General features: G+C 42.4%; 11 protein-coding genes across 19 annotated transcripts in view; 4 read left to right on the top strand and 7 right to left on the bottom strand.

Annotated features, from left to right (window-relative positions):
- Positions 1-10400, bottom strand: part of slc29a4a (solute carrier family 29 member 4a) — a 20177-nt gene extending 9777 nt beyond the window's left edge. Inside the window, exons 1-7 of one of the 3 annotated variants that reach the window (XM_069149604.1) lie at positions 10187-10400; positions 7613-7997; positions 3326-3457; positions 3094-3207; positions 2085-2213; positions 1021-1095; positions 628-887 (exon numbers count right to left, since the gene is read on the bottom strand). In XM_069149604.1, the coding sequence (XP_069005705.1) occupies positions 628-887; positions 1021-1095; positions 2085-2213; positions 3094-3207; positions 3326-3457; positions 7613-7847 (945 nt within the window). In that variant the 5' untranslated portion in view covers positions 7848-7997; positions 10187-10400. Of the gene's footprint in view, positions 1-618; positions 888-1020; positions 1096-2084; positions 2214-3093; positions 3208-3325; positions 3458-7612; positions 7998-10186 lie in introns of all 3 variants that reach the window. The other 2 variants (XM_069149602.1, XM_069149603.1) reach the window with 2 other exon arrangements.
- Positions 10401-24099: 13699 nt separating this feature from the next.
- On the top strand, positions 24100-26072 carry atp5mf (ATP synthase membrane subunit f). Its single transcript, XM_069149601.1, has 4 exons — positions 24100-24194; positions 25111-25218; positions 25699-25815; positions 25928-26072. The coding sequence occupies exons 1-4, from the start codon at positions 24179-24181 to the stop codon at positions 25954-25956; spliced, it is 270 nt and encodes an 89-aa protein (XP_069005702.1). The 5' UTR covers positions 24100-24178; the 3' UTR covers positions 25957-26072.
- Positions 26073-26156: 84 nt separating this feature from the next.
- cpsf4 (cleavage and polyadenylation specific factor 4) lies at positions 26157-30045 on the bottom strand. Its single transcript, XM_069149600.1, has 8 exons — positions 29631-30045; positions 29461-29511; positions 28480-28632; positions 28245-28340; positions 28039-28132; positions 27876-27948; positions 27501-27659; positions 26157-26943 (listed from the first exon to the last, which is right to left on the bottom strand). Exons 1-8 carry the CDS (start codon positions 29731-29733, stop codon positions 26875-26877), a joined length of 798 nt encoding a protein of 265 aa, XP_069005701.1. The 5' UTR covers positions 29734-30045; the 3' UTR covers positions 26157-26874.
- Positions 30046-33444: 3399 nt separating this feature from the next.
- Positions 33445-39529, bottom strand: LOC138198270 (serine hydroxymethyltransferase, cytosolic-like). 3 transcript variants are annotated; one of them, XM_069149599.1, is made up of 12 exons: positions 39458-39529; positions 38273-38373; positions 37970-38088; positions 37058-37173; positions 36796-36956; positions 35953-36034; positions 35556-35768; positions 35322-35435; positions 35102-35224; positions 34493-34609; positions 34191-34301; positions 33445-34091 (listed from the first exon to the last, which is right to left on the bottom strand). In XM_069149599.1, exons 2-12 carry the CDS (start codon positions 38336-38338, stop codon positions 33919-33921), a joined length of 1395 nt encoding a protein of 464 aa, XP_069005700.1. In that variant the 5' UTR covers positions 38339-38373; positions 39458-39529; the 3' UTR covers positions 33445-33918. The 3 variants fall into 3 exon arrangements, with proteins under 3 accessions (XP_069005700.1, XP_069005698.1, XP_069005699.1); XM_069149597.1 differs by having other exon boundaries at positions 39396-39474; XM_069149598.1 differs by lacking the exon at positions 39458-39529 and having other exon boundaries at positions 38273-38563.
- A 5490-nt stretch (positions 39530-45019) lies between these two features.
- Positions 45020-51740, bottom strand: shmt1 (serine hydroxymethyltransferase 1 (soluble)). Of its 2 annotated transcripts, none has more exons than XM_069149594.1 (12): positions 50539-51740; positions 49381-49481; positions 49051-49196; positions 48794-48909; positions 48536-48696; positions 47693-47774; positions 47286-47498; positions 47052-47165; positions 46832-46954; positions 46105-46221; positions 45804-45914; positions 45020-45704 (listed from the first exon to the last, which is right to left on the bottom strand). In XM_069149594.1, the coding sequence occupies exons 2-12, from the start codon at positions 49444-49446 to the stop codon at positions 45532-45534; spliced, it is 1422 nt and encodes a 473-aa protein (XP_069005695.1). In that variant the 5' UTR covers positions 49447-49481; positions 50539-51740; the 3' UTR covers positions 45020-45531. The 2 variants fall into 2 exon arrangements, with proteins under 2 accessions (XP_069005695.1, XP_069005693.1); XM_069149592.1 differs by having other exon boundaries at positions 50477-50555.
- A 97-nt stretch (positions 51741-51837) lies between these two features.
- Positions 51838-55722, bottom strand: pdap1b (pdgfa associated protein 1b). The gene is made up of 6 exons (XM_069149595.1): positions 55606-55722; positions 55232-55323; positions 54607-54711; positions 54265-54386; positions 53323-53474; positions 51838-52330 (listed from the first exon to the last, which is right to left on the bottom strand). The coding sequence occupies exons 1-6, from the start codon at positions 55616-55618 to the stop codon at positions 52275-52277; spliced, it is 540 nt and encodes a 179-aa protein (XP_069005696.1). The 5' UTR covers positions 55619-55722; the 3' UTR covers positions 51838-52274.
- Positions 55723-56171: 449 nt separating this feature from the next.
- Positions 56172-59463, top strand: bud31 (BUD31 homolog). The gene is made up of 4 exons (XM_069149596.1): positions 56172-56376; positions 56862-56984; positions 57733-57899; positions 58934-59463. The coding sequence occupies exons 1-4, from the start codon at positions 56283-56285 to the stop codon at positions 58982-58984; spliced, it is 435 nt and encodes a 144-aa protein (XP_069005697.1). The 5' UTR covers positions 56172-56282; the 3' UTR covers positions 58985-59463.
- Positions 59464-59679: 216 nt separating this feature from the next.
- On the bottom strand, positions 59680-70468 carry smcr8a (Smith-Magenis syndrome chromosome region, candidate 8a). Its single transcript, XM_069149591.1, has 3 exons — positions 69237-70468; positions 66279-68024; positions 59680-65284 (listed from the first exon to the last, which is right to left on the bottom strand). The coding sequence occupies exons 1-3, from the start codon at positions 69836-69838 to the stop codon at positions 64825-64827; spliced, it is 2808 nt and encodes a 935-aa protein (XP_069005692.1). The 5' UTR covers positions 69839-70468; the 3' UTR covers positions 59680-64824.
- Positions 70469-71265: 797 nt separating this feature from the next.
- On the top strand, positions 71266-89883 carry top3a (DNA topoisomerase III alpha). Its single transcript, XM_069149590.1, has 19 exons — positions 71266-71583; positions 71783-71842; positions 71933-72006; positions 72119-72194; positions 72412-72520; positions 72770-72913; positions 73107-73277; positions 73385-73485; positions 77363-77437; positions 77756-77838; positions 78119-78329; positions 80372-80557; positions 80759-80888; positions 81828-81941; positions 82130-82295; positions 82392-82538; positions 83209-83331; positions 86498-87270; positions 89185-89883. The coding sequence occupies exons 1-19, from the start codon at positions 71359-71361 to the stop codon at positions 89346-89348; spliced, it is 3132 nt and encodes a 1043-aa protein (XP_069005691.1). The 5' UTR covers positions 71266-71358; the 3' UTR covers positions 89349-89883.
- Positions 89884-97437: 7554 nt separating this feature from the next.
- Positions 97438-103638, top strand: cbx7a (chromobox homolog 7a). Its single transcript, XM_069149589.1, has 6 exons — positions 97438-97807; positions 99048-99091; positions 99232-99297; positions 99427-99493; positions 101613-101910; positions 102000-103638. Exons 1-6 carry the CDS (start codon positions 97739-97741, stop codon positions 102557-102559), a joined length of 1104 nt encoding a protein of 367 aa, XP_069005690.1. The 5' UTR covers positions 97438-97738; the 3' UTR covers positions 102560-103638.
- Positions 103639-109576: 5938 nt separating this feature from the next.
- ep300b (E1A binding protein p300 b) overlaps positions 109577-110000 on the bottom strand; it is a 33390-nt gene continuing 32966 nt past the window's right edge. For all 4 annotated transcript variants that reach the window (XM_069149581.1, XM_069149582.1, XM_069149583.1 and 1 more), the window contains exon 30: positions 109577-110000. This exon is cut by the window's right edge and continues 4564 nt beyond it. The gene's annotated coding sequence lies outside the window, so the exon portion shown is untranslated.

Genomic DNA, 110000 nt, shown 5'->3' with positions numbered 1-110000 from the left:
TAGCTTTTGAGACATAGGGTGTAGTTAATTTTTCCACAGAACAATATTACTTCTATTAATATTTGTATTGAATAAATGAGTGAACAAGCTTATCACATTTATCTGTAGGTGCTGTTTCAAAGAAGATCAAATTAATCAAAAAGGCCAACAACACCCATGCTACTTATTCTTTCACGTGGCTATATATAATATTTAAAATGATGTCTTTTGTAAGCTTAACCACCAGCCAACACAAACTGCAATAGTTTAAAGCCAGTATGCTAACAAAGATAATACTATCTCATAAAATTTTGGGGCATATTGGCATGCTAATATAATTAGCACTAAACACTAAGAGCAGATGAAGATGATGTGCATGTCATTAGTTTAGCAGGTATTTAGTTAAAAACAAAAGTAGGCTCCTGGACAAATTGAAATGTTGACCTGATGGTGGTGCCAGAAGGAAATTAAGGAGATTAAAAAAAAAGTCAATAGGACCATGAATGTCTTCCTATGACATCATATGATTGTAATGATATTTCAGTCTGGGACAAATTAGTGGACCTGCTGATTGAGCCTGCTAGACATAGCCCACACAAAACACATGTGGAATATAGTCAAGAAAACATACTAACTTACAAATCTTACTTCCTCTGCAGTGACATCGTGGTGAACCCTGTATCCCGTCCCATTGTCCCTTGGATCATGGCATTTGGCTGGACCTTTGCCCGGCGCATGGCTGGTGTAATAGCGGACGAACCGAGAGCGGCGTACCAGCAGGTGAAGCAGGAAGCATAGCATCTCCATGCTGATGGAGATGAGGAAGAAGATGAGCGTGTTCTTCTTCTCGTCTGTGATGAGCAGCTTGGTGAAGATGCGGGACAGGGAGATGATGACCCCGGCTGTACCTGAGAGGCGAGTGCAAAGACAGACAGACGGAGACGAGTGAGGAAGAGGGAAAGGGGTGAGGAAGATGATGAGAACATTAGCAAAGAATAGAGCTGTGTGGGTGCAATTCTTTGCCTTTGTGAGTGTACTTACTCTCTCCAGTCATCACCCCCTGTGTGTACCTCTTGGGCAGCATCCCCATGTAACCATAGAAACTGGACTGCTGCACTGGGGAGGCAGGAGGAGGTGCTTATCAGTGCAAACAGAGGCCTAACAGTCAACACTGTAACAACACAATTTATTTAGAGGGGCAGCTTCCTGAGCCTCCACACAGCACTCGAGAGAAGCTGCTGACCTCCAGACCTCCACTAATTAAACCGTGTTTCAGTGTCTGAAAAGTCATTAGCAGCAGCGAGGACTGAAACCTCCACTGGGTTTGTTTGTCCTGCTGCTTGTTCATTTGACAGCTCTGACAGACACCACACTTAGTTAGCATTCTTTAGCCACCTGAGAAAAGTCACTATTTCAGCTCTGTTTTGGTTTCCACAAACTCTTGAGGTTAATGTCTGGCTGCCGAACCACTAAATGCTCTACAGAAGAGCTGCCCACTTTGGGGCCCGCGGGCCAAGTTTGGCCCCCACCTTCTTCGTTTTGGGCCAACACTGCATGTGAGAAGTCGTGCTTATATTGTTTATTTTTAAGTGCTTTAAAATCCGAACCACAATGACTACGTATTGTAAAATCTGCGCAGCTAAAAAGTACATAATATGAGTTTCATGGCAATGTAGCTTCCATGTTAAATTCATTGAGTGTACATAAAAGTGGAAACTGAAAAACGAGGCCAGTGCGGAAGTGTCTTAAACTGCAATATCAACGAGGGCTGCTCAGGGTTGGCTCCAAAAAAAGCTCTGGTCCCATAGACCCCCGTTCAACTTCTCTCGTGAAATACAAAGTCAATAACGTTTTTTTCTATGAGTCAATATGGTGTCATTTGCTAAAATCACTCATTATTAGTTTTCTGGTGTCCATCTCAAAATATGTCCATCATTAATTAGATATTAGGCCTCAAAAAGTGGCATTTTTGTGGGGGGGATGTCTGTTTGATTGACAGGCCTGTGGTGCAGTCAGGTTTACGCTATCGGTGGGATGGGTGTAAGGTAGACAGGTTTCTAATCAGATGGAGTCAGATCCGAAGAAAAAAAGATAATTATTAGTACCTGTACATCCGAAGGCCACCACTCCCACTGACACGAGGTTGATGACGTACGCCTGCCTGGTTGTGAACTTTTCCAGCCAGACGTCGAACACGCTGACAAAGACCAGCGGCCCCAGAGCGAAGATGTAACCTGCAGAGGAAGTGAGAAACACCAGGAGACGTCATTGATCCAGGTCCATGTAGTGACTGCATGACTGAGCACATATTTGTACAGACCAACGTGAGAAACACAACTGTCTTCGTCTGAGGTATGATCTCCAGTTTATTACCTCCACAGACGAGCTCTGCAGCGGACAACACACTTCAAAAGACATTTCCTCGACGATGTGAGCAGAGCTATTTTAAGCTGCAGAGGCTTCTGTGCTGAAAACGTGCACTTACATGAACCATATATGTGTGGAGGTATCAAACTTCTCCGTGGGGACATACATTTTTAAATAAGTTTTTTTTCAGTTTGGCTCAAGGATGATATTTTTTTATTGGGTGGGTTGAAGAGCTATAATATTTTTAAGTTAATCTTCAGTATCACAGTTTAAGAATAATTTACACTGCAAAGACATGAAGAAGCTTTTAAAAAAAAGCAGCTTTTTAATGAATAACTTAGGGCCAAATACAAATCTCTCCAGTCTGACAAGCCTAATATAAAATCAGCCTGCACTTGAATCCGAACGGTTTATTTGAATAGCAGTGAGTCCACTTAAAAATGTTTTCAAATCTGAAAGTAAAATGCAAGTTTAAAAACGCAAAACAGAAAAATAGCCTCTCCCTTGAAAGACTCTTGAATTCACAGCCATCAGCCCTGTTTGACACATTTTATGAACAAAAACCACAGAGGAACCACAGCAAAGTGTATTTTTCTTCTTGTAACGTCTTTCCATTTTTGCTCTCTGTGTTCCACACTGATGAGTCTTAAGGTTCCCTGAATGTCATTCATAAATGAGTAACCGAAGAAGTTTCTAGGGAGAACTTTTTTGAAGCTCACTCTGTGACCGGGCTCCCCCCTGACTTACCCACGGTGATCCTGGTGTGCATGCTGAGTCTCTCCACCAACACATTGTTGAGTATGACGGCCATCAGGGCCACCAGGATGTACGTCAGACTCATGTCGAACACTATGGACGTCCCTGAAACACACACAGGAGAGCTGTGACTTCAGACAGTGCAGTCTGCTTGTGTGTAATTGTGCGTTCTCTATAGGTGCAGGTCTGTAAGCACATAGGTGGGCTTCATGCATATTTATACCTTTAAACTTGTGGTGCAGGTAGTCCACATCAGTGATGAAGCTGTTGTAGGGAAGCAGGAAGCCCACTCCAGCCAATAGCATTGCAAAGTAAATGCCATGGTAACGGTCGTCAGGGATCGGTTCCTCAAAGTCTGAGCGGCGAAAAGGGAGTTAAGGGTTAGAGAATTAAAGCAGTATGAAATCACAGTCAGACAGCGCGGATATAATTGCCTTCAAAACATCAGAATTAGAGCTGAAGCCGTCGCAGTCGACCTTCAGTAAAACTCATCAGGATGAACGAAGCCGAAGCAACGGCAGGAACTGTCGCCTCCGCTCAACTGATGGAGCAGATAATGTGGTAGAAGAATTTATTCCTGTTGTGCTGGTGAAACATTGATCAGGTGAATTGCTGATCGAGTAGTTTCATTTAAAGACCTGAACTTTTGTGTTTTGCAGCTGAAATGTTGAATGAGTACGGAGTGATTTGCACTTTCTTTATATAACAGTTCATAATCTTTTTCTAATCCTGTAGGCCGACTGTTAACGGCTTCATTTCGATTTTGCAGCAGACAAAAAAGAAAAAATGCTTGTCACTGTTTTATGTCACTACTTTATTACTATGTTAACAGCATCTGTGGATGGATCTGCATTGTTTTTCAGTAGTCCACAAGATTTTCTTTCAAATTTCCATATGCAATGACAAGGCACACACACACACACACACACACACACACACACACACACACACACACACACACACACACACACACACACACACACACACACACACACACACACACACACACACACCTGGAGGCTTTTCCATTCCTACTGTTCTGCTGTCGTTTGTGGTGTGAATAACACAGTACCTACAGGACATGAAGCATTTTGGGCTTACAATAGCAGATTAATTCAGAATAAAGCAAATGGTGCTGTCAGCATAATTACTGCTATACAATCATTATGACTGCTCAGAAAGAAAAAGAGATCACAGCCACCCCATTAACAGAAAATCCAGCACAGGCCAAATGTGTGACAGAGATTTCAGTGGAGAAACTGACAAAGTGAAAATGATTTTTGGTCCACACCTTTTTGTTTTGGGCCACCACAACATTGGACAAGCTTGTGCTTATTATGCTTATTCTATATAAAATGCTAACGAATACAAACTGCAGCTAAAAACATAATAAACCTAAAACAAATATGAGTTTTACTGCAATGTACAGCATAGTGCTGATAAGCTTCCCTAATAAATTACATTGGTTTATGTCTTATCTATGAATAATGAGGCTATTCTCTCTCTCTCTCTCTCTCTCTCTCTCTCTGTCTCTCTCTCTCTCTCTCTCCTGCTGATGCTCATGAGCTGTTAGTGTGCCCTCATAACTGACTTTGGGCTGCCAGCTAAAAATCATTTCTACAAATTACTATTATACAGATAAAAGTATAGTGTTTTAATTATTCCGAAATTTTATTTTAGATTAAAAATGTCAATTTTCTGTAAATATTCCACTTTAGTCAATTTTATTTTACATAACATAACCGTTTATTTTTGGCCTCGGCTCTCCATCTAAATTACATTTTGTACCCTCATTGCAAAGAATTTGGGCACCTCTGCTTTTATCTGTAATGTCATGGAACGACTACATAAAATATACATTCAGAAAAAGAAGAAAATATAAACTTTCCCCTCCTCTGCAAAAAAAAAAAAAAAAAAAAAAAAAGCGACCAAATCTCGTCCATTTCTGGGCCTCCATGTCCTTTAATAATTGTTTTTCAGTCCTTTGGTAGAAGCACAGATTGTAGTGGAGGTGAAGGACTCCAAGGACATGCTATGGATTAATTCAATCTTTTAGCCTGCTTTGCCACATATGTGCATCCTGTATTGTTTCATCTCTGTTAATTGTATCCTCTGTCTGTTGTGGTGGCTGCGCGCTGAGCTATGAAGAGTGACAGCTGCAGGAAGAAGGGAGGGCAGCGGAGACAGCAGCAAAAGATAAGCAAGACGCAGATTTCGAAACTGGGAGCAGAGAAAGGGTTGGTGCCTATCTGCGGCCCTCGCTGTGTGTCCTCAGTCGCTTACGATCTGATTAACGTGGTCTTTGTGCAACCTTTGTAACCAGGCAACACAGCAATTTTCTGTTAACATGCCCACCTCCTGTGTTTTACATACACTGCCGCCTTTTTTTTCCCTCCCTGCCGCTGCTTTTATTCCCTCCCGCCTCCACCATCATCTATACACACATCACATATCTCGACTTTCCCCCTGATTTAATTTTTCACACAAAATGTAGAAAGTAGCGAAAACAAAATCTGCCATTGTGGTGACTTATAGCGGGGATTTTTATAAAAGTGGAAACATAAGTTTAATATCTCCTCATTTTTACTGAAAGGAAATATAATAATGGCCGCTGTGTATACGTTTCCTATTTTCAGAAGAGAATAAAACCTTTCTGGTGTGGACATGTTATTGGGAACATCCTCTAAGCTTCGAGCCTCTGGGTTGATGTTTCCCGTGGCAGCAGCTGACTGATGTTTAAGAGCGGGTGTTGCTTGGAGACGCTGTCAAGAACAGGATGTTTTTTTTCCCACCTTTTCTAACAGATAACACTGTATATGTACTGGTATCGATATTAATGTCAATGTCTTTACAGTAGTCAATATTTGAGAGGACACACACACTCAAGATAGCTGAAGCCAGAAAGCTAAACTACCTATCTTCCACTCTGAGAGCTTTCAGCTGAAAAAAGGAACGTCGTTAGCCTGCAGCTGAAGTTAGCACCGACTCCAACTTGACTGGTCGTTTTCACTCATATTATTTTAATACCGGCTGAGTCACCGGCAGCTCCATCAAACTCACTGTTGTTTTTGTGACACATAACTCAAAGAAAATGGCTGTCCAAGCGCTGGCAACCACTGCCTTGATCTGACGCTGCCACCCATCAAATCTGTTTTCCATCTATTCCCAACCTTCCTTCCTCGTCTCTTAGAAGAAATAGATATATTTTAGTTCAGGGTTTTCCTTAAAGAAAGAATAAATGGCTCTGTGTCATCAAGCTACTGTCGTATCGCCACTGCCCTACAAAAAGGAGTGTTATTTGCATTTAAAAAGGCAAGTGTAAGAACGTGGAACTATTGAATTTGATAGCCACATCATACCCAAGAGTCCAGCAGTCAATATGGATGTCATTACAGATGTTCATGGTATTCTGTGTATATAAGACCAGGGAGTGTTGTAACACTGTCGGCAATCAGAAAAGAGCTGCGGTGTTGTCATCAATATCGTACATTCCCATTTCCTTTTAGAGGCCACAGATGATGTCTGTGTGAGCAGCAATGTGGATTTTACGACAAATAAAATGATTTACAGGTTAAAAAAAACAAAACGTTTTTTTGCCTACTGTTCATTGAATATCAGATACAGTTATTTTATTTACATAATCTCATCTCATTACATAATCATCTCATTATGAAGACTCAAAATGGGGCAGCCATACATTTGCCACAACAGTGAAAGTGACTAAACCCTTATGTGACATAAGCACATTAAGAAATACATTCTGAATACAGGAATACACACACATACACACACACAAACACACACAGCTGTTTTTGTACTAAACCTATAGTTTCAAAATAAATAAATGTTTTTTTCACTTTAAATTGTTCACTATAAAACTGTTTATGCTTTATTTTTTTTTGATAACATTCTTGCACAAATTGGAAAGTATGAATATTATTTTGTCAAATTACCCATCTGTGTTACATCAGTCCCCAGCAGGTGTTACAACTCACCTAATGGGGTAGGTTTTAACAGCAGAACCTTTTGTATTTGACATTAACTTCCATAATCTGTGATAGTTGATGTTCAAGCAAGTTTTAGTTGTAGCAGACAAATATTGGTTCCATGTCTCAAAGTTTGAGAGATCTGGAACAAACAGCCACAGAGTTTCTGACGCTCAAACAAAAAGTGTTACTGTCATCCTCCATCTCTCTGCATATGGAGCGTGATGTAAAGTGTGGGGCTAACAGGGTGCATCTGAGCATGTTGTTACACAGACCTGTAAAATTACAAAGAAATTCAATTTTAAATTAACTGGAGACGAGTGGAATAATCAATGGCGAAGAGTTTTCTTTGGAAACACTTGGTTTTTCTGCTGTTTTAGAGAAGTAGAAGGATTAATGTGCTCTTCCTTTTTTCACTTTGATAAATTGTTGTTGTTGATAAATCCCTCTCTCTCCTTCCTTGTCTCTCTCTTTATAAATAGTACACACACACACACAGATAGGTAGAACAGAAACGGCCTCACCAGGCTCAGACAGAGCCAGAACTCCTCGCTCCGGGGCATCTTTACTGATCTCCTCCTCCTCCAGCTGGTACGAGTCAAAGCTGTAGCTCTGCACCACGCCGCTCTCTCTTCCCTCCCTCCAGCCCTCGCGCCCTGCCTCCCTCCATCCAGCTCTTCCTCCATCCCTCCACACATTGCTCTCTTCGGGCGTCTGGGCCGGCGTGGGCCTGCGGCGTTCTGTGCCCACCGAACCCATTTCTGCACTTGAGGCACGCCCGCAAACAAATACACACTAAACACTCCTCTTGACTAGACAAGCTGCACACTCTTGGGAGCATGCATTTTAAACACAATCCCAGCGACACGCCCTGGAAGAGACGCAGGAGACCTTCAGATGATGGAGGATCTGCAGGGGAAACAACAGGAAACAGAATTAAAATGTAAAAGAAAAGGCAGCGGTAGAAAAAACATGATAATGTCAGTGCCCACTGAAATAACAAGTCAAGGTTAGACGCCCCAAAGAGATGGCGTTTGCTGTGTGTGTTTGTGCACGAGTTCATGTGAAAGAGGCATATTAAATGACAGAAACAGAGTAACAAAGGATGCATGACTGAGTGACAGACAAGGTGAACAAAACGCAGCTCTGCATTCAATGAAGACACACCGCAAGACACACGACTATACGACAGAGGAGAGAGGAGAACGTGAAAGAGAAAATCATTGACACAACTGACAGAAAATGTATCTGCTACATCTTCAGTTATCGATTATGACTTAAAGTCATTTATGAAGCAGAAATACACTATCTCAAATGTGAGGATTTGTTGCTTTTCTCTGTTATCTCATTGTATATTATACGTTTTGGACTACGAGTCAGGAAGAACATGAAACCTGAAGACATCACTTTTGGATTCGCTATTATTTAAACTAATGAATTAATAGACAAATAGACTCTTTCTGGGTCTTTTAACAGACTGATAGTTTAATCAGTCATCAAAATACTTGCAACAACATTTGTAATGAAGTTGTTTTAAACAAATCAGTTAATGTTCTTTATTAGCTATTGAATTCTGATATATATATAAAAAAAAAAAACAGCTATAAAACCCAAATTGTCGTTTTATTTGTGTAGTAGTTACATTTCACATTATGCAGTAGGAATAGCAATTAACTATTGTTGTCATTATTTTTTTGATTAGTCTTTTGGTCAGTAAAACATCAGAAAGTAGTAAAAGATACTCATTTCCTGATGCCCAAGTAGACCATAAAGAAAGGCCTCCAGATGAAACAGACTGGTGTTGATAGTAAATGATTTTTAGAATCATAGCTCCTGGATTTTGTCCCTTGGTTGATCCAGTTAAATTGCTATTTGTCTGATCAATGGCCCGAGACTTCACTTTACAGCCAGATGAATTACGAGTTAATCTTAGCCACCGATCATTTGAACAACCACTGAAAACGATAATCTTGAATAATAGATACTAATACATTTTTTTGTGGATCCACTAACCATAACAGCTCCATCGGCAACATCTTCAACAACAATCAAAAATGACTGAGGTGAAATGAAAAGCAAAGAGCCTCCGCTTCATGTTTAAATGTGTAAACACCTCTCATGGTCTCCATTCTGTCATTACAGCAGCTGAAACATGTTTTCATCCAGTCATCAGGGAGGACAATGTCACTATTACAAGCTATCACTGCTTTGTTCTTTAAGCAAACACACATACAAAAAGCACAAAAGCTCCTCTTTTGCACGCACCTGATGCGGATGCGCAAACACCGGCGGACACGCAGAGCTGCTCCGTAAGCCTCACTGCCTGCCCGCCTGTTCACCTCTGATGGCCTGCAAGTGTCATTTCACTTCTGGCCCACAAAATGAAACGACTGAGAGGGGGAACACGGCTGATCTGCTTTTAAAGTGGGATCCTATTTTAAACCCTAGCTGCCGGGATCAGATGATGTAAGACGGTTATCATCACTGTAACATCCATGGCCTCCAGCAGACTGGAGGAACAGGTGATTAAATGAATGAAATAGTGAAAGCGCTGCTCACTGAGTGGAGGTTGTGTGGCTGTTTTAAATCTAATATTGATGCTTAATTGACTTGCGTCTCAGAGTCATGTTCTGCACAGTTTCCACGTCCAGACTTGAGGCGGCGCTCGTAGCCTTCCACGTCTAAATGAAAAGGCTTCAGCCAGCGACCGTAATTGAATTGCAGCCTAATATCATGCTGCAGTTTCTATTGTTGACTTAAATGAGAAAAATCATCTCAGGTTGCATCCTGAGCCACATGTAAGGAAAATAAATCTGTGGCTTAAAAATTCGTTCACTCCAATTCAGGTCAAGTGTTTTAAACGCTCGCGTAAATATTTAAAAATGCAATTAATCAAAGGCACAAACAGGACGGCTGAGCTGTGGATGTTACACAGATCATCATCTCACTTCTTCTTTTTTTTAAATCATCATGAAAACCATCAAAATATAATCCAGCAGTGTCGCTTTTCTATCGCTCCTTGTATTTTTGTCTGGGACAAAACCCTAAAACCACAAACAAAAACACACTAACAACAGGTTAGTAATGGCCCCCTTTACCTCCCGTGTCTCCCCTCTCGCTCCTGTCTCTTGTGTCCGTTCCCGTATAGCTGTCCTACCGCAACTGGAGCAAAGTCCTTCCTGCAAGATCCTCGAGGTGGTCTCTGCCGGCCAGGACCTGGATCCACTCCTCAGCCCGTCTCCATCAGACAGAAGGGAAGCCCCGGTGCCGTCCTGTGTGTGCTCCTTTAACGCGCCATCCAGCAGCAGAGGACGAAAAAAAAAAAGGGAAGCGCGGATGGATGGATGAGGAGAGTGAGGGGGAGGGCGGGAGGAGAGAGATGGAGGGGAGGGGGGGGGGGGGGGGGTTGAGGGGGGCGTGTTGCATGTGGCTCTTCATTTTTTCCAATCAGTCTTTTCAAAAGAACAGTTACATCGTTCAGCTTTAAATTATGAAGAGTGTATTGTTTTATTTGTAGGTTATACTTCATAGAAATCTGTCAAACTAGGAACAAAAATTACTTTTCAATTGAGGAAAAGGAAAAAATGCACACAATTTAGAGTAAAACTATCCATAAACCCTGCAGAGCCAAATTCCTCACTCTGTTTCAGTGTATTTAAATGCCAAAGCAATAAGTTAAATGTTATACAGATATAAAACAAGAATAAGGATAATAATGGTGTTAAGTTTGCTGAATTCATAGTTCAGATCATAGATTACAGTAGGCCTCTGGATACATTATAAAAATGTATTTTTTTTTATCAGAGATTCTCTCTTATTTTTTCCATTAGTGTCTGTTTTTTGTGTTTCTTTATTGGCATTATGTGTTAAAATACATGTGTGTTATTAATGCATATGTATGAGAGAACCAGTGACAGGAAAGAAAAAAAGAAAGTACAGGAGGGGAATAACAGATTTTCTAAAATGTGCACACATGTACACACATTCACAATGCTGGCAGCAGAGCCTCCTTGTGATTGACAGTTTTATCAGTTCAGTTCAATATGCTAATGCTTTATTATTGGCAGGAGCCCCGTCATATTGCACACCCCCACTGCTGCCACAGAGGAGCCCAGCCAGATGGGAATTAGCTAAATGGTAAAGCTGTCTTGTTAGGTGTGCTGTCAGTGCAGCACCGCAGACCCAGATGCTGCAGCTGCAGCTGCATCACGGGATGTGAGGCTGTGACTTTCAATCTCATTCCCATTAGACACAATTTAATGCTTTAATGCAGAATTCAGTTTGCGTAACTTTTGGCTCAACATCACAGAGCATATCAAAGATCAAACGATGTAATGTAAAGGGTTTACCCCAACAGAATACTCAATTTGTTGGTGAATGTTTTAGTAATCGCTGCATTTACAAACTAGAAGGTCACAGGGCATAACCCTCCACCACAGCCAGCAGCTCACTCCTCTATGAGAAGTTAATCTGCCGAAGAGTTCTTGTGGGAGGATCTGACTGGATCCCACTGATACAAGAAACCTGACTGCACCCTGGGACCAGGAGCACCCTCAAAACCTTAAAACAAACCACCAGAACACTGATCAGGAGTGAATTTGGCGAATAACACCATAATCAGTAGTGGAAAACATGAATTTGTATATCATGGGAGAATTTGATGCTTTCTGAGTGGGAGTCTATTAGAGCTTGAGGTTTTTGGGAGCAGCCCCTAGTGGTCCTCGGTGGTATTAGCTTCACTTTTAAGATCTGGAGACTGCATTGATTTTTATATTCAGTCTGGGGTCAGCATTTGAAGAGCGATGCTATTATGATCGCTCCCCCTGCCCTCACTCACAGAACAACCAACACTCAGCTCATTCAGCTTCTTATACTTTAAATACACAGGCCACAGACTCAATCACCATTGTGTTACCTCAGTCAGTGATAGATCGTGACTTGGCAGAAATTGATTGAAATGAAAATCTTTAATATTTTTTGATAAAAGTGAAAAACAATTGTGGATCGACCCGATGATGCCTTCGATCATGCTACAAGCTTCCACCCAGTTTCATGAAAATTGAGGTAGTACTTTTTCCATAATCCTGCTTACAAACAAACAAACAAACAAAAACAACAAAAAAATCACCTCTCTGGGGGAGGTAATAATTACATGCTGATCTTTTAAAGATTATCTGCAGTGAGAATCCTTTTGATATTCTGGATTTGTGTCTCTGATTTCATCCTGGCACATTTTATGCATGCAGACTAATTCAGAGAAGAAATTACATGGGCCCAAAAAAGTGACAATGACATGATATCATCAAGTGGGATGGCAGGTGGACCATAGTTTGGTGTGATACTCGGTTGCATACATACATAACTTAGAAAATTAAAAAAAAAAAAAACTAAGCTTTAACTAAAATACCTACACTAATTCATAATCAGGCCTAAATACCATTTTAATGGGTAACAGTGATACGTTATTTCTAAATTCCTTTCACCATAATGCTGTTCACAGAAGAAAGTCACTGTTTACAGTCTCAGTGAAAGCCAGATATACTTAGAAATGCTAGCATGTCTTGAGGCAGTGCTGTCCAGACAATAAGACAACACTAATCTGCAATTTATCACCCAAAAGATTCTTTACGAAACATACAAACATATCCAGTGGCACAGCAGGCGTTTTGATGCCAGTCCAGAAACACATTCTGGAGATGAATTTAATCTGCGTGAAATCCTCTGGATCACAACCACGTTGTTTTCTGGTTGTCTACCTGCTTATCTCTTTAGCTGGCTGTTTGTGTGGGTACCTGTTTGCCTCTCACCTTACCTGTCTGTCTGGGTTATAACTCAGCTTCCACATTTCTATTCTAGCTCCTCATTGGGCTGCCTGCCTGCTTCTCTCTGTATTTGTGGTGTTTCTTCTTCTCTGCTCAGATGGTGGAAAGGCTCACAGCTCTGGATTTATGCTGCGTGTTGAATAGTAATGGTTTGTCGTGTTGTTTTAGCCTTCAGCGAGCTGTCCAGAGAAGAATGAGCGCCTGTCGATTTGGTCGTCTGTGTGTGTGTGTGTGCGTGTGCATGTGCGTGCGTGTGCGTGTGCGTGTGCATATCTGAGTCCCATAAATATTTTTCTCTGCAGCTCCCTGTTATGAATGTCTAAAAAGGTCAGACCATGCTATACCTCCTTTACTAAAATGGAATAATTTTTTTCCAGCCAATCCCCTGTGGCACTGCACGCAGAAAGAAGTGCAAGTGTGTGTGTGCGTGTGTTGCTGATTTACAATCTGTTCCCAGTATTTATCCTGCTCTTTGCCACAGTAGCTTAAAGCTGTGTGTGTGTGTGCTTGTGTGTGTCGATCCCTCCATCCATTCAGCCATCCCTCCTTCCAGCCTGGTAAAGATGCTGAGCCTCAACTGTGTCTAAATTTAGCTGCTGGTTCAATCAATGACGGCAGAGCCACAGCACCATGACTCTGCATACTGATAGTACTCCCGCCTATCACCACCTCCACTCACCTCTGGAGAAAGAGATAAAGAAAGACAGACGGAGAAATAGAAAGAGAGAGGGGCAGGGAAATAGAAAATGACAACAAGAAAATGAGAGCAAAGCCGACAAGAATGACAAAAAAAATAGAAAAAGTCAAAGTGGGGGGATACAGATGGGGCCTTAATCCTATCACACGGTTAGAAGGAGACGGGGAAGAGTGCGAGAAATAGGCACCGGGAGGAAGAAAGGGAGGAGGAACCGATGTGCCAGGCAGGTGAAGATGAAAGATGAAAGGAAAGAGACAGGTGTAAATGCAAAGGCAGAGGGATCAGGGGATGAGGACAGATGGAGAGAGGAGGGGAGAAAAGAAAGATGCTGAAGGTGGAGCACGAGCCGTGATGAAGATACAGGGAAAGAAAGAAAGAAAGAAAGAAAGAAAGAAAGAAAGAAAGAAAGAAAGAAAGAAAGAAGGAAAAAGAGAATAACTGCAGATTATAAGAAAAATAAATGGGAAGAGAGGGAGAAGGAGACACCAGGCAGAGTGAAAAGTAAAGGATAGTTCACACAAGAGTGAAATAGGAGAGTGTGCTGTATTGGTATGCAATGTCACCTGGTTGATTCGGAGAGGAATGAAAGTAGAGCAGCATACAGAGGAGGCAGGAACAGGTGCACTGAGGAAGAAAGAGTCAGAGAGAGTCTGTGTCTACTGAGACTCTGTCTGACAAAGAGAGGCAGAAGATTTCAGCAGACATGCAGTGATTTCGTGTTCATCAGCGTCACACAAAATTCTGACCCATCAGATCAGATTGCTGTCTCATTAGAACTCATGTAATTGACTGCACCTGCAGCAGCTACCGAAAGCTACTGTGATTGGCCAGCAGCTGACACCAGTCTTGCCATATCTCTGAGCTGCCTCTTGTTTTTATAGGCCCTGAAGACGTGCATGCGGTAAGCCCATTTATTAATGGCTTTTTAATCTTTGAAAAGCAATGTGCCTTGGTAATTGTTTTGGTTGTGACTTATTGTTCACAAGTATAGCCTTTTTTCTGTCTGTTTTATTTTTGTTGTATTTTATCAATATATTTTATTAACTGTTGGCTATTGTGTTTGAAATGTATGTAAAGCGCTTTGTAACTTGTTTTTGAAAAGCGCTACAGAAAAAAGGTTATTATTATTACTATTATTGGATCCAAAGAGCATCTGAGCTTTGGCATTTGGTTTCTCTGCTGATGCTCTGACCTGATTAAGAATTTCAACAGCAAGGCATATATTTCATTTGCTGTCTTTAAGATTTTGGGAGGCATTTTGTACTTTCTGCAGAGCCACAATGCTAACAGAGTACACACATTTTATGTCATATCATCTATTTTCATGACTGCACAGCCATGAGGATAAAAAAAAAAAAATATTCTCCCTTTTAACCAAAAAGACCCAGGTACCATAAAACCAGGGACAATAAAACTGTGGTCAACTTATGTTTGCCTTTTCGGCGATGGTGATGATGGTTGAAAGACCAAACAGTTGAGGGTCACAGTTTTTGATACCTTATTCTGGAGTAAGGAAATCTGTGGTCTAAGATATTCTGTGACACAATAGAATTCATTACAGGAATATTATACACAGTAGACAGGTGATGTTAGAGCAGGACAGACAGACCTATGCCTTACAGTTTCCCTGTATGCTCTGTATTTGTGTGGGTTCGTATTTTTACTTTCGACTATCGAAGTTTGAACAATGGAAGCACCATAACAGCGCTGCTATAAAAGTAAAATATCCCATAAATATGTAACAAGAACATTTCACTGACATTTATTTGCACACACTGACACTGACACAATGAAAACTTGTTTTTGTTACATATGGGAAAATCTGGTTATCCTAACCTTTACTAAAATTCAAATTACAACCATAAAATTGAGTAGTTTCTGTTCTGGGGATCAGATGTCTCAATGAGCATTCACACGATGCTAACAGAGTACACACATTTTGCACACTATTGTTATGTTTGGCTGTGAGTTTTTCTGGGCTGGAATTACACGACAATGCAGGCGTAGCACAGCGTTGAGATAATTAGAACGATGGATGGATGAATGGATAATTGGATGGATGGATGGAGAGAGGGAGGGAGGGAGAGATGGTTGATTAGATAAATAAATAAATAAATAAATAAATAGATAGATAGATAGATAGATAGACAGACAGACAGACAGACAGACAGACAGGCAGGCAGGCAGGCAGGCAGGCAGGCAGGCAGGCAGGCAGGCAGGCAGGCAGGCAGGCAGGCAGGCAGGCAGGCAGGCAGGCAGGCAGGCAGGCAGGCAGGCAGGCAGGCAGGCAGGCAGGCAGGCAGGCAGGCAGGCAGGCAGGCAGGCAGGCAGGCAGGCAGGCAGGCAGGCAGGCAGGCAGGCAGGCAGGCAGGCAGGCAGGCAGGCAGGCAGGCAGGCAGGCAGGCAGGCAGGCAGGCAGGCAGGCAGGCAGGCAGGCAGGCAGGCAGGCAGGCAGGCAGGCAGGCAGGCAGGCAGGCAGGCAGGCAGGCAGGCAGGCAGGCAGGCAGGCAGGCAGGCAGGCAGGCAGGCAGGCAGGCAGGCAGGCAGGCAGGCAGGCAGGCAGGCAGGCAGGCAGGCAGGCAGGCAGGCAGGCAGGCAGGCAGGCAGGCAGGCAGGCAGGCAGGCAGGCAGGCAGGCAGGCAGGCAGGCAGGCAGGCAGGCAGGCAGGCAGGCAGGCAGGCAGGCAGGCAGGCAGGCAGGCAGGCAGGCAGGCAGGCAGGCAGGCAGGCAGGCAGGCAGGCAGGCAGGCAGGCAGGCAGGCAGGCAGGCAGGCAGGCAGGCAGGCAGGCAGGCAGGCAGGCAGGCAGGCAGGCAGGCAGGCAGGCAGGCAGGCAGGCAGGCAGATAGATAGATAGATAGATAGATAGATAGATAGATAGATAGATAGATAGATAGATAGATAGATAGATAGATAGATAGATAGATAGATAGATAGATAGATAGATAGATAGATAGATAGATAGATAGATAGATAGATAGATAGATAGATAGATGTGTTTTCAGTTGTGGGATAATCCTATTCATAGTTCTGCTGCTCTGTTTTGCTGTTTCCTTTCAAATTTGATCTGTACTCTCTCCAGAGGCTTGTCTCTGTTAATGTGTGTTTACATTTCTATTTGTGTGCGTGTGTAAACACACAAACACACACACACACACACACACACACACACACACACACACACACACACACACACACACACACACACACGTCCTTAACAAATCCCTGCTCTGAAATTCATCTCTTAAAGTTTGGAGATACTCAGAGAACTAGAGTTCAATGGTTGCTCTGTGTCTTCATTATTATTGTCTCCATCTTACAGCTGATGTTTATTAAAGGTTGCTATGTAACAACCAGCCCTTTCACCAATTTCAATTACACATCTCTGTTTGTATCTGTATGCCAGTGTGTGTTTCAGTGTGTGCTGTAATTTTATTTTCCTCTGCCTTCAGCTGCAGTGTTAGAGTTAAGCAGAAGGACCAGTCTGTGTCTAATCTGCTGCAGAGGCTTAAAGCCAGGTTTCTTAGTTTCCTGGTCCATAACAATATTGTTGTAGCTCTCATAACACTGTTCTGAGTCACGGCCTGGAGCTGTTTTCAGCTCTATAATTCACTGTACACTACCTGCTCAGCAGCAAACAACAAACAGAAAGGAAGTTGGTGGAGATCAAAAACAGAGCTAAAAGACAGAATAGTGGACTTGCAGTAGCCAGGAGGTCAGAAAAATGACTCTAAAATGAAACTTGCTTAATACAGTAAATATGTCTGATGATAAAACTGTTTGCTGATGTTCACTATGGAACTTGGTTATAACAGATTAAATAATGTTCTGGACTGATGGAGACAAACATACAGCTAGAAGGAAAGTGAATATTGGACCCCAAATCAATCTTAATGTTTCCCTGTGCCTGGTGAACGGTCACCTCTGTAGGTGATAATATATCAGTGCAGTGTTCTCATACTCTGAGCATCAAATACTGCAGTTTTAACGAAGCCAAACGTCATCTCAGAGAGGTGCACAAGGTGCCCTTCGGCGTCAGTGCTGTGACCACCCAGCCTGTTCTCACTCTCAGGGTGTCAATTAATGCTGTTTTGTCACAATCATTGGGGTCTATGGCTTACGCACGAGGTAACTATTATGTGACGTGCCGTGACGAAGATGTTCGAAGAACGTAGTGTGACGAAGTACAAAGGGGATAAAGTCTACATTGGGAGAAGGTTGAGGTTGGTTGGATGGAACAAACCCAGGATCGTCACCCAAAGGACGAGTTTCGAATCCATGAAAAAACAAAAGTAAACAAGGATTTCTTTAAAGTAACCATAATTGTGATGTTTTCGTAACCCTATTCAAGTTATTGTTTTGCCTAATCCTAACCAAAGGGCGACTGTGTCTTAACCCAAACCAAAACCTTTTCCTTACCATAACCATGTGGTTTTTGGTACATAAACATAAGGCCCCTTGTCCGTCTATATGGGACGTACAAGCACTATTCGATGCCTCTGGAAGGATAACACGTTGGACCACCTGATTCAATGAAGGAAGTCAGGTGACGGAATATAAACATGACAGAGTTGGGAGGAGGTCAGGGGTGGTTGGACCAATCAAAGAAAGGAGACTATTGTTTGTGTCCGTGTGAAAGGAAAAGTCAAGGCGGAATTATTTGAAGCGTACTTATTGAATTTAATGAAATATTCAAACCATTATCTTTTCAAGGCCTAACCAAGTAGTTTGAGTGCCTAAACCGTAGACGCCTGGTACATAAAGGGTTCTGACAAAACAGCAGTATTTACCGCCCAGCGAATGAGACTGGTCACAGCAGTTTGGTCAGAGTCATACTAGCTACTTCCAGTCTTTATGCTAAGCTAAGCTAATCGCTCCCTGGCTCCCGTGCCTAATGATTAACATTTTACATATTACATACGTAATGCACAGACAAGACCGATATCAACTGTCTCCTCTAAGTCTTGGAAAGAAATCTAATGACAAAATACACGCAGCTTGTCCTTGGCAAAGTTTGACAAAACACTATCATGTTTCATGTAGATAGCAATTTGCGGTTTTGTGCCTTCAAATAATGAATAGTTTGATCTGTGCTGTCCTAAATGAAGAAACCCACATCCTGACTCTTAGTCAGACTTCTCTTTAGTATTAAGGCGCACAATTAATTCAACAATATATCAAATAAATGCTATGATGACCACCTAAACCTTTTCTATAAATATTCTGCAAATACTTATTCTACAAACCAAATTTTGATGTGCACTGCAGGTCTGTGTTCGTATTGTGAACAAGCTGTAGCTTCGATTAGTCAGCGTGCCATTAGTGGCCATTACATTTAAGTGTGAGAGTGAATTTGAACGTGTAAGTTTGATTTAGTGGCTAAAGCCATTATCGCTGTGAGGAATGAAATGGTCCCTGTGGAGCGTTTGTATGTAGTGTCCTCTCTTACTCTCCTACCATCCTTCTATGTCTGCCTAACACACACACACACACACACACACACACACACACACACACACACACACAGGTTTCCTCCGGGACCCTCATTAGGCCGGTGAGCTCCTTTTAGTAGCTCCCTTGTTGATCTCCATATCGCTAATGAGATTATTGTTGTAATACGAGAATTGATAAACCTCTTACCCACAAAACATCCGTCCTGCCTGTCTGATGTTTGCTACCTGCTGGGAACCGAAAACACACGGGGTCACTGAGGCGAACGACGAGATGACTTTCATAACGACAGCCAGCGAACGAGGAAAAATTTGTGCTGCCAAAAGGAGAAGAGGAGAGAGACGGAGGACGAACGAGAGGGAAGAGAGGAAGAGGAGACCGTTACAAGTGGGGGAAATAGTGGCAGCTGTGAAGGAAACACGGAGACAAGTCTGAAAAACCAAATGTAAAAAGATGTGCCTTGTGAAGGATGGATGAACAGGGGAGTGAGTGGGAGAGTGGCTGCTTAAAGGTCATGTGTATTAGAGCCGTGTGCACTGACACACTCATCCCCCTCCTCCTCTCTGCTTTATCCTCCATCTCCCTCGTTCTCTTTCTGCTCCCAGTTTCTCTTTTTGTCCGATCGCTTTTCTTCCCTCATCCTCTTTCATCCCTGTCTGTCCTCTGTCTGTCTGTCCTCTGTCTGTCTGTCTGTTCTTCACCCTCACACAAACCAACTCCCCCACCACCCACCACCTCCCTCCCTCCCTCCCTCCCTCCCTCCATCTCCCCTTCCTTCTCCCATCTATCGCCCTCCATCAGCTTCAAAGAGCTGTCTCTGTGGCAGACCTCGAGGGCACCTGCCTCTTGAGGTGGAATAACATCATGCGTCCCCCAGTGCTTTTGTCTGTGTTTGTGTGTTCAGACTCCTCTGAAGTACACTGAGGCCCTTGGCAGCACCGGAGCAAACAAACAAAACCAACAAACAAGCAGGTGAACCCGGACCACAGGGTCATTTGTGCTTATGGGTTTTATCTGGAAATTAGATTATGTTACAGTGTTGTTGGTAACCTTTAGAGCCCAAATTAAATTTGTGTGTGTTTTTCTGCTGCATGGCTGCTCAGTGTGTCAGTCTGTCATTGTGTATATGTCTCTGTACGTGTTCGATAAGGGCATTTGGGAATAAGCTATCGAGGTATTTTTGTGTCTTAAGCAACAACAAAAAAAATTGTTTTGAAAGCAAATTTCTCACACTGCAATTAAAAATCCTGTTTGTAAGTAAAAAATATATAAACTGACAATTAAATGATTTGAGTTGCAAACAAATTTTCTATTGCAGTTTTGTTAGTTTTGGTCACAGAATTAAGAATTTTGCTTGTGAAATGAGACTTTTTGTCTGCACATTGAAAACCTTTGCCCTCAAGTCAAAAACCTACGAGTTGAGTAGGATGTAGTGGGCGGGGCATACGCTGGATACGGACTTTCTATTGGTGGATAGATCCACACAGCATGGCTGCAGACATACAACCCGCTGCCTCCGACAGCAGAGGACCGTGTGTCGATCTACATTACAGGTCTGCCGACGTTATATCACTCTTTTCTAGTGAAATGCTTTAAAACGTGACAGCACGGCTTTCACTTCGGTTATATGTCACGTTGTCAATGCCGGTCCGGTCCCGTTAGCAGCATATGGAGGGAAGCTGTCGTTTTCCACCGGCACAAACATTTCCTAACAGGCTGCATCTTCATCCAGCGGGACAGGAAACGATGCGCACCGCTACGTGTCCCGCTGAAGGGATCGACATGCTGATGGCGGCATGAAATATAACCAAAGTGAAAGATGTGCTGCCGCAGTTAAAATCCTTTCAATAGAAAAAAAAATGTAATGTCACACAAACATACCTCCATGCAGTTAAACACAGCGGGGGGTGTCCATGCTGTGTGGCTGAAGTCAATCCACCAATAGAAACTCCGTATCCAGCGCATGCCCCGCCCACTGCATCCTACTCAACTCGTAGGTTTTTGATTTGAGGGCAAAGGTTTTTAATGTGCAGACAAAAAGTGTAGTTTCATAAGCAAATGTTTTAATCCTGTGACAAAAACTAACAAAACTGTAAGAGCAAATTTGTTTGCAATGCAATAATTTTATTCTCCGTTTATACATTTGTACTTACAAACTTGATTTGTAATTAAAGTGCAAGAAATTTGCTATTAAAACAGGGTTTTTTTGCTCGCATAATAAAGACACAAAAATACCTTCAAATAAGCCACGTCTGGAGGTGTGTGCTGGCTTCTCAGAGCACACAGGATACGATTGGATTAGAGATCTGGGCCCAGTCTGTGTAAATCAAACAGACACAAGATGTTGGTTCCACAGAGTGTGTGACCTTGTGAGGAGAGGAGCACAACAATGTGGTCAGACTGAGTTGTTTTCTGGCCAGCCTTTTTGGCAGGAATTTTTTTTTTTTAGACTATAGAGAGATAATAACTTTTTGTATTAGTGATTGGATACACAATATTGTAGTTTATAGATTGACAGGGAACCAACTTTTAGTGACAGTTTCATATGCAGAGCAAAAAACAAAGCAGCAGGAGCATGCTGTGAAAACCATATATACCATTATGTATAAGTATTAAGTTGATCTGCTAAATTTGTTCACTAACAATTCCTAATTTTGTCATTCAGTAGATACAGAGCAACATTTTCATACATTAGAGGTTGTATAGTATATATAGTAATGTAGTATTCACAAAAAATGTTTGGTCTCTACCAACTCCTGAAGGAAATATCTGGCTCTGTAGCAGATATATACTGGACCATGTTCATCAGTTAGTTCTTACTCTTTTCACAACTACCTCTGCTTGACAGTGGGATTTTAAAACGTCTTCATTATACAGAACTGACTGCTCTCCACAAAAACTAGATCCGATTTTACAGTCCGACATTGGCCTATCGTAGCTGTACTGTACTGGTATCGGTGTATATCTTGGCTGACATAAAAAGTTTTTTTTACAGAACATAATTCATAAAAAGGTGCTTGGGGTACATTAGAAAAATTGTGGGCTTTTAAAAAAAAAATTGTTATCGATAATTATTTAATTCCCAGTGAAACTTACTGTGTCAGTGTGTACAATAAGATGTAAAATATCCTGCCTTTATTACATATCTATATAACACGAGTCAAAAGTGTTTGATAACCACGTTTGGGGAATAATTGCAAAAAACTGTGTTTACACACTTGTATACATTTTAGTATTCTAATTGTTTATTTTTGTACTCCCAGGTATCAGCATCAGCCCCAAAAATCCAGTTTCAGTCAGGCTCTAACCAAAACATCACTTGTGAGCACAGTAAAATTTCACAATAGAAAACCAAAAAAATGGGCTAAAGGGTTCTAAAACAGTGTAGAATTGAGGGGAATCGATGAATCAGGGGATTCTCTGTGAGTTTGTCACTAATAGTGACAAAGCCAAAATTGGGCTGCACTTTTGTGGCATCTGGGTCACCATGCAGTAAAGAGAGCTGAATCATCATCATCAAAGACTGAACCAAGTGGAGAATCGTCCGTGTTCAAAGCACACACACACACACACACACACACACACACACACTTGCACAATGTATTCACATATCCACCTACGGGAAATAAAATTAAAGAGAAAGATGGACAAAGAGGGGTGGATATTGGACACATATATGAGTCCTCCATCTAATGAAAGCCATTAGATAGAAGCAGGAAAATCGGTCTAATAAAGGAAAGAGGTTGGTGCTGAGTCTTGGATGAATGCCAAAGCCACAATGACGCCACCCTAATTCACTCTCTCTCTCTCTCTCTGTGTGTGTGTGTGTGTGTGTGTGTGTGTGTGTGTGTGTGTGTGTGTGTGTGTGTGTGTGTGTCAGAGCGAGAGAGAGAGAGATGAGATAGAGAGGGGTTTATTGATTGGTGGGTGTGTTGAGCAGAGACCTGAACTAACACAGCACCACCTCTGCCTCTCACACACAAACAAACACAAACTGCCGCCTGAATAAGACCTTAACTACTGTGTCTTCTGGTACATTATGTATAAGGGCTACTGGCTGTTGTGCTGCTCATTGATCGGTTGCTTTCTCTTGGAAAAGCAATTCCTCTGATTGAGTGTCAGGAGACCTGTGTAGTAGCTAAACCCTTCAGGTCACTATTCAAAAAAACATGAGATCTGACACACTGTGTTTTTTAAAGGAGAGCGAGGTTTAACTCGGGGCTGGACAAAAAAACAACAGGGGAATTGGAACATTTTTAGATAGGACACCTATAGATACACACAGTTACTTATCAAATTGTGACGTTGAACATATATATAATGCATTAATGGGACACTTACTCTGACAGAGTGGACTGTTAATGTAAAAATCAGATCCATATGTTAATTTATATTCCATTTTAAACTATTTATTTACTAATCAATTTATGATTTTTTTTTTTAGTGAAGGCGAATAAACAGATTTTAAGAGGGTCACAGAGGAGCTAAAAACTAGGCTGCATAAAACATCAATTCATTATGTAAATCCCAGCATGTCGAAAGCATAAGCACATAATTTTTCCTTGCAATTTGAGTACAGACATTTTACTTTTCTGATCTCCCTAACACAGATGTTATACCTTTTTCTGATTTGATGTTGGCTCAGTCAGTAAAACATAAGGTTTTATACTCTGTCACGGTAGTGACTGTTTACAAATTCACACCTCCATTATGTAAAATATAGCCTATATGTGGGAGTACAATTTCTCAAGCTACATCAGTAGTAGACCCTTTAAAAAATATAATCTAAGTAGCCTAAGAAATATGACATATGACCGTCCTCATCTCTTTCACTTGTTCCTTTTGTAAAAGTCTGACGAAGACATTTCCATCTTGTTCCAGAGTCGTGTTCACGGGACCTTTCACACTGATCGATTTAAATCTATCACGTTTTAATCAAGACAATATTCAGCACAACTAAATGTTCCCTCATCGGTTTTGTTCAGCGTTATTATTTTACGTCTGGTTTTATTTCTTCTGCCGCCGTCTAGTGGACAAACTTTAAAACTGCATCTTCTCCCATAATGCACTTCTTTCTTTCATACCCATCATTCCCCGCAGCCGTCTCCCTGCACCGGTCAAGATGGCGGACAGACCAGGTAACAGCGTGCCGTTTGCCCCAAAAATACCCAGACATTTGTATTTTATGTGACGTGCTGTTGGTAAATGCTGAGTTTTAGAGACAGTTGGTGTTTTGTTTTTTGTTTTTAATGTCGGGCTGGCCGTCAGTTTGTCACCGGGACGTCTTCGTTGTGACCGCAGGCCGCGATGACGCCTCCGAGTCCCGTCAAGGACTTTGCGTGTCATTGACAGATTTGAAGCGGACATGATTAATTGTGATGCTCCGGGAGGATCAGGACGTTTTAAACTGACCTCCGGTGAAGATGAAGCCTCAATAACTTGTGTTGTCGTCGTTTGGATATAAAATTAGATAACGTTTTCTTCCCGGTAGCTCGCGCGGTAAACGCGTCCTTCACCACGAACTCACGATTTCCTCCTTTTTGTTCATTTAATCTTAAAACGTATTAAACATTTATAAAACAACGATGGCTCGCGCTTTGCGCTGCGTTTATCAACACTTCATTCATTAAAGCTGTAGCAGCCGGTTTGATTGTAAATATGAGCCGCTGCAACGCAGCTGGTGTATTTGTACTTTGAATGTTTTGCTTTATGACTTCACCACGAGGAAGTTGTTGATCTAACTAATTATTATATTTCAGTATCGATTAGTCTGTCAATGCAATTGAATTGTAGTTTTCACAGTCCTTGTTTTGTTTGAGCAAACATCCACAACTCAAAGATATTCACGTTAGTCACAAATCAGACAACAAGTTATTAAGAGGTTTGGCATAACTTGGTTTAAATAATAAATAATTTCAGCTCTGGTGTATTTACTCTTTTTTGTGTGTGTGTGTGTGAATATTATTTGCAGGTTTTATAGTTCATTAAAAGTTCCTCCACCCTGTTCTGTATGGATCGTGTGCGGTTTAAATGTTCTCCTCCATCTGTGTTCAGTTTCCATCACTGAGAAGCGACTGATGGACGTGAAACTGGGTGAGCTGGGATCGTGGCTCGGAGGCCGCGACTTCACCCCCAACGGAGTCATCGCAGCCATCCGCCGAGGTCAGGAAACCTCCAGCGTGTTTGTTTTGTCAAAGTCTTTACATCCTTTTACCTTTTGTTTTTAGCACCTAAAATGTTTTGACAAAATATACAGTCTCTCTCTGGGTCAGCAGCATTTGTTATTGAGTCACGCTGTTCGAGATCCCTTGATGAGGGCATTTAAATCATCAATACACAATGCAAGTTGAATTATTGAATTAAAAAGAACTCCTTGTATTATCATCGGACTAAAAGTAGCTCCCAGCAGCTTTGTCTGTAGTTTTAAGAGGAAAGTCTTTTGTAATCATAGTTTAAGAGGAGTCTTACCAAGATGAGATCATTTGTGAATATAGACCCAGTAGTTCATTCATGTTACAGCAAGTGTAATTCTCTCACATCTTTATTATTCAAAAAGGACCCTGAAGGATGCCGGTTTTGTTTCCAGCTGTAGTTTATGCTGTATTTTATTCTCTTCCCCCCCTCCCCCCCAACATCTTCCAGGCCATGACAGATACTACAACAAGTACATCAATGTGAAGAAGGGAGGCATCGGTGGTGTAGCTATGCTACTTGTTGGCTACGTGGCTCTCAGCTACCTGTGGGAGTACGACCACATCAGTAAGAAACATACACACTCCCGTACATCCTGCTGAGGATGTCTTTAATCTCCCAACGTTTGATTGTTGCCCTCCTTGTAACCATCGTCCGTTTCCTTCGGTTCCTCTTGTAGAACATGATCGCTGGAGGAAGTACCACTGAGCTCCTCAGCAGCCATCAGACCTTCAGGGCCTGAACTCGGATCTCTTGGCTCGTTCTATTCTCAGCTCTGTTGTGTTAATGTGACTGTTGTGACCAATAAAAAAAAAAAACATCAAGCTTGAGTTGGATATAATGTCTTAAGAGTGTGTGATAACAGTGGCTTTCATATTCTTGTTGGAACATCAAAAAGGTCTAGCAGGTAAATCTCAAACAAGAATATTTATTTGTACAGACGGAGTATTTTCAGACTGAATCAGCTGACGGTCAACGATACAAAAGTTATCCTCCATATTGCTGAACCTCCCACGTTTCCTCGTTGTATTTCTTCTTGTATTCAAACGAACTGACGCAGGGCCTCCGTACACAGCTGCTGAACGATGAACTACTTCCAGGTTGAAATGTCCCAACATTTGTCAAGTGTGAGTCAGTGTAATGATGGAGGAGGGATTTGGTCTTTAGATACAAACTGCATTAACTTACATTCCTGCTGGTTTTCATCACAGATTTACTAGAATTATACAGAAAAGTGGCACCTGCAGTCACAAGACCCGAGGAAATAAATATCAGCAACAGGTGACGGTGCTGCAGACTGGACCCTCGGTGTGATGCCTTGTTCTTAATGCCTGCTTGCAAATTTAAATGGACTGTACAGTACAAACATAGAAAACTGTAGATGACCCCACAAATCAGGTCATTCCACCACAGCCACGCAGAGTGTGACTGTTACTGTTCCTGTCACAGTTTCTAAGAGGCCAAAATAAAAAATAAAAAATAGCTATGTTTATGTATCCTTACTGCCCGTGTCTTGTCAGGTCACACATGGCAGTTAAAGTCTTTTGAAAGCAGCCCGGTTTCCTCTCTGCTCTCGTCGGGCCAGTGAGCCTCAGCAGTGTGGTGTTGGGACCTCGAGGCTGAAGGTTACTGTCCACTCAGGAAGGCAAGGTGGCCTTTGGTGCATTTGTTGGCATAGTGGCCCTTCTCACCGCACTGCAAACACAGGGAGGACGTACAAATGAAGCCAGGTCACGGTGTGTTTAAGCGTTATCTGAAGGCAGCTGCACTTGATCGAGGTTCTTGAAGACGTTTCAGCTCTCATTTGACTTCAGTTGGAAGTAAATAAGCTTTTCAGATGAGAGGTGAAGCGCCTCCAAGAGCCTCAATCGAGTCCAATTCCTTCATCTTTGCTTGAATTGTTAGGACTGTTGGTATGAGGGGTGGATTTAAAGTATTTAAACAGCCTCTCTCTGCAGATTCAGACATGGCAAAATCCACAACCAAAGCTTTGGTGATGTTTATGGCAAAAGATATGCAGCCCTTTTTGCAGTCAATCACATGGCTGAAGAGGTTTACACTCTTTATGTTCTAAGCCAGAATTTTGTTCAGACAAAACAGTTGTTTACTTTTTTTTTTGCCTATTAAATGAAAATCATGTTGAAATGGTCAATGCCCTCCTTCCACATTTCACCAAAAATGTAACGAACTGAACAGAAAACTGACCATCAAACCGTGATTGAACCGAACTGTCAAATGTACAGACGACTCACCTTGTAGCAGGTGACCTGGTCCAGTGGACGAGGCCCTCTGTTGGCAGTCATGTGATTTTGCTGAGAGGCGGCCATCATGTTGTTCTGCGGCCGGTGTCCCGGACTGGAGTTGGTCAGCTGGATTAAGGAGAGCGACGAGCGGCCTATATTAGGCATAGGCTGCAGCGGGAGACAAGCAAAGAGAAGCTCTGTAGGTCGTCAACAACAACAACAACAACAACAACAAGGAGCAGTGCAGCTAAAACAAGTTGAAATTATGAAATCCACTGAAGAAGAAGCTTCATCACTTCCTAATGAATGAGAGAGATGAATCCACACGTCATCATTTAAACGCAGACATATGTGCATCAGGTGTTTGTGCATGTGCTCCCGTACCTTTGTCTGGTTCTGGTTTTGCTGTGGCAGAGGAGGCTGTTCAGAAGCTCCCATCGGCAGCTCAAAGCGGGGGCTGCAGAGGAACATCTCACTGTTAAATCTCCACAACTGCAGAGAGACGTCTCCAAAATCTTTTTATTCTATTTAAGCTTTCATCACTTACTGCATAAATTTACAGGACTTCCCCTCTGGACAGAAGCCCACCAGGTAGTTCACGCAGATCACTCTTCTTGTGTGTCTGTGTCTGCAGTCGGGACCTGAGGCAGGAACATGGGGACAAATTATACAAGTTCCTTTCAAAGCAGCAGGGACTCCGAGTATAAACTGTGTTTCGGGCGCTCGAACGTCCAGCGCCGAGCTCGGCCTCACCGTGTTTGCAGAAGCCTCGGTCGTACCAGGGACAGTCTTTGATCTTGGACTCTGGATCGATGTGCAGGAAGGGACATTCCTTGTTGCTGCACTCGCCTGTGAAGATCGACACAAAACGTTCAGCGTCATCAGTGGAGCGCCTTGTCAGACGAGGACGGATGCACTGGTTGCTGATTAAGAGGCACAAGACAAACGTATTGAGAGCGTGATTCAGTGAAGCGTCGAGTCTACCAACCGAACTTGGAGTAGAAGTAGCATTCAGGCATCTTGGTCATGTCATATTCGTGGAGAAACTCGCACTGGTCTCCCTTCTTGCACAGTCCTCTGAGCCAGTGCTTACACACCACCGTCTTCTCTCCGCTGATGTGACGGAACGGACACATCCCACCTGCGGGACACAACACAGACTATGACTTTGTCCTTTGGTCAATGAGCAGTCAGGATCTTATTCACTTAAAACAAACGCTAGTTTACAAAAGAATTGACAAGAGACTGATCTGAAAAGTTCGACCGCAGATCTTGTGCACTCATGTTTTAAGATGATGACACATATTTACAACTTTAGGCCAGTGTCCTAAAACTACATTAAACATTCATTTTATTTGTTTATTTACTTGATTTAATTTGGATTTCTGTCTCGAACACACAACTCACAAACAGTGCTGCTGCTCACACTACATATGGGCAAATCTCCGTTACAAATTCAGACAGAGATCAGACAACCCTGCACTGATGACGTTTTCTATTTATCTATTAACTTTGAACTGTTCACATATTTATTTATATTCACGTGTCCCTAATGCCAGCTGTGAACAAGAATCAATCAATACAGCTCGTGTGTCTTTGACCAACTTTGACCGCTGCATTTGTTTTTATTTGTTCTCTCGCGTGACATTTTGCTTTAAAAGATGATTGGATCTTCAAGCGCTTCAAAAATACACATGAATTTCAACTTGATCACGAGATCTATGAACTTTTTAAATCATCACTTGAAAAACAACAACAACAACAAATAGACACGAGGAGTTCAACTGGCTTGAAAACATTAAGGACCACCAATAATTAGTGGGAAAGAGCTTCACAGGAGTTAAATAAACAAAACAGATGGCTTCAAACTGAGTTACTGATGTTTACTGATGTTTACTGATGTAAACACCCTTCACGTGCAGAGCAGCAGTGTAATGTTGTGGGGTTTTTTTGTTGTTGTTTTTTTTACCTTTCTGACAAGCTGCTCTCATGAAGAACTCGCACACCGCCGACCCGGACTCTGCAGGAACACACACGATCACATCTTCATCAAAACAACGAGGCGACGCGAAGATAAACGTCAACAAGTCAGTCGGGCACCTGCGGAGGCTACGTAGCAGCTAGCATCACAGTACTTACTGTCCATGCCGGGGAAGGGCAGAGGCTGCGCTCCCAGCTGCTGCTCCACGGCGATCTCCAGGTCGAACTTGATGTGATCCACGTTGGCCAGCAAGTCCTGCATGTTTGCTCCGGTTCGGTTCACCACGCAAAACAAATGTCCGTTACGGCCGAGCTAGCTTGAAGTCGAGCTAGTTAGCTGGTAGCTTCCTCATCAGCCAGCTGAAGTGGCTAACGAGGCTAACGAGGCTAATCGAGGAGCTACCAACAAACCAGCTCCGCGATGAAGAGGAAACGAACAGCTGCTGCGGGTTGAAGCTTTAATGTCTTGTTTTAAAGTCTGAAGTTCTTGAACGCAGGTCGGGACGCAAAGTTTTTGTTTTGTCTCTCAACTGACTGCACCTCGTTCTGTGTGAACGGACGGAAGGCGCGCAGCCGCAGACTGACCTGTGACCTCAAACAGGCAGGAGCAAGCGATCCCCGAGCGGTTGGTTAAATCGATCACATCACGGCGATGGAGGCATTTCTAGTTGAACCTATTCAGTTAAATTCACAGGTAAAACAAACTTGCTTTCTTGGTTTTAAACAAAGAGTTCAAACACTACCTCTGTTAAATGGAGCACTCTCTAAAGCAAAAAGCAATTAAAACGTGCAATCTTGCGTTATGCTAAATTGTTTAACATAAATCTTTAATAGAGCAACTGTTTTGCTCTATTAATTAATCTGTCGATTATTTTGTCAATTATTTAATTGTTAGTTTTTAAAATGACAAAAAAAATGGTGGAAAATGTTTTCCCAAAGCCTGAACTGTCTTGTTTGGTCCAGACCGGCAGTCCACAAACGAAGACATTCAGTTTCTTATCATGGAGGATGAAAGTAACCAGAAAACGTTCACACATAAGAAGCTGGAATCAGAATAGTTGACAATAAACTTCATGTCTATCAGCTACTTTCTCCAAAAGACTCCTCCAGCTCCGCTGTCAAAAGGACAGATACAGGAGATCATTCCTGCCGACCGCAATAAGACTGTACAATAACTCACCTCTGGCAAAATCCATCACATAACAATAACACTGTTGACTGTGTTTCTTGGTTGTTTGTATATAATATATAGATATATACTGTACTGTATATACTGTGCATTTTATATTTTATATTTATATTTTTTACTGCTATTTTATTGCTTTTCTATTATTCTATTATTATCTTATTGCTTCCTATATGCTACTGTAGCGAAAAAAAATTCCCCTCGGGGATCAATAAAGTAACTACATAACCTAACCTATCAGCTTTTAGCGTCGATGCTCACAAGCTGTGGAAACAGCTTCCTGAATACCTGATGGCTGCTGACACGATCACCACAGGCCTTAAAATGAGTTCGCTACGGCTTTATAATACATTAAATATGCAACTGTAATTTTAATGTCTTTTACTTCCAAGCCTTACTAAAGCTCTTTGCACTGCTTTGTTTTTGTTTTTTTGCATTTTAATCTCCTCTTAATGTGGTCTTAATATATTCCTGTAAAGCACTTTGAACTTTGGTTTCTTGTTAGGGCCTGAGCACCGATGGTGCGAAAGCCCTATTGTTATCCAAGGAATTATTATTCTCATTCCTTATTTTTCTCCGCAAAGAACTGCATTTTTGGCGGCTTTATTATATACAAGAACTCATGAAAGTTGGTACACGCGTGTCTCCCGGCGAATTTTTGCCTGGACGGCTACATTTACCTACATGCACCAAACTCGGTGCACATGTGTATCACACCTAGATGCACAAAAAAGTTCCATTGCACCATTATGTCACCTCAACAGGAAGTCCGCCATTTTGAATTTAGTGGCCATTTTGGGCGATTCACATATGTTGTACTTTAGCAAACTCCTCCTACAGATTTTGTCTGACCGACTTGAAATTGAGTCAGTTCACTCTTAACATGTTTGGGATGAAAAGTTTATCAAAAGAATTTGTTTTCGTCGATCGTGTGCCCGTGGCGTGGCGGGCACTTTTCACACTTTTCACACTTTCACATGCTACCTCTAGCCGGTTGATCACATGAACCTAAAATCAGGTCAGAATAGCCTTAACACATTGATTATGATATATTGAGAAATTCGTTTGACTTTGTCCAAGGGCATCGCCGTGGCGATGCGGCAAAGTCTGACGTTTGAGACATAAGACAATACATCTGATGTGTTTTGCGAGGTAAACTTCAGCCCCGGCACCTAGTTTCACCTACATGCACCCACATTTTTATATGTTTATAACACTAACATGTACAAAAAAGTCTCTTGGCAGCATGACCTCAGCTAAACAGGAAGTCCACCATTTTGTATTTAGTCGCCTTTTTTGGCGATTCGCACATGTTGTATTTTAATGAACTCCTCCTACAGACTTTGATGTACCAACCTGAAGTTTTGTCTGTCCTATCTTAACACCTGGGAGATGAAAAGTTATCAAAGGATTTGTTTTCGTCCAACGGTGTGCCTGTGGCATGGCGGCCATTTTGAGTGTCTCCCCATGAAAATACAAGTTGCTCTAACTTTTATGTACATATTCCAATCTTCCTCAAACATTACATCCCTGATAAAAGTCAGGCCCTGAATACACTGGTATGGTAATATTTGCTCATAGTCATAGTGCCCCTTGCTGGCAACTGGAAATTAAATATTTCATACTTTCACATGCTTCGTCAAGCTGGTTGATCACGTGAACCTAAATTTGGGTAAGAATAGCCTTAAAAAAGTCATACTATAGCATGTCGTCCAAAATATGCCAAAAAAGTCACATTATGGCATGTCTTCCGAAATAGGAAAAAAAGTTATACTATAATGTATTTGCATGTCGTCCAAAATATGAAAAAAAAGTCATATTATACATGTCCCAAATTGTGCTATTTCTGACGACATGCTATAAGTATGACTTTCGTTCAAGTTATGGAAGGCAACACATTGGTGCAGTTGTCAATGTTATTGTCTCTTAGTCTAAAGGTCCAGGGTTCGATTCCTGCCTGGGATGTTCTATGTGAAATTTGCATGTTCCTGCAAAATTAATAACCTGAAAGTAAAGTTTGTCGTCCATAATATGGATGACTAACTTATGCATTACATTCAAGCAAGAACATGCAATCGTCCACACAAAGTTCCAGACCCCTTATCGAACCCAGAACCTCCTGATTGTGAGATGACAATGCTGGCTTTGAATTTCACCATTTTGCTGCCTTTATTGCATGCTTGTCTGACTTGTATGACTTTTAAATATCTTATGGAAAAGCGATCAACGGTGCAGTGGTTGGCGTTGTTGCCTCTGAGACAGAAGGTTCCAGGTTTAAGACTCAGCCTGGAAAGGATGACATTAACTTCTTTGATGAAAAGCCACATTAAGGGAAAGAATTGAACCTGGAAACTTCTGACTGGGAGTCAACAATACTTACCACTGCGCCACCATGCTGTCTTCCATAACATGTTTAAAAGTTATATAAGCCAGACAAACATGCAATAAAGGCGGCACAATTTTGCAGCTGCTAGCGTTGTCATCTCACAATCAGAAAGTACTCGGTTCAATCAGGGGATTGAAACTCTGGAGGATTGCATGTTCTTGCTTGTAGTGTGACTTTGTCACATTTACGACTACATGCATGAGGTTAGTTTTACATTATGGACGACATGCATAAGTTAGTCGTCCAAACATATTTCCCTTTTAGGTTATTACTTATGCAGGAACATAGAAAGTCCCAGGTGGGTATTGAACCCTGAACTCTGTAAATCACATTGTCTAAATGCTGCCATATGAATCAACATCCCATTTATTCATTATTATTTTAATTAAATGTAACCGTGCCTTTATTAATACAATTTTATTTATTACACCTGTATAAGTGTACATGTATAATGCTCATATATGAAACCAATAGTCATTCTTTTTACATCAATCTGCAGTGGTTTGTTAGAAATCTTCAGAATTGTATATTGAAATTTTTTTTTTTTTAAAAATGAAGATTTCTGACGAGATAAAGCCTAAATTTGATTGTAATGTGTGAGATTGGAGATACAGCGGAAAATGCTCTGTAAGAAAACCTAATAATGACGTGGCAATGAAATCTGTGGAGCCCAACTCAAATTTCTTGTCATTGAAACAAAATAGCTCCGATCTAAACTGTGTCGATCCATGACAGCTGTGAGGTCATGAAGACGTGTTTTGATCTGACCAGTGACAGACTTAACGGACACACAATCAAAATAACAACCAAAATTGTCATCAAAATGTTCACATATTCATCACTCTAGCAGCCTTCGGTGTCTGAGCCGCTGCCCTCTAGAGCTCAGGCAGGCCAGGCATCGGGAACTGACCAGCGAAAGCCTCCACCTCCGCCTTGATCTCAGCTACCCGCTGCTGGAACTTCTCCCCCTCCGCCAGCGCCTGAACGAACTGCTTCAGAGTGGCCTCTGGATCCAGGCTTCTCTGCATCTCCAAGGTCAGCTCAATACCTGCAGGAGAAGGGAAAGCATTAATCACCAGAGTTAAAATGTTTTGTTTTGGTCTCTCTGAAGGGAACAAATCCATCAACACTGTCTTTCAAAGATTACCTCTGTGAATGAACTCAGCCACCTTCCTGAAGTCATCTTGCAGAAAGCCTCTAGAGGTCAAAGCAGGAGAGCCTAACCTCAGACCACTGGGGCGCAAAGCACTCTTATCACCTACAAGAAGAATACAAAAAAAAAAAGTTAAGAATGGCACTTTGTGGGGAAAAAGACATTTGCAAGGTTCATCTGGAGCTGCACTGACAAAAATGAAGGGCTGACTAATTTGCAACAACAACAACACACAAATTTGGTACATAAACAAGCTACATGTATCATTGCATAATGGTTAAAACCACACACCCTACCCGGACAGGTGTTCTTATTACAGGCAATGGCACAGGCTTCCAGGACTTTCTCAGCTCGCCCTCCGTCGGTCCCTTTGCTGCGCAGGTCCAACAGGATCAGATGGTTGTCAGAGCCGCCTACACAGAAGGACACAAAGAGTATTAGAAGAAACCACCGTGAAGAGAAACACAGGCGTCATCGAGCATGGAATTTTGTGACTACCGTTTAAAAAAAACTGTTATTCTTCAATATGTTTTAACGGTTGTCAGATGAGATTCAGTAAGTAACATATGGAGAATTTCAAGTCTAAAGAATCAGAGTAAACTTATAAAAGGATAGAAAAAAAGTTATTCATATGATTTTAACACATCATAAAGGAGACTCATTTATGTCGTGATTATGGGAAACACTTGGGTTTCTTTGATTATCGGTGTAAACATGATTAGTCCGATTTGGGCCTTGTAGACTGTTAAACCAACAAATAGACCAGTGTGCCTGTCTTAACTCTGCCAGTAGACTTAGTGTGCCTGAGCATTCACCTCTGTGGTGAATGCGGCTATCATCTGTACAAGTTTAACGGACACTGAAGATCAGATGTACAAACAGTTGTGATGTGGAGCGGCACTTACCGGTGACGATCTTGTAGCCGTGGTCAATAAGAGCGCTGGACAGAGATTTGCAGTTATTAAGAACCTGCACCTGATAGGCTTTAAACTCTGGTGTCACGGCCTGTTTCAGAGCGACAGCAACACCTGCCAGTGGAGGACAGAAGTCAGATGGATGCTGTCATATCGAGACAAAACTGAGAGTACAGAGTCAAAGGGAGACAGATGATGATGAGAGGGGTACCTGCAATAGCATGGTTGTGTGGGCCTCCCTGCAGCCCAGGAAACACAGCCTGGTTGATCAAAGACTCCAAGTTGTAGAGAGTCTCCTTTCCTTTGGCGTCCACACTCCTCACACCTGGAAGACGGAGAAAAGAAAAAGTCTTACGGAAGAAAAGAGAAAGCAAAGATTATCGATCTGGAAAGAAAAAAGTAATGATGAGGTTTGTTTAGGCAACAGTGTCCGGTTCCTTTTTACCTTTCCTGAAGAAGATAAGTCCAGCACGGCAGCCACGCAGCGTCTTGTGCGTTGTCGTGGAAACAATGTCGCAATAATCAAAGGGTGAGGGCACCACTCCAGCAGCCACTAATCCACTGATGTGAGCCATGTCTCCCATCAGATAGGCACCGTTCTCATTAGCAATCTGCTTAAAGCGGGCGTAGTCAAGGTTACGGGAATAACAGCTTGTTCCTGGAAAAGACAAAGAGATTTTTGTTCCATGTACTCCGGATGCACTCTTAGAACATTGATTTGCTTAATGTGTGAAAGCAAACATGCAAACCAGAAGTAAACCTGCACTGTCTGTCTGTCTGTCTGTCTGTGTCTCTGTGTGTGTGTGTGTGTGTGTGTGTGTGTGTGTGTGTGCACTAAGGACCTGCGATGATGAGTTTGGGGTGGAAGAGCCGAGCGTTTTCTTGTAGCCTGTCATAGTCAATGTAGCCAGTTTCTGGATTCACCTACAAACAGAAGCAGACAAATAGACATCAGCTACAACTGATATACACAACACTACATATATAAAAAGGACTGTAATTGTGTCTATAAGCTCTATTAGACTAAAACAAACATTAGATTTTAATGTGTATTCGTGTATTTCCTCTTCTTGCATATTATTTTTCATTTGTCTTAATCCTCCTTGCAGGTTATAGTATGTGTTATATTTATCTGATGTGTACCTTATCTGCCTACTGGAGCTTTCTACTACTTATTCATTTGGTACATAGTGGTAAGGAATCACAGTTAAATTCATAAACACTACCAAACATCAAATATCTAGATGGCTGGTTTGGTTTCAGCCACATGATTAGGCTGAAGGAAACATTTGGGGGCAGTGATTTCATTTTAAAAATACTTTGTACCCAGGTTTCTATCCACATCCTGAACTATACATTTCAACTCCCTGTATTTATTGATCGTCACACTGTTTTCACATGAATAGATAAGTTCATGGTTTAAAGTTTTAAGCCGTGAACTTGTTGTTTATTCTGTTTTACACCGTTATGTTTGTTTTATTGGCTTTTTGTTCTTTGTTCCAGCTTTGTGGGGGAGCTGCAAGGTCAACTGCATGTCCACATCCTCAAACTACTGAATATTAATCATGACTAATGAACCCCTGCTTTAATTTATAATGATTACAGTAAGGAGAAATGTATCCCAGACTCTCTGAGACACTTCTGAATGTGCGCGTGTTTAAAAGTACACGTGGTTTTTTTTGTACCTTATACGGCATGGACTCAAAGAAGATGGACGCTGCTGAGATTTTCTTCTTCTCAGTCATAAAGCCGTGCGTCAGGTGACCTCCATCAGGAAGGTCCAGTCCCATGATCCTGCCGTGAGGCTCCACAACAGCCGTGTAGATGACAAAGTTAGCGGGCGACCCTTTCAGACAAACACAAACAAACATGACAAATCAGAGAGACGGGGCCGAGGAAGATGGTGCAAAACAACAACTCAGTGTTAGGTGCATCGATATTTGATACCCGAGTATGGCTGCACGTTGACTCCCCATTTGTCTGAGTCCAGACCATAAGCCTCCAGTGCCCTCTTCTGACAGAGTCTCTCTATCTCATCAGCGTGCTCCGTACTACCGTAGTACCTGAACACATAGATGATGCTGATCTTTACAGCTTTACTTATCACTTAATACAGAAGGTAAGATGAAGCTTCACGATTGATAGGGTGTATTTAAACATTTGGATTCCATAAATCATTTAATAAACTGGGTTAAGTCTTGTACCTCTGACCAGGATACCCCTCAGAGTACAGTGAACCCTCGCTATAACGCGGTTCACCTTTCACGGTCTCGCTGCTTCACGGATTTGCATCGTTCATTGTGTTCTGCATTCTGATTGGCTAAACAGTCTCTCCGCTTCTTCTCTACCTGTTTGTCAATAACGTTGCGGTTTAATATGTACATGTACGTAAAACAGCTTGCCAAATTTAAGTTTGCAAATTCTCTTGCAATTTCAAGTTTCTCTAAAACCCATAATGTCGACAAAACGTTCTGCACCGACAAAGGCACTTGCGGTCGGGCCCAAAAGGCAGAGGAAGATGCTAACTATCGCAGAAAAAGTTAAACTTCTGGACATGTTAAATGAAGGTAGAAGCTATGCGGCTGTAGGTCGCCATTACGGAATTAATGAATCTTCCATTCGTTCCATAAAGAAGGAGGAAAATAACATAAGGAAGACAGCAGTATTTATACAGTACTTTTATTTGTTAAACAAATGCTTGGGCCTGTAAAAAGGTTTTGTTCTTTGGTTTCAATGTATTATGGAGTATTTCATTGTATAATAATTGTAAAAAAAATAAAGGTTACTACTTCACAGATTTCACCTATCACGGTTTCTATTTGGAACGTAACCCCCGCGAAAAACAAGGGTTCACTGTACTTGTTGTTCATACAGGAACCCAGAGCCTCAAGAACGGCTCTGCTGGTGAAGTTCTCAGACGCTATCAGCTCCAGACCGTACGTCTGCCTGCGCTTCTCTTTTTTTATAATGGAGAACACCTGAAACACAAACAAACACAAACACTGTATCAGTCGGGGGCGACAGCAACACTTTGCCACAGAAGCTGCGCAGGAATAACCATGCTGTCCTTTAAGTTGTATATTTAATATCTATTATTTCCAACCGTCTCCAGTGTGTAGATGTAAACAGACCGGTAGACTTGTGAATCCACTGAACACAGACCTCCGAGTCGTTGATGGCCAGAGGCTCCAGCATCATCTTGTTGTGCGAGTCCCAGGCTGAAGACATGGTTGTTTGTTTGTCTGGTCAAACAAAATGAAGATCTGAAAGTAAAGATAATCATTTACCTCTTTATTCTCAGACAAGAAAAGAATAACATAGACATAAAAACACAACACAATGCTCAAATGAGCCAAAGCCTTTTTAGTAAATAGCCACATAAAAACCATAAAAGTATATATGACCAGTGCATTTAGGGTTGCAACTATAAAGCTTTTTTTTTTTTTTTTTTTTTTTTTTTTTTTATCATCGATTATTGATCTGCTGTGATCTTTAAGGTAACAGAAAAGTGTGTTTTCCGGAGCCAAAGGTGCAGTTTAAAATCTCCTGCATTGTACTGCCCAACAGACAAATTTTATTCAGTTTATTATAATGAAGGACTAAAAGAACCAGAAAATATTCACATTTAAGAAGCTTGAATTAAAGAATTTGGGCTTTTTTTTTTTCCCATTTAAAAATGACTCAAAAATGATTGTCAAAGTAGTAGATACTATTATGTTGATTAAATAGTTAAAAAAAAAAAAAAATAGACAAAACGTTGCAGATAAGGGTGTGTAGTGAGTGCTGCAGACAAGCGGGCCGACCAGATGATCTGGTATTACAACACAAAGCCTGAAACATGCTGCGGCTCCTTACATGGACCGATGGCGAAATGATCTGCGAAAACAATTCACCACACTGTCTGTCTTTTAACTCAGATAAACGCGCTCATTAACTCCACGAAGTTCACTGTTGCTCAACAAGCAAGTCGAGCTGAGCACGTTAGTCATTACTGTTGTCACCCGATATGGTCGAGTGACCCGGAAAACTCAGGAGACAAAAAAAAAACAAAAAAAAAAACACCTGCTGTTAAACCCGTTAGTGAGGCGAGACATGAGGAGGAACTTTCTAAAGATAACTTAAACTAAAGAGTGAAAACAAAACAGCAGTCTTCTCAGCAGCTGGCGTTGTTGTTTAGACAGAAAACACAAAATGATGCACGTCACGACCGCAACACCACGGGAGAATAAAACGTACACTTCCTGCGCAAAAAAAATAAAATAAAGTCTTATCTGCCCGCACAAACCTTAAGTTTTCAGTTGTGTGTCGAGCTTGCTGCGACTATAAAACGTGAACCAGCTCACTCACCAGGTGAAGGAGACTCTCGCCGCTGTCAGACTAAAGTCAAATCACGGGGTTTGATTAAAAAAAACAAACACCTGCCTCTGCAGACAGTAGTGATGTTACAGGTGTGTCGAGTAATGGAGGGGGCGTTTCCTCGAAGCGCGTGTCGTCATTCATTCTGGATTAACCAGAGCCAACCAACTGTGGACAAATGTTTGCATTATTTTCCTGTGGTAAATAGATCAAGCCTTATTTAAGTGTTAATAGCCAGGGGCTTCAAAATGAATACGGACAATTAATGTGCTCAAGCAAAAGGTTAAATGTTTGTAATTATAATATATTATAACTCAAAAATGGACAAAACAGTAATATGAACACAACATGAATTTCCTGCCAGCTGCAAAAACTACATGAACCCAACAGTAACCTTTGCACTTTTGACATTTAAATCCTATTTCAAGTGCATTTTCTGACCAATTTCATCTCTAAGCAAGGATTCAGCCAAAGAGAGAGACGCTGAACCAGAGTCAGTTCTCCAAGACAGAGGCAGGTAGAAACAGCGTTCCTGTTACTCCGCGGTGTCCGTGTCTACTGGCTGAGCTGCTTGAGGCTGCGCAGCGAGTTGGCACAGCTGGTGATGAGGCTGCACAGCTGGATACTCGTTCATTTAGGGGAGGAGCCAAAAATGATGACGTCCGAAGGCTCGCTGTCCGGCTGTACCACGTGACTGCTTCGGGAAGTGGTTCAGGTGTTGCCGGGAGGTTTGACGGCAATATAACCCCCTCAGGCTCCGTTCAAAATGTGGGTTGTTGGTGGAGAGTTGAGGTCAGTTGAGAGTTTGGATAGTTTGGAGAGTTTGGAGAGTTTAGAGAGAGAGAGAGAGAGAGAGAGATAGTTTGGAGATTTAGGAGAGAGAAAGAGAGAGATAGTTTGGATAGCGTTTATATAGTTTGGAGAGTTTAGAGAGAGAGATAGTTTGGAGATTTAGGAGAGTGAGGAGAGAAGGATAGGTGATAAGATGGAGCCAGCTGGGAAGAGGAGGATTTCCCCTGTGTGGGAACACTTTGATTTGATAACTCCTAATAAGGTAAGCTAAATCTAACTCTATTTCAGACACATTAGGTTTGCTTATCAAGAACTGTATTTTTCACAGTTTCTTATTTTATTCAAAGGTGAGTTGGGGTACAATAACAACACCTCATCCATGCTGAGGCAATACCGTGCCTTGCATGAGAATAAGGAGGAAACTGGAGCTTCACCCAGCCAAGGTAAGTCATTACAATATTACAAATGCACCATCACAATTTTTCCCTGTTCACTTTTGTTTATTGTGCAAATAAAGACAGGTAACAGACACTGTATTTATTCTCTTTTAACCAGCCACCAGAAAACAAGAGGTGGATGAAGCCCTCGTCTCCATGATAGTGAAGGACACACAGCCCTTCAGTATTGTGGATGATTCCCCTCGGGGATTAATAAAGTGTATAAAATCTAAATCTAAAAAAAAATATTTAAAAAAAATTCAGGGCATTTGTGTCCGAACTGGATCCTAATTATGTTCTCCCTACAAGGCAGGTATGTATGGGTGCATGCATGAAACAAATGAGTACTTTATTGTGTCTCACAGTTCAGCACTATATATTTTTTCCTTTAGGCTCTGAAGGCCGTGGTGGAGGCCAAGTATGAGTCAGCTAAGGAGAAGGCTAAGGCTAAAGTGGAAAAGGTGGCTGCTGTTAGCCTTACTTCTGACATGTGGACATCCACAAAACCAAAAACTGTTGAGAAACTGTTATTTCTGAATAAAAATGAATAAAATGTCCCCTGTCCTGTACATCATTGTCCAAGTTACACAAGCATATTCAGTCCCCTCTTCTTAGTTCCACAAGCACTTTCACTGTCCTCTGCCTGCTTAAGCCCATGCCATTTTCCTAAAGTGACAGAAAAACATTATTACACAACCTGCCATATCATATGATACTACCATTTTGGGAAAATTTACACACACAGAATACATTCAAAAAATATTTTATTATGCACATATGTGATAATTTATGTACAGAAATTATTTGGTCATACATTTTTGGAATTCAGTCATTCCCAACAGCCATAACAGACACAAAAATTCAATGCATCACGTGGTTCAGATACAGCTGCCTGTCATTATACACTTGGCCAGTAGGTGGTTTCGTGTGCACATGAAGCTTCGAGTAATGAACCCTTTCTCGAACCAATTGGCTGAAGTGGTTCGATGCCTCATGAGGCTTCATCTCACCATCACTAGGCAGGAGCAAGCGATCCCCGAGCGGTTGGTTAAATCGATGGAGGCATTTCTAGTTGAACCTATTCAGTTAAATTTACAGGTAAAACAAACTTGCTTTCTTGGTTTTAAACAAAGAGTTCAAACACTACTTCTGTCAAATGGAGCACTCTCCAAAGCAAAAAGCAATTAAAACATGCAATCTTGCGTTATGCTAAATTGTTTAACATAAATCTTTATCACCCCTTTATTAACTGTTTTGCTCTATTAATTAATCTGTCGATTATTTTGTCAATTATTTAATTGTTAGTTTTTAAAATGACAAAAAAATGGTGGAAAATGTTTTCCCAAAGCCTGAACTGTCTTGTTTGGTCCAGACCGGCAGTCCACAAACAAAGACATTCAGTTTCTTATCATGGAGGATGAAAGTAACCAGAAAACGTTCACACATAAGAAGCTGGAATCAGAATAGTTGACAATAAACTTCATGTCTATCAGCTACTTTCTCCAAAAGACTCCTCCAGCTCCGCTGTCACAAGGACAGATACAGGAGATCATTCCTGCCGACCGCAATAAGACTTTACAATAACTCACCTCTGGCAAAATCCATCACATAACAATAACACTGTTGACTGTGTTTCTTGGTTGTTTGTATATAATATATAGATATATACTGTACTGTATATACTGTGCATTTTATATTTTATATTTATATTTTTTACTGCTATTTTATTGCTTTTCTATTATTCTATTATTATCTTATTGCTTCCTATATGCTACTGTAGCGAAAAAATTTCCCCTCGGGGATTAATAAAGTAACTACATAACCTAACCTAACAGCTTTTAGCGTCGATGCTCACAAGCTGTGGAAACAGCTTCCTGAATACCTGATGGCTGCTGACACGATCACCACAGGCCTTAAAATGAGTTCGCTACGGCTTTATAATGCATTAAATATGCAACTGTAATTTTAATGTCTTTTACTTCCAAGCCTTACTAAACCTCTTTGCACTGCTTTGTTTTTTTTTTTTGCATTTTAATCTCCTCTTAATGTGGTCTTAATATATTCCTGTAAAGCACTTTGAACTTTGGTTTCTTGTTAGGGCCTGAGCACCGATGGTGCAAAAGCCCTATTGTTATCCAAGGAATTATTATTCTCATTCCTTATGTTTCTCCGCAAAGAACTGCATTTTTGGCGGCTTTATTATATACAAGAACTCATGAAAGTTGGTACACGCGTGTCTCCCGGCGAATTTTTGCCTGGACGGCTACATTTACCTACATGCACCAAACTCGGTGGACATGTGTATCACACCTAGATGCACAAAAAAGTTCCATTGCACCATTATGTCACCTCAACAGGAAGTCCGCCATTTTGAATTTAGTGGCCATTTTGGGCGATTCACATATGTTGTACTTTAGCAAACTCCTCCTACAGATTTTGTCTGACTGACTTGAAATTGAGTCAGTTCACTCTTAACATGTTTGGGATGAAAAGTTTATCAAAAGAATTTGTTTTCGTCGATCGTGTGCCCGTGGCACTTTTCACACTTTTCACACTTTCACATGCTACGTCGAGCCGGTTGATCACATGAACCTAAAATCAGGTCAGAATAGCCTTAACACGTTGATTATGATATATTGAGAAATTCGTTTGACTTTGTCCAAGGGCATCGCCGTGGCGATGCGGCAAAGTCTGACGTTTGAGACATAAGACAATACATCTGATGTGTTTTGCGAGGTAAACTTCAGCCCCGGCACCTAGTTTCACCTACATGCACCCACATTTTTATATGTTTATAACACCAACATGTACAAAAAAGTCTCTTGGCGGCATGACCTCAACTAAACAGGAAGTCCACCATTTTGTATTTAGTCGCCTTTTTTGGCGATTCGCACGTGTTGTATTTTAATGAACTCCTCCTACAGACTTTGATGTACCAACCTGAAGTTTTGTCTGTCCTATCTTAACACCTGGGAGATGAAAAGTTATCAAAGGATTTGTTTTCGTCCAATGGTGTGCCCGTGGCATGGCGGCCATTTTGAGTGTCTCCCCATGAAAATACAAGTTGCTCTAACTTTTATGTACATATTCCAATCTTCCTCAAACATTACATCCCTGATAAAAGTCCGGCCCCGAATACACTGGTATGGTAATATTTGCTCATAGTCATAGTGCCCCCTGCTGGCAACTGGAAATTAAATATTTCATACTTTCACATGCTTCGTCAAGCTGGTTGATCACGTGAACCTAAATTTGGGTAAGAATAGCCTTAAAAAAGTCATACTGTAGCATGTCGTCCAAAATATGCCAAAAAAGTCACATTATGGCATGTCGTCCGAAATAGGAAAAAAAGTTATACTATAATGTATTTGCATGTCGTCCAAAATATGAAAAAAAAAGTCACATTATACATGTCCCAAATTGTGCTATTTCTGACGACATGCTATAAGTATGACTTTCGTTCAAGTTATGGAAGGCAACACATTGGTGCAGTTGTCAGTGTTATCGTCTCTTAGTCTAAAGGTCCAGGGTTCGATTCCTGCCTGGGATGTTCTATGTGAAATTTGCATGTTCCTGCAAAATTAATAACCTAAAAGTAAAGTTTGTCGTCCATAATATGGATGACTAACTTATGCATTACATTCAAGCAAGAACATGCAATCGTCCACACAAAGTTCCAGACCCCTTATTGAACCCAGAACCTCCTGATTGTGAGATGACAATGCTGGCTTCGAATTTCACCATTTTGCATGCTTGTCTGACTTATATGACTTTTAAATATCTTATGGAAAAGCGATCAATGGTGCAGTAGTTGGCGTTGTTGCCTCTGAGACAGAAGGTTCCAGGTTTGAGACTCAGCCTGGAAAGGATGACATTAACATCTTTGATGAAAAGCCACATTAAGGGAAAGAATTGAACCTGGAAACTTCTGACTGGGAGTCAACAATACTTACCACTGCGCCACCATGCTGTCTTCCATAACATGTTTAAAAGTTATATAAGCCAGACAAACATGCAATAAAGGCGGCACAATTTTGCAGCTGCTAGCGTTGTCATCTCACAATCAGAAAGTACTCGGTTCGATCAGGGGATTGAAACTCTGGAGGATTGCATGTTCTTGCTTGTAGTGTGACTTTGTCACATTTACGACTACATGCATGAGGTTAGTTTTACATTATGGACGACATGCATAAGTTAGTCGTCCAAACACATTTCCCTTTTAGGTTATTACTTATGCAGAAACATAGAAAGTCCCAGGCGGGTATTGAACCCCGAACTCTGTAAATCACATTGTCTAAATGGTGCCATATGAATCAACATCCCATTTCTTCATTATTACTTTAATTAAATGTAACCGTGCCTTTATTAATACAATTTTATTTATTACACCTGTATAAGTGTACATGTATAATGCTCATATATGAAACCAATAGTCATTCTTTTTACATCAATCTTCAGTGGTTTGTTAGAAATCTTCAGAATTGTATATTGAAAACAAAAAAAACAAAAAAAAATGAAGATTTCTGACGAGATAAAGCCTAAATTTGATTGTCATGTGTGAGATTGGAGATACAGCGGAAAAAGCTCTGTAAGAAAACCTAATAATGACGTGGCAATGAAATCTGTGGAGCCCAACTCAAATTTCTTGTCATTGAAACAAAATAGCTCCGATCTAAACTGTGTCGATCCATGACAGCTGTGAGGTCATGAAGACGTGTTTTGACCTGACCAGTGACAGACTTAACGGACACACAATCAAAATAACAACCAAAATTGTCATCAAAATGTTCACATATTCATCACTCTAGCAGCCTTCGGTGTCTGAGCCGCTGCCCTCTAGAGCTCAGGCAGGCCAGGCATCGGGAACTGACCAGCGAAAGCCTCCACCTCCGCCTTGATCTCAGCTACCCGCTGCTGGAACTTCTCCCCCTCTGCCAGCGCCTGAACGAACTGCTTCAGAGTGGCCTTTGGATCCAGGCTTCTCTGCATCTCCAAGGTCAGCTCAATACCTGCAGGAGAAGGGAAAGCATTCATCACCAGAGTTAAAATGTTTTGTTTTGGTCTCTCTGAAGGTAACAAATCCATCAACACTGTCTTTCAAAGATTACCTCTGTGAATGAACTCAGCCACCTTCCTGAAGTCATCTTGCAGAAAGCCTCTAGAGGTCAAAGCAGGAGAGCCTAACCTCAGACCACTGGGGCGCAAAGCACTCTTATCACCTACAAGAAGAATACAAAAAAAAAAGTTAAGAATGGCACTTTGTGGGGAAAAAGACATTTGCAAGGTTCATCTGGAGCTGCACTGACAAAAATGAAGGGCTGACTAATTTGCAACAACAACAACACACAAATTTGGTACATAAACAAGCTACATGTATCATTGCATAATGGTTAAAACCACACACCCTACCCGGACAGGTGTTCTTATTACAGGCAATGGCACAGGCTTCCAGGACTTTCTCAGCTCGCCCTCCGTCGGTCCCTTTGCTGCGCAGGTCCAACAGGATCAGATGGTTGTCAGAGCCGCCTACACAGAAGGACACAAAGAGTATTAGAAGAAACCACCGTGAAGAGAAACACAGGCGTCATCGAGCATGGAATTTTGTGACTACCGTTTAAAAAAAACTGTTATTCTTCAATATGTTTTAACGGTTGTCAGATGAGATTCAGTAAGTAACATATGGAGAATTTCAAGTCTAAAGAATCAGAGTAAACTTATAAAAGGATAGAAAAAAAGTTATTCATATGATTTTAACACATCACAAATGATTTTTGATTTCATACACTTTATTAATCCCCGAGGGGAAATTTCTTCACTACACCTTTTTTGCTGTGAGGTGACAGTGCTAACCACTGCACCACCGTGCCGCCCTTGAGGCATAAATGAGACCCATTTATGTCGTGATTATGGGAAACACTTGGGTTTCTTTGATTATCGGTGTAAACATGATTAGTCCGATTTGGGCCTTGTAGACTGTTAAACCAACAAATAGACCAGTGTGCCTGTCTTAACTCTGCCAGTAGACTTAGTGTGCCTGAGCATTCACCTCTGTGGTGAATGCGGCTATCATCTGTACAAGTTTAACGGACACTGAAGATCAGATGTACAAACAGTTGTGATGTGGAGCGGCACTTACCGGTGACGATCTTGTAGCCGTGGTCAATAAGAGCGCTGGACAGAGATTTGCAGTTATTAAGAACCTGCACCTGATAGGCTTTAAACTCTGGTGTCACGGCCTGTTTCAGAGCGACAGCAACACCTGCCAGTGGAGGACAGAAGTCAGATGGATGCTGTCATATCGAGACAAAACTGAGAGTACAGAGTCAAAGGGAGACAGATGATGATGAGAGGGGTACCTGCAATAGCATGGTTGTGTGGGCCTCCCTGCAGCCCAGGAAACACAGCCTGGTTGATCAAAGACTCCAAGTTGTACAGAGTCTCCTTTCCTTTGGCGTCCACACTCCTCACACCTGGAAGACGGAGAAAAGAAAAAGTCTTACGGAAGAAAAGAGAAAGCAAAGATTATCGATCTGGAAAGAAAAAAGTAATGATGAGGTTTGTTTAGGCAACAGTGTCCGGTTCCTTTTTACCTTTCCTGAAGAAGATAAGTCCAGCACGGCAGCCACGCAGCGTCTTGTGCGTTGTCGTGGAAACAATGTCGCAATAATCAAAGGGTGAGGGCACCACTCCAGCAGCCACTAATCCACTGATGTGAGCCATGTCTCCCATCAGATAGGCACCGTTCTCATTAGCAATCTGCTTCAAGCGGGCGTAGTCAAGGTTACGGGAATAACAGCTTGTTCCTGGAAAAGACAAAGAGATTTTTGTTCCATGTACTCCGGATGCACTCTTAGAACATTGATTTGCTTAATGTGTGAAAGCAAACATGCAAACCAGAAGCAAACTTGCACTGTCTGTCTGTCTGTCTGTCTGTGTCTCTGTGTGTGTGTGTGTGTGTGTGTGTGTGTGTGTGTGTGTGTGTGTGTGCACTAAGGACCTGCGATGATGAGTTTGGGGTGGAAGAGCCGAGCGTTTTCTTGTAGCCTGTCATAGTCAATGTAGCCAGTTTCTGGATTCACCTACAAACAGAAGCAGACAAATAGACATCAGCTACAACTGATATACACAACACTACATATATAAAAAGGACTGTAATTGTGTCTATAAGCTCTATTAGACTAAAACAAACGTTAGATTTTAATGTGTATTCGTGTGTTTCCTCTTCTTGCATATTATTTTTCATTTGTCTTAATCCTCCTTGCAGGTTATAGTATGTGTTATATTTATCTGATGTGTACCTTATCTGCCTACTGGAGCTTTCTACTACTTATTCATTTGGTACATAGTGGTAAGGAATCACAGTTAAATTCATAAACACTACCAAACATCAAATATCTAGATGGCTGGTTTGGTTTCAGCCACATGATTAGGCTGAAGGAAATATTTGGGGGCAGTGATTTCATTTTAAAAATACTTTGTACCCAGGTTTCTATCCACATCCTGAACTATACATTTCAACTCCCTGTATTTATTGATCGTCACACTGTTTTCACATGAATAGATAAGTTCATGGTTTAAAGTTTTAAGCCGTGAACTTGTTGTTTATTCTGTTTTACACCGTTATGTTTGTTTTATTGGCTTTTTGTTCTTTGTTCCAGCTTTGTGGGGGAGCTGCAAGGTCAACTGCATGTCCACATCCTCAAACTACTGAATATTAATCATGACTAATGAACCCCTGCTTTAATTTATAATGATTACAGTAAGGAGAAATGTATCCCAGACTCTCTGAGACACTTCTGAATGTGCGCGTGTTTAAAAGTACATGTGGTTTTTTTTGTACCTTATACGGCATGGACTCAAAGAAGATGGACGTTGCTGAGATTTTCTTCTTCTCAGTCATAAAGCCGTGCGTCAGGTGACCTCCATCAGGAAGGTCCAGTCCCATGATCCTGCCGTGAGGCTCCACAACAGCCGTGTAGATGGCAAAGTTAGCGGGCGACCCTTTCAGACAAACACAAACATGACAAATCAGAGAGACGGGGCCGAGGAAGATGGTGCAAAACAACAACTCAGTGTTAGGTGCATCGATATTTGATACCCGAGTATGGCTGCACGTTGACTCCCCATTTGTCTGAGTCCAGACCATAAGCCTCCAGTGCCCTCTTCTGACAGAGTCTCTCCAGCTCATCAACGTGCTCCGTACCACCGTAGTACCTGAACACATAGATGATGCTGATCTTTACAGCTTTACTTATCACTTAATACAGAAGGTAAGATGAAGCTTCACGATTGATAGGGTGTATTTAAACATTTGGATTCCATAAATCATTTAATAAACTGGGTTAAGTCTTGTACCTCTGACCAGGATACCCCTCAGAGTACTTGTTGTTCATACAGGAACCCAGAGCCTCAAGAACGGCTCTGCTGGTGAAGTTCTCAGACGCTATCAGCTCCAGACCGTACGTCTGCCTGTGCTTCTCTTTTTTTATAATGGAGAACACCTGAAACACAAACAAACACAAACACTGTATCAGTCGGGGGCGACAGCAACACTTTGCCACAGAAGCTGCGCAGGAATAACCATGCTGTCCTTTAAGTTGTATATTTAATATCTATTATTTCCAACCGTCTCCAGTGTGTAGATGTAAACAGACCGGTAGACTTGTGAATCCACTGAACACAGACCTCCGAGTCGTTGATGGCCAGAGGCTCCAGCATCATCTTGTTGTGCGAGTCCCAGGCTGAAGACATGGTTGTTTGTTTGTCTGGTCAAACAAAATGAAGATCTGAAAGTAAAGATAATCATTTACCTCTTTATTCTCAGACAAGAAAAGAATAACACAGACAAAAAAACACAACACAATGCTCAAATGAGCCAAAGCCTTTTTAGTAAATAGCCACATAAAAACCATAAAAGTATATATGACCAGTGCATTTAGGGTTGCAACTATAAAGCTTTTTTTTTTATCATCAATTATTGATCTGCTGTGATCTTTAAGGTGTGTTTTTTAAGGTGTGTTTTCCGGAGCCAAAGGTGCAGTTTAAAATCTCCTGCATTGTACTGCCCAACAGACAAATTTTATTCAGTTTATTATAATGAAGGACTAAAAGAACCAGAAAATATTCACATTTAAGAAGCTTGAATTAGAGAATTTGGGCGCTTTTTTTTTTCCATTTAAAAATGACTCAAAAATGATTGTCAAAGTAGTAGATACTATTATGTTGATTAAATAGTTAAAAAAAAAAAAAATAGACAAAACGTTGCAGATAAGGGTGTGTAGTGAGTGCTGCAGACAAGCGGGCCGACCAGATGATCTGGTATTACAACACAAAGCCTGAGACATGCTGCGGCTCCTTACATGGACCGATGGCGAAATGATCTGCGAAAACAATTCACCACACTGTCTGTCTTTTAACTCAGATAAACGCGCTCATTAACTCCACGAAGTTCACTGTTGCTCAACAAGCAAGTCGAGCTGAGCACGTTAGTCATTACTGTTGTCACCCGATATGGTCGAGCGACCCGGAAAACTCAGGAGACAAAAAAAAACCAAACACCCGCTGTTAAACCCGTTAGTGAGGCGAGACATGAGGAGGAACTTTCTAAAGATAACTTAAACTAAAGAGTGAAAACAAAACAGCAGTCTTCTCAGCAGCTGGCGTTGTTGTTTAGACAGAAAACACAAAATGATGCACGTCACGACCGCAACACCGCGGGAGAATAAAACGTACACTTCCTGCGCAAAAAAAATAAAATAAAGTCTTATCTGCTCGCACAAACCTTAAGTTTTCAGTTGTGTGTCGAGCTTGCTGCGACTATAAAACGTGAACCAGCTCACTCACCAGGTGAAGGAGACTCTCGCCGCTGTCAGACTAAAGTCAAATCACGGGGTTTGATTAAAAAAAAAAAAACCTGCCTCTGCAGACAGTAAAGTCCGCCAAACTTTCAGCCAATCCCCCGCAGGGGTTTTCTTCTTCTTCTTGTTTTATTTTGCTGCATATGAGGCGCAGTACGTCACCCTCCGCTGGGGGTGTGGACCCCTTTATCAGTAGACTTTCATGTTTATTATAACTTGGGTAAAACCTCCGCTGTGACAGACTCATTATGTACATTAAAACTTTTGAAAACCTTGTGCTTTTCAGTAACAGGGCTGAAATTCATTATCAGTTCACAGATAAGTGATGGGATACAGACTGAGTGCAACACCAGTTTGTGTAAACTAAACCTTCTTTAAAAAGATTTGGTCCATAATTCTGATTTATGAGATAAATAATCATTAGAGAGGAAAAGTAGGACTTGCAAGACTTTGTCATAATTAAGACTCTCCATCGTTTATCCTCTCTAAGCTTACATGTTCTAATATATTTAAACATGAAAGTAGAGAACTTATATTTATAGATATTTCCCATACAGTTATGTTGTTGTGCTATTTTGGATATTATTCTTAAAAATATTCAGGTTAAAAAAAAAAAGATAAAGTAAATATTTCAATAAAAAACATTCTGTCAAGATCCTAAAAAATGTTTGCAGGCAAATTTTATGCAAACAGAGAATTTACAAGTGTATATTAAGTAATATACTTAAAAGGATTTCGTCATTTCATTGGTTAGTTTTTCACTACCTTTCAAACGCATCTGAATTTTGGTAAATTACAACCTGCCAATTATAGTATGTACTGAACATTTTATATTCGATGTTAGATATGTTAATGTGGACTTTACACCAATCACACCAACATGAATTCACATATAATCCATCACGCCTCTAAAACATGATGTTACAGGCCCCCCCCGCCCCCTCCACGGGTCAGGATTTAAAAAATGCTGAGGTCATGCTTCACCTCACTTCTGGTAAATATTTTTGACCATTTGCCAAATAATTTTTTTTTTTAAATTTACAAATTACCTTCTAAGGTATTTTGTTTAAATTTACTATTTAATTTTATGTAACAGTTCAAATACATTTCGTATGTATTTCATTTCCTTAAAAGCTGTTTTTAAAACGCTCTCCAAACTGCCAAATCCATTATTCCAAAGTAAACAGCTGCAATATTGACTCGTCTCATTGCATATCAGTGGACCTGACGTGAACTCCGAGGTTGTGTAAGGCCACTCTAAACCACGTAACAAGTTTTCCACATGTAACAGAGCAAATAAAACAGGCACACTTTACTGGTTTCATCATATTAATCTGAAATACTTTCATGAGTCAGTTATATACAATATAAGATCCCCCCAAAAAAACATAGTGGCAAAGCTCAGTTAGCAAAGTTGTAGTTGTACAATGAGAGGTATACCATGATTAATATCATGTACAAGCTTAAAGGTTAGAAGGGGTTCATTCCGAGTGTACGTGAAGTATTCTCAATTGTAGCTTTACTTCCAGGAGGGATGGAGGCCATTATTCCATGCCAAAATATACACAACCCCTCTCCACGGGTGTCTCCTCAACCATTTTTCAAATGGTCATATGTTACACTAATGTCAAAAACTCTTCATAGATCTTCTTTTAAAAATAGTCAAATATATATTGCACCAGTCCATGAACAAGTGAAAATGCCTCTGATAAATACTCTGCATCATTTCAATGAGAGGGAGTTTATTCCTCTGGACGCTGCTGCTGCCGCTTCTTTTGCTGTGGGCAGAAAATTAAAGATAAGACACGATCAGTTTGACAGGCTGCACATCAGGAGGACATGTAAACAGTGGCAGTATGGGGACTGTGGCTGTATGCAAATGCAAAACTAATCCTCCATTAAAATGCTGAGTCCAGGACTGCATCAAAACATTTTTGGAATCAGACAGAATTATCTGTAAAGGAGCCCACAAATGTCCACGGCCTGAATTTATCAAGACTCCGAGTAGAAAATCTGTTTTAACTGTGTAGCACACTTTTGGTGTGAGTTTTCACACAGGGAGAGAAAGCATTTCGTCAATGTTCTTAACTTGAGGGTCACATATTGTATAAATTCAGATTTCCTTTTCTTATTTTGTTGTACAGCAGGTCTTGGTGCTGTATAAATACTGTGAAAGTATCAAAACGTTCAGTTCACAAAGAAATGTACACATATTCAGAAAATGTGCTGTTTGGACTTCTGAGTTTGTGATGTCACAAACTCGTACTCATATCCTACTGTCTGTCCTCAGCACGGCCCACTGTCCAAGCTTTTATCTGGGAGCAAGCTGCAAGACTTGACAAGAAAACCTGTGGTTGGCCTGTAAAGACTCAATCAGCCAATCAGAGGAATTATATCAATGTGTCTTTCAGAAACAGACACAAAACGGCCTGTTCTTGGTAGAGAGATGACGTGAGACGAGATTAAAATGGTTTTTGGTTCTTAAAACCCCCAAAATATGTTGTTGAGGAGATGAAGACAGGAAATAAAACACAGTGAAAGTGTAAAATATGGGACCTCCCAGCTTGGTCAACATTAAAGAGAGCTGACCTGCAAGCGGTTTTCCAGGAGACGGTGTTCAGACAGATATAATTATGTGAACAACTTCCATTGGAGGAGAGCTAATTATTGACGACTAAGATATCCAGATGTGGCAAAATTCATCATTACTGTGCGACAGTGATGATTTGAATTTGTAACAACCACTTTGGTCACCCACCTGCCTGCTTACCTTTTTTCTCTTCTTCTTTCTTTTTCGCTGCATCCTCTCTCTGTTTCCTGATGATGGCGAGACGAGCGAGGTCAGCTTTGGCCTGGTCGGTTTTTCCTGCCAAGTGCATCTTCATGTAGCGCTCCTTCGCTTTCTGCTTCTCAATCTCTTCTCTGTGCACGAGAGAGAGAGTGTGTGTGTGTGTGTGTGTGTGTGTGTGTGTGTGTGTGTGTGTGTGTGTGTGTGTGTGTGTGTGTGTCAAGGAATACAAAGTGAAATAAGGACAGTTGATATCAAACATTTCGACTGGGATTATAGAACTTCACGTAACTAACAATTAAAACATAAAACATGTTGGCTATAACGGTGCAGTTTTATCCCAACAAATAAGGTGATCATAAGATTTTTTTTTTTTAAACTGGTAACATTTTTAAACTTCAAGTACATAAATCACAGGACAGTGGAGCTTTTCTCAGTTCTCAATACTACTCCAGCTGTAGTCCATTAAAATAGTTTGTAATAAATACTACATAATAGCTGCCAACTGTAATACGAGAACTATTTTTCTTCGTGTGTTTCAGTAAAATATACGATTTTATTTCTTTGGTCGTCATAAAATGCAAAACTACTTTTTGTACATGTTTTCATGTTAAAAAACCAAAATGTTTATTATTGGCGAATGAACACAATTTTGTATTTGATGTTCCAAACTCTTTCTTTCTTGAAACTAAGCAACAAATAGCTAAACTCAGGGGCGGTTGGTAATTTTTTTTTACTTTTAATCTTAATATCATAATACACTATTTTAGGCCTTTAAATGTACAAGAAAAGCCACAAGATGTCAGTGATTAGGTTTGGGGTGGTTTAGATCAGTGTTTTAAGTAGCAAAAAACCTACTGTATGATTTTTGAGATGAAGTTCCCATTTAGCATTAACACAATACCACTGACTGAAAACACAAACCTCTCTCTCCTCGATAACTGCCGTGGCTCATCCACCTCGATCTGCGTCACCTTCTTGGCCTTCTGAGTCAATCTGTTGGGGTTCTCGATTTCTATCAAGCCCTCCACGCCAGCTCTCCTCCTCTGCCAGCACATCACAACAGCTTATGCATCGGACAGCGGATACTTTCAATGTAGCAAACGATGAAATAACGACGTGACTGCACTGATAGGAAATGAGCGGACAAAGTGCTTCACAGGTGTGAACTAAATAAAATGCCAACGATAAATACTTTTTTTTTTTTTTTTTGAAAACTGCGTGTGGTGACGGGGCAAAGGTGCGATGAAAGTAATGTGTCGGTACCTGGGAGTTTTCATCATCACTGTCATCTGATCCGGATGCCGGTAGCTTCTCCTCTGCCGTGTCATCCTGAGCTGCACCTCCAGCCTCTCCCTCTTCCTGCTCTTGCTAAAACACACAAATGACACCCGGCAGGCAGAAAACACACGGGAGTTGTTTACTTATTATCTGCTCAAGCTTTTGCAAATTTTGGAAAGTTTTACACAGATATGGCAGTGGTCAAAACCGGTGTTAAATTACATATATTTAGATAAATAATGTATAAACTAACTTAGCGCACCTTAAGTCTTCCACACATGTAGGGAAAACTCTGCAAACAAAACACCTACACATGACGATGGTTTTAACTCCATCCAAACACAACTGCAGCTGATTTCATACAACAGGTCCTCTCCTCCGGCTGATGGTTTTGATGAGGAGAGCCATCAACACTCATTAGCAGCAGTGCAAGGCACTCCAGCCACGTCACACATCAGTTCACTTTGTTATGGTTCCCTCTCTAAAAAAAAAAAAAAGAAAAAAAAAGGGGAAAAGATGCTGCCGCGCATTATTATGGGGAGTGTAAGTCCAAGTATTTTTGGAGCATGATCACCGCGGGGGTCACATGACGTGTCGGATGTCCACCCACCTTTTTCCTCTCCTTTTCTGCCTTCATCTGGGCATCTATCTCCTCGGGGCTGGTGTACGTCCTCATGCGACCCTTGTGGCCACCTTTCTTCCCTGGACCGGGATGAAAAGTGGACGTCAACGCGCCAGCTTGTGAACACACTTTCTGTGCAGAAACTTGTGGAGAACAGCGAACCGACGGAGCGGTTCATAAACCAGGCTGACTGACAACATCTTAAAGCTCCCGTGACGTTTTAACGCCATTCAAAGTTATGCCGAGTCAGGAAACCGTCTCTCTCTCTGACAGGAGCGCGTCTCCCGTCACCTGTCGGTGAATAACAGGTGTACAGAAACTGATCGTCAACGCGCCGTCACAAGCGTTTCGGTCATTCTTACCTCCTTTCGGCATTTTGACAAACGAAGTCCTTATAATAAACTCTCTGACATGTAAACGCTGACAGACGACATGAATGTTGAGGCAGCAGCACAGACTGACAGCTGGCTCGACTCGCAGTCGCGATGAGCAGCGGAATACTCTCAAGTCGTTCAGGGACATGCCTGTCTACAAATCTTCAATACGCGTCATTTTTCAAGCGGTTTGTACATTTCTTTAGCCGCGCAAGTACGGAAAAGCTGCTCAATACGGAAAATAATCAATTTCTTGACTAAATAGTGTTAGGTTTCACGTACGAGAAACCAAAATATTATTGTTTGTGTTAAGGCAATTTGAAAGTGTGCTAAAGTGATGCAACATGCCAGAAACAACAGAAAGACATCTGTTGTTGTTGTTGTTGTTTTTATCTCAGCAAATATCTGTTTACTGAACTAAATAAATGTGTACATAAACTTGTATAGCGTGTTAGCCTAAAATAAGATTCAAGAAGTTGTTAAGCACCGATAAATAGAGTGTGTTTATTTTCGGTGATGACGTCATTTGAGAAGGCCATTCGAGCCCGTCGATGACGTAAAAAATCTGCGCGCCTGACACGGGTCCGCGAGAGAGAAAAGGTAACAGCGGAAGCTTTTGTTGTCTTGTTTCTAAAACAAAACAAAACAAAACAAAACAGAGGAAAATGCCCAAAGTAAAAAGGAGTCGGAAGCCGCCTCCAGACGGATGGGAGCTCATTGAACCCACTTTGGACGAGCTGGATCAGAAAATGAGAGAAGGTGAGCCGGTAGAAGATGAAGATCCTGTTGCTACTCGAGCTGCTCGGCCGTCGGGCTGCGTCGTGTTCAGAGATGTCCGTCCTGTCCAGTCACTGTTTCACTTCACTCTACAGTTCATTGATCCTGAGATGGTGCTGGTGAAACGAGTCGATATAGGCTGTTACGGTTGTTGTTCAGTCGTATCTAAATGTATGTTTAATATTGATCTGTTTATATACATTTGTTCTGTCTGTAATGCGTCAAATATACTCTATATACACAACTCTGACAGTATATATATATATATATATATATATATATATATATATATATATATATATATACTTTGACCAAATACCTGCAGACAGCTTCCAAGATCCCGTGTTTTAGTACCAGATTAATTGTTTCACACCAAACCCAGAGAAAGTTTTTTTAATCAACCAAGCAGCCGCACCGCTGATTTAAATTTCTTCCCAACAAAGCTAACTTTCCCTGATGTGTCCCAGCTGAAACAGAGCCTCATGAGGGAAAGCGAAAGGTGGAGTCCCTTTGGCCGATTTTCAGGCTGCATCACCAGCGGAGTCGATACATCTATGACCTCTTCTACAAAAGGAAAGCCATCAGCAGAGGTAAGCAGAAGCACTTAACATTTCCCATTTAATAGTTGTTTCGTACTTGATGTCTGTGGAAAGTTTTGGGAAAAAAAACAACAACAACCTGCCACAGTGTTGATGATAAATGTTGTCAGTTGTGGAGTTTTTTTCTGAGTTTTCCCTCCTACTGAAGTCATGCTGGCAGCGTCTACATTTGCCAGGATGTATTGTGGGCGATTTTCTGATGCCAAATCCCCAAACCCTAACCCAGTCAACAGTAAATAGTTTTTGTCTGCACAGAGCAAAAGACAGGAAAGAAGGTTCCTGAGTTATTCATCAGGAAGCTCTTCCTACTGATCATCTACTGAATCTTTGGCAGCTCTTGTAAACACAAACAGCCGTTACTTGTTGAGAAAAAAAAGTTTGCCCAACGTTGCCACGATCACCACCCTCTCCCACTTTGTTGTCCAAAACGTCCACACATAGTAACGCACGCACCACCAGTTGCTCTTTGCTCTCAGCAGCTCAGTTTCTGGTTGATCCTCAGTCATGTCCTCTAATGCAGCCTCAGCATCAGACTCTCTCCGCTGCATTTTTCTGACCACATATTCGTGTTAAATCAAGTCTCGCGTTGGAACCCCAAGACTTGATGCAACAGTGATTTAATCCTCTTTCCATGAAGTATTTTTGTGTTCTTTCTGTCTTGACATTTGAAACCTGTTCATGGTTATCGTGTACTTTATGTCAAACCTGAGCTGTTTTTCCCCTGTTGGTGTCCTTGCAGAGTTATACGAGTACTGTATAAAGGAAGGCTACGCAGACAAGAACCTGATTGCCAAGTGGAAGAAGCAGGGCTACGAGAACCTGTGCTGCCTGCGTTGCATCCAAACACGAGACACCAACTTTGGAACCAACTGCATCTGCAGAGTCCCAAAGAGCAAGCTGGAAGTGGTGAGTCTGACAGAATATCAGAGACTCTTTAAACCCAGGTACAATACAGCCAATGTCAGCGTGAGCTTATATTAAATTTGTTTTCAAGCCTGTGGTTGTCCTCCGCTTTACATTATTCCTGATGCTGTAGACGGTACCCCGGCTTGCAATTAATGCTTATTACCATTATTGATCACTGTTGTTTTATTTTTGGTTTTTAAAATGTCAGAAAATGGTGAACAAATATCCAACCGTGTTTCTACAGTCCTGAGGTGCAGCCTAGAACTTCTTGTTGCGTCCCAACCAATAGTCTACAACTAAGAGACGTTCAGTTTATTATAATGGAGACTAAATTCAACGTTGACGTTTAGAAGCTGGAATCAGAATTCTTGCAAATTTTTGGATAAAAAACAACAAAAAAACTACACTAATGGATTTAATGATCATCAAAACAGTTGTCTGTTAATCAAGAAATCATGTAATCATTGCGGGTGTATACAGTACTCTGTGACCAACCTCTGCATTTAGAGAATGACACAAACTTTACGACAAGGAACATATTTTATTTGTCAAGACCTCCTCTCTGATAGATGTAAAGTATGTTAATGCTGTAGGATTAAATATCAGGAGGACATTACTCAATAGTTTTATTTAGGGAAAAAAAGGTAGAAGTACATTATGAACTATAGATCTTTTGGTCTGACAAAAAATTGCTCCTGTGCTTCCCCTGAATAAACGGGAAACTCGTGAGGAAAATGTTACTTTAAAGACGTTCTGACTGCGTTTGGGGAAAATTAGTTATGACGGAACAAGTTTTGGAGAAAAGTTCAGCAAGATTTGGGGACCAGTTAAAGTGGCCTGTAAACAGGGACTGTGACAGGTCTCTGACTTTTACTTTTTGGGAAGGTATAGTGTTTAGTGCTTTGGATATGAAACAAAAGTGATTAAAAAGAAGACATGCCAGTGAGTGCTAGCTGTTATGTTTTAAGAGTCTGGAGTTAGAAACAGGATAAATATGCAGCTAACCAGCCTGTGTTGTTTGTTTCTCTCTGCAGGGAAGGATCATTGAATGCACCCACTGTGGATGCAGAGGATGTTCTGGCTGAGTTGCAGTGTTTTCTTTTTTGTTTTTTTGGGGGGGGATTTTAATTCAATTTTCTGGATGTCGGGGCTCAATCAGCCTCCTCTCTCACAACCCTGAAACAACATCGTCTTTTTTTCAGTCACCTGTATCAGAAACAGTTGGCTGACATGTTGACCATCATCCTCAGCCGCCGTTACAGGGGATCAATGTTTTGGTACTCTTCTGCGTTTAAACACAGAGGAGTAATGGAAAATACAGAGAGGGGCCATATTGTTCTAATACCATTAGTTTTTTCTGCGTGTTATTGTGTTTTATATCCAACTAAAGGCCTCGGCTCCAAACGTTCAGATTAGTAGTTTCTGGTTCAGGCCTCCTGTCATTCCAGCGAGTCTCACCCACTGTCCAGATTATTTCTAACGTGTTTTATTTCATTAAAGAGAGCTGGGAGGGACATTATTTTTGTTGTTGTAGTTTGATTTTAAATAAACCATTTCAGATTCACTTACTGTCTTGTGTTTTGTATTTTCTATTGTACGTAAAGTGTTTTATCAGATTTAGGTTTTATCATTCGTTTTCTATAAGCAAAGTGTATGTTATAAATGAAAAAGCCTGTTGGTTGTAGATGTAGACCTTGTTTCCTGTATGAATATAAATCAACAGGAGGCTGAAAACATTTAAGTTGTACGTCTTGATACAAGTGAGATTTGAGTGTTTGAGGACAAGTTTTAACATTTTAATTATTATTATTTTGTACATCTGAGCTGCATGCAACTTCATGTCAACAAAGAGGCAAAATTCCAGAGAGAAAATTAGGGAAATAATCCCAAATGAAATCATTTGCTTGTTTTCTTTATGTAACATGGATAGTTTCCATTTAAATGTAAATAACAGCACTGGAACAAAGTAACTAAGTTACTTCAATAATGTAATAATAAATATAAAACATTTTACTCCTACATTTATTTGACTGCTTAAGTGACCAGTTATTTTGTAGATTAAGGGTATTACTACACAATCTAATCAACAAAATAAGTATTATTATAGATTAAGCTACCCATCAGTATATAAAGCAGTTCAAAGCAGCCCCAACCTTCAACATGAAAATAACTGTTTACACATTGACGTGCATCAGTAAGTGTAATCCAACAATAATAAGTCTTAGTATCTGTCTGAATGCTTTCACCTTTTAATTTTATTTAACTTCTGAGGACGTAATTGTGAAAATATGGTTCAGGTAATAGATGACACTGATTAAAGTAGTACATATTGAAATTAGCCTCTTTATAATTAGTACCAAACGTTGAGATATTCCGGGAAACTGTTTCCTGTATTTTTCTTTTAATTTTAGTGACCGCTGCACAATACAGGTTGTGGGAAGTTCAGTTCCTCGCCATTAAATGTTCAGGTGTTTGAGAACAGGAACAAAACACTGACATTTGCATGTTTTCTCTAAACTATTTGTCTGTGTGTCTGACCGTCAGCTTCATGACAACAAAAAGCAAATATGTGCTGAATTTCAGAAAAAACAGGGTTTATACTTCCATATTCAATCTTTGCCTTTATCTTAACTTGGTTTTGTTCGAAGCAGTCACTCTTCGTATGACTGCGAGGCATTTTGTTTTCTGGTTGTCCATCTGTCACTGTGACCACACATTTATACCATTCTTGTGAACACAATATCTCAGAAATGTCTTAAAGGAACTCTCTAAAATCTGAAACAAAAATTCACTTTAACTCAAGGATGAACTAAATAGATTTTGATGCTCAAAGGTGACTTCACAAAACACACTAGTGGCGGCGACTCAAGAATTCATTTGTTGATTATGACACAGATCCATACATATTTATTGGATAAAATGATGAACTGTGATAGATCAAAGGTCAACTTCACTGTGACATCAAAAGCTCCAGAAAAACCTTTTTCTGGCCAATTATTTTCACCTTCAAACTGTGCTGAATGTATAAATCTTCTTTACTGTTGGATTGAAGATGTGTGAGAAGCATCCACATTTTACAATTTGTAGCTTCTTTACAGCAACATCCATATTTGAAGCTTTGTCGACTGTAAATCAGCTTTATTGGCCAAATATATGAACATATATAAGGATTTCTTCAAAGTCTTCACTACGTATGTTCTTTCAGTCAGATATGGATGTAAACTGCAAATTGACTATTTGGCGGAGGCGTATAACTTTGACTCGATAATTCTAGTTTCCATGACGTTGGTCAAGTTTGTCTAAAAGTATCGAGATCAATGGAAATTCAGAGATATTACATTACAATGTTGCCAAAACCAACACCTAAACCCTCTGCTGTTGTTTGGGACGGGACGAAAAACATGACTCCATCACTGTTGGAATCTTTGAGAGCGTTTCTTCTACAAAACAGAGGACTCCAAGTATTTTTCATCTCATGTGAGGTGTAAATATTTAATGATCATTGACCAAATCACTGTACAAATGTGATCAACTCGAACCTTCAGGTTGATCTGATGGACTGTACAACTCCTTCTGTGTGCAGCCCTTGAACGATCATAAAGACACTGCTAAATAACAAGCACCTTCTGCTCCTGAGGCGCATCTCCCATAAATGTAGCACAAACACTTTCAGTTTTTAATCATTACAATCTGAAGCAAACTTGTTTACGTCAGCAGCTACACACTGAGCTGCCCACACACTCTGCTCCTCAACAACATTATTATCAAGACGGATCAGAGCACTAATGTTGCAGACTTGTTCTCACTACATGCGTTTACCGCCACATTTTCTGGAATCCACCACCTTTCCTTCTGCTGCTTCCAGCAGGGCAATTCGATTTGTTCACAGATGAGCATTTATAATTCATGACACCTCAAACGCTCACACATCCGTCAGCGCTAAAGCAAGTCACACAGACACAAGTCTGTTGGTGTAATTGGATGTCTAATGGTGGTCTGTACTGGTTTGATCTTGCAGTACCTCACAGTGAGATTCAGCATAAGCAACGTGATCTCCCAACTCCAGGCTGAAACATATCTAACTGAATAATTGAATATCATTAATGTGACATTCACAACGTGCTTTATTAAAATCACTGGCAATGATGCCATCGTATAGGGCTGAAGTGAGCACAGCACCCCCTCATGATGACATACAAAAGGTAGACATGATATGGCAACATAAGGACACTGAGTGACAACATGTTAAGCACACTGTGGTATGGCTTGTTCAGATTACATTCACCTTTTTGCATTAGAGGGATAATAGCTAAAAATTAAAAAAACAAACAAACATGTAACGTGAGCAGAAAAATTAGATATTCAAGCACTTTAAAACAAAAAGACATCACATGCAGCAAAAGAGGGATAATCACCAAGCCCAAATTGCACTAAACTGAAACAATATACTGAATGGAATGAAAAATGTGAGGTTGCTGTAACTAATTAAAAGCCTTGTTAGTAGTAGGAAGGTAAGCAGCCATGATCCCACATTGTTTGACTTTTCACATTAAAACTCAGACCATGCAGTCACAAGAAAAGTCACCATCCTAGATACAGAGTCACAGCTCCATCACTGACGCCACAGAATCAGGAACAGGAAAATCTAAAAACGCTAGCGAAGACACTTCTTCAGTGGCCGATATGACAGAATTCTAAAAACATAAAACTTTCCTACATGTGCAATCATCTGGGTGCCCAAAACCTTTCTCCAAAAACAATAAATACTCAAAGGCTTGTTCATAGCACGGCCACAGCAAAGGGTTTCAAATACAGGTGAGGCAACTGTCCCAAATCAAACCAGGCTTTTGCTTTTTATGGCACAAGAAATAAAATTTTCTCATAATTAAAAACTATACAAACACATCATCACTGTTTCAGCAACATCAACTCAAACTGTGCAGCGTCCTGTCAGTCAGTTCATCCAAATATAACAGAAATATTATCAATACAGTGATCACCCTGGTACAAGACAGTCTCATGCTGACACCACAACACCCTCGCACAACTTTAAGACAACAGTGAAATTCAATACATTTAGGTTAAGTAGCTTTAATATCCATCCTGACAGTGTGGGTAATATCCATTAAAATGGTCGCCAGCAGGGTATATCGACAGCTTTTGGCTGCCGCCGCTGCCGGCCTCTACATGGGTGAGGGTGTGCGCACTGACATTATGTCTCTGGACATGCAATAATCACATGGACCCGACTGGATCCGATTCACACAGCGAATACACTTCCTCATGCATCACAATCCAAAAGCAGCCTCAGGGAATGCTTCCTCAATGCCCATCTACTCTGTTAAAATCCATCAACAGGTCTCTGTTTGGAACAAAATTGACATTCAATCGCTACTGCAGGAATGTGTGTTAAACTTCATTCACAAAAGGAGACAACGGACAGTGTTAGCAAGTGAAGCAAAAATCTAAAAAAAAGGCAGACAGTTTTGCCCGTTGGAAGTTATATGGTAGTTTCCTAAAGGTTGAGGCGTGTAACAAAACCAACTGTAACAATCCTGTGTGATGCTAATCAGGTTTCATGGACAGACGTCTGTTCTCCATGAGCAGAAGATGTCAGCATACGCGAGCTTCTTATAGTGATCCTGAAAAACATGTTTACGCACAGTTTGGATAATATCAAAGCTGACATACTGCTCAGTGAGTGGTAGGTGTTAACACAGAGCTGAGACTGAACCCGTTAGCGAGCTGGCTGAGGGCCGATCCGCTCACACAGACACACGTGTTGGATTGAGCTCTGTTGGATGAAGCAGACTATATGTACACTCAACATAAATAAAACAAAAATACTTTTGGTTTCACGCCCCGTTTTTAAGAGTTGAAGCAAAAGATCTAAAACTTCTTTCATGCACACATTAAGTCCATTTCTCAACAAAAACAAAAAAATGGGAACAAAAAGCAGCAACATGAGGCAGTGGCAGCAGATGGACTGGACTTCAGCACCTCACCACGATATCGTTATGCATTCAAATTGCCATCAATAAATCCAGTTTGTTGTCAATAGCTTGCACCTGCTGGATGTGGTGGTTGTGGAACAGCGTGTTAACATGTGGTCTGTGGGTGTGAGGGCAGTTGGACGTACCGGATGGAGATAGCTCCTGGTAATAAAATAAACAATTAATGCAGGCATTATGTTAATTGCATGCTTTCTAAAAACTTGAGACAATGGCATTGTGTTGCGTGATAAAACTACACATCTTAGAGCGGTCCTTTACTGTGACCAGTCCAAGGCACCCCTGTGCAAAAACCACACTGTTTCATCAGTATCTTGTTGTGCCACACCTGTTAGGTGGAAGGTAAAGTGCTCACTAACATGGATTTGAACATATTTGTAAAAAGAATGTGAGACAAATAAACCTTTTGTGTGCATAAAAGAAGTCCAAGATCTTTTAGTTCAACTCCTGAAAAATGGAAGCGAAAACAAAAGTGTTGTTTATATTTTTGTCGAGTGTGTGTGTGTGTGTGTGTGAGGACCTTAAAAATGCCAGTGCAAGTAACATTATTCTCCATAGAGGTGAAAAACACACTGACTCAAAGAACAACAAGTAGAGCTGACTGTCATCTGCTCTGTTATGTGTGTTTGTGAGTGTCAACGTGCTCAGGACCAAATACGCCCAAGTAAACCGATCACAGACATTCATGACTAAATCTGTCTCCTTTTCCCTGCGACCAGAGGAAAGAGCGAGAGCAGAGAGAAAGACGGCAAGGCAGAGAGAGATAAAACAATAAAAGAATAACCAGTGCAGTGAGTTTGTCCTGAAACTAAACTGACCTTAGACCTTAACAATATCACCTTTGGTCCATTAAAAACCAAAATGTCACTGATGATTTCTGCTAAAATATGAATAAAAGTCCTCCCAGTATAATATTAGATTTTGTATAAAACGCTGGTGGTGTAGTTAAAACTAAAACAAGGTGCTGCCGCACTGCTGCCCGTGGCGGGCTTTAGGTACTGCTGAGTGATGAGCTGGCTGAGGTAGAGAAGTATCTGGCTGTCCTCCTCGCCCAGCCCCAGCTGCTCCTGCAGGAAGCAGCGGCGTCGGCCCTCCACAACCTCGGGCCCCTCTGCGGAGCTGACCGGCAGGTGGAGGTGGTGGGTGAAGGTGAACAGGAAGGCCTTGGCTGCCAGGCGACAGAGCGTGCTCTGCACGTGGAGGAAGTAGGTGGAGCCGCGGCGGATGTAGGTGCGGTGGTCGGCTACGTTGGCGAGGAGTTGGCCACGATACGGCGGACAGCGCAGGGTCTTCTGGTCTGCATCCAGGATGGAGATGTAGCGACTGTAGCGAGACAGCGAGTAAAGCATGCTGGAGCCCACCGGAGACGCAACTCTGTGGGTACACAAAGGCAGAAAACAGTGTTTGTTACTTTACCGTTTACTGTTATATTTTCATCATACAGGGAGGCATTTCCGCTCGCTAACCTGATATGAAAGGAGTGGGGAAATAACAAAATCAGCTCTCTACCCTATAATCATTACTCTACAATGTAGTTTAAAGAGCGAATATGAAAACATGCATTTTGGTCTGCCGAAGCTCCAAACTGAGAACATAGGGGGGTGAAGATGAAGGAAATCCAGTCTAAAATGTCACAGAGGTTTCACGACTCAGTACATTTTACGCTCTACCAAGTAGATTTTGGTTTGTTTCTGTTTAGCGTGCAACAAAGAAAATTGCGTTGACATTGTGAATAAAGGTGCAGACATCCTTCGGCCTCAACAGCCACAGTGCTGCAGCGTTTAATAGATTCTAAATAAAAAAAAAGACGTTTGTTGCCTAGCTACTGAATTGATATGACTCATACATCCAGAGGTGCAATGTTAAATCCACACGTCACAATCCCACTGGATCCTCTCATCTTGTCTAAAGGTCTCCAAGTGTCGCCACAAAAATATTCAGCAAATTAAATTATGAACCCAAGGCGTCCTTTTAAAACACAAAATGTTTTAATACTTTGGGAATTTGATAGCCCACCTTGTCCTAAGAATGAAGAGTAGAAATGAAAATGAAGTTTAAAGACAGATGTGCAGCTCAAGGTTGAATAGCTGAATAGTTGCGTGAGTCATCGAGGACTGACTCAGACTAGATGAGTAACAGGAGAGTAAAGTCTGCTCTGCAAAGTTGAATATATCGTCGTCTTTACACTTCTCAGAGGTCTCCAAAGGTCTGTAAACAGCAACCTCAATGTTTCAGTAAATCTATGTTAACAACATCTATCTTTAGTTTGCTTCTTCTGCTACAAACCTTCCTGTAAGCTTCGTATAAAAGTGTGAGTTAAAAGCATAAAATGTAAATGCAAATTGGACTTTCGCCACTCCATATATACCTTTGCAATCCGATGAGTTTCCACCTCTGTAGGTCAGTAAGGCTGAAGGGACAGGACAGCCAAGCTTGGACCCTCTCTGCACACTTCCCAGGACCGGGCACAAAGAGAGCCAGAGCGGCAACCAGCCGGCGGACTCTGCCCTCATCGACCCCGAGAACCACCAGGGTTCTGCCACTCAGCAGACTCCACAGAGCTTGCATGGCAAAGGGGTACTGACGCACGAACTTCAAGGCTCCTTGCCCAACCTTCTTCCTCTGACGCAGGGTCACCACCCCACCGTAGCCCAGAGGTGAGGCAGCTCGATCAGACCCTGTGGAAGCACTCGTAGTGCAGTCAGACCCATCTTCCGCTGAGGTACGTGACACTGCATCTCCAAGGAGGCCCACGGGCAGGTTCAACCCAGCTGCGGGGCTTTCCAAGCTTGGAGAACCCACGGTGTAGTCGTCCTGGAGTGGAAGAAGGGCCTGGGGCTCCTGGTTGACCACCAAGGTTTGAGAGGGTTGTGGGTGGGAGTTTTGGCGGAGATAAGGCACCGCGACTGGGGCAGAAGCCTCATAAAGGAAACCCTCTTGGGCCATACAGCATGCCGTGTCGATTGGAACCAGCAAGTCTAACTCATTCACGCCGTCACACTCGTCCTCCCGACTGGCCTCCAGCCCAGGCACCACTTCCAGCAAGGACACGGGTGTCTGGTCTCCCCCGTCACCTTCATCCTCCCCTGCAGTGGTCTCCATCTCTTCACTACTACTCTCCAGGTCATGGTTATGGTCAGGGGTCAAGTCCGAATCCGGATCAGGTGCTTCTGACTTCATACTGGCTCGACTCTGTTGCTTCTCTTCTTGACCAACTCCGCTCTTGTCGCTGCTCAAGCTTCCTTTAGTCTCCTCTGAGCTCTCCTGGGTCTCTAGAGTCTGGTCTGAGGGGGAGGACTCCATGTGGCTCTGCCCAAGTCCAAGCTCACTGTCCTGGGTATGGCTGGTCTCAGAGGCTGGGTCAAGAGGATCCGGAGGTTCCAGTGCGTCCAGCTTGAGAGGTTCTGGTCCCAGCATTATAGGAGGTGGATTCAACAGTATACAATTGTCTACAGCGTGGTTCACAGCACAAAAAGGTCTCAGTGTTCCTACTTCATCCTCATCGTCGTCACCCAGGTCCTCCTCAAACAGGAAGTTGGCAATTTTCTGTTTCCTGCGTAGTGCCTTGTCAAGGCGGAGCGTGTGCAGGTAACACAGGTCCCCCCGGAAACTCCTCTCCGTCTCCTTCAGGAGCTCCACGGTGGCCTCGTAGAAAGTCTCGTCACACAGCTCTTGCAGGGTCTTCAGGCGTTTGTCAAAACACTTGGCAGACTTGGCTTTGATCAGCTGTGGCGTGTAGGATGGCCGACGTTTAACCCCCTCCTCCTGTTCCTCCACCCCTTCTTCTTCATCTCCTTCCCCATCAACCCGACCTTGTCCTTTCTCCCCATTTTCATTGTAATTGAAGGGTTGGGCAAGTTTGGTGTATTTGTCCAACAGCTCACATTCGCTCAAGCACTCGTTCATACACTTCTGGCAGGTGACGGAGTGAGGATCCCGGCGTGGACGGTGCTGGTAGGAGCTGATCTGTCTCAGCAGATCTCTGTGTTCATAAATGCTCTTTTCTACATTTGCAAGCTCGTTGGCCTTCTCCACAGCATGAGCGGAGTACAAGCACTGAGGCCCCGCCTCTCTCTGCAGGCCCTCCTCCCGCTGCAGCACAGAGTGAGTGTACCTGAGGAGAACAAAAGGGAGTTAGTGATGTGGATGTCTTCCAACAAGAAAAGCAAAAATAAGGATGACAAAACAGAACCTCCGGCTCAGGAGGAGCATCGGAATAACTGAGCACAGGAAACACTGAACACCTGCAGCGGAGCGCATTGTGAGCTGTTGTGTTACAACATGCTACCAGCATTGCTTTAAAGATGGCTGTGTTGGTGTGGCGTTTTGAATTTTTCCACCACTTTGGTCTATAGTGAAATGTCTTGACGGCTATTGGATGGATTGTCGTGGCATTTTACGTCCATTCATGGTCCCCAGAGGATGTATCGTAATGACTTTGGTTATCCTCTGACTTTTCATTTAGCACTAACATGCTAAACTAACAAATTAAATACGTACTTATTTGTTAGCATTGAGCCCCGAAGTACAGCCTCGCAGAGCTGCTACTTGGCTGGAGACTCCTAATCTTGATGAACTGGATGTGGAAGGCAAATTATCAGAATTCAATAATCGTCAAGTCAAACTACTCTCTCAACAGTTGTCTTCATACTGAGGATGTTTACAAGCAAGAGCTATGGTATCTTTTTACTTTTTAAAAAAATAATAATTATAACTTTCAGCTCTATTTTTTTAATGTCTCTAATGAACATGTAAAAATAGAGCAATTACAATTATCATTTAACTACATACCAGGTGCAAAAATGTAGCAATGGATATATTGCAAATATTATAGTAGCTAGGTCTATCATATTCTTTATCCTTTTTACTGTGTCTCTTTTATTTTAGTATTATTACTTTGTTTGGTTTTGAAAGCACACCTAACTGAGAGGTTTGCACGATGGCCCTGTTCACCTGTACCGGAGCGAATGGCAAATAAGTCCTTGAATTTTGAAATCTTGTATCTCGAGTTATTACATTTACAACAAAACTACTTTGTACGCCTGCCTGGTGGAGGAGACCTGTGTCAAAATCATATTTTAGTGGCTTCATCATTTTAGTTTTCCATGTAGTCACATGTTGCATACTCCTAAACAGAGTTGTGTTTAATCCGATTTCTACTAACTAACACAGACACATTGGTGTGTGGTAGTATGACTCCAGCACAGGAGGACTAGAGTTAGAGGAAATTGGGCACAAGGACGACGTTCTGTATGTATAATATTTGGGTTTGATAAACTCTTTTTAAGCCTTGTAAAGAATTAAAAGGTTGTATTGAAGTTCTTACTCTAGGTCCCGGAGCTTCCTCTGGAGCTCCTTGGCGAATGCTCTCCTGTTCCCGGCCTTCAGGCACTCGGAGGCCTGCGAGAAGCGGAGGGACAGCTCCTGAAACTGCAGCATGATTTTCTTCTCATCTGCTGCAACATATGCCATGCAGAACGGTCGCACGAAGCCCCTCGCCTCCAGGTCGTAGAGGGTAAGGTGATGGACATAGGCAAATGCCCCCTCCTTTGAGTCTCCCAGCACCACCCTGGAGTCCTCCACAAAGCTGAGCCTCGGGTAGCCACTGCCGGGTGGGTGCCCTACAAAGGAGGCCTGGTAGTCTACTGACATGATGCGCAGGGAGAAGTAGTTGAGATCGAAGGTGCCACAGACTTTAGGATCATCTGGGATGGTGAGGAGAGGCTGAGGGCCCACCTGCTCCGAGAACTCAGAGATGAGGATGAAGTCTTTGGTGAACTTGGCATAGGAGGTCTTAGCCCAGGGGTTGGAGTCAGCCAGCGGATGGAGGGGAACGGAGAACTCATCTGGGACGGCCCAGGGGTCCGGATTAGTCTGCCCATCCTCATCCTCTTTAGTGAAAGCCACCACATCCGGGGAGCCTATCATAGTGGTGTTGTTGAGCAAGGCATGAGAAACACAACACACGGAGCAACACCACTAACAGTCATAAAAACGCTGTCAGCGTACAGCAGCGGAGGGAAGTCACATAAAGTACAGTCAGACTGGTCATGCTGCGTTCACACCGTCCGGACAGCCCTGTGGTCAGTGATGTTAAAGGGGCTGTTCATCCAGCAAAGGGGGGGGGATCAAGCTGAATTATATACCCTGATTAATAAAGGGGTTCCACAGCAGATTGGGCCTAAAATCCAGCTACACCCCTGCAGGGTCAGGTCCACAGCACAGGACTGTTGATACGTGTCCGCCAAAATAAGAGTAGAAAACTCGACGGAAATACGAGTCGGTTCCTCTGTTAACAAAAAGCAATTATCCAGCGCCAATCACAGCGTCCGGGCAGGCAGCACACCATCCATGATGTGCAGGAAGGACAAATGTACAGCAGCGTCGGCGTCAGAGGAGAGCTGCTCTCCTCTTCCTCTTCGTGTCTTCATGCGCCGCGTCCTTCACGTTAATGACTTCTGGGCTTAAATACGAAGCGTCGGCGCGACGGAGACCCAGACAGAGGCGCTGCACTTATAATGTCCATATCCAGAGACAGACGCCATGTTTACCCAGCTGGCTGTTGTCTGGTCAGGTGATCAATGCTGCCTCTGATTTAGAGGAAATCCACCCCGAAACACAATATTCACATATTCGGACTGTCACGACCAAAGTGAGGCTCATGGGGGCCAGACAGACTTATTTCTGGTATTTTATAAAATACTGATGTCATGATTTAGACCTTCAAACATCTCAACATTAATTCTTTAGTTGTTTTTTTTAGATAGTTTTGTAGCAGACTGTTTTACAACAATACTTATCAGTATAGATCAGGTTATGCCATATATTTTTTGATCAAGCGCGTTTGTAGATTTGTATAATAAAACGAGACAGTTTTATTTCCAAACATTAAAGTGCTTTCAGAGTTGCCATGCTGACAGGAATCAATTTTGGTGGTGAGATACTGAAAAGTACTCACCAATTGAATTAAAAAAAAAAAAAACTTGTTTTATTTAACTGTTGATTGTAAACTTCCCTAAAAAAATTACAAAGGACATCACCTCAGCATGAATTATGGTGAACGGATTTTAGATACTGAAATGCAAATTCCTATTTAGGGTGTATTTTCTCTTTAACAGACATAAAGTATTCATCATTTACATTTGTATTACTATTGTGAAAAAAAAATGCATTCAAAATAACACAATATGTGCCACGCATACTGGCAGTAGTAAATCTGAATGCATGTATTGTATTATTATTATTATTATTATAAAGTTGTTTTAATTTGACGGTTTGGTAGCTCCCGGATTTTACGACAGCACTACGACCTCGTTTACGGCAGTTTTTGACAACCAGGCGCGGATTTTGTAAACAGAGCTAACGGTGCCGCTGTGTCTCAGGCCGAGGACAGCAGCTCCACCGCTGCCTGGAGGTGGACGGGCGGCTCCATGTGAGAAGGGCCAGGCATGCTGGTAGTGCAGCTCCTCGGGAGAGCTTTGCTTCGGTCGCAGCGGTTCGGGGTCCAGCGGAGGTGTTTCTGTGCGGCGCGGAGCGGCCGGTGGCCGGACATCCCGCCGGAGGCAGACATGATCCGGAGCCGGTCTCAGATCAAGCGGGTCCTCTGCGTGGCCGAGAAGAACGATGCGGCCAAGGGCATCTCGGAGATCATGTCCAGCGGCAGGGCCAGGAGGGTAGGTCAAGTCTGCTCACCAACAAACACCCCAAACAGATCAAACTCACAGTCGGTGTAGAGATTATAAATCCACCGACAAAAACAAGTCTCAAAAGTCTTTCCTGTACCTCCTGAAGTGAGTACATATTAATACAAATGACACATCTATGATTGTACCAGTACTGACTGCTTTCTTCTCTTTCTTTTTTTTTTTTTAGAGGGAAGGAATGTCAAAGTTTAATAAAATATACGAGTATGAATATCATCTCTTTGGTCAGGTAAGTGAAGCCAAGAGAAATAATGAAATCTGCACACATGCACCTGAATGTCCTCTGAATTTGACTTTGTCTCTGATTTGTCTCCACCAGAATGTGACCGTAACGATGACATCGGTGTCAGGTCATCTGCTCGGTGTGGAGTTTAAAGCACCGTTCCAGAAGTGGTAAATTTAAAAAAAATAAATACTTTCTTTTTGTGTGTGTGTGTGTGTGTGTATATTCAGCGTAGTACAGTATCATAACAACTGCTTGTTTTTGTACATTTTCTCCCCGAAGGCACAGCTGCAATCCTGTGCTGCTGTTTGATGCCGAAGTAGAGAAGTATTGTCCAGATAACATGATGCAAATCAAGGTACGCTCACTATGTTGGACGTCACTTCACGTTTGCGATCTTTCACTCATTTTCTGGTGTTATTGTGTGGACGATTATGATGTTTTTTTTGTGTGTTTGTTGCTGCAAATTTATGACTCTTTAATTCCCTCCCCGTTTATCCATCTAACCTTCTGTCTTTCCTTTCTTCCCTCCTTCTTCCCTCTCTTGTTACCCGTCCCTGACTCTCTCTCTGCAGCGGACACTGGAGAAGGAGGCGAGGCAATGCCAGGCCTTGGTCATCTGGACTGATTGTGACAGGGAGGGAGAAAACATTGGCTTTGAAGTCATAGATGTTTGCAAAGCAGGTATTGTAGTGATATTGTTATTGGTATTGTTATTGGTATTGTTATTGATATTGTTATTGCAGTGAATGTGCATCTAAACTCCATTTTGGGGAAAACTTTGATGAGAAATCTGATGCCACACACTTTTGTCTGCAAAGTAAATATGTTTGTGTAGATCGGTCCACAAAAGGATCCTCTTAATTCCGTGTGTGTGTGTGTGTGTGTGTGTGTGTGTGTGTGTGTGTGTGTGTGTGTGTGTGTGTGTTTTAGTGAAGCCGAGTTTGCAGGTCTTTCGAGCAAAGTTTTCTGAAATCACCCCCAACTCAATTCAGAGAGCATGTGAGACTCTAACGGAGCCGGATGCTAACATCAGCGATGCTGTTGATGTCCGCCAGGAGCTGGACTTGCGGATAGGTAAAGCTGGACTCACTTCAAAGAGACTCTCTGGGGATTATGGGATGGCTCAAAGAGTAATACTTCAGCATAATCACAAGTTTGAGCGCGATGACACATTTCAGTGGTGCTCCGGCTGATCTGAAAAAATGTCACATTGAATAGAAAGCCCTGTACGTTTGTAATGTAATCCTCTCGTGATCGTCTCCTGCAGGTGCATCCTTCACTCGATTCCAGACGCTTCGCCTGCAGAAGATCTTTCCAGAGTCTCTGGCCAATCAGCTGATCTCATACGGCAGCTGTCAGTTTCCCACTCTGGGCTTTGTGGTGGAGCGCTTCAAAGCCATCCAGGCCTTCATACCTGAGACTTTCTACAAGATCAAAGGTACAAACTCATCCATGCACAGACCCAGAACAGGTCCAGTGGAGATGCAATGATTCAGGTTTTACCAGGATATTCACTCCTTTCCTGCCTGTCTGTCTTTGTCTCAGTGCTCCATGAGGTGGACGAGGACGCTGTGGAGTTCAGCTGGAAAAGAAACCGACTCTTCAACCACACAGCGTGCCTGGTGCTCTACCAGATTTGCATGGAGGTATGTGCCTGTTTGTATGTTTTATGATGAGCACATTGTACCTGAACCCACTTTAGGTCAGCTGATGATTCTGTAGCTCTTTCTTCAGAACAAGTTAGCGACAAATCTGAGTTTTTTTTTTTCTTTGATTTCAGGTTTATGTGTGCAGACAGTAAAAAAAAAGTGTAAACATTGCTAATTTAAGGAGAGACCTCAATCTTTCTATACTCAAGTCTAAAGTATATTTTGAATACTGGTAAGTTATTGATTCTATGTTACAAACCTTGTTACGTTGACGTTCCTAGTTATTACTTTAATGATGCTTTTAGTTGTTTTTAGTATTCTTATTTGTAGCCGAATCCTTCATTCCTACCTTTCATTCTTGCAATAAGCTCATTAATGTGCTAGTTTCTAGTACCATGATGCCAAAGCTTAGTGATACCAACAGTTAACTGCTGCCCTGCCATAACCTCAACACAGGTTAGACTGTGCTTGTACTGAACTCAAATTAAAATATACAGTGGTTCACAACAGTGAAATTTCAAAAATGTATTTGACAAAGAATTCGAATAATTGCTTTGATGTAATAAGCTGCGTCATATGTGTGGAGTTCACAGATCTGCAGTATAAAATCATGGATGTTAATGTGATGTGTGATGTCTACGAGTCAGTGGGCCTGTCAGCCCGTTTCAGCTACAGTCAGAAATAAACGGGTCCTGTGGTGTGAAGTTTTGGACCAGACAGCCCTCAGCCTCTTGGCAGTAATTACAAAAAAAAAGTTTATGTCTGGGTTGGTCGTGATCTATCATGGATGTTAATGCTCACGGCAGTTTGGAGCTAATCACCCTCTCAGTGGAGGGAATGATGCACTGCAGTCTGGCCTTGTCTTGGCAGTGGCAGCAGCGTACCAGATGGTGGTGGTGGAGGTGAGGTTGGACTCAATGGCAGTAGTATACAATGAGTTTAGAGCATTGAGCTTAAAGTTGTTTTGACCACACTAGAGCACCAGACGGTCAGTCTCCCACCTGCAGGCACTCTCATCCCATCACCCCAGCTCACTCCAACATGCTGTAATCCAGATTTTCAGATTAAAAATCGACCACTCTTACGCATTGAAAAGATCCTGTATCCCCCATCTGAATCATGTATTTGAAGACGGAGCCGTGAGACTTCGCAAAAGAGTCTCGGTGTGGTAATGGTTTTCTACAATTTTCACTTTTCACTATTCATCCGCCTTCAGTGTTTGAACAAACAAAAAATATGGCTAATAGCTAAAGATCTTTTCAAAAATATGTGTCGGACAGTGGTGGTCTGGCTGGAAGTGGCTGGTGCTGGTGGGGGTGGTATGGGTGCCACTGGGGGCTGTTGGTCTACACCAAAGTGCCGGCAGGCCACAGCAGAAAGCTTGTGAAGACCCTAGGCTACATCCAGCATCCAGACCTCCTGCTTATACAATTAACAGACTGACTACAGTTTAATGTTTTAGTTTCTCTCCCTGTCCTTTTTTTTTTTTTTTAATCAAGAATATACATTATTCTCTATTTTACCAGCCTTGTTTCACTGTTATTGTCTCAACATCTGCATGTATTCTGTCCATATCACAGTTTTGTCATTGTGTTGTATTCTTTTTTTGTTTTTTTTTATGTTGCTTTGGTTTGTTGTTCATAAAAATGCCAAATCAGGTCAAAACAATTATACAATACAATAATCATACTGCAATGAGGGCTGATAATAACACAACCACAGTCATGATCACCCACACACTCTCTGTGTGTTCACGATGGTCATTTCTGTTTTGATTTTGTTGTAATTTGTATGATAGTGTTGGTACATGTTGTTGTGTTATGATCTCCTGTTGGTTGGTCCAGCCTCAACATCTTTTTGTTTCAAACCTTGTGGTTTTGCTTCTGATGACAGGATGGAGGTGTCATCTGAGTCTATGACTGTCATAGAAAAACACGTATTGTTTGCCAACGAGGCTGACAAACGCTGTGATTATCACTTAGTTCGTTTTCACTGTTTCCCACTGAGCGAGATGTGAGTATCAGAAGGAAAACTCAGGTCAGACAAACACTAATACTGTACATCCTTGTACATCAGGGATCAGTCAAACATCTACAGTTCCTCCTTTACTTTGGTTCATGGAGAGATAGCAAAGAAACACTAGTTGGTAGTTGGTAAAATTGCATTACATGCACCTGTATATATTTAACATTAAATTTTGTGTGAAACTCTCAATATCTTTTATTTTAAAGGAAGGATGTGATTGGTAAGGCCACCCTGCAGCTCTTTTTAGCTGTGCACTCAGGGTCTGATTCTGGTAAGGGTGCTGAGAAATCAGGCAAAGCCAGTAAAGAGATCTCTGCATTATACATTAAAACTGCACTTATCAATGTTTTTATAGTAACAGGATGACGTGATTGTGTACAGCAGAATGTGAAACAGGTCACTTGTAGTGACAAAGCCACACAGAATCAGCTTAACTCTGCAGTTCATCGCAACTCCACTGAGCTGTGTTTGATTTTTCTGTCCTGCACGAGGAAGAAAATCAATTAATGGTTTTATTTGCAGTCTTGATCTCCATAAAAAGATATTTTTGTAGTTTTAAGTACTAAAAAACATCTTAATATAGTTCTAAATCTCCCTTCTTAAGATTCTCTCTGAGATCTATCAACAAAAGACAGTTTGTGTCCATGTATTTAAGACACATTGATATCAATGACCATCTCTTCTGATTGGCTGACACGCCCAGGCCAACCACAGGTTTTCTTCAGTTGTGGCTTGCTGGGTAGTGGGTCATGCAGAGGGCGGACATATGGCATTAGTGTGAGTTTGTGACATCACAAATTTATGTCCCAAGCGGCACAGCTGCTGAATACAGGTTGTGTCCATTTCTCTGTGTACACTTTCACAGTATTTATACAGCATGTAGACCTGCTATATATTTAAAAAAGAAACATAAATCTCACTTTACACAAAACAGGATCTTTAAATGTTCTCTGTGCAGTTTTCTTACACATTAAACTTAAAAGGTCAGTGTTCTTCTCAAAAAAACACACCACGTGTTTCCTTGAGGTTTAACAAACAAGTTCAATGAACTTCCTTCCTCATAAAACATTTGCAAAGAATTTTTTTTTCTCACTTATGAAACTATCATTGTGGCACATACAGTATCTGTATATCTGCAGCAAAAGTGTTTTCAAGCTCTGACTTTTTTTTCAGCTTTACAAAATTAGACTTTTGCACTTAATGGACTAATGACCATTTGCATGATAAAACACCGCTGCAGAGAACTATTAAACTCCTCTTTCATTGTTGGAGTTTTAATTTCATGAGTTAAAAAATGTTTGACCATTGTTCTCGCACCTCGAAATCTACTCTGAAGCTGGGGGCGTCCAGAGGCCCCACGGTTAAGAGCCATGCTAATGAAAAGTGCAACAACACCAGAGTACCTATTTTTGCATGTTAACACCTCACTCTTGCCAATGCTGCCTGTATTTCTTTCAACTGTTGCAATTAAATAAAGGTAACATGATAAAAAATATCTTAAAAGAAAGACGGTCTGGGGTTAACCCTACCTATACCAGGTGCAAAATGGCTTTATGTTGAAACACATCCTGCAACATATGAGAGTATAGTTGTCTTGACAACATATTGATGTCATTTTGATCACGCAGATGAGTGTATTTATCTAATATAAATCCTAGATTATACCATGGACCTGCACCAACTCTGTTTGTGTGTTTTGTACTTGCAGATATAAGTGCATCTACACGTGTATAACTGCTGCTGCAGTTGTTTGGATGCCACAGTTGATTTTCAAAGTGTTGTCGAACTGCTTGAATACGATGAGTTAAAGCCACATGTGTAAAGAGAGTATAATTTTATTCATTTCCAGGATCCCATAGCAACAGTCACCTCAGTAACCAGCAAACCGAAGAGCAAGTGGAGGCCGCTGCCTTTGGACACCGTGGTAAGAATACAAAGTTAAACAACTGCACACACAAACACACACATAATGTACTCTCTATCTTAAAACACATTTGTTAATAGACAACCGCAGCTGAGTCGTTAGAGCGCAAACCACAAGGGCGGAAATGACTTTAGCAGTGAGCCCCCAGTTTGATTCAAAGCCGGCTAGACTTTACTGCAGGTCATTCACCTGCTGTCTTTCCCCAGATTTATTTCTATCTGCACTGAATGATTTGAATTAAGTTGAAAATGTAAGAAAGGCTGAATGTGTCCCTGCTTTGTTAGACTACAAACAGTCCTCTGTGGTTCTGACTCACAGGAAATGGAGAAACTGGCATCTCGGAAGTTGAGAATAGGTGCCAAGGAGACCATGAAAATTGCAGAAAAACTCTACACCCAAGGGTGAGTGTGTGAACTTCTGAATGAGCAGTATTTCAGGTAATGTACATGCTTTGCAGGGAGCCAAGTATTGTCTCGGTCTGACCATATGCTGAATTCCGTTTTCTTTCATTTGAACTTCAGTCTTTTAGTTTACCCGTTTGTCAAAGTTGCTGTAAACACCATCTGGCAGCTCAGGAGTGTGACTGATGAGTTAACCAGTGGCGTCACATTTCCAGGGCATTTCTTCTCTGTTTGTGTGAATATGATTTGTAACTTCTTTTTTTCTTCTTCTTCTGCTCAGGTTCATCAGCTATCCTCGTACAGAGACGAACATATTTCCCGCTAACCTGGCCCTCGGCCCGCTGGTGGAGCAGCAGACGCAGAGCCAGAACTGGGGGACGTTTGCCCAGCGGGTGCTCGACCAGCCAGGGGGACCAAACCCACGGGAGGGGAAGAAGTCTGACCAAGCCCACCCTCCCATACACCCCACCAAGTTCACTAACACACTGCAGGTAGGATGGCAGCATGAACAATTTATACATGTCCTTATAATTTGAAATGTTGCCCTCTTGGGACTTAATATAGACTGCTCAAAAAAATAAAAGGGAACATTTAAACAACACATCCAAGATCTCAATGAATGAAATATTCCAGATGAAAATCTTTATTCATTACATAGTGGAATGTGTTGAGAACAAAATAACATAAGAATGATCAATGGAAATCAAAATCATTATCCCATGGAGGTCTGGATTCAGAATCATACTCAAAATAAAAGTGGAAAAATCAGATCACAGGCTGATCCAACTTCTGTGGAAATTCCTCAAGACAAGTCAAAATGAGGCTCAGTAGTGTGTGTGGCCTCCATGTGCCTGTATGCACTCCCTACAACGCCTGGGCATGCTCCTGATGAGACCACGGATGTTCTCCTGAGGGATCTCCTCCCAGACCTGGATCAAAGCATCAGTCAACTCCTGGACAGTCTGTGGTGCGACGTGGCGTCGGTGGACGGAACAAGATGATGTCCCAGATGTGCTGGATTGGATTCAGGTCTGGGGAACGGGCAGGCCAGTCCATAGCATCAATGCCTTCATCATGCAGGAACTGCTGACACACTCCAGCCACATGAGGCCGAGCATTGTCATGCATCAGAAGGAGGCCAGGGCCCACTGCACCAGCATATGGTCTTCAATGGGTCTGAGGATCTCATCCCGGTACCTAATGGCAGTCAGGGTACCTCTGGCTAGCACATGGAGGGCTGTACGGCACTCCAAAGAAATGCCTTCCCAGACCGTCGCCAAACCGGTCACGCTGGAGGATGTTGCAGGCAGCAGAACGTTCTCCACGGCGTCTCCAGACTCTGTCACGTATGTCACATGTGCTCAGTGTGAACCTGCTCTCATCCGTGAAGAGCACAGGGCGCCGATGGAGAACCTGCCAATCTTGGTGTTCTCTGGCAAATGCCAATCACCCTGCACGGTGTTGGGCTGTAAGCACAGGCCCCACTTGTGGATGTCGGGCCCTCGTACCACCCTCATGGAGTCTGTTTCTGACAGTTTGAGCAGAAACATGCACATTAGTGGCCTGCTGGAGGTCATTTTGTAGGGCTCTGGCAGTGCTCCTCCTGTTCCTCCTTGCACAAAGGAGCAGATAGCGGTCCTGCCGCTGGGTTGTTGTCCTCCTACGGCCCCCTCCACGTCTCCTGGTGTACCGGCCTGTCTCCTGGTGTCTCCTCCGTGCTCTTGACACTGTGCTGACAGACACAGCAAACCTTCTTGCCACAGCATGCATTGATGTGCCATCCTGGATGAGCTGCACTACCTGAGCAGCTTCTGTGGGTTGTGGACACCGCCTCATGCTACCTCTAGAGGTGAGGGCACTGGCAAAATGCAAAAGTTACCAAAAATCAGGCAGAAAGGACGAGGACAGAGAAATGGTCTGTGGTCACCACCTGCAGAACCGTTCCTTTCTAGGGTTGTCTTGATAATTGCCTCATTTCCACCTGTTGTCTGTTCCATTTGCACAACAGCAGGTGAAATTGATTCACAATCAGTGTTGCTTCCTAACTGGACAGGTTGATTTCCCAGAAGTGTGACTGACTTGGAGTTACATTGTGTTGTTTCAGTGTTCCCTTGATTTTTTTGAGCAGTGTATTTGGATATGTTGACAAAAGCAGTAACAAATCTTTTTCTGCTGCAAAATGTTCTTGTTTTTGACATTCTTAACACAGAACTAGTCCCCGTTATATCCTTCCAAGGTTTTTTTTAATAACAGGACAGAAACAATTACCTCAAGGTTTCACCCTTAGTCTGTAGCAGCCCAAAGTCACACAAGTTGCAATCATGCAGGATGATTTTACAGTTATAGTCAAAAGAAAAATACTGATCAGGTCTAAAGGGAGATTTTTTTTTTGGTCCCTTTTTTCTTATTTTTTTGTCTGATGAGTAGTTTATGAACTTTGTAAACTATTGCCTGCACATTTTTGCACACATGGACTTGTGGGAAAAAACACAAACATCTTGAAATGATAGCCGTCCACTTCCATTCTTCCCAGGGAAATGAGGGGCGTGTTTACGAGTTCATTGTCCGGCACTTCCTGGCTTGTGTATCCCAGGATGCTTTGGGGCAGGAGACTGTGGTTGAGATAGACATCGCTCAGGAAAAGTTCTCCGCCTCGGGGCTCATGATCATTGCAAGGAACTACCTGGACGTTTACCCGTACGACAGGTGGACCACCAAGGTATGTCAGAGCTGTTAATTCTCAACTCTGTGAACTAACTGTACCAGGGTTTAGGTCTAAGCCATCTAATACAATTTATTTTTCAATCACCAGTCTCAGCTAAAGGGAGCACAAACTAAACAAACACAGCTTCATTAGATACCAGCTCCTCCTGCTTCTTGCTGCCCGTGTGCGATCTAATCCAGTAAATCTGTTCTGTAGTTGATCCCAGTGTACGAACAAGGCTCCCAGTTCCAGCCGTCGGCTATCGAGATGCTGGACGGACAGACGAGCCCTCCGCAGCTGCTCACTGAAGCCGACCTCATAACACTGATGGAGAAGCACGGCATTGGTAGGTTGCAGACACACACAGCCGCAAACTCTGTTTCTAATGTGTGTGTGAATTCACAAATCCACAAATTAGAAACAAGAAACTATTGATGAATCCAAATGAAATTTGTACACAAAAATTTGACACCCATGCCCTTTGTCAGATTTTCACGAGACCCAGTATCAAATCTTCTATCACGGTTTAGAATATTTTCATTTATACTTATTGTAAACTTTACAAAAACGTCCTCAATTTTCTGGTCAATTTAAAGGAGGAAACCATTTGTTTATAAAATTGGTATGTTCTTTCTCATCGTTGACTTCAAAACCTGACAAATGAACATATTTCATCACGCTGGTACAAAAACCTTGTACTTACATTATTACCATAAAGCAGTCCTCCTCATTGATGTGCAGCATTGTCTGCAATAGATAAAAATATAATTTTCCCTGGGGATGATTGTTGACCTGTTTGCACAAAATCAGATCAACATTACTGGAAGCAAACCTTGGAAACAACTTAGCGACTCTTTTGTCATCGTCATTTCTCAGTCTATGTTTAAAATGAGAGGTGACCGGGCCTTTTCTGTCCGAGCCCCTCAGTTGTGGAATGACTTACCGGAAGAGATCAGGGAAGATAACACACCGTATTCTTTCAGATCACTCTTAAAAACTCACTATTTTAGAGTCGCTACTTATGGATTTCACTGTTTTAATTGATTTATTGTTTGTTTTATTATTGTATTTTATGACAATATTTTTTTAACTGTTGCTCATTGTTTTTGAAAACGTTCGTAAAGCACTGCAACCTGGTTTTTAAGATTAAATTCATCTTAATTAAGACTATTAAATAAAGATATTATTATTATTATCATTTGTGACGAGAACATAAACTTTGTTTATTCTGTGTTAACTGCTTCATGTCTGATGTAAATTGTACTCTACTTACTGTGTATTTCAGGCACAGATGCAACCCATGCAGACCACATTGAGACCATAAAGAGTCGCATGTATGTGGGCTTGACTCAGGACCAGAGGTTTCTCCCTGGAGAGCTCGGCATGGGACTGGTGGAGGGTATGTGCACACACACGGACACACACACACACACACACACACACACACACACACACACACATACACTCTCGTCATACCACAATACTGTAAGCTTTAATACACAGAGATGTTGACAAGCTTCCTTTCTGTCATTGTCCCTGGCACTCGGTTATGCTACCTATCAACTGTGTATATGTGTGTTTGTTTAGGTTATAACTCGATGGGCCACGAGATGTCGAAACCAAACCTACGTGCTGAATTGGAGGCGGACCTCAAGCTGGTGTCCGAGGGCAGGAAGAACAAACGGAGCGTGTTGCAGCACCACGTCCAGAAATACAAGACTGTTTTCATCGAGTCTGTCAAGAAGGCAAAGAAGTTAGTCGCTTATGATTATTTCATATTTGTTCACAATGATGGATTACTTACACCTTCCCTGTGATCACTGCAGGTAACTTTCTGTTGTTCCCTCAGGTTGGATGAAGCTCTGTCTCCATATCTGGGTGCAGCTCAGGAGATCACTGAAGTAGAGCAGCAGGACATGGAGATCCCGCTGCCCGTGAGAAAGTGCCCTCACTGTGGTCGGGACATGGTGCTGAAGAAGAGGAGGGAGGGAAACAGGTGAGACGAGGCGAAGAACTGGAAATTAAATGATGCAATCTCTGATATGCATTAAGTTTGCCTTATATTTCTTATATTTTTTTAAACTCCTTCAAAAGGCGAAGCAGATTATTCTGTTCACACGCCACACATTAAAGAACCATGCTGAACATGTTTTAGCTCCTTAACGACAAATTAAATGCACATTAGTTTGGAATAAGTGGCAGAGGACGAGATTGGCATGTAATACGTAATCCATCACAGTGAACATTTAGTAACTTAGTTTTTTTTTATCAAAGTTGTGTATTTATTGCATTGTAATGTATACTGTTGGAGCAGCACCATTTATTTCAACAATCTGTAAAATTCATGCTGAATTATTCCTTTAAAACATCTGCGTTTGTTGATTCGACTCTCTAACAACGCGGCTCATACATAAAAACACTCTGGAACCCACACCAACAAGGAGAAGCTTTAAAAACAGGCCTTGAACTCGTAACATAACCTTCACACAAAGTAATATAAAATATTCACAATTATAGATTCCCTGTATCAAAAGCAAGTTTCGCGTTGTTGCATGAAGGCAAAAAGCAGTCTAAGAAAATACAGTATACTTAGTAAAATGATGAAAATAACTTGTTGTTCTTCTTCTTTCTTTCACGCGTCTGACGTGCTGTGTGTCCCGCTGCAGTAAGTACCTGTCATGTGTGGGCTACCCAGCCTGCAAGACAGCGGTGTGGTTCCCCGACATGGTGCTTGAGGTCAACAGAGATGACAGCATTTGTCCCACCTGTCAGCCCCACCCCATTCACATGTGAGTAATGATTTTTATGCTCAAAAATGTCAAAGGTATGATGTCATTATATTAACAGGTCGGAATATTACTATTATCACTGATTCTTTTTGAACATATTATTCCAGAGTATTCCCTCAATGTTTCTTTAGGGCTTATGTGCTGTGGTAGCGGGGTGGGGGGGGCCGTTATTTGACATAATTTCGGACTATTATCTTTAAAAATGCCATAGAAATATGAATCACCAAACACTGGTCAAAGAAAGCCTTTAGTAAAGCTATAGTAGTTTAGGGGCTGTGAAGGAGTGCTTGGGGGCTGCACCAAAGTGTTACAGTGGTTGAGATAAAGTCTGCATACCAATATTATCGTAATTGACAGTATATGACAGGCTTAATCTTTGTTGTCTGTCTCGTCCCAGTCTAAAACTTTATGGAAATGTAGTGCTAAATCTTTGCCGTACCCAACCAGTAGAGGGAAAAAGAAAAAAGATTTAAAATACCAGCTGACAATCTGTTTGCCACACAGCTTTTTCAGAAAGTAAAGAATATTTAAGAGCTGTGATTGTAAACAGTCGACCATCACTGATTTATCCATAAAAAATATTTAAAAAAATTATTGCTTGTCATATTAACCTGCTGCAGAAATAATAATTTAATATTACTTTGAAATTGATTTGAATTATACCACACTACTGGTTGGGAGTCACTATGCATCATGTTATTTAAACATGTAAATGTTCATTAAAGATATAATTGTCTACTCAGACTGGCAGTAACTACGCGCACATTTTTGTCTCAGAGGTCAATTTAGTGCTGAAGACCTGCAGTGTTTTATTTTGCTCTCTCCTGTGCAAACAGCAACAAACACAGAGTGGCTTCACGAGGCCAAGAAATTTGTCAAAATTCTTGTTTACACAAGTAGGCGTGAACCCCTTGAGCACGTGCCTCTGCTCAGTCCAAATATAGGGCGCGCGCTCGCAGTGAGCCAAAGTACCAGCATCTGTTACCATAGCAACCAATCTGGTACAGAGCTCAAAGTTGAGCTACAGCACTTCAGTGTTTTTTAATCAGATTTCACACAGGAGCTTTAAGCTCACTGGAGAAGTTCAGCTGCTGTTTGCAGCAGATGTGTGCAGGAATAAACTGTTGCTTTCTGCTACCTCACTGGTCGCCACGGCAACTTGTATCATAACAACTTTTGTCTCACGCATGTCAAAAATGCCACTTTCTGATGGATGTTTATCCTCCGTCTATCACTGAGTTCTGGGTTTAATTAATGTGTATCAGAAATGGCTTTTATATTTCCATCAAAAGTCACACAAACAAATTTCTGCTGTGCCCTTTTATAAATATGCTCTTAGTATACCCGGCTGAGGGACAAACTGTTACATTTCAATTTTGATAATCGGGGGGCATTATTACTGCACGGCTTATAATGATGAGGAACGCAGGAAACGAGGGAACGAAGGAGGGTGCTAACAGGTTCCTGTTCAAACCTGGCAATAACATGCGTCTCTATATGTGCCTACTGTGACCACTTGTGATCGGATCTTACTTCCCCACTTTATATGCAAATCAACATAATGTACAAATACAAGTAAATAAGCATGTGAACACGTACAGACCACAGGAGAGAAATCAATGCCAACAGGCCGTTAACAAAATATGAAATTCTTGCTCACTGGAGCCTCATTTTTAATGTGCTGATCTTTGGAGATTTATGACATATTTTGTTGTTTGTTTCCCAATCACGGTGGTTCAGGCTGATTATTCAGTTACTCCAGCAGGTTTGTGAGGGTCGGGCTCTGCGCCGCGGTGGATAAATGAACTGTGCAAGGGGGCAGCGGCTCTTCCACAGCTGTGGGTCTTATGTGGGTCAGAAATTACAGACGAGATAAATTAAAGAAAAATAAACTCAGAGGAGCCTTTGGTCAGACGCGTCAGACGTGTTCATATTCAATAAACAGCTGCTTTATGGCCTCTCGTTAGGTTTGCAGCTAAATCTCCACTGCTGTTTGTGTACTTCAGCTGAACTCAGCAGACTCACGCAGGATATTTGTTACAGTAGCAAAAGATTTATAAGAAGAGCAGATCTTTAGGTGGAAGAAAAAAAAGCAACAAACCTGCTGTCAGGGGACGGTCACATGCGGAAACACCGGGTCAGATATAAACACAGTTGCATTCAATATTTTGATTTCTAATATTTCAATTACTTTGAGTTGACCATTTCTGATTGGATCACCCAGAACGCATGTTATTTCCAAGTGTGAAAGTGGGTCATAGGTTCCCAGCCAGATGGTTGTTGAGGTTGTATGTTATGCTTTGTTACCATTTGCAGTTCTCCAATTCACTAAAACCTGGTTGTTTCTGTGGATTTGTTCGGTCATTACATTTTATGATAACACGCGATAAGCTTTAAGATCACCACTTTGCTGAACTAAGAAACTCTTACAACTTTTTACCAAAACATCCAAACACAAATTTTTGTGCACAAGTGCAAAAGGTACTCGCATGATGTTACTGTTGAACTGCAACTCATCATTTAATAAATCCAGATGTCCTCCATGTTTCATTCATTTCCTTTTAAATAATTTATCATCACCTTTAAGCTCATGACTTATGTATGTAATTATTATTATTATGTAATTATTATGTACTCATGACAAGATGTCAGCTTGCACATCAGAGTCATTATGACTCATCTTCTGTGGACCATGAATATCAATATAATGGCCAGGGGTATTTTTTGTTAATGTGTACAATCAAAGTATTGTGTAGTAGGAGTGGGATGTTTTAACAGTAACACTGGTTATTCTTTATACATTTTTTTCTCTGCTCATGTCCTCTGCACTGTCCAGTGTTTAACAAGTTGGTCTGATGGACAAAATATGGTGCTACCTCCTTGAAATGACCTCCGGTGCTCTATTCTGATTTATGTATCCTACAATTTTTCCTATTACAAGGCAACAAATGCCATAATATTAGTTCATGTAATGTATCTATGAAGACGGACAGTAAAAGGTTTTACCCAAGTACCTGAGAATTTACGGAGTCTGTTTACATAAAAACGTCTTTCTTTCTGTTTTGTCTGTGTTGGATTGCAGCCCAGTGTAGCAGAGTTCAGTTTGCAGCTCTGTCAGAGTAACGTGTACACTGAGGCTGACTCCTGTGTGTCCTCCCATCCTCAGGTTAAAGTTCAAGTTCCGCAGGGGCAGTCTCCCTCCCATGATGCCTCTGGACTTCGTTGGCTGCATTGGCGGATGTGACGAGACACTCAGAGAGGTGCTGGATCTGAAATATCTCAGAGCAGGGGGAGGTGGAGGAGGAGGTGGTGGCGGTGGTGGAAGGGGAGGAGGCGGAAGGGGAGGAAGAGGAGATGACCCTCGTCCTCCAGCTCCGAGGCCCCCCAGACCACGGCAAACCAGACCTCCCAGTGCTAATCCTCGGCCTTCCCTTCCTCCGGTCCCCTCCTGGAACCCGCAGCCAAGATCCCCTCCAGGCGACGCTTTGACTGGAGACACCAACAGTGATATCATTGTGTGTAACTGCGGTCAGGAGGCATCCCTCCTGACGGTGCGCAAAGATGGCCCCAACCAAGGTCGCCAGTTCTACGGGTGCAGCAGCAGGAGCTGCAGCTTCTTCCTGTGGGCAGATCAACCGAGTCAGGACGGGGCGGCGGCGGCGGCGCAGAGTCGAGGGCTTCCGCCGGCAGCGCCGAGGACTTCGCAGCCTCCGAGGCCCTCTCTGGGCTTCAGGAACACGTCTGGAGGAGGCAGAGGGCAGGACGTGGGCGCAGGAGGCCACGCTGAACAGACGATGTGCAACTGTAATGAGACAGCTGTGACACGTACGGTGCAGAAGGACGGTCCAAACAAGGGCCGGATGTTCTACGTCTGCGGGAAACCGAGAGAGCAGCAGTGCAACTTCTTCCAGTGGGCTGACGAGAACGTGCCCCCCCCAGGTAGGAATCACACACGAATACATTTCAACCCTCATTGACACGACACGTGTGTACGTTGTGGAGTTTTTTGCGATGCTCAGCTGCCATCAAGCTTGTGAACAGCTCAAACTCAAAATGTTGGAGAGTTGGGTTTTTTTCTCCTCGTGCCTTGTTTCAAAGTTTCAGAGATTTTTTTTTCTCGCCACTGTAAATGCAGAACTCAAATTTGTACTCTTACCCTAACCTAAACCTCTTGTACCTTTATCTTTAAAGCCTCTTTACTTTCAAACATTCCCTTAAAGGAGTGTGCACTAGTGAAAATGTCCCCATTGCAGTGATGTCCTCACTATGATCGTTTAAAGGTGGAACGGTTCCTTATGTAGGGTTTTCCCTGGTTTCTGGAGTGCATATGTGCTGTGGTAGCAGTGGGTGGTGGTGGGCAGTTATTGGACTAAAAACTGTGCATTTTCACATAATTTTTGACTATCATCATCATCATCATCAGTATATTTACTGAAAAAAGTCTGCATTCAAAATAATAATCACCAAACACTGGTAAAACAAAGATTACAGAGAAGCTGCTGTGAAAAAAAAAAAAAAAAACCTGGGTGCTGCACCTAATGTTCCAATGGTAGGAAAAACCCATATAGTAACACAAGGACACACACACACACACACACACACAGTGACACACTCATCGAAGGCTGCAAACGGCATTGTCAGTTGGTCGGCCCACACTGATGCAGCTCAACAATCACTGGATGGAGTCCCATGACATTTGGTTCAGACAATCACAGTCCCTTCAGCATGAATTGAAATCAGTCCCTTTTCGTCATTATCGGGGTAAAACGTCCGTTTGCCCAACACTTTAATTCATGATCAGAAACTTGTGAAACTAATGATGTTTCCACCACATGAATGTAGTTGCTGCCTTTAAATGGAACTCGTGAGCTCGTGGTTATGACACGAGAAGTCGTGTGTGCTCGGCTTTCATCTGGCTCAATCCTAAAACCACCATTACGAGACAACAGCAACATGGACGCCGTCTAGAAGCCGCAGAGGTTAAAAAAAAATTAGCACGTGAGCAGGCGGGTAACGTAATGCAGGAAAGGCTCTTTATTTAGGTCAACGCCCAACAAAAAAATGTACTTCCCATATCTTCCACCATTTCAGTCAACGTCAGCAGATACGTCACAACTCGTGAACCAGGAACTTTTAGAAAGTTCTTTGGTTCGACATCGTGATTACACAACAAGAGGGGTTCATATGGACTCTTCTCGTGAATACAGTGAACATGAACGCAGCAAGTGCCAATTGGCACGTTAGCATTCTAGCTAAACGAAGAGGTTGACGCTGGTTAAGATTGAACCTTCATTTTAGCACTGTCATGTTAGTATATTATCACATCCTTACAGAACAGCTCGCATGGATGTAGTGATTTTGGAGGTGCGCTTGATTTGATTAAATATAGCTACCTTTTGTCACTGTTTCTACCTGCTGGGTCTGATTTTGACCATTACATTTTACTCTCTTTGAAATTTGCATACTTCATATAACTTCATTTGCAGTGCATTTCACTTTATTCGTCAAATTGTCTGACTGGCATAATATGGCAGCAGATAATGCTTTCTGTTTGCGTTATAAAACACAGCATGTTTATCCAAAAAAAGCAGACAAGATGGAAACTCAGATCAAGCATCAGAGAGGGAGAGATATCACCCTCCCTTATTTAACGGTTGAAGAAAAAAAAAAAAGGAAAAGAAGAAAAAAAAAAAAGCTGTCACGACTCACAAACACAGAGACCTTGAGGTATCGACACACGAGGTAGACTCCATCTCTTCAGTCACAGCTCACAGATACTTCTTTGATGCTTGTTTACACAGTGGCCTCTAATCATGTCATGTGGTTGTTTTGAACTCTGCTCCCCTGCATCAGGTGGTTTTGGTGGTGGATTTAATGGTGGTGGAGACGGCGGGAGGAAGGGGAAGAAGATAACGGGAGATGGCGCCGCTAACAAACCGCCCGCGGTTAAGAAACCTCGCACCTGCGGCATCTGCCGCATGCCGGGACACACCCGAGTCACCTGTCCTCAGCGATGACCGCTGTCCGTGCCGGAGATGCTCGGGAGCTGTGTGGAGTGATTGAGGACCAAAACTCAACGGATTTTATTGTGAAAAATACAGCTCAGATTATACAGCAAGTTTCTCTTCACAGGCGATGGATCTTCTTCCGGGATAAAAAAAAAAACAACAACAATGAACCAAGTAGCATTTTAATAAAAGCCCGAGGAGGAAAAGGACGGCTTTGAGTGCAACACCAAAGTCATGAATGGCGCTAAACAAATTCTGTTTCCTGTTTGCTGTGTGCCACATGTCTGCGAGGGGACTGTCCCCGACAGAAACTGCAACTTTTCCTTTTGTTTTTACCCAACACTGATCTCTCGGGTGTCCTCAGATCTGCATTGTTCAAGATGTTTGGCTCTTTTTGGACCCCTTGGAGGAAAAGACATTCAACATGAAGTTTACCTTTTGTCCTGCTACCAAGCTCACCAGTTACTTTTATCTGTACAGAAACTGAAATGTCAATAAAAAAAAAAAGTTAATGCTGGACTATTAAATTTAACATATTTCCTAACTTGTTGAACTTTATTAATAAAGAGACGTGCGTTTCCAACTCTGTCGCTGCCAGAGGAAAAATCTCCAAACTCGAGAAGAGACGTAGCACCGCTGCAGCACTCTGAGGTGTTGAGCTACTTTTAATACTTGTAGGTGTTTGTAACCACAGTAACCTCAAACTGCAGGTAATTGGAAAACTGCTCATCTGGCCTTGGATCAAATTATTGCCTCGTCTATTGTGTTTCACTGTATTCACATTCCTCACAGCTTGACTGAGAGCAGCTGGAGGACGGCGACAGCCACAGCAGTGCTGACTTTAATTAATAAACATCTCTGTAAAAGTGTATTTGCACACAGTTTCTGACTAACAAATTAATGGCGTATGTAAGAGTGTGAATTGACATGTTCGTTTTTGGTCCTCTTCGCCATCCCTCACCATACAGTAGTGAGTTTTATTTTTGTTTGTTTGTTTCTATTTGTTGATTTGTGAAGGTGGTTGTTGTCGGGAGAATCAGAAATTTTTTATTTTACACTAAAAGTATAATAAAAGCTCGGCTTTTCTATTGGTGGTCTGAGGAATTGTAAGAGCCAAAGATTTTAAAGTTAATGCTAATAAACTCTACTTTAATATTCCCTGCTTACTTATATCTTTTAAGCGATAATGGAGGTAAACTTTTGAAATTTTGTTTTTATTTGGAGTGTGTTCTACTTTTTTCATGTTTTATTTTGGTTTTTGTTTTAGTTCAGTCTTGAGTTTTGAACTTTCAGGCAGCTAAAATTGGCAAAACAAAACACAGCCAGTCACACCTGTGAGGCCACACTTGCATCATTTTTAATGAGTGGAGTTTGAGCAAATGAGCAGAAATTGCTGATATGGTTGTATTTCCTGTCCTGATCATGGATGGATTATTGAAAAGGTCCATACAGAGCACTGGCCCAGGGGCCAAATGATCAGGGGACCCTTCGGCCAATGCCTCAGTCAATATCATTAATGTTCATGTTTAATGTTGGCATTCACTTAAGTGACTGGTAACATTTTGTGATTGTAAAGGAAATCAGTTGACTTTAAAGAGAGTCAAAAAGACCGAAGAGCGATACAAGTATATCATACACTGTGTGCACAATTATTTGGCAAGTGAGTATTATGACCATATCATCATTTTTATGCATATTTTCCAACTCCAAGCATATCAGGTGATGTGTATTTGTGTAATGAGGGAGGGTGTGGCCTAAGGAGATCAACACCCGGTATCATAGTGTGCATGATTATTAGGCAGCTCCTTTTCCTCAGCCAAAATGGGGCAAAAAAGAGATTTAACTGACTCTGAAAAGTCAAAAAGTCTTTCAGAGGGATGCAGCACTCTTGAAATTTCTAAGATATTGGGGCGTGATCACAGAACCATCAAACGTTTTGTTGCAAATAGTCAACAGGGTCACAAGAAACGTGTTGAGAAAAAAAGACGCAAATTAACTGCCAAAGATTTGAGAAGAATCCAACGTGAAGCTACCAGGAAGCCGTTATCCTCCAGTGCTGTCATATTCCAGAAATGCAACCTACCTGGAGCGCCCAGAAGTACACGGTGTTCAGTGCTCAGAGACACGGCCGAGGTAAGGAAGGCTGAAACCCGACCACCACTGAACAAGACACATAAACTGAAATGTCAAGACTGGGCCAAGAAATATCTGAAGACAGATTGTTCAAAGGTTTTATGGACTGATGAGATGAGAGTGAATCTTGACGGGCCGTGACCGGATCAGTAACGGGCACAGAGCTCCACTTCGACTCAGACGTCAGCAAGGTGGAGGTGGGGTACTGGTATAGGCTGATATTACTAAAGATGAGCTAGTTGGACCTTTTCGGTTTGAAGATGGACTCAAAATCAACTCCCAAACCTACTGCCAGTTTTTAGAAGACACTTTCTTCAAGCAGTGGTTCAAGAAAAAGTCTGCATCTTTCAAGAAGACCATGATTTTTATGCAGGACAATGCTCCATCGCATGCATCGAAGTGCTCCATTGCGTGGCTAGCCAGTATAGGCCTTAAAGATGAAAGAATAGTGACATGGCCTCCTTCATCACCTGACCTAAACCCTATTGAGAACTTGTGGGCCCTTTTTAAACAGGAGATTTACTGTGAAGGAAAACAGTCCACCTCTCTGAACAGTGTCTGGGAGGCTGTGGTTGCTGCTGCACAAAAAGTTGATCATCAACAGATCAAGAAACTGACAGAATCCATGAATGGACGGCTTTTTACTGTTATTGAAAAGAAGGGTGTTTCCCTCAGTAACCAATATATATATATATATATATATATATATATATATATATATATATATATATATATATATATATATATATTGGTATATATATATATATATATATTGGTATATATATATATATATATATATATATTGGTTACTGAGGGAAACACCCTTCTTTTCAATAACAGTAATTATATATATATATAGTAATAATATATATATATATATATATATATATATATATATATATATATATATATATATATATATATATATATATATATATATATATATATATATATATATATATATATATATAACATTAAAAAAAAAAAATCAGTAACCAATATATATATATATATATATATATATATATATTGGTTACTGATTTTTTTTTTTTTTTTAATGTTAGAAATGTTTATTTGTAAATGTTGAGTTGTTTGTTTATTATTCTCACTTTAACAGATAAAAACAAACAAGTGAGATGGGAACATTTTTGTTTTTCATTTAGTTCCATAATAATTCTGCACACTAATAGTTGCCCAATAATTTTGCACACAGGTATTCTCCTAAGAAAGCCAAAACCTCACTTTTACTTTCTTAAATATTCAGATTTGAGGTTTATTAACATTTTGGATTGACTGAGAGCACTGTAGTTGTTCAATAATAATTATTATAATTAATTAATCCTCAAAAATACAATTTGCCTAATAATTGTGCACAGTGTAAATTCAAAATGTACACAAATACATGAAAAAAGACCATGAAGTTACACAAAGTGACCTCATATACACATAAAACGTCAAAGTGACAAAAAAGGCACAAAATCACAAGGTGGCTCAAAACTACCACAACAACACAAATTAACCACAGAGATGCCAAAGAAGACTACAAAGTGACACAAAATCACAACAGGGTTTTTCAAAATGACCAGAGACATGCAAAGATTTCAAAACAACAACAAAGATAGAGAGAGAGATACAGTAGATAGATAGATACATAGATACTTTATTAATCCCGCAAGGGGAAATTTTGTTGTTACAGCAGCACGTAGAGGGCAAAGCAATACAAATTAGAATATAAAATAGAGGTAGTAAAAAAATATTAAATATAAAAAAATTTTGAAATGCCCATTATGTACAACTTGTATTCAAATAAAAATAGAATAATATTAAACTAAACTAAACTAAACAACAGTGCAACAAATTAAACAAACAGCAGTGCAACAGTGTTACTGATGTGTGATGGATTTTGCCAGAGGTGAGTTATTGTAAAGTCTTATTGCGGTCGGCAGGAATGATCTCCTGTATCTGTCCTTGTGACAGCGGAGCTGGAGGAGTCTTTTGGAGAAAGTGCTCCACTGTCCCTGCAGCAGGTGGTGGAGAGGGTGGTCAGGATTATCCAATATGGATAAGAGTTTGTTCAGTGTCCTCCTCCCCACCACCTTTTCCAGGCTGTCCAGTTTGCAGCCGATGATGGAGCCGGCCGAAAAGATGCAAAATCCCTCCAAAGTGATTCAACATTGACCCCAAATATACGCAAAATGATTACAAATTGACAACAACAAAAAACGACAGACATGCAAATTGATCACAGCGCTACACAAAATGACTACAAGTTGACTCAAAATGACCATGAAGACATGCAAGATTACCACAAAGTGACAGACAATGAAAACACAGATGCAAAAAGATAACAAACCACCATCCAAAACACAGATGTGCAAAATGACCACAGAGACACAAATTTATGAAACACTGTTTCCTCTAGGCAGACATCCTTTTTTGGAGGGGGGAGGGGGGCAAGACAATGGTGGGGGAAACATTGCAACACAACTGAAATGAAAAGCAAAATAACTTCAACAAGGGTCTCAGACTTGCTGCACTGTCGGAGGGGTGAGGGGCCTTTTATATGTCTGTGCCCGGGGGTTGTTGTCTCATGATCCGCCCCTGGAGGGGAGCAGCGCTGGAAGCAGCTCTACTGAGGTGAAAGTACCACACCGTGCAAATACTACAGTACAAGTGACAGCCAGAATTTCACCTTTACTGAACACTTTCCACCAATGGGCTTGACTACAGAAACGGATGGGTCTAATTAAAATATCTCTTCTGAAAGTTAGTGGTGTGGAGCTTCCTGTTTCACAGGAGGACTTGAATGCTTTTATGTTCCCAGAAGTGCCGCACGCCTCTGTTCATGTACAAACCCTGGGGGTCGAAGGGCCACGACAAAAATATCATTAATCAGAAACGGGCGGGTTCCCGGTATAAATTGCCTTGATATCTTTTTTTTTTTCTCCCTCTGTTGATATTCCAGGGAAGTGGCGCTGATCTTCTTACTGGCACGTTTGATGAGTCATATGTGAGTCATAACATGTGGGTGGGAGTGCGCGCTGTGAGCCGTCCTGCCGTGTTGTTTTTGCCTCTCCATCCTGACTCCCAACTCTGCCACGGTAGTATCCGGGCAGATAACAAGTCATGTGATTGCCGTGTCTCTTCTCTGAATCGCAGCCATAAACTCCTACTTACGGGAAAAGCGCTGCATTCATCCCGTATTACATGTTGGACCGCCGGTCCCTGCAGGGTTACTATAGGAGGACCATCAACGAGAGAAACGCCGTGGAGCGCGATGAGATCAACACAAGTACACAGAAATTACTGGAACACCAGATCGATAATATTGTCATTTGGTATATTAAGACACCACAGTGTGTATGATCATTAAACTCTACACCAGACAAACTTAAAGGAGCGCTACACCAGTTTTTAACTTAACGTTCAGTTTGTTCTCCATGATGACTCCCTGAATATAGCCTGAATATAGCCCACGCCTTTTCAAACAGACATCAAGGATGCAAAATAGTTGTAATACTTCCTTCTGGTGTCTGGAGGATGTGTTTCTTACATGGGCAGTACTTCGCTATCAAAGGGAAGTTTTATTCCCAAACGCCGATCAATTACTCTCCACCAATTGTTTGACATTTGATCATCTTTATATTGTTTTATGGGTGACTTATAGAGGGAAGAATTAAAGCACTGTCCAGTTGCATTATGGGAAATATGGGATATTTAGTTTTTGGAGTTTGAGCTAGAATGTAGGCTCAGATCTTAAGTGTTTATAGTTGTTCAGAAGAGTTTCACCTAAAAGTGGAGAGGAGGGAGATGTGATACTGTTTTAAATATTGAAATAATGCTGCACATTTTGAGACCGTCTCTCCTCGAACACACTGCACTCAATTGCTCACGAAAAAAAGTGACAAAAATAGTTGTTAACAACAAAAAGAAAGAAATGAGAGAGAAGATCAAACCCAGATTTGTTTCTCACCTCTGCACAGCTGATTTACATGAAGGTGTGAATTTCGGTTCAGACGATTTGTTTTTTTTTTTAACCAAGTTTAAATATTAATTCAAAATAATTGAAGCCATAGACCACCACAGGTTTATTTTATTTTAAAGACCATAATCAGCCTGAAAGATTTTGAATCCTTTATACACAGATACTGACTAAGACTTTTGATTAATGTAGGAACGTCTGGCTCGGCTGTTCATGTGATGTCAGAACCGGGAGGTCAGAGGTCAGTAAGTTCAGATCGCTCTTTACCCCTGAACTGTTCCACAATACTTCCTACCGTGTCATCACCAACATCATCCAGCTTTTCAGCAGTCGCCGTAGAAACAGTTGCCATGACAGCCAATGCCCGTAAGTGATGCAAGTGTTCCAGGTGCAGAGAGACTATGGACCATAGTGTGTGTGTGTGTGTGTGTGTGTGTGTGTGTGTGTGTGTGTGTGTGTGTGTGTGCGTGTGTGTGCGTGTGTGTGTGTACGTGTGTGCGTGTGTGTGTGCGTGTGTGTACGTGTGTGCGTGTGTACGTGTGTGTACGTGCAGAGTTACAGAGAGTTTTACTGTAAACTGATCCACACCAGCCTCAATGAAAGTTAACAGGAATTTGGCTCAGAGCCTTTTTTCCACAGAAGTCCCTCTACCTTTGAGCTGTTCCCACCTGGAAGTAGGACAAAGAGTTGTTCAGGTATAAAGTTATAGAAGTGTGTGTGTGTGTGTGTGTGTGTGTGTGTGTGTGTGTGTGTGTGTGTGTGTGTGTGTGTGTGTGTGAGATTAGTGCTTGTGATCACACCACTAAACACAGCATCTGGATTTTATTTATTTTTTTAGCTTCAGCATATTGTCAGATATATTATCTTCAGCGAGACACTTATCTTTGCTGTAACCTTGTTTCCATCGCTCTTCTCTGCAGATAGGTTGCTTAGCATTCAGGGTGTAAAATTAAGACTTTCAGTCAGTGTTTTGCGCTTTAGTTCCATATTTGGATCAAACGCAGTTGGAGGGGTGGACATTTCCACCAGAGAGTGAAGCAAGGCTTTCATTTCCATTGCAGATTCTGATCTTTCCTGGCTTTACTACTGTTATGTAAAAATACACACACTCGCACAATTTCATGCTCAGGCTTGGAGATAAGCTCTTTAACCACACAACCTCATTCCTACCCGTGAAAAAGACATCACTCATACAAGTTCAATTATGAAGCTGATCGGACCGAGATGTTCTGTTTGTGAACGTTTTAAAGGAATAGTTTGACGTGCTTTTTAGTAAGTTTGACGAGAAGACTGAGTCCACTCTCATGTCCGTACATTATAATTTTAGGTGGTAACACAACCCATCTACTACCGCATTTAAAAATCCCTAATTAATAAGTTATTTAATACCTTACCTTATTTAATGTGTAAAAAACAATATTTAGTTATCTTTGGACCGAGTAACGTTAGCTGTTCCCTCTTTTTCCAGTGTTTATTTTAAATGAACAGCTTCTGGCTGTTGCTTCATATTTAGCACAAACAGAATATCATTCATGAGTTTCTCAGACCAAATGCACACAAGTATTTCGGGAAATATATTTCTTGAAGTATATTTCCCAAATATAGCAGGAACACATAATTAATTTAAGACGAAGGTCACTTTGGACATTTAAAAATCTAATTTTGAAAGTAAAAATAAAATCACAAGTAAACCGGGTTCAAATGCTTTGACCTATTTATTGTATTTATTATTAGTAAAAGTATCATTTTAATATGTATTAATATAATGAATATATATTTGTGAAATCTCTCCAAAAAAAAAAAAAAAAGCAGCAGTGTTTCATCCCCAAACTTTAGATTGACAACCTTTGTCGTTGTGACCCGCCTCCTCCGTCCCTCGTCTGCACTCTCCTCTAAATTTTGCTTGCGCGGTTTTGTGGGCACGGGCACGCACATTGGGGGCTCGGCTCTACGTAAAGGAAAGGGGGCGCGCCCGACTTAAAGTAGCGCGCCGCTCCAGTGTTGATGTGTCGCAGATTTTAAAAAGTGAGGGAGGCGGTCGGCCGGAGTTCAGTGGGAAGGAAGCGCAGCGGGCTCAAGCGCTCGAAACGGTGTTTCTCACAGGGAGCGAGCGAGCGGCCGCGCCGGCACACTGAGGGGTTCTCCCCTCCTTCCTCTTCAACTATTTCTCTTTTTATTTCTGTACTTCGACGAGAAAAAAACAACAACAACAACAACAACAACAAAAAACAAGCAGAGGTCCAGTTTGCAACCTTGTTGGGAACGTGCGAGGCGGCGCGCGGTGATGGAGCTGTCATCAATAGGAGATCAAGTGTTTGCAGTTGAGTCAATAACCAAGAAGAGAGTGAGAAAGGTAAGACGCGCGACCACTTCGCGTAACTTACATAACTTATCCTACATTGTTTGAATCCTTTTAACGTGCTCCGTGCGCCGGCCGCCGTCCTCTCCCCACAACAAAACTAGGCTACGCTGTTTCCTTACAGTTTACGCAAACGCGATGTGAAGACTAATCTGTTATTTGATGTAACTGCGCCAAACTTTAAGACTGTTTCTCGGGCCGCGTCGCATCCTGCCTCCTGCACCCTTCCTGTGTAGCGGCAGAGCTGCTGCAGCATGACCCGTGTTTTGGAGGAGCCTACGCAGCTGTAGTAAAAAAAAAAAAAAAAAAAAAAAACAAGGGAAAAAAGGGGGTGTGTATCCTGGAAGCGGGCGTACGGCCGGTGTGCGGTGTGAAGCTGCGCAGTTGGTTTTTCTGGTAACGCCAGCGAGCGGAGCGGCGAGCGGAGCACGTCGGGGGAAACTGCTGCGTAATGTCACCGGCTGCCGCGTGATGGTTGACCCATCGGTTTACACTGAACATATTGTACGCTCACACGCAGCGGGGGGCAGCGCACGCGTAGGCACGTACACGCCCTGCGCTATGAAATAGAATCGTAAAATAGTAGTACATGCTGTTATAAAGTTTGGAGTGTGGTAATATAATTACGAAAAACTATGGACGGGTGCCGATATAAACAAATCGTTCCTCTTCATGTATATCTGTGCGCCGGAGCGGGGGGGAGGGAGGGAGGGAGGGAGAGGGGGGTACAGTTCTGTTGCTCTCGGGATGACGGATCTTCGAGCTTGCTGGGAGCTCGGACTTGAGCGTTGCGCAACACCACGTTGTTTACATGTTCCCGTGGCCCCACCTATCCGAGCCACCGGTGTAATGTTCTAGAAATTGCTCCCCGTGCATCCTGGAAACCGGCTGGCGTGGCCATGTGCGGCCGCGTCATCCGGGGAGGCGAGAGAGAGAGAGAGAGAGAGAGAGAGGAGCAAAAAAAAAAAAAAAAAAAAGGCTGCTGTTTGGAGGCCAACCAGCTCCGCTGTCATTGACGTCATCCCGGAGAAAAACAGCGTTTGAAAGGAAGAAAAATGTCCGTGACTCTCCCTCCTTTCCTCACTCCACACTTTAAAGTGACAGTCATCCCTTTTTTCTTGCGAGCAGCATCTTGTTTCTGCCCGGCACCACATTTAAAGGGCAGGTTGAGTAGCTTCAATGTGTTGGACCCCCCTCCTTAGTGTGCCCCCCCCCTCCTTGTGTCTCTCCTCAGGGGAATGTGGAGTATCTACTGAAGTGGCAGGGATGGCCCCAAAAGTGAGTAATCCTTGAGTCATCACCCGGTGACCTCATCCCTTCAATATAAATTTAGGAGCCTTTACAGAAAATGCTCATGGACACCGGAGCACCGTCTCCTGTGTAGAGACCATTATTTGAGTGTATGTGTGCGTTGGCAGGTACAGCACCTGGGAACCAGAGGACAACATTTTGGACCCCCGCCTGGTCCTGGCCTACGAAGAGAAGTGAGTAACAACAGAACACTCTTTTGGTTTTGGTTTTGTTCTCTCGCTCAGTTTCTCTTTGTCACTTTGTGTCTGACCTCTCCCTCCTCTCCCTCCTCTCCCTCCTCTCTCTCTCTGTATGTCTCTCAGTCAAGAGAAGATCAGAGCTCTGGCCTATCGTAGGAAAGGTCTCCGACCCAGGAGGCTCGTCCTGCGGGTAGCGACACTTAACTTTCTTTTTGTCTCAAACCTTTGTTGTCCCTCCCTTCATCAGCCCTGACTGCTGGCACGACTTATTTGTTTAAAGGCAGTTTCACTTTTATCCGGGTCATGACTGCTTATGCGAGGAGCAGATTTTCTAATTAGGGCAGTATTGACAAATTTCTTGTGATACATTTTAAAGGGGTGTTCCATCAATTTAGCATCACATTTCCATAGATTTGGGAGACTTACAAGAGACAATTTCAATGTAGTCCATAATTAAAGCTCAGAAAAACTCCGGATCCTCCATTTCCTCAGTGCAACTCGACATCAAGCCAAAAATAGCCCCCAGTGACATCACTATGACATCGGCAGGGTTATTTTACAGCCTCAATAGCGCTCCTTGAGTAAACAAATATGTATCTGTAAAACTGGTACAATGCCCCTTTAATTTCCACAATGACTTCTTGTAAACAAATGAGAGCACGAGGAAAACTGCTGCGTCACTGCTCGACTACTGACAAACTTATGTTGTTTTGATGGTGCAAAGGCAAATTTTGTTGGGAGCAGCGGATGTTTCGGCGATTTTTTTTTTTTTTTTTTTTTTGATCCCCCCCATTTCTTTATAGACTCCTCTGTTATCCCCGATCAACAATCAGGCAGTAGCAGACATGCAGGTTTCACTGCCAATAATACCCTCAACAGACCAGCATGCAATGCAGCGGAAAGTCGTAATGTGTTTTTTGAGTGAGAGGTGTGACCCTAAAGGTCCGTCTCGCTCTTGCGTAACACCAACTGTGTTACTGTGTGACAAAAGCCAGTTTGTACGTCAGTTGTGTCATTTTGGTATTCGGTATTTTTGATAGAGAAAAGTATTGTGGGACGTTGCTGAGTGAATTAACGTGTAGGTAAGGCACATTATGTAGAATGGATAAATCAAAACTATTTGAAGCTAAAATGTCCAAAATATGCGTTTCAGAGGTTGGAGTGTCTGTTCTTTACAAATATACTGTTCGATTTTCAAAATGTAAGATTCGTCATATCCTAAAATCATCGTCCACTGGTGTTCTCAAACAGCGTTTTTCAAAGCGGAGGAAATTAGGCACTTGTTAGGAACTCTCTAAATGACAGATTAATACACGTTTGTTGTGCTAATGAGTATTTACAGCAGCAGGATGGTGTTTATGAGGCTCCAAATAATAAATGACAGTGCGTGTTGGTCGTAATGAAGAGTGTGTCACAGAGGAACAATGTGGCTCGTTGACTAGTTTTACACCGCCGAGGCTTTTTAGTTTAGTTTATGAACAAATACCCTGCAAAACTAATTATATTCCCATCGGCCTCAGACCCACAATGTGTTGACGACACTTAGACGGCGGTTCTCAACCGGTGGGTCGTGACCCGGAAGCGATGTCGCGGTGACGGAGAAAGTCAAAACTTTGATTAAGTCTACATCGTTTGTGATGCTGGACTTTTATTCTGAAGGACATGCGTTTCCTGTGTCACAGCATGCAGCTGTTGGCTGCCAGCGTTGCCATGGCAGCCCCGACCAAAACTAACGTCACACTCTCGTTTGATGCGTTTGTAAACAGAGTTGGGATCACACAAGTCTGTCTGTCTTATCTCACGCTTGCATCGAATCTTGATGAGCAGCAGCAGTTTTAGCTCGTTTAGACGATTAAACTATTTAATTATTTAATTAACGACATGTTTTTCCACTTCGCTGAGATGATATCAGCATGTTGTCACATTCGTTATCAACATGTTGATACGCTGCTGTTGGCATTTAAGTCAAAACCCCGCAGAGCGGCGAGCACGGATGTCGACTCTTAGTTTTATTAACAGCTTTCGGACAACAGCGAAGCTCTGTGGCGTTGTTCATTTAGCACTGAGCTAAACAGATAATGGTTGTTAGTTGGAGTTATTTACAATTGGCTTTGGTATTTTATTTCATTGAAAGATAAATACAGACAATCAAAGGATGCATGACTTATAAATTTGCTCTCTGTCACAAAGCTTGCAGATTTTGTGTTTGCAGTGGAAGTTGAACAGAACTGGACCTGGAACTAGAACTGTGCGGGTGTTGTCTCGAAGTGAATGCAGAAATGACTCGGCTCCTGTTTGCTCTGCTCCAGAACATCTTCGCCATGGACCTCCGTAGTTCCCACAAGATCGTGGAGAAGCCCCCGCCCCGCCTGCGCCTCTCCCTCACCCGCTCCATGAGCACGGATGTGGACCAGGTCGAGCGTGGCGGCATGTTCCGCCGCCCGCTCAGGAGGAGGAGCAGGCTGAAGGTGGGCAAAGGGAGCAAACCCATCCGTCCACAGAGGAAGAAGGAGGAGCCCATTGAGGAGGACTGGGGAGTCACCAGTGAGGAAGACAAGCAGGAGTGCGAGAGCACCACTGAGGAGAGATGTGAAGACAGTTTATACGGTTGGTTGCTGAACACTTGACAAAATTGAATAGCCGAGGCATGACCTTTGACCTTTAAACACGACCCTAATTTGCCCTCTCTCTTGAAGTTCAGTCAGAGTGCAGCTCGCCTCCCCTGCTGGAGCGACAGGACTTGGAGATGGAGGTGGAGGAGAAGGTGGATGCTGAGCTGACAGTGGTAGGCACAGAGACGTGGACCGACACGCCAGACGGAGGGACGTCAGAAATGAGACACAAACAAACACTTGCGTGCGACCAATCGCAGGACAGCGCTTCGGCATCTGAGGCCAGGCCGGGAGATGCGGTTTCCGTGGGCGACAGATCAGACTGGGACAGAGGTGAGGAGTGCGTGGAGTCAGGGTCGGAGTGTCACAGAGTAGAGGGCCGAAACAGCGTCGTCTCGATGATAGTGAGCAGCGAGGGGAGAGGCGACACGGCAGGCGACGCCGCCGTCTGCTCTCCTGCTGAGGAGAGGAAAGAGGAAGTAAGAGGCGACAATCAGAGCGTTACCACAACAGAAGGCAGTCAGAACGCCCCTGCTGCAGCAGAGAGTCCTGGGAAGGTGATTATGACAGATGTGACTATAAACTCCCTGACGGTGACTTTTAAAGAAGCCACGGTGGCCGAAGGCTTCTTTAAGGGCTGTTGAAGGAACATAGAGAGAAATAACCATAATTAGACTTGCCACTCATTTTGTACATGTAAATACTCGTGTATGTAAGATAATTCCACATGTTTACAAAGCTACACTCATTTCCTGCTGAGTTCAGTGAGGATGTTATTGCCTTTGAATAAAAAAAATGAGTGGTAATTTTTATCATTGTGGCTCATTTATTAGGTGTGATAGGAGACCAGAGGGCCCCAAAAATGTGTTCCAATTATCCATTTGCAAGCCAGCAGACTTAAATGGATCTCCGTGGCAGGTTTCATTCCTGGGGCCGCTGGGTTTACTAGGAGCGGGAGACAGATGGTGAGACAGCAGCCTGAAAAGATACAGTTCACATTACAACTTTGATGCAGCTACTTTTTCCCAATCATCCTCAGTGCTTTCCAGCAAGACATCGGTCTCACACTCAGATCTGTTCTCGGGGCCGGTTTCAGTCGCTCCTCTTTCTTACCAATAATGTTTTGTAAAGATGTTTTTTTTTTTTTCTTCAGTATTTGCACAGAGCGAACCGCATGCCCTGTCAGTCTGTGCCACACATGCACAAAGTCTTGTCCTGTGCTTTGTTGAAGAGGTTTATTTCTGTCACAAAAGACATAAAACAAAGACAGAGAATTAATGCCTGCCGCTTAGATGAAGTTCTGCATTTCAAGGTGGATGGATGCACAAAAAAGAAGTACAGTTGTGTTTGCTGTCTGTCTGTCTTTTAACTTTTCAAGTATGAAATGCTAGCTGGTTCTATTTTTGTATTACCAATTGATGGTCCAGTCTTTTCATTAGCCTTTGTGCATATCAAAAGAGGAGATATTAGTTTATACCGCGGATGTTTCACTGTGTTGGTAATGTGCAAATGGAAGAAAAATGTACGTTAGGTCAGGCTGTAGTGAGCTCTTATTTATTGCATGTCACATGTATAAGCTAAACTAATTTATGTCACTTAATGTATCCGAGTCAGTCTGGCAAAGACGGTTTGTCAAACATGTCCTCTCTCTAAAGATTCATTTTTATTTTCACTGCATTTCCAATAAATGTGTACTAAAAGAAACGGCTCCTGGAGCATATTTATCTTGGAGAGTGTGGACACACAGAGGCTAAATCACAGCACTGCAAGTGTGAAATAAATCTTGATGTATACATGTATTTAAACACATTTATACTTGTTAGGTCAAAAAAAGAACTTTTTGTGAGGTCCTTGGTAAAGATGCATCCCTAATTGTGTTTTGCGGTCATCAGCGAAACCTCAAACGTTCCTCCGTGTTGCTGTGCTTTATTAGTTCAGTGAACACCAGTAAGAGCTTCGAGGGCAGTTTGGATGTGCCGATGTGATCTGTCAGCAAAAAGGAGAAGAGTGATCTAAACTCGGATTACGTCCAAATTTCTCTCTTCAAAACTAACGTTCACATCTGTCAGTGTTGTAATTTTTAGTCCGAAACATGTAAATATTTTTTTTAAAGGAGTAAAAAGCACTGCATGTTCATTACTACAATGATATTACCATGTGTAGACACTAGAGGGCGTGTTGCTCTCAGGAAAGATGCACTACTGTAAGTGACGGCATCCAAAGTGCACGCTAACAGTGTGATGCACATGTCTGAGGGGCTGGAGTCACCAACATAAACATAATAAGAGGCAAACTTAGCAAATTACTAAAAAAGTAAAAGTCAGCTGAAGACTTTTAGGACTTGTCGTGTGATGTTATGAACCAGCTGATGTCAGGTTCAGGAGGAGTGAGAATGTGATGGAGGGGCGGGCAGGTACATCTCCAATCTAATTTTCTTACATGATAAACACGTTTTAGAAGAGGTTTAAGAGTTAAACTTCACGAAACACCACCTTAACATTTCTAGAAAGTTCATAAACTTGCTTATGGATAAATGTATGGATTTTACTTTCTCTGATGTAAAGTAATCCTGCTGATGGTTACAAACCTGTAAGTAGTAAAACGTGTCTTTGAGAGTGTTAAAGGAAAACTTCCACACATCACAGCAAGGGCTTCCGTCATGAAACAAGTTCAGCTTACATTTAACGGCAAAGTTCTTGGCAGTAATAAGCTGCACATTATTATTGGTATGGGTGGTGCAGGGTGATACAGTGCATCTGGAAAGTATTCACAGCGCTTCACTTTTTCCACATTTTGTTATGTTACAGCCTTACTCCAAAATGGATTGAATTCGTTTTTTTTCCCTCAAAATTCTACACACAATATCCCATAATGACAGTGAAAAAAGTTTGTTTACATTTTTTTCAAATCTATTAAAAATAAAGAACGAAAATATAACACGTACATAAGTATTCACAGCCTTTGCTCAATACTTTGTTGAAGCACCTTTGGCAGCAATTACAGCCTCAAATCTTTTTGAGTATGATGCTACAAGCTTGGCACACCTATTCTTGGGCAGTTTCTCCCGTTCTTCTTTGCAGGACTTCTCAAGCTCCATCAGCGTTGGTGCACAGCCATTTTCAGATCTCTCCATCCATCCATCATCTTCCGCTTATCCGGGGTCGAGTCGCGGTGGCAGCAGGCCTAGCAAGCTGACCCAGACTTCCCTCTCCCCTGCAACATTTTCCAGCTGATGCTGGTGACATGATCCCTCCAGCTATCCTGGGTCTTCCCCGGGGTTTCCTGCCAGTTGAGCGTGCCCGGAAAACCTCCAGAGGGAGGCGCCGACGAGGCATCCTGATCAGATGCCCGAACCACCTCAGCTGACTCCTTTCGACACGAAGGAGTAGCGCCTCAACTCCGAGTTCCCTCCTGATGTCCGAGCTCCTTACCCGATCTCTAAGGCTGAGCCCGGCCACCCTACAGACGAAACTCATTTCAGCCGCTTGTAGCCGCGACCTCGTTCTTTCGGTCACGACCCAGAGCTCGTGAATATAGGTGAGGGTCGGAACGTAGATCGCCCGGTAAACTGAGAGCTTCGCCTTCCGGCTCAGCGCTCTCTTCACCAACACGGTGTAGCACATGTTGTACTGCTGCAACCGCATCGATCCGCCTGTCGATCTCCCGCTCCATCCTCCCCTTACTCGTGAACAAGACCCCGAGATACTTAAACTCCTTCGCTTGAGGAAGGCACTCCGTCCCCACCTGGAGGGAGCAATCCACCGGTTTCCAGCATTGAACCATGGCCTCAGATTTGGAGGTGCTAACCCTCATCCCCGCCGCTTCACACTCGGCTGCAAACCGCCCCAGTGAGTGCTGGAGGTCGCGGTCTGAAGAGGCCAACAGGACCACATCGTCTGCAAACAGCAGAGATGCGATCTGGAGACCCCAAACCCGACGTTCTCCTCCCCCCAGCTGTGTCTAGATATCCTGTCCATGAAGGTCACAAACAGGATCAGTGACAAAGGACAGGCCTGGTGGAGGCCAACACCCACTGGAAACTAGTCTGACTTATTGCAGAGAATACGGCAATACTGCGGTTGTACAGAGACCGGATGGCCCGTTGCAACGGGTCCGGCACCCCTTACTCCCGCAGCACTCCCCACAAAAACCCCCGGGAGACCCGGTCGAAAGCCTTCTCCAAGTCCACAAAACACATGTAGACTGGATGGGCTAACTGCCAGGACCCCTCCAGTAGTCTTGCGAGGGTAAAGAGCTGGTCCACTGTTCCACGACGAGGACGGAATCCGAACTGCTCCTCTTGAATCTGAGGTTCGACAAACGGTCGGAGTCCTTTCCAGCACTCTGGCATAAGCTTTGCCCGGGAGGCTGAGTAGTGTGATACCCCGATAATTGGAGCACACTCTCCGGTCCCCTTTTTTGAAAATGGGAACCACCCCCCCAGTCTGCCAGTCCATGGGCACTGGTCCCGACCCCCATGCGACATTGAAGAGGCGTGTCAGCCAAGACAGCCCAGCAATGTCCAGCATCTCAGGATGGATCTCATCCACTCCCGGCGCCTTGCCACCGAGGAGCTTTTTGACTACCTCAGAGGCCTCTGCCAGGGATATGGTTGCGACCCCCCACCCCCTCTAAGTCTTCAGACGCTGCCTCCTCTCCAGAGGGCATGGTGGCCGGGTTTAGGAGTTCCTCAAAGTGCTCTTTCCACCGCCCAACGATGTCCCCCGTCCAAGTCAGCAGTCCCCCCCTCTCCCCTCCCCAGCTGAGAACAACCTGGGGTAGTCTGTGCTTTCCCTTCCTGAGTCGTCGGATGGTTTGCCAGAACTTCCTTGAGGCCAACCGAAAGTCCTTCTCCATGGCCTTCCCAAACTCCTCCCATGCCCGAGTTTTAGCATCCGTGACCACCGCAGCTGCAGCCCTTCTGGCCTGCCAGTACTTCTCAGCTGCTTCAGGAGACCCCTGAGCCAACCAGGCCCAAAAGGCCTCCTTTTTCAGCTTGACAGTTTCCCTCACCCCCAGTGTCCACCACCAGATTCTCGGGTTGCCGGCACGACAGGCACCGATGACCTTCCGACCACAACTCCTAGCGGCCGCATCCACAACAGAGGATTTGAACATGGTCCACTCTGACTCAATGTCCCCAACCTCCCTCGGGATGTGTGAGAAGTTCTTCCGGAGGTGAGAGTTGACGACCTCCCGGACAAGTTCCTCCGCCAGACGTTCCCAGTTTACCCTTACTACACGTTTGGGCTTGCCAGGTCTTTCAAGCCGACTCCCCCGCCACCTGATCCAACTCGCCACCAGGTGGTGATCAGTTGACAGCTCTGCTCCTCTCTTCACCTGAGTGTACAAGACATACGGCCACAGATCAGATGATACGACGACAAAGTCGATCATTGATCTCTGGCCTAAGGTGTTCTGGTACCAGGTACACTCATGAGCCACCTTATGCTTGAACATGGTGTTTGTTATGGCCAAACCGTGACTAGCACAGAAGTCCAGTAACAAAACACCACTCGGGTTCAGATCGGGCAGGCCGTTCCTCCCAATCACCCCCTGCCAAGTTTCTCCGTTGTTGCCCACATGAGCGTTGAAGTCTCCCAGGAGAACTATGGAGTCGGCAGGCGGCGCCCTTTCCAGGAATCTCCCCACCAACTCCAAGAAGGCCTGATACTCCGAATTGCCGTTTGGTACATAAGTACAAACAACACTCAGAGTCTTCCTCCCTGCAACCCACAGGCGCGTGGAGGCGACCCTCTCGTTCTCCGGGGAGAACTCCAACACATCGGCGCTCAGCCGGGGGCTCGTGAGTATCCACACTCCCGCCTTTCACCCTGGGCAACTCTCCAGATATGTTCAATCAGGTTCAAGTCTGGGCTCTGCCTGGGCCTCTCAAAGACATTCACAGAGTTGTCCCGAAGCCATTCCTTTGTTACCTTGGCTGTGTGCTTCGGGTCGTTGTCCTGTTGGAAGATGAACCTTCACCCCAGTCTGAGGTCCAGAGCTCTCTGGAGAAGGTTTTCATCAAGGATGTCTTTGTACATTGCTCCATTCATCTTTCCCTCCATCCTGACTAGTCTCCCAGTTCCTGCCGCTGAAAAACATCCCCACAGCATGATGCTGCCACCACCATGCTTCACTGTAGGGATGGTATTGGCCAGGTGATGAGCGGTGCCTGGTTTCCTCCAAACATGACGCTTGGCATTCAGGCCAAAGAGTTCAATCTTTGTTTCATCAGACCAGAGAATTTAGTTTCTCATGGTCTGACAGTCCTTCAGGTGCCTTTTGGTAAACTCCAGGTGGGCTGTCATGTGCCTTTTACTGAGGAGTGGCTTCCGTCTGGCCGCTCTACCATACAGGCCTGCTTGGTGGAGTGCTGCAGAGATGGTTGTCCTTCTGGAAGGTTCTCCTCTCTTCACAGAGCAACGTTGGAGCTCTGTCAGAGTGACCATCGGGTTCTTGGTCACCTCCCTGACTAAGGCCCTTCTCCCCCGATCGCTCAGTTTGGCCAGGCGGCCGACTCTAGGAAGAGTCCTGGTGGTTCCAAACTTCTTCCATTTACGGATGATGGAGGCCACTGTGCTCATTGGGACCTTCAATGCTGCAGAAACTTTTCTGTACCCTTCCCCAGATCTGTGGCTCGATACAATCCTGTCTCGGAGGTCTACAGACAATTCTTTGGACTTCATGGCTTGGTTTGTGCTCTGACATGCACTGTCAACTGTGGGACCTTATATAGACGGTGTGTGTCTTTCCAAATCATGTCCAATCAACTGAATTTACCACAAGTGGACTCCAATCAAGTTGTAGAAACATCTCAAGGATGATCAGTGGAAACAGGATGCACCTGAGCTCAATTTTGAGTGTAATGGCAAAGGCTGTGAATACTTATGTACGTGATTTTTTAAATTTTTTTTTAATAGATTTGCAAAAATGTAAATAAAACTTTTTTCACGTCATTATGGGGTATTGTGTGTAGAATTTTGAGGAAAAAAATGAATTTAATCCATTTTGGAATAAGGCTGTAACATAACAAAATGTGGAAAAACTGAAGTGCTGTGAATACTTTCCGGATGCACTGTAAATAGATGCCAAACAAAGAACTTGTTGAAATATGAAATAATATCTGTAACTCGTGAGACATGTACTGGGACACAAACAAGTATAAGATTGACACCTCTCCTACAAAGAAAATGAGTGAAGTACCCAAAGACAGCCATGTTCTTAATTTTTTTTTTGGTCTCTTTTTGCACTTTTCTGTCCAGATTCAAAGAAAAATGCAGCTTTTTGTCATTCATCATATAGTCAGAAACTATTCTTCCACTTATAGTAAGAAGCTGTTTTAAACAGACTAAGACACACAGGAGGCCCATAACAAAGAAGTGACTCTCCTGATCGAGAAAATATTACCTCCTCTGTATCATTTGTCTGCTATAGTCAGTGGGTCTGCCCGCCAGATCATTTGAGATGATTGGTGATACCGAGTAGTCGGGCTGCTGCTGATCTCATCCTCTGAAGTTCTCCTGCTCTGGAGCAGCTTAGTCATGCAGCCCTGGTTACCATGGTGATCAGTCCAGTTTAAAGTGAGCCAGCCTCATGAAGACACAAGTTTAGCCTCATCAATCTCACTCCATGAAACAGCCACATGCAGGACACGTCACTATTGGTAATTTTCATTTTATTATAAAAAAAAACAAAAAAACAGTATTTGAGTCCACAGTTTCCTTTGTACAGTAAAAAATATTAAATTAAACTCCCAAAGTTCTTAGCAGAAAGATAAAGAGGATGGAGTTTGTGGGGAGGGAGCTCATCATCCTCCCAGAGGAGGAGGAGGCGGAGGGGGGGGGGGGGGATTTAAAGTCCAAGGGAAGCAGCAAAAGGGGACGAGGCAGAAAGAGACGGAGACCGACTGCTTGCATCGCCTTCTTTCTCCTCATTTCTGTGCAACACAGTTCATTTGGATCAGTATCCTCTGTTTACTCCAAACAGTAGAATCCTAAAAACACTAAAAGTAGCCCCACCCCACCCGTTTGTTTGTTGGTTTGTTTTGTTTGTTTCACATCCCAGCCCATGTACTCAAAATGT

Source organism: Embiotoca jacksoni, unplaced genomic scaffold, assembly GCF_022577435.1.
Source record: "Embiotoca jacksoni isolate LCO1_2020_lvr unplaced genomic scaffold, fEmbJac1.0.p SCAF_15, whole genome shotgun sequence".
NCBI lineage: Eukaryota > Metazoa > Chordata > Actinopteri > Embiotocidae > Embiotoca > Embiotoca jacksoni.
Note: the sequence above shows the minus strand (reverse complement) of the source record. Positions and strands in the feature narration are given on the sequence as shown.

Excerpts from the sequence above, each read along its gene's own strand:
- smcr8a (XM_069149591.1), bottom strand. The coding sequence starts at position 69,838 with ATGATAGGCTCCCCGGATGTGGTGGCTTTCACTAAAGAGGATGAGGAT. Across the intron at positions 68,025-69,236 it reads AGGAAGCTCCGGGACCTAGA|GTACACTCACTCTGTGCTGC; the intron begins GTAAGAACTTCA and ends TGTTCTCCTCAG. Across the intron at positions 65,285-66,278 it reads AAACTCATCGGATTGCAAAG|AGTTGCGTCTCCGGTGGGCT; the intron begins GTATATATGGAG and ends GTGTACCCACAG.
- top3a (XM_069149590.1), top strand. The coding sequence starts at position 71,359 with ATGCTGGTAGTGCAGCTCCTCGGGAGAGCTTTGCTTCGGTCGCAGCGG. Across the intron at positions 78,330-80,371 it reads AGTTCACTAACACACTGCAG|GGAAATGAGGGGCGTGTTTA; the intron begins GTAGGATGGCAG and ends CATTCTTCCCAG. Across the intron at positions 81,942-82,129 it reads CGGCATGGGACTGGTGGAGG|GTTATAACTCGATGGGCCAC; the intron begins GTATGTGCACAC and ends GTGTTTGTTTAG.
- shmt1 (XM_069149594.1), bottom strand. The coding sequence starts at position 49,446 with ATGTCTTCAGCCTGGGACTCGCACAACAAGATGATGCTGGAGCCTCTG. Across the intron at positions 49,197-49,380 it reads TGGCCATCAACGACTCGGAG|GTGTTCTCCATTATAAAAAA; the intron begins GTCTGTGTTCAG and ends TTTGTGTTTCAG. Across the intron at positions 46,222-46,831 it reads CGGCTACAAGATCGTCACCG|GCGGCTCTGACAACCATCTG; the intron begins GTAAGTGCCGCT and ends CCTTCTGTGTAG.
- cpsf4 (XM_069149600.1), bottom strand. The coding sequence starts at position 29,733 with ATGCAGGACTTGCTGGCCAACGTGGATCACATCAAGTTCGACCTGGAG. Across the intron at positions 28,341-28,479 it reads CTACTTCTACTCCAAGTTCG|GCGAGTGCAGCAACAAGGAA; the intron begins GTTGGTAGACTC and ends CGATCTTCACAG. Across the intron at positions 27,949-28,038 it reads AAGTCCTGTAAATTTATGCA|CCCCCGCTTTGAGCTGCCGA; the intron begins GTAAGTGATGAA and ends GTTCCTCTGCAG.
- atp5mf (XM_069149601.1), top strand. Across the intron at positions 25,219-25,698 it reads CATCGCAGCCATCCGCCGAG|GCCATGACAGATACTACAAC; the intron begins GTCAGGAAACCT and ends AACATCTTCCAG. Across the intron at positions 25,816-25,927 it reads GTGGGAGTACGACCACATCA|AACATGATCGCTGGAGGAAG; the intron begins GTAAGAAACATA and ends TTCCTCTTGTAG.
- pdap1b (XM_069149595.1), bottom strand. Across the intron at positions 54,387-54,606 it reads GTGATGATGAAAACTCCCAG|AGGAGGAGAGCTGGCGTGGA; the intron begins GTACCGACACAT and ends ATGTGCTGGCAG. Across the intron at positions 52,331-53,322 it reads GAAAGAAGAAGAGAAAAAAG|CAAAAGAAGCGGCAGCAGCA; the intron begins GTAAGCAGGCAG and ends TTCTGCCCACAG.
- cbx7a (XM_069149589.1), top strand. The coding sequence starts at position 97,739 with ATGGAGCTGTCATCAATAGGAGATCAAGTGTTTGCAGTTGAGTCAATA. Across the intron at positions 97,808-99,047 it reads CCAAGAAGAGAGTGAGAAAG|GGGAATGTGGAGTATCTACT; the intron begins GTAAGACGCGCG and ends GTCTCTCCTCAG. Across the intron at positions 101,911-101,999 it reads ATGTGAAGACAGTTTATACG|TTCAGTCAGAGTGCAGCTCG; the intron begins GTTGGTTGCTGA and ends TCTCTCTTGAAG.
- bud31 (XM_069149596.1), top strand. The coding sequence starts at position 56,283 with ATGCCCAAAGTAAAAAGGAGTCGGAAGCCGCCTCCAGACGGATGGGAG. Across the intron at positions 56,985-57,732 it reads AAGGAAAGCCATCAGCAGAG|AGTTATACGAGTACTGTATA; the intron begins GTAAGCAGAAGC and ends GTGTCCTTGCAG. Across the intron at positions 57,900-58,933 it reads CAAAGAGCAAGCTGGAAGTG|GGAAGGATCATTGAATGCAC; the intron begins GTGAGTCTGACA and ends TTCTCTCTGCAG.
- LOC138198270 (XM_069149599.1), bottom strand. The coding sequence starts at position 38,338 with ATGTCTTCAGCCTGGGACTCGCACAACAAGATGATGCTGGAGCCTCTG. Across the intron at positions 35,769-35,952 it reads CCCCAAACTCATCATCGCAG|GAACAAGCTGTTATTCCCGT; the intron begins GTCCTTAGTGCA and ends TGTCTTTTCCAG. Across the intron at positions 34,610-35,101 it reads CGGCTACAAGATCGTCACCG|GCGGCTCTGACAACCATCTG; the intron begins GTAAGTGCCGCT and ends CCTTCTGTGTAG.